Here is a 142,168-nt window from a genome sequence, read left to right as displayed (position 1 = left end):
GCATCGACCAAACATATGTTAACCGCAACATGGTCAACATGCAGTGCTTTGTCAACACCTGCTGGTAATACGTTTACATAACCTACATAATACCTCAAACTAAAACATTTATATTCAAATATATCCTGATAAATGATGTGCCTTTTACTGCACTTTTTAAAAAACATTTTCATGTTTAAAAGAAAATACTTATTTCGCAATCCTGAACCATCGGTTCCATTTCCCTATCAGCGAGGGCTATAAACCCTAATCCATTTAGTTTTTACGGAAATGCAATGTTTACACAACAATAAAAAAGTACAGTTGCAGGAAATTGTTGATGTGTCACGCTTCTGGTTTTGGTTCAATTTCATGCCCATCTAGATTCGTCAACTGAGACATGTATCATGTTTCTTCTGGGGGCTGATAACATCAGAGATTGGGATCAGAAGTAGCACGTGCCCTCTGAAGCCTCCGCTAGCACCACACGGTTGCAATATAAGAGACGAGCTTATTGAATTTTAAACAGGAACCAGAGCAAATTGACTGTTTTTTTTACTGAGGGCCCCTGTCTGAAATGAAGTGGCCTATTGCCCAGCTGAGACGGAGAGTGAGAGGGAGATGGAGAGACTTGCAGAAATCATGTGTGTCTGGTTCAGGCCTCTTGCTGTTAGAGGGGATCTGTTATCTCAGCGGAGATAAGGGAAACTGTGGTGTGAGTGTATACGGGGCAGCGCTGATAGCATCTCCTCTCAAGGATCCCACTTACGGCACCCTGATTGATAGCTGACAGCACACAAAGGGGGGCTTTTGGAGTGTTTTTATAGGTATCCCCTTTAATTGGTATCCATGCAGGCATCTGTTTACTGAGTTCCTTTGGATCTTTGTCTCTGAGTAAACAGGAATTATCACACTTGCATGTCATCTGAGTATAAAGTCGACCAATCGGGGCCCTGCCCTGCCAGAAATTTGAACTTTTGAGTGGTAACAAACCGAGGATATACTTTTATTCATTCGTTTTAATATAAAATAAGTTATTGTATATTGTATATGGTATGGTATATATTAAGTGTCTTGACCACACTGACACAAACTCCTCTTTTCTTACTCCCTCCTTTCTCACAGAACAAATATTGACGCAGCGTCAAGCCCCGTGCTCATGAATAGACAGGTAACCCTAGCTCCAGGGTCGCGGGGTCACCCTGGCCTGATGAGGGATGATGGGTAAGATAAATGGAGAGCAGGGACCTCTGATGTCCTCAGCCTAAAGGGAGAGAGTTCAGGCCCATTTGACCTATGACCCCAACCCTGCATATATGTTTGTTGGTGTGAGTTTTCAGGGTTAAACCTCTCCCCATCTTAAATGCTCCAATAGTTTTCTTCTTCATTTTTTTATATTTTCTTTCAAAGTAAAACATTGGGTAGCAACAGTTCAATGTATGGCCTCACTGGGCCCTGTGAAGCTTATTCTAAAGCATAACTGTGTTTGCACATGCCTCGTCTTTCTCTGTTCATTACCACACTCCCACGCTTCCGCCTTCCAGTCACCCGAGCCATGATGTTTTATGGAAACAGGCAACAAATTGATTTGTAATGACCTATGACAACTCTCTTAGCTCTGAGAAAACTGAAATGTTAGCAATACTTCTGCACCTACCAATTCAGGGATTACTTTTCTAAACGTATACTATCATCTTATAATGTTTCCACTTTAAATGATGACTCATGTTTTAAGACATTTTGAATTCTACCTTAGATTTATTTTCAATTTGAAACGTTTGTTTTATTAACTTAGAACAACTCAGTCCAATAACATTAAAAGACTGCTAGCCAAATGCTAAAAGCAGTTTTTACTCGCATACATTTGACTTAAGTGTTCAATATATACCTGAAATGTATTCTCCTGCATTCCAATAGATTTGAGCAGATCCGTATATATGGGGAATCATGGTAATGTTGTGTAGTTTGGATTTTAAAATCCCATCTCAAACTTTGATCCCGATGAGCTGCGTCTTTAAAGCTGGTTGAAGTTTTTCCGCTGTGTGCTCTCAACCGTTTGCCCTTAACACCTGACGGCTCGGGGCTTAATCTGCAGATGCATTTGTAATAATAAAGTGTGTCCTTCAGTTAGTCTGCAACAGTTGGTATTGTTTCTGCCACGGCCCACCCAGACAACTGCCGTGAACCAGGAATAGATAGGTAGACAATAACTCATGAGTGTATACGTTTAGCCATTCCTATCTACCAAATTTCAGCCAAGAAGGCATTTGGAGAATGTTCCCTGCTGCTTGAGCGGATTGAAGGCCCTGAAAGATGGAGAAACATGGCAAGAGTGTTCACTTCTATCAATCAAGTTTGATTGACTCGCAGCTATGTACTGGACGCAGATCTGTTAGGTGGAGAAACATCCAAATAAAAGTGCTGGGAAATTGATATGGCAGTTTTTTCCCTCTTGGCTTTTTTAGTTTGGCTTTAAAGAAAAGCAATTCCTTATGTGGCTATAAGCGATCACACTCTAAAGGACACCTGCTAATTGTCGCTACAAGGTGTTAGTGAATAACGATAATACAACTCAAGACAATCATTTTTAGCATTTCACAAAGTAAAAGTCAAATTCAAAACAAGCACACAATGTGTCTATCAACATTATTTTGAATTCATTATTATCTGATGTTCAGGCATGTATGAATGTGAGGATGAGAAAAAAGGAACTTACCTTGGATCAGTGTGTTTGTTCTGTCTTGTGAACTGGAGCACTGCTCTGACTGGAGTTTGAATAAGCAGACGTTGTTAACCCTTGCTCTCTCTACAACTTCAGCTGGCCTACTAAGAACTTGGGCAGCCACAGGGACAGATAACCATTGGAATCAAGGCACATGACAACAGCTGTCTGTTTCAAGAATCGGCACTTTGATTAGAGTAGGATGGTAGTGAGCGATGTGGCCTAATTCCCACATATCTGGGTAGGGCACTTCTGAGAAGAGAGAGGGAGAGAGGGAAAAAAACAAACCACTGAATGGAAAAAAGATTGAAGCACAATCACATGCGTCCATATTCTGCAACATGAACACTTGCAAACACACCCACACTTCTACTACACTTATGCTGCTTGTATTCATAGGCTTAAAAACCATGTGTCACACTTGGAACGCTTCCCATATTCTCTTAAAGTCCATCAAACACACAGACAGAAGGATATGAGTGCAGCCGACCATTGGCCCCAGTGTAAGCCGAGCATGTGTGCAACGTGAATGAGACCTCTGTCTGTTATTATGGTCGATCCTCATCCACTGCTACCCCAGCCCCACCCCTCTGCTATCTGGTTCTCTCCTTTTTTTAAAGCAATTCTTTATGTGTTTTGCCTTTACTTTTGTTGTCCAAACACCCGGGACACCGCTGTTTATGCTTGGATACAATCACCAAAACACTATGAACCCTCATCTTCACCCAAATCCAGCTCTTTCATGTGGCGTCACTGTAAAAGCATGATATGAGCAGAATTCGCAAACAAGAGGGATCATGCCCCGTAATGTGTGTTTGGTTATCAGTTGGCTGCTGCAAACAGGCCGAGGAGATGTGAATGTGATTAACCTTGCCAGACTGACTCAGCGCACTCGCTCCGGGATATAAGCATGCGTTCTTGGTGATTTATAGATGTGGAGTAGTCAGCCACAAGGCCTCGGGCTAAGGGAGAGAGAGAAAAAACAACAGTACTTAATTCAAGTCTGACAAATATTCTGCAGGAAATCCATACAGACTGCTCCATCAAATCTTTCAGACCCCCTGGTTCTTCCACAGTTGTAAATTGCAACTTGTAAACTCAAAGGTTCCACATTAACAAAGCTGGAAGAAGAAAAAAAACATTGTCTGCTTTAGTTTACTTTATGAAGTAATACACCATACTGTTTCTTTCTTGCCCAGACAGCATTGAAAATGCATCTTTGCGAGCTCCCTGGGAAATGCGCCTTGGAACAGATGTGAATTTCCAATAAAAGTGATTCTTAATCCTGCACGCATTTTTTAAAGTTGTGAAATTGCAAAATACCTCATAGGCTGAATATGATTCACCCAACATTGTTCTTTCCTCCCTCCCAGAGTTAGGTCTGTCTTTTGAGACGAGCAGCTGTTCACGCAGACAGCTGCATCGGCCATTCATTGCAGGCGAGAGGCAATTAAAAAATCAACTCAATGTTGTGTTTCAGTTGATCCATTGCTATTTCTACATATAATCCCTCTCTCATGCCTCCCCTCTCTTTTACACACACACACACACGCACCCACCAGCAGTTTCTCAGGCACACACAAGTACTCATGCAAAGAGTCAAAGAGTGATGATAGTAGATGGTATGAAGGTTCTCTGTTTTTCCAAAGACAAAAGCCCCAAATTGCAGCGTCATGGCACCATTGGATTTGAGGCCTTATTGAGGCCAGAGCTAAGAGGAGCCATGTAATCTCCAATACTTACCAGTCCACACATTTTTTCCATATCTTGGATATCATGGAGGTATGCGGCCACACAAAGTCTGACTGGCGTCACAGTGACATTCAGTGGGGAGTTAAATCGAGCTAAGGCCATTCCCTGTGCCACAAGCACTGATGCATTCTCGTAGGACTGTGCACACGTAAACACACACATTCACACAAGAGCTTGCATGCCCAGTTGCGCTCCTTCTTCCACACTCACACATGCACACACTCACAAATGGACACACACATTGTCCATGCCTCCAGTTGTTCCCTCCTCTCACGGCACACAGCAGGTGTGAGGCGGAGGCTGATAGAGTGGATAAGGGTGGGGGTGGCAGGGTGATCTACAGTCTTAAAAACAGCTTTTCTATTGTTTCGTGTGTGTGTGTGTGTGTGTGTGTGTGTGTGTGTGTGTGTGTGTGTGTGTGTGTGTGTGTGTGTGTGTGTGTGTGTGTGTGTGTGTGTGTGTGTGTGTGTGTGTGTGTGTGTGTGTGTGTGTGTGTGTGTGTGTGTGTGTGTGTGTGTGTGTGTGTGTGTGTGTGTGTGTTAAATGTAATGAGATTGAGCCATTGGCCATGCACTTTGTCTACCAAGACAGCACAGCCCAGTCTCAGTTATGATACATGACATAATTAAATTCACCATATGTGAAAAGATTAATAATATTCTGATCATAATGGTTTATTATTTTAAAGTTTGGGGCATTTTCAGTATTGTACACAGAGTAATCCCTCTACTCAATCATCCCTAATACTCATCATCCAACATGGTGCCAAACAGACTTTACTTTAGCCCTCGGTCAGCTGCAGGCCCACAGAGAGCAATGGCCTTGGGTGAAAGGACAAGCTTGTGATTCAACAAATCAAAAGCATCCTCAAGCTGCCACAGCAGAGGAGAGGACACTCACTCACTGACTCAGAATCACAAGTCTTGCAGTAATGCAGGCGAGCAGCTTCCAATTGTAGGAAATTGCAGAAGCCAAAAGGCATGAACTACTAAGGACTAAAATGTGATCCCCTATTTGAAATATAGTTGAGTTAAATGCACCAGATCTTCTTAAAACCATAATGGAAGGAATCAAAAGATGGACAGTAAACTTCATCCCTGTGGGGAAGAACTGAAGCTATACAATTTAATATTTCTTCTTTTATCACTTTTACCACTTAAGTTACCCCCCAGCTGCTTTAAGGAAATCAATACGTGATTCTCTGGCTTCCTTTGGAGAAACGTCAAAATATGAAAGGGAATGAACCCAGCGAAATAGATATTTACTAATACTATATTCAATTCAAGGTTCTTTCTGCATATTAGCCTATCCTGGTGTGAGACGGATTGGGAATGGCTTGAGGAACAACATTTGTAAAAAATAACAGAAAGGATTACATACTATTTCAAATTGTAAGCGTAAAAGTAATCAGAAATGAAAATATGGTACTTTTCACTTAATGAAAAACATGGTTTGGGCAGAAAACGAGTCATGTCTTCTTTAAAACATATAGCAAACATCGTTGTTTATAATGCATATAAAAATGGCCGTTGCGTAACCAATAATTGTTCATAGTTTACAGTATGGCCTTCCTATCAGTCAGTCTGAGGGACCCTGGAACTTTATTAGGTCTTGGGAAAGCTGGCTTACGCATTATTGTTTCCCTCTAAATCTCTGTTGTTATATTCTGGACCTTTTCCACTTCTTTGCATTTTGTCTTTTTAGATAAAAAAGAGAAATAGCAGAAGCAAGTGTAGAATCTTATATCAGGGATTAGCCCATTTATTGTTGTGATTTAAACTAATCCATTGCAAAGAAAGACGATACCTCGTACAATATAACAATAACATGATCACGTTCCAATACCTCCCAAGCTTCACTGAGAATAGAGAACTTTTTATTTACAACATGAAATGATGAACGGGCAATTATTTTCCAACTCTCTGGACAAGTAAACATCCTCGCTGCTGCCAGCTCTGATTGATTCTCAGTTGTAGAAGCCGAATGAGGTCAGATTTGATTTCTACAACTTTAACTGAAGTGTGGGAATATTATTATCAAACCATGTTTTAAAAGGAAATTAATATAGTAGCCATAACCTCTCTTTTAATAATGACAGCATAATGTTCCAATAAAGTATGTCAAATGGTGAGACATAGTAATAATTGTTTTCACTTTACCTAAATGGTAGTAATATGCTCTTTAGGTCTCCTGTTTGTTTATCTTATCTCTGTGCATTATTCCTAGCAAGTGGTCACTGTCAGTTCAGAGCATCATTTCCCTAACCAAAGAGATGATCCTTATGATTTATTCCCAACGGCTGGTGCACAGACAGAGCATTACACACATTGAATAACAGGCTTTCCCCCAGCTGTGCATTCACTTGTTCCACACAATTACTACATCTTTTCAGAAAGCTCTCTTCCTATTTTTCTGGGAAGACGGGAAGTATGGATCATATGGAGTGGTGATTTCTGACTTCCTCTGGAGTCTTGTCTAATGATTGCTGGGGATGAAGGGGCCATCATCTCTCCCGCTCCCCCCCCCCCCCCCCCCCTTGCTATAGCACTTCCTGTCTGCCACATGTGCGCTGCAGCAGCTACACTTTCTTCTCTCGGTCAAGGAAGAGTGGTTGAATGAGGGAGCTGCTTATAACGGCTCGGACGCACTTAATTTAGAATATTTAGACAATCATGGATTATAATTTAGCCTCATATGTGTTCCTGTATCCAATCAAACATTTCTCGTTCTCCTCTTCGTCGTCGTCGTCCTCCTCCTCCTCTTCCTCCTGCTCCAGACAGGAGCATTACAGAGTAATAGCAGTCGGCTAGGAGCGCTTTCGTAATTGCCTGGGCTCATGTGCTGTGGAAAGCCAGGGCAGGGGCCAGCGGCATCAAAGCCTGACTGATCATTCCTCAGCCTCCCTCCACTGGAAGGGGGGACAGAGGAAGAGGAGGGGGGGGAAGAAACACAAATACAGATGGACAAACAAACCAGGGGAAGTCAAAACTGAAGCAGATGTGGTGATAGCAGTCGATGGACAGATAGACGGACGAACGGGAACAGAGCAACCTTTAACCAAATGTTTTCGCTTCTCCTCCCACACCTGTTAATATTTAACAAACAATGGGGGCTGCGCTGCATGAAAAAATAGTAGAAGAAGAAGAAAAACAAAAAAAGTAATGTTAAGGTGACATCATGGATTATTAAGGTGGGGGTGGGTCTAATAAGAGCCTGGCTTGGCCTGGTCGGTAAAGAGGGCAGGAAACTGAGGCAGGAGCAATTTGAGAAGCGGAGGCCTCGGTCTGCAGCTGTGCACTCACTTTTTCTCTCCCAGCCACACAGCTGCAGGACTGAGTATTTACCCATGACCTCTCCTCTACTTCAGAGTCCAATGCATGTTTATTTGACACATATGTTACAAAAGAATATACATAGGAATCTCTCATCAAGTGTTTTGTGGAGGCAAAAATAGGTTTTACTCAAACATTTTGGACGCTATGCTTGGCATCTTTTTCCAGAGCAGTTTGAGTCAACGGAGCAACTTATTTTGTATTCATGTCATGTGTTTTTCCATGGAGACATTATAACACGAGCAGCAGTAACATGGAAAACATGCAGTCATCCCAGCAGATGTAGTCCAGGGCGCACAGATTAGTAAAGACTACACAGTAAAACAATGAAGTGAGGATTTATAAGAGGCTGTTGAATGATGCTGCTGCACCACACACTGTGATCAGAGTCACACGCACAGACAAAGAGATCCCTGCAGATTGGGATGCTCTACTTTTGAACTATGTGTGTGTGAGTGTGTGTGTGTGTGTGTGTGTGTGTGTGTGGAGGCGTGTGTGCAGCATCGTGCCAAACAGAGAATTTATCTCTGCGATCTTTTTATTGGCTTTCTTTAAAGTTGCCAGATTGTGAGCAGCTTTCTCCTTTGAAAAGATGTGCTGCTTGCTTGCAGTGTCACAGGGCTGCATTCATCTTTTGCAGACGCCTCAATTACAACCCACTGATGCCCTTAAAATCGGAGAGGAGCTCAGGAATGCTGTAGCGGGGATAACTGCCAAGCATCACTACAAACACCATCAGCTCCTAGCACCCCACAGAGAGAGAAAAGGGAGAAAAAGAGAGGGATGCACATCAGTATGTTTGCAGAGGAGAGAGAGGAGGAAGAGGAGGAGGAGGAGGAGGAGGAGGAGGGGGAGGAGGGGAGAATATGTGGCACCACTCTGAGAGCTGAGCCCTCCGCCACGGCACTTTTGTTGCCAGATCACAACCAGATGTGCCAAGTGTGTCCAAACAGGAATGACTGTGTGAAGGCAATTTTCAGCAATTTGTCAGATTTGAGAGTTGCCCCCTCCCCCGCCCCATGCCTCCTGAAAGACAAATACGAACGGGGCACAACAATCATTTCAAACAGGCTCTTCTTTTATTGCCTCCAGGAGTCATACGATGAGAGATATACAGTATTACTTCTGAACACAGAGGGGCAAGACAAGGCCTGTAGTATTGACAAATAACCACCCACCTTACTTCCATGCATCAGCATTACGGAGTCTACGCAGCCAAATGTGCAACGCATTTATTTACTCTTTGCCTGTGGAGTCGAAATCCCTGACAACATTCACACACCCTAAATCAATCATCTTAACTCACTGTGGACAACACAACCAACGCAAAGAGAGAGATAAACAGACAGAAAGGTTGTTAATCTTTCTCTAGACACTTCACAAATCACAGCTTCACTCTCAGGGTTATGCAAGCAGTTTAAACCGACTTTTTCTCACCCCTCGACGTGTTCGACATACATTTGAATGAAATGTAAAAGCTCTTATTGGGGAAATCCACAGTCAATGTGTACAGATCTTAGATGCTACTTCTATGGATGTGAAAAATGTGTATAAAGCTCATGATGAATCTATGCAGAGTCTTTTTTGAAAGTCACTTTAACAAACGACAGATTTTTTGCCTGATTAAAACGACAATTTCTTTGGTTCTGCTGACTTATTTTTGGTACTTTTTGAAAACTGTCCACCGTTATCTTACGTCGGTGCAATACTAAACTGGTGGATTATTCTTTGAAGTCTCACATATTTTCCTAAAAACTGGAAAAGAAAGTAGGCCTAGTTTCCTTATTTAGGCCTCTTTCATAGGAAATGTAGGGCAGTGTCTCGTCTTTATGGCAGCCATGAAATGTGTCAGCTCAAGGGATTGGAGAATGTGAAGGTTACAGTTGGGTGATAGGGGGGGGGGGCCTGGGTACAATGATGCACCCCCCCTTCACTCTATCTAAAAAAACCTGGACAAACAACAAAGTCCCTAGCACTCAACTGGGAAGAGGGTCATATGAACTCAGCTGGCGGTTGTTTAGCCCTTATTGACATCACCAGATCAACCTACACTGACAGAGATGAGGAGCCACGGTCTCATGAGACTCAGAGCTGAATGTTTGACTAACAGTGGTGATCAGACAGGAGCTGATTCAGTTTAGGGCACAGTTAGGGGTCACATGACACTCCTAGATGTTAATAGGCAACACGCGGAGGTGGTTGGAAGCTCCAGCTGCATCTTCGTTGCTGTGTCCTATGTGAATTCTTGGTTGTTCCGGTATGGAGAAATGAACTCTTAACCCACTAAATGACCATTTGGATAGCAATTACTTTAATGGAGGGACTGAAAGAGCTGGTGAATTCAAAGGACAAAGCAAATCAAATACAGTTAAAGCTTTGTGCAGATTTGAGAGGCAGTGAGCATAAGACCAGATAAATCAGACGTATGAGAGTAGTGTGAGAGTTTGTGAAATGCACCCCATTTACTTCAATTTCGATTTTTTTCTTCAATGTAAAAAAAGTGTGAGAAAAAGTCTTCAAGTATTAAAAGGTAACACATGGTGAGCACTTGATACACAAAAGATTGTATTGTGGGTGAATTATTCCTTTAAGTTTTATGTTGAATGCCACCCACCAAGACCTAACTCTCTCCCTTTCCTTGAGTCACACATTTGGAAAGCAACAAGTCTGAATCCTGGGACCAATGAAAGGGACAATTGTGGGAGGGTTTGCATAACGTTGCTGTCAGTCATGTGTCTTGTTACTCAGTAAGAGAGCTCAAATTCACCACTAATGCCTGTTTTAATTTGTTGCCTCATTGCTCTGGAATCCAGGATAAATTGTTCATCTGGGTAGTCTCGCTGGGAAGTTTAGTGAGCGTTTTCCATATTTATTAGTTTGTTGTTCTGGCTTGCATAACCGAGGGAATTTTGCTTATGCTTCAGGAAAAAGAAATGTCGAGCAGACAACCGCTCCATGTTTCAACATAATTACATTTGTACTACACTGTACGTACTGTAGATAATTTGACAATGCACTGCCATGTAATTAAGCCGGTGCTGTTTTAGTATTACACCAATAAAAAGCGTAAAATTCTATGTATGTGGGCTCAACTTTTAAAATGCCTGATCGAAATCCGTGTCATCTGTTGCGGTGTAGACTGTCACAACCCTGAAATCAAGTCAATTCCAGCCAGTAAATGTGTTAAGTTGCGGGGTTTCCCTTCTTGGTGTGTGTGTGTGTGTGTGTGTGTGTGTGTGTGTGTGTGTGTGTGTGTGTGTGTGTGTGTGTGTGTGTGTGTGTGTGTGTGTGTGTGTGTGTGTGTGTGTGTGTGTGTGTGTGTGTGTGTGTGTGTGTGTGTGTGTGTGTGTGTGTGTGTGTGTGTGTGTGTGTGTGTGTGTGTGTGTGTGTGTGTGTGTGTCTGGCATTAAAGCTGAAAGATGGACAGCCGCATTGGAGTTGACTTCCTCAGGAATCTGTGTGGGTGTGGGAATGGGTGATCATGAGCATATACTGTAACCCGGGCGCTGTACAATAGCTGCCCACTGCTCCCAGTACTAGACTCCTGGTACTAGGATGGGTTAAAAGCAGAGAACAAATGTCACTGTGTGTGCCGTGTGCTCGGCATGTGTGACCATTAAAGAGGGTCTCATGCCTCCCAATTCTATTCTATTCTATAACATTTTTTTTGTGTGTCCACCTATGTGTGTGTGTGCGCGATACATTTGATTAATCTGATTTATGTGATGCTTGCATATGTTGTTGTGCGTTTATACCATTGCATTGAGGGAATCTTGATTTTCCGCTGGTTTTGAGCAACAGGGACATTTCATGCTTGCATGTGTGCAGACCAGATGCTGGAATATTTTTAAACCAAAGCATGGTGTAAGAGTTTGTGTGTACAGTATGCATCATTAGGCTCAGCAGTGGATTATATTTGTGATGGGAATATCTCCGTGTGTGTGTGTTTTGGTGTGTCTGTCAGTATTATGTTATAGTATGGGCCATATATATGTTGTGCCATGCGTTTGCATACTTGTGGCTCTATCTTCGAGTTTTCCTTTGACACAATCATGTTGGCATGCACTTATATGCATACAGTAGGATGGCGCGTGTGCGACTGAGTATGTTGGGAGAATGTGCATTAGGGCAGGCATTGTGTGTTTGTCTATTCAGACCCGTAGCAGCTGCTGGACACCACCTGTGGCCGGGCCCTCCCTCAGGCCTGTCGTGGCTCCAAATAGTCCCTTTGGGCTCCCAGGAACTCTGGCTTTTGATGTCAGAGATGGACACGCACAGCCCTCCCAGACTGGAAGGATTGCTGTCCTTTGTCCGTCTTACAGCCGTTTTTGTCCTCTATAAGGGAAAAGCAATTCACTACTAAGAAATCACAGTGTTTATTCTCAGTTTTTCTCTCTATATATTTCCCTCCCTTTTTTCTACCGGGCGTGCTGGTTTGTTTCTTCTCTGGCTGGCTGACAGATGTCCATCAGCCCCAGCGTCCCCCCCCCCCCCCAACACTGCTCCAGGCAGACAAGAAAACCTGGCTATAACTGCTCCATGAAACACAGCCCTATAAATGGACACCCAGTATTCAGGCTGTCAAGATGTTGATGATGTTTTTAAAGCCTTTTTCTTTTCGGTATTTGTGATGATCTTAATTATAAGCTACAAACCGTAATCCTTCTGTCAGCAGTCTGTCAAGTTTTTTCTCACAATTTCTATTTACTCGCCTTGTTGAATTGTGTTAAATGTTCCAAACAACACAATGGGAAACAGTAACTTTCTCAACATGACTGCACGTCAGAATGACACACAGCAATTTCCCGGCCCTGATTGTGGAAAGCCCAAAGGCTCAGTTTTCATTTATTATCTCCCTAACTCAATTTCCGTGCAGAGCTGCAGATAGTTACAGCCCATAACTTTTAGGTATGATTACTAATAACCTGTAATTAGTTTCATGTTAGGGTGAGTAGAACACAGAAGAGAAGAGAAGAGGAAAGGAAAGATGGAGGAATGTGACATATTCATTAAATCCTCCAGCTGCATGCAGGAATGTTAAACTGAATTACAAACTTTTGCCTTTCCAAAAGAACAATCTTGTTTGTCTGCCTTATCTTTTGTTTTCTGATCGTAACAATAGCTTCTACTGTCTCCATTTGGTAAACAGATAAGAATAGTTTTCTAGGAGTAAAGCTATCACATTGTGCTTCATATTTAAATTTGACAAAGTCATCCATTAGTGAAGGCATCATGGGTTATCTTTTCAGAGAAATGGGAAGTAAACCGGTGATTAACATCCAATAAGGCGAAATAAAGAAATCTCCATTCCTTACTGCGTAGCTTTTTAATCGACACGTGTCTTACTCACTAGTCTTATAACATTACACCATCACATTACACATTAACATTTTGCTATTTTTCCAATGCTTATACGGCAGACCGGTTAGAGAATGTATGTGTTAGTAATTTGGAAACTTGGGGGTTACCGGTGTCATATCCCACAATGCACTGCTGAATTCCTTTAACATGTGGTGAGTCAGGAAAGGGGTGGTTGACCTATGCCTTCCCATGAGCCCCTTGGGAGCAGCTGTGCTCGGCTGCTCAAGAAATCTAGGATCACTGCACAAGCTGCTGCGCTGGTTGTGACTGGAATTGTAATCACCTTATTCTCCTTCCTCCCCTCCTAACTGAACTCTAACCGTTCCCAACTTGTTTTTTTCTTTCTCTTCCTCTTCTTTCAACACGGCACAATCCCTTATTTGTGCCCCTTTCTTCTTTCTTGTGTCTGTTTTAGTCTTTTTAGTATTCGGCACAACACCAACTCCGCACATGCAATCCATTACGCTCCGTAGAAGAGGGAGAAAGTACAGGAAGCTGAAGGTGAAACGTGTCACTCCACTTTCCTCTGTTTCCTGCCTGAACACATTTCTACTGTTCGTGCGTTCCTGAAGTCTAATATCACTGCCATGCTGTTCAGCCGTTTCTGTTGAGATGTTTTCAAATACATTCTTTTTTTTAAGATCACCATATCTAGAGAACTGGTAAACATATTGTTTAGTGAGTAAGTTTATACTTCAATGGTGTGCTTACTATACCAAATGTGTTCAGTTTGCATACATTTTAACATCGGAAGAATGCCACTCATTACATTCACACGAATACTGTACGACATAGGAGGGCTTCATTGTATTGTTCATCCTAAGCACTTTTCCTAAGAAAAACATACCAAAAAAAAAAGCTACTTAACAATAAGGCTTATATGCACATTTCCTTTGAAAGGTTAGAAGCTGAGGAATATAAATCAAATATAGGTTGACCCTTTTTTGGGCGGATTATTGTGTCCATGTATAACCTTTGTACTTGCCGTCAGGGGGCCTGGTGTAAGAGTTTGTGTGTACAGAGTATATGCAAAATCCACCCAAATGGCCCTAGAAGAGGTTTCTTTTGCTAAATCGGTCTAAAAAGGTCAAATATCACTTGTTTTGCATCAATCTTGATACAGGGTACTTATTATATGTTGTACTTTGGATTCCTAAAGCTCTTCATCTACTAACCCATCATCCAAGGTTAGTTTTTGCTATAAGTACAAAATATCTTTTGGACGGACACTATAATTTACAGTTTTTTACCATGTTCAATCTGAATTTTCTTTAAAATAAAAAACATCTATATTGATTCTGACTTTTCTACATCCAACTCACAGGTTTATCATTACTTTGAGAAAAAAGATGATTAATTTAACCCTTTTAGAAGGGAAGATATGGTCATTTGTTCTGGGAATGTCATTTTCGAGCCTGAAACCTGAAAAACAGGCTTGGGGCTTAAGAGGTCTTAACAAGAAGGTTTATTGATTAAATAATGTGAAATGGTTGTATTACATTGACTAGTATCATAAATACTCTATTGCCAAAAAGGATTCTGGTCTTTTCTGAACGTCTTTAAAACATAGCATCACAGGACATGTGCATTAGTGAAGGCCAGTGGATCCCTAACTAGAGGAACAACTCTGATCAAAGAGAACTGGTAGCAGATTCAAAGGTCTGGGTGTCACTGAGGCCTCGGGGCCACAGAGGGGCTCCGGGTCAGAGTCATGAGAGGCATGTGTCCCGAAGGCTTTGTTGTGGCAGTGAACTGGGCTGTTTTGGGGACGAGGAGCGGCTTCAGCTCCGATGCAATGGTGGTGGTTGTGGTGGGGGAACTGTTGGAGGGGTCACAGTTAGTAGGAGAGCAGAGATGGGAGAATAGGAAGTAGACAGCTGCAGGGGTGAATAGGAGGTCCCTTTGTGTCCTGCCAACAGAAATCTGTGACCAATTATCTGTGTCTGTCTCTAAAGAGGGAATTCTTGAACACTTTGGGTGGGTGTATAGAGAGGATGCATGGGGAGCAGTTGTGGGAGAGAGAGAGAGAGAGAGAGAGAGAGAGAGAGAGAGAGAGCACTGGTGGTGGTGGTGGTGGTGGCGTGGTTGGAGATTGTTGATTTGTTGGTTTCCGATCTTTTCTTCTTTTCTTTAGTCGGATTTTTCTGAAGGATTGGAGGGAACATAAAGCTTTATCTGTTGGTTATTTAGGTGGCTAAAGGAACAAAAGTACCTTAAAGTTATACAAATGTCCCGCATTGAACTCATTGCATGCAACATACCCAGTAAGAATACTATTTGTGTCTATTTAAAGAACAGGAAAATAACAATTTGTCCAACAATTGCTGAATTACTCCTGCCTGCGCCTCAGCCCCACCCCACTGAGAGAGCTTCCTATTTGTGTGGTTAGATTTCCAGCTATGTGAAAAGTGTGTCCTACAGAGAGAAGGGGAAAGTGGTCGAGAGAAGGGAAGTTGGGCCCATGGATGGCTTGTAACCCATGTGTTAGGCATTAAAGGGCTAATTACAGTTTTAAAAGCCCCGTGTTTACCGCTGAGAAAAGCCTTGTTAGGTATATTTTACTGTCCCCCGAAATTATTCATCCTTGACAAGCTCAATTGACATTATTATAATTACAAATGTGATTGCTGCTTAATCGCCGACTCGCCGTTTAAAGTGTCTGCAGCGGAAGTCAATTGCTCCTCTCTGACCATTCATCAGAAAACAGGATGCAGGATACAAGATAGTTGTCTTCCTGTAATGGAACGCTTGAAAGGAAAACTAACAGAGTAGTTAACACAGGTACTTATGTTGATGCCATTCATCATCTTTCGTGACAAGAGAGAAGAATCAACATGAGTCGTAACTCAATGGTTTTCTTCTTGTTGCCGTTGGAGTTAAATGTGAAATAGTGCCGCAGTGTGTTTGCAGGAGGAGGATAAAGGCATGCTGGGAACTCTGCCCTAGCCGGGTGTGTTATTGCACAGGTATTGAATAACTCTGCTGCCGCTGACCCCGCAGCCACCTCTCCCCCTCCGATCCCACATGGTTGCCAATAGCGATGACTCCAGTTGATCTTCACCTGTCAAAGCAAAGCTCTGACTAAAGACTTGCAGCTTTTCGAGCGGAAAGCAAAACAAGAGGCGAAGAACAAACAAGCGGCTTTGTGTCTAACTCCCATGGGATTCTTTTCCTTATATTTTAAGAGTTTGAAAATAGTATCATTTTGTGTATATTTAGGCAGAGCAAAAGTGGTGGTTTCCATGAGCGTAACCACCATGTGTTATAAAGATCCTTATCATAGCTCATGCGTGCATTTGCTTTGGAAGTGAGTGAAAGAAAGATGCAACTTTAATTGAATAATAAATTATTAATTATTTTTAACACAGCTGGTTGCAGTGCATCTGGGTCTACTTGAGTTTATATAAAGTATAACTTATACGTTATTTAAGCAACCATAGTTAATTCATATATCCACGAAAAACAACATCTGGCAATATATAACATAAATAAAATAGCCAACAGTCTAGAGGCCAGGGCCAAATTGGGATCTGTTTTGAATAATTTCCTATTTTTACCCGTGCTCTGTTACCGTACCTAATACTTATCCTTAGCCAGTAATATCCATTGCCATGCAATATAAAGTATAAACATTAAAACTCTGTTACAGTTATGCTCCTTAAAGATTCATCTTTGGCCCATGGTATACATTGTAACTGGAGGTGTTGTTTAATACTACAGGAAACACTTCTCGAGCCGCTTTTGGCGATAAATACAACAGCAGGAGCAGCTGTGTGTCTGCTTACAGTGTGCTCAAACAAACTCACATTGGTTTAATAAAGCAGTCTGTCAATAACACCGCTCTGATTTCATGCTGAACACGGCATGAAATCAGATTGCCGAGGGGAACAGGGGCAAATCAGATTACCTTGCTGACAAGTTGGAGGTGTGCAGTCTGTCGCCTGCAACCCCTCTTCTAACAGCTCACTGCTGCTCATTCCCTCGAAATGATTAACTGAATATGCAGAATAAAGAGAGCCGTCTTTTTTTGTTGATGCATTTTTTGATAATCCACCGTGGTTAATGCCAACTATGGTGGTTAAAGCATGCACTTCCTGTGAGTTCTTCACAACAGAAATGCCTCCACCATTAACAAAAGAATAAGTCACAATGAAAAGAGGCAGTTAATGTAGGAGCATTAAATGGATATTATCGAAAAAATGCAGACCATAAATAGTAGGAAAATTGGAAAAGGTTGATTCATGGAAATTGTAAAGAATATAGCTTTGAACTGTTATGTCTTCATGTGAATGAACCCAGAGGTCTAAACGTACTCTTTCAATGCCTTCAGCTATTTGAAAGGAAGAGAAATACGACAAGTCCTAATCAATCAATCGGCAGGCAGCAGGAGGTTGGGATTGTTTTGCATTTCTTCAGTTTGTTTCTTCCTGGGATTTTTCTTCTCCTGACATGGTGCCGCGAGCATACCAACAGTTGAAAGAGGAGCCACATTCTTTCAGCACAGATTCCTCCATCCCTCCTTTTTTCAAAGCTTATGTTTGTTTGAGGGGCTTTCCTCACCTTGAACCCTTTTTGTAGTAACATAGGTTTAACCAACCACAGACAGGGTGAGGCTCAGTAACTGCCGTCGTATTGGCCTCTGGTACAAAATGAAACACTTTGATTTGATTTGTATTATCAGGGAAAGTCTCACTGTCACAGATGAGTGGCAGGAGTCACTCGTTTCAGTTGGTCTATGGTATGTGGCCACATTGTGCTGTCACAATGTCAGGCCAGTATTAGCATGTGGGCTATTTTATTGGCTTTTTACAATTACTCGTGTCATGTGGTTTCTGCCAGAGGGAGAGAACAATGAAAACTTTCCGTGTTTATAGGAGGAACAATAATCAGGAAACTAGATTGAAGTTGTCTGACTTAAAGAGAGAAGCCTCCTTGTAAAAAGCCACTAAGTCCTCAGTTCTGCTTGAATTGCGTCCAACCCCTCCCTCCTCCTCTAACTCTTGGAAAGATGGGAGTCAAAAATTCCTTCGTATCCCCCTCCTTCAATCTTTTTGGAATTAAATACAAATTTGGCCTGGGATCTTTTCCTTGGGAGTCGTGTTTGTCTTGTATTAGGGTTAAGAAAAGAACCTCATGTCTTTACCTCAGTGTTGGTCGGGGTCAGAGGAGGGTGGGGGGGTGGGGGTGGGGCGAAGGCCGTTCAGGTCATTGTTACAGTAGAAAGTAGAAAGCCTCATGGGGACGCTCACAATGGAGCTGCAGGAGGAGCCGACTATTCATCTCCTCTGTGGGTTTGTTCACAGTGAGAGATCTGCAGAATTCCCTACAAAGCCGTGGGGGTGGATGTGGAAATTGAGGCTACCTGTTGCATGAAACAGCTCGGGCGTTATGCATGCTGCCGGCCTGCCTGCCACCCTCAGGGGAAGCAGAGTGCAGGCTGCTGATGGAGACTTGGCCGTGGAGCCTGAAAGCACATCTGGTACACGTTGTGTGGACTTTTACTTTTTTTTCCCCCCCTTAAAAGTGCAGATGGTCTTGAATTGCTTTAAAATTCTCTCCACTCTACAACAAATAATACTATAAAATAGGACCAAGGGGAATTTTTGCCTTTTCCCTTTGGGGGTTTATTCCTGCTGGTTCAGTTCCTAAGCGCTTTCATGGACACAGAGAACATGCATGGACGTGAACAGAGATACAGCTGCAGAACTACTAATGTCCGTAGAACAAAAACCTAGAAGAATTAACACAACCACATTCAACCAGTTGTTCTGAAGGTTATGTAATGAGACCCAAATGGGTGATGTGCGTGGGCAGGCTCACCGAGCTGTGGCCTGGCTCCTGTTGACATTGGCCATGTTCTTCCAGGATCTGTCCACAGGAACAGATCTGTGGCTGCTTTCAGGCCTCTCACCTCTTCTACAGCATTTCCCATTCTCTTAAATCACTCCACAGCTGGAGACTGTATTGTGCTCTTCCTAGCCACATGTGAAATATGACAGGCTTGAAATAAACAACTGTGAAAATGTATTGTAAAGGAATTATTAAAGAAATGCAGTGGTGAGAAGCTATTACAAACTAGCCTCTCAGCACATGGACCTTTTGTGGCAGTGCCCGGTGTCTGTTGACTCATCGAGGTGCACCTTGCCAGCTATTCATACCTTCCTCCCACTCTCACTTTATTACTCCAGCAAATCAGCCAGTGAACCAGGTGGTAAAGTCAAGACTAAAACAAAAGACTAAGAGAGAATCCCTTTTGATTTCTACTGGTGAGAACCATATGGAGTTTTGTTTTGTATTTTTATCGACTCGTCCTTATAAATGTAAATGTTCTATGTATTCGATATAGTGGATAGAATTATGGTTGGTAGAGCTGTATTCAAAACTGTTATAAAATACTTTCACTAAATCAATGCAGCAATAAATCACGTATTTTGAAGAGTGGGTGGAAGGGACAGACGGTATTAAAGAGGAGGATACAAAACAGCTGACTCACTGAAATTAGACTTTTTTAAAAGTCAGAAAAGTCAAGGAAGTACGAAATGAATCCTTCTATCTGATAAACCATCTGGTGAGTTAGATGATTATGCTTGAGAGTGAAGTATTAGTTGTTGGGGAAATATTTTCCAAGGCCCATAACTTTGACCCAGTTTATCAGTTCATACTGTCCTGACTGAGCACACGCACCTGTAACCTTGGCTGCTGTGCTCTCAGTGTTTTGTCTCCCTGCTCCTGCCTGTTGGCATCAGCTGATAGAGGTGTTATGATTCTATCTTGTTATTCACAAGGTTGATTATTCTTTCTGAACTAGCTAAATACACGGGTGTGGGGTAGAGTTCTTCAGAATTGACGTGGCAACTCTACCATGAAGTCAGAACCTCTGACTCTCCGGCCGAAGCTCCTAAATAAACCCATCAGTGTTTGACATCAGAGCTCCAGCTCTCCCCGTGTCTCCTTTGAGTCGGTGACTCCTCCTGTATTGCTACACAGAAGCTTCCCCCACAGTAGTAACCATTGTATTCTTCACACATATACATTTTAAACATCCTAGAAGTCAAATAATAAATTCCACAGAGAGATTGAGTGTGTACACAACACAAGTATGGTGTCAACCAGGAAGTCAGTCTGTAAACACTGATGAATGTAAACAACCGATATTTAGGTAATAATTTTACCATTGACCTTTTTGTTTTCTTATATAATGTAAATTGTATACAATTAACCCTAACCTGTAGAGCTAAACATTGTCTGTTGCAACATATCACAACCGAGATCTGAGGTCTGTGAAGCGGTTAACGGTAAAGTTCAATATTATTATTTGTTCTTAGTCAGGACCATTAAAACATCCTGTAAGATATATATTTCCACATTCTACAGTTACTTCACAAAATAAGTCCATCTCTGCACACAGCTCATGGAAAATGAAAGTGCTGTGCTGTTCCAGAGTGCACAGACGTCTGTACAGTGGTGAAGGGCACGATGATGATGATGATGATGATGATGATGATAGTCATGCAGACGAGAGGTTTGTACATCCATTCCCCTGGAGAACCATCTAGGAGCAGAGATGGGTTCTCCCCCTCTGCTGCAGCACCAGACTGAAGCCCCTGTCTGGAATGCAATCTGCCTGCCATCTGCAGGCCTCCACGGTTCTGTTTGATATTCAAACAAACACCTGTCAAAAGTCCATGTGTCATCTCAAATAGCTCTTGGAAATTGGCAAATATCTCCACTGCTTCCTTGCACCAAAAACAGAGGGGAAGAGGGGGAAATGTGAGTTTTATTCCAACCATCTGTGTGTGTGTTAAATATAGATTTTATTGGGAAAGCTCAAAGGACTAGTTCTACTTTCCACTAAAATGTCAAGGAATAATAAGCCAGTCAAGGTGCTGAATTCAGCGAGGTGTTTGCACAATAAATGATTTCCAATCCAATTTGTTTTTCTCTTCATCATCAGCTGGCACTGCTGATTGCACTGTGGGCGTGCAGTCACGGTGAAAAAAATGCCAGGAGCTTTGGAGGATGTTCTCAGATGGAGGAACAGTCATGGAGCCTTTGTACAAAATCTATCCATGTCCCCCTTTTTCTCCTCCTACTCCCTGCTGTTTTCCACATCTCCCTCACTCATATTGAGATGAAGGGTCTGCTGTAGGATGACGGGGCGCTACCTGGCAGTGATCCAGGCCCCACATCTGCCTGACTGCTGTTCCTCTCTTTCCTTCCCCCAAACAGCCCCCCACAGTATTGGTTCAGTTGTCAGCCCATTTCAGGGTCTGTCTCAAGGTCTGCAGATGTGTCTCTCAGAGCAGCAATGATGGACTCTTGCAGAGATCTCTAGTGTGAGTGACTAATGGCGCGGAGACATCTCTGAAGGCATTGAGGAATGGATTTATCGTATGTCATTTATCACACTGCCTGTCAGTGCCAATTTAAATGCCTGATGGAAAGCACACAGTCACCTTTGAAACTGACGCAGTTGCTCCACAAAACTGATGGGAAAAAGATGTAGTGAATCAGGAGGTTAAGTATGGATAAAACATTTGAGAGAGAACAATTTGTATTCATTTCAATATTGAAAGTAAATTCCAATTGCAGGAGCAAATGAAACCACGGAGAGCACATGTTACTGTTGAGGAAAACAAAAGTTCAAGGTGAATATGAAGGACACTTATTTTGGTCAAAGAGAAAAACACATGTTGACAAGATTACGACAACTTCAAGGCCATGTGGTTTTCCCACGACAGTGACTGTGGCCCATTCAGACCATCTGTGGAGGCCGTATAACTTTTGTTCTCCTCACCTTTTCTCTGAAGAGACTTTTACGAGACTTCACTTACTGCCGTCAGTGACGTTTACAAAGCTCCACTCTGCAATGTGTCATCTCAGCAGCCATCCTACTACGAGGATAACCTCAAGTTAGTCACTTACACATTTAGATTTATCATAAAAAGCAATGGAACGTAAAACGGCATCCATTATTCATATAAACTGAGTCAAGAGTGAGGGATATTCAACCTGTGCCTGTCAGTGAGAAGAAATATGTGCTGTTGTGTTGACACACAGGCGCTGCATACTCTGGTCACTTGATCGCAGAAGAAGGAGATCACAGTTACTGTTTGTATGAACATTTGAGAAGAGCCAGAGGCCAGAATCAATTATTTTTTCTTTTACCGAGTGGAATTATAAATTGTTGCAAGACTGGTCCAAAGAATAATGAAGCAGAAAAGGAGCACAGACGAGTGCATTTTTGGGACAATAACCCAAGCGCCGCGTTTTATGTAAAGATGTACTAACTGGTGAGGGGGAGAAAGGTAACAAGGAACTGACAATTAGGGACAACTAATCACCAAGTGTGTAGCCAAGCGCATCCCCCCACGCTGGTGCCAGCGCTTGCACTGCGCTTGAACCTGTGCTGAATGCCAACGGCAGATAATTATAAACCCGCAGGGCAGGCCTCCTCTGAGCAGAGGGAGGGATGGAGCCTCCGCCAGGCCTGAACTCCTGACCTTCTTCACACACCAAGCGTCTGTTGTGGGCTTCGGGAGGTGCAAGATGGGTCACAGCAAGCCGTGAGGCAACTGGGAGAGAACGAGCAAGGGGAGAGGGCTGGTAGAGGGCTGGGAGGGGGGGGCGGGTATATGAGGTAGGGGGGATGGGTGAGGGCCACAGAGCAGGGAGGCTGAGGTGGGGGATGGAGGGATTTGAGGGAGGAGGTGCTCACAGGAGGGTCACTTTTTTGTTGGCATTCTTTGTTGAGCGCCCACGACCAATCAGAGGAGAGAAGGAACCACTTGACAAATCAGAGTGAAACCCTGAGTGAGAGAAATCCCTTTTGTTATGCCTGTTTGGTTATCTCCTCTCACTTTATCAGCATTCATTAGGTGGGGAAATGTGCTCTGTTCAATTCCTTTGTTAACAAAGAGAAGCCTTTGTTTGAGCTGGTTTATCTTTAAAGTGTTCTCAACCAATCATTTCATTGTCACACATTATCAACAGTTAATTATTTAAACCCTTGAGTCAATCCATCTTATTAAGGGATGATGTTTACAGATTGATAGCAGAATATTTGAATGGGAGTTTTGGGCAAGTTACTTTTAGACTGTAATAAATTACTCATTGCATATTATGAATTGAAAATAATTACATTCCTTTACATATGACTTGCCATCAAAAGTAATGTTTTATAGCCGTTTTTAATACTTTCGTTACATAGCATAACTCCGTCAAAGTGCTTAAAAACAGCTTTGAAGCATCACCAGCCAAAGGTTATATCTTATGTTATCTATGTATCACTAATGTGTCATTTCCATCAGGATGAATACAATTGTATCGTATATCATCTTTAATCGATTGCATGGTCACAAAACTGATTTCAACCCTCCATAACATTTCTGGTAAAACTTCACCCCTAAATTGTTAGGATTAGTTACAATAAAGTTATTGCCAATCTCCGAATTGTAATCCCTTTACTTAAATAATTACGAAAAAATTAAATCGTACCGCAAAGTAATGCATTGCAGCTCAAGCTCTGTAAATGCAACATTGTGCAAGGTATGTTGAAACATATATTAATGTATTGCTCATTTGATGGTGTGAAACCAATGATGAATAATGGATGATAACTAGTCATAATACATCGTTTGTAATGCGTTGTGAAGCATACATTTATTTGTGTCAATATTCAACCCTGTTGCAATTGACTGTGTGTCATTTTTTTATCCACTTTTAGCTACTTATTTTCTGTCTTTTCTAATTTCCTCTTTGATTTACTCCAGAATTTGATGCTGGAAAGACAATCCTTTTTTTTTCTCAGTCCCAAAACTCAGAATGAAAATATAATAGTGGTAAAGTCAAATGTCACTGTGACCCACAACAACAAAAATACACAGAGAAAGGACTCCCAATACAAAAGTGTTCTCTGTGAAGTCAGACATGTCGGCGGACCACCTCCACTCATCTGGCCTCCTGCTCTCATCATGAAGATCTCTCGCTTTGCACTTTGCCAATTTCCCATGATTGAGTATAATTGGGACCAGATAACTCTCTCTCTCTCTCTCTCTCTCTCTCTCCTCAGCAGTCTTTGATCACTTCTGACCTGGCTCCATCTCAACTCTGACACACTGGCAACCATTGCTTGGGTGGTTTGTGATTGCTCACAGACAGACTGCGAGATATATTGAGTATGTGTGTTAGCCCCAAAATCCTACGTGCTGCAGTGAATATTGTTACTTTATTCCCTGGGATTGTTACTAATTTGTGCAACACGCTCTCTCACATGTATACATCTGGTTAGAAGAATAGAGCACGTCTTCTTTTGAGTTGTTTACGGATGTGTGCGTGCATTTCATGAGTGATTGTCTTGAGGGAATAGAACAAGATGTGCTGAAAGATCCCCAAATTCGATTCAGGAGATTTGTAAACCCTGTGCAAATTACTGTTGCCTCTTTCTTTTCTCCCCCCGCCGTACTCTTCTTTGAAATTCGTCTTCTGAGGCAATCACTCCCAGATGGAGAATATTAGATGTAATCACTACCATTTGCCGGCTCTTTTACTCTCACTGCGAGGTGATATGGCGTCTCCCTCTGACATCTCCTCACAATCGACAATTACCCAGCACTCATCGATCACTTTCGGCGAGGAACTTTGACACCCAAAATCTGGGAGAAATCATCTCATTTGATAACTTAGAGAACTCTACAAATCTGCTTATGTATATTATAGATTCATACCCTCTCCATTGTGTGTTAGGGCCATTCTGTCTGTCTAAACTGCCAAGTGCACTCAATATAACTTGTATTAGCTCTTTCCTTACAGTGTAGAGCACATACATACAGCAAGAGTTGGTTTTGATCTACCGTTTTATACAAATACTATGTCAAGGGTATTGGCTCAGCTTTAAAGATAGCCATGTGCTTACAGTCGTTCTGCTAGGAAGAAACTGTCTTTCAGTCTGCCATATGGAAAAGGTGAAAATCAAAGATGAGGGAGAAGGATGTGTGGAATTAAAGTGGTTAAATTCTCTATATTCAGATTTTTTTTCGCATAAACTTTCATGTAAAAACCTCTTTTTCTATCCGATTACATTCCTCTTGCTTCATCTTTTCTCCCCTTTTGCCCAACCACCAAACTCCCTCCTCTCCTATCCGCCCTCACCTCCTACCATCCCTCTCTCTCTCTCTCTCTCTACTCTCTATCCTTCATTCTCTGAGACAGACAATAAAGCAAGCTTTTCCACGGCTGACCTGCAATTCACCCCTACCTCCGCACCATCCCAAACCACAGACAGAGGGTGAGTTACAGCCCGTGATCCAACGTGGTGCTGAACGGTCCCGGACCTTGAGCCAGATTTGGGTCCCACAGGGCTTTCGGCCCCCGTGGCCGGTCTACTCTGTCCCGCTCAGTGCTGATGGGGTCACGCAGACTACCAAAATGCACACACCACTCACATCGCGGTCCCTTAGAAGGAAATTCCTATGGGTTTCTGGAGGAATAAAGTATGAAAGATTGAGGGGGAAAACAGGAAGAATGTTGAAATGAAGTAAAGAGGAAATCCTGTTTCATAGAGAGAGACCTGCGATTGCACTTAGACCAACGTGACTCCTCTGACATGTGTCTATTCTTTAGGGAGAAGTAGAACGGATTTGGACATTTATCTAATTCTAGGCACGTGCTCTTTTCAGCTTTTCTCACGACCCTCATTTGACATAGCCATCACTGACCTCTGGATCTGTCATTTGGGTGAGGATGAATTATAGTTCATGTGAATCAGATGGTACAGAGAGTGCTCCTTCAGCCAGGGGGAGGAGCACCTGCTTTCAAATAAATCTCGGGATAAAAATGATATACTGTAGCTCGATCATATGTCTGGAAATGTGGAAATCAGATACCTTGTGCACACATACTTTTTTTTTCACTCCCACGTGAATTTTTTCATCTAACGCCCCAAGCTATAAGTTCCCATTTTCACTCCCCTTAACTTAAGTAAATCCCAGAATTCAGGATTTAAAGCAGAAGCCAGAGTCACATGTCTCACCAGCCGCCTTCCTCCCAGAGAGGCTTCAGAGCGTTTTGACCCCGGGGTCTCAGGGTTGAGGTAGAGCCCAGCCAGCCCTCACTGGTGGAACCATGAACCGTGTCAGGTCATGTCAGCTCTCTGCTCGGCTCCCCTTACTTTAATGTATAGTTAAAGCAAGTCTGGCTTGGTTCCACTCCACCAGGACCACTCACACTCTTTGGTAGGGCCAAAGGATGACATCCTAACAAGAAGTCGTTCACTTTAAAGCTCTTGTTCATTGTCTAGAAAATATTAGAGAGTAATTAATAATATTTGGGCAAAGCTTTATAACTTTTGCTAACAAAACTATGTCTGACAATTGTAAATGCTAAAACAGTTTATGGGAACATAACAAGGAGACAGTTTTACAACAGTATCTTGCTTAAGTTCACTTACATTAGCCACCAAAAGCTAATAGCCACACTAGAATAAGAGTGAAGCCGCAGAACTGCTTATTTCATGAAGTTTTTTTTTTTTTGCTCATCAAGACAACTTTTATTTTTTAAGATAAGTGTTGAGTGTTAAAGGTTTCATAGTCTTTAACACAAAGGGTAGTTTTTTTTTTTTTAGATATAACTATTAAGTGAGTACTAGAGTACTAGTATTAGTATTTACTTTTCAAGTATTCTTATTACACATACTGTAGATCTTAATATAAAGAGTTACTATAACAATGCCTAACTCATGATGGAGCAAATAAGAAAGGATAGAAATTGATGCAGCAGAACGGAAGATATTGTCTTCTGGTAGCTTGCCACGAGCCGCTAGCCTCAAATATGTAAACGGGCTACAGAGATCTGCTACACTCACTTCTTTCCAACTTCACCATATTTAAAAACGCTTTCAAACTTGAATATGTCAAACCTAACAGACACTCCTTTTACATAAGTTATTCAGTGTGTTGTTTTCAAATCATATTTTGATGTTGAAGGATCCATTTGGCCTTTTCTTGACATGAGCGAAATTCAATTCATGCTTTGCTCATTCCCAATAGATTCTAGAATAACCAATTTCAACAAGGCATTTATCCAAAGTAAAGAAACGAGCGGAGAGACCTGGTCCCATGAGGTCATACATTGTGGAGGTAGACTCAGAGAATTGAGTACAGGCAGAAGCTCCCTTAAAGAGCCTATAGTGGTCTCTGTTTCTCCCAGAGTTTAACCCTCTCACTTCTTCTCATTGGTCGCTCTTTTATTCAGCAGTCTGATTCATTGGAGTTCACAAGGGAGACATACAAGCGTTTCACAGCCATCAGCCTCGTCTGTAATAAATGACCCGCTGCTATCTTCATCTCAAGTGGGAGCTACAGTTCCAACGAGTGAGACAAGGTGTGTGTGTGTGTGTGTGTGTGTGTGTGTGTGTGTGTGTGTGTGTGTGTGTGTGTGTGTGTGTGTGTGTGTGTGTGTGTGTGTGTGTGTGTGTGTGTGTGTGTGTGTGTGTGTGTGTGTGTGTGTGTGTGTGTGTGTGTGTGTGTGTGTGTGTGTGTGTGTGTGTGTGTGTGTGTGTGTGTGTGTGTGTGTGTGTGTGTACATAGATGTGTGTTCCCTTAAGTGTAAACTAGGGTCATGTTTACATAATTCTTTAGTAACCAGAGGATGAGGTAATCAGCATGTTTTAATTGTAAAAAAGGAAATACATTTAAAATCCACACCTGATATAAATATTTGATACACCATTTTTCACTTTCTTTAACTAATAATTTATGGTTGTCTCTGTTTCTCTGCCTCACTAGGGACGGCCCACCACCCACCTCACCCCTCCATCCCTGGTCCTGCCCCTGGCGGCCGAAATTCAACGCAGCCCCTCTTCTCCCAAATACAATTCTTTGGAAAGTCATTTTATATCACCCTTTGACTGTGCATTGAACTGTAAAACCACCCCATTGGAAACAAAATAAAAGGATAGGAGAGGGAGAGAAGGGGGGATGGGGCAAGGAGGAGAATTATAATTCTTTGCAGGCCTTTGGTATTAACCCAAACACCAGAGCTGTCAGCAGTTCAGAGAGGGAGGTGCGAGGGGCAAACATTCAGTGTTAATTGGCACTTTGTAAGCTCTGAGCCTTCCTTTTGTGAGGGAAGTGGAAGAGAGAGTGAGTGAGCAAGAGGGGGGAGGAGGAGGGTGGGAGGAGTGGTCAGCAGAGGGGGGGAGGGAGAGAGAGATAGAGAGAGAGTGAGCTCTCGTTCTTGTAGGTTTGTTGGGCCTTGTTGAGGGTGTTTACGGTTCACTTCTTATCCTTTGTTAATTGGGCTTTCTCTCCCCCAATGAAAAACAAAAAAAGAATTCATGTAACCCCCAGCCTGCCACCCATGCTCCCTGTGACTCACCCCACCAGCCTGATCAGCAAGAGAGGGATAAACAACAAGAACGGGACAAAAGGATTGTCCTACAAGGTCATTAAGCTCGTACGTGCAGCACACTGAATGTATGACTCCATATGAAATGCAACTGGTATTGTATAGGCTTAAAACTTTGCATTGGCGAAAACATATGCATACAGTATCACATTAAATCAAAAGATAAATCAGATGCAAAGCTTTTTTAAGCGGTTTATTTCTGCCTACAGACGTGGGTATTTGAATGTAAAATTCCCCGCTTCCTCATGTTGCCCTCTGTGTTAACGGTGATACAGAGGGAGGGATATCGGACCATTAGGTACAGGATGTAAAAACACCCTCTCTGTCCTCTTTGTGGATCCTCTCCTTCCGCCAACGTGTTTGGAGTTATCTGAAATAATTAAAGAGGAAGAGATTGCCAGACAGAGGGAGAGAGAGAGGGCAATAGGAAGGCACCTGCCTTTGGGGGAGAGGGGGTGTTGTTGGCATGAAGCTGCTGCACTCTGCTTCACAGCACCTCTGGCCTCTCGGTCTTTCTCTCCCTCTCCCACTGACTGATGTAAATAATAATAGTGCCAGTATTGAAAGGACACAGGTGTCAACCATTGTGCTGCTCTGAATGGACCTGGGGGAAGGAGGTCAGGGGTCACAGGGCCACCTCAGCCACCTCTCACACCCACAGTTTGTATTCACACTGGCGCTCCCTTTCATAGGTTTTCATCTCGCCTCCCCCTCCGCCTCCATCTCACTCTTTCCTTTTGTTATCATTGCTCAATGTTTTGTGAAAACTTTTCAGAGGTCATGCACAAGCAGTATTCAGGAAGGTTAACATTCTTTCTTATAATTAATCGCCTCACACCATTACACAGATCAATGGTTACAACTTCAACTGATGTTAAATAACAATTACGCTAACAGACATTATTACCTAAATATTTATGGGATTATTATATCAGTAGCCTAGTGGTCCATACTAAAACTATCCTACTTGCATAACAGTATATTTTAGTTTTATTAAGATACTACCGTAAACTCATCTACATGCTTCACGACTAGGACCTATAGTATGTTGCAGCTTCAAAATAATTCTAATAACAGCATATTCTGAAAGTATTTAAAACAAAAGTTTGACATTTTGGGAAATCTCATTCATCTCATTCTTTCTAAGAGTTAGATAAGTAGATTTACATGTCTCTCATCTGTCATTTTAAAAGTTGGGAACTGGAGCCAATTAGCTTAGCTTAGCATAACGCCTGGAAACAAGGGGAAACAGCTAGCCCACCCATAGATATATATAAACACTATAGATGGCTCAAGGTGGAGTCGCCAGTGTAGCTCAACGGCGGCCATCTTGCCACAGTCAACAACTACTGCTACGCAGAGTCCTGCGGGTCTGATTTTCAAGACCCGCTCCCGCCCCGCACCCGCGACGTGCAATACTGAACCCGCCCCGCTACCTGCACATATTGCCAATTAGTTCCGCAACCCGACCCGACCCGTCGGCACAGGATCCGCAACCCGACCCGAACCCGCATATATATGAGCAGTGAAAACGTGCAATTATTAACACACGCAGTTGCATATTTGTCTAAAAAAGCGTGGGATGTTGGTTATTTTCTGCATCTAGGGTGTCACCAAAAGCCTCCCAGACGTTGGATTTTGCTCTTGAGGAAGTGTTATTGAAAATGCTGTATTCTCCGCTAGAGAGCTTCACCTCAGCCATTTCGAATGTGGCGCGCTCAGCAGCAGATTGATGCGCTGCAGAGGTTATGATTATGCGCGGCCCCGCAGGGGAGAGGTCTGAGGATTTAAACATTAAACTAAATTATTATTATTTTAATATATTTATTATGCAACACCCGCGACCCGACCCGCATCATCTTTGTTTTACCCAGAACCGAACCCGGAAAAAAGCGTTTGAAAAAATACTACCCGCGAATCACCTTTTTTGCGGGTCACCCGTCGGGTAACCGCGGGTACCCGATGCAGGACTCTGCTGCTACAGCTGTTGTAAGGTGAGTGATCTGCACAAAAATACTCTTAACTCGCTGAAATCTTGACTGATTTACAAACGGTTTGGTTTATTATAAACGTTATTAGCATGGCTATGATACAGGAGACAACTAAACATGTTGAAAAAAAAGTTAATGATTATAATTATAAGTATGCAGTATCATAACTACATCTTTGATGTTTATAACAAACCAAACCGTTTGAAAATTGGTAGAAAATTGGTCAATCTACGGTTATTTCAATAGTGCACCATAGACATAATATTATGAATGAGCGAGCTGCCTATGGCAAGATGGCCGCCATGTGGCAACGTCGGTCTCCATTAGCCAGCAGCGCGGGTGAGTCATCTAGTGTTTATATATATCTATGAGCCCACCTACCAGCATTTTTAAGCAAAAATAATTAACAAGTTCTCCTTTTTTTTTTTACCTTGCACAAACAACTTTTATGAACATTCATTTGCCATTTTACGAGGATCTATGTGTCAGATACTTCATGGGAGCTGGCAATGGACTTTATGCTAAGCTAATCGTCTGCTGAATCTAGGCTGAATCTTGCAACAAATTCTAAAAAGATTATTTTTAAATGAATGCATTTGACTTAAGATAGTACACTAAGGGGACCAATTCAATCACAATATCTTCTTTAAATTACAGCTGTTACAAATATTTGTGTGGGGATTTCATGGAAGTACTTTAAATTGCTCCTTTTATCTTCCTACAGTCTTCTTCTATGTCAAATTGTATGCCAACATTTGTGTGTCACCTAATGGTTCACTTCCACCTTCACACAAGAAGCAGAATCCCCATTCTCACCAGTTGGTCACCCACTCCACAGCCAGAGGGTGATAAATGTCTCACACACACACACACACACACACACACACACACACACACACACACACACACACACACACACACACACACACACACACACACACACACACACACACACACACACACACACACACAAGCCGGCGAACATGGCATGACGCATGTGTGAAGGCCGCTCTTTCTGTAGTGCTCAAAGTAACTGATGGATGAAGCTGGACGGAGATTTGTGGAGCAGCGTCCTTTGTGCTCAAAGAAGCAGGACAAGAAAGAATCATAAATTGGGGCCGGTGCATGATGGTTGAGGTGCGCTGTAATATTGCTATGCATAGGTGACTATTTATGGTCTGAAACATGACATTTCTGCTGCATCAGCAAACGTTGTGTGCAAATATAAAAGCGAGGACATACTGTGTGCTCACTGGAAAAAGGTTATAGACTTATTTTACATGTCGTTTGATTTTTACAACCGCTGCATATATACAGATTGTCTTTCTTTATCGGCCGACATAGAGATTAAATAATATGCTGTATCACGGACATTAAAGCAGAATTCAACCTCCATTACAAACCTCTGTAAGTAAGCGTCCAATTGGCCAATCAGTCAGCCACCTTTCAAGTTTTATGTGTACTCAGTAAAGCAGCCAGCCTCAGCTTTGTTCTTGGCCTTGGCTGTTTGCAGTCATAATGAAAATGTTTGATCTTGATATAGAGCCCAGTGCAAGACCCTGGGGAAAACCGCCATGATGCTGAACCAATAGGAGAGAGATTATGTTAGTGTCGTGCAGTTTCACTTGCATCATGTAGGCTGGATGATACTGAGAAAAACAATGCATCAACCTTTCAGTCTTATATACCATATTCTGTATGTGTTGCTGTGAAGGATGTGGGTGGATGCTCCTCAGCCTATAAGATCCATGCTGGGTGGAGATGGAGATGCTAGAGAAGGGTGACAGGATTTATTACCTAGCATTAGAAACTCTAATCTGTTGCAGGTGTTTCTGGCTGTTCTCCCTGGCCATGCCTTCTCTCCTACCCGGGAGGCCCCACCATATGTGTGTGTGTGTGCGTGCGTGTGCGTGTGTGCGTGCGTGTGCGTGTGTGTGTGCGTGTGCGTGTGTGTGCGTGTGCGTGTGCGTGTGTGTGTGTGTGTGTGTGTGCGTGCGTGCGTGCGTGTGTGCGTGTGATAGAGAAAGAGACAGAAGAAGCCAGAGGAGTTTTTTTCCCTTCCACTGCATGTGCAAGGAGATGATACTACCTCCACAATATCTCAAACCATAAAGTTTCAAGATAAGGACAAAGAGAACACTCACTCCAATGACATTCCCCCATCATTCATAGCATTGCAAATACCTGAAATCAAAAGTGTGAGAGAGCTGTGCAAACTTGTATATTCAATATGCATGACCACTTGCTCTAGTGTCATGTATATATGCCCAGGAGAAAGTGCCCTTTATTCAGTTTCTCAACTTTTCAAAACAACCTTTTTTTTTAGCAAGGCATTTCTTTTTGACAATGACATCTCTCTCTGGGAATACAGTAGAAAAACACTTTATCAGCAGGGTACAACCTCTAGGGTGTATTACAATAAAGAAAAGACCACCAGGATGGATTGAGCCAACAGCTTCACAGGAGGCCTGTGGTGCTTTTGCGGGAGGATGAACAAAGACACAAAGGAACCCACTGAGAAGTTCTGCTCTGTAGGAAGTCTGCAACGCCTACTGTGGCCGGCTTTGGATAGACAGAACTAAGGGAAATAGAGAAGAATGGAGATGGAGACAAATCAAGGGGTGGAGAACAGTGAAGACAGGAAGGGAAGGATGAAATCTGATGATTCAATCTATGAACACATGGGACCTGGTTATTTGTGTAATGGAGATTAAATTATTTGAAACTAATTAGCTATATCAGTTTTAAATGCATGATAGTCTACAATCAAAATGTTTCTTTTGAGACTGAAGCCATCTGACTTCACTACTTTGGCGTTACTGCCCTCATGTGGATATCAAAAGTAATACTCCATTCAGATTTTTCGTCAAAAGGTTTGATGGTTCATAGACTTACAGATTCAAAGTTCGTCATATGATCAATAGCTTGTGAAGTTGCTGACATGAAAGTCCCAGGCTCCTCCAAAGTGCAAAATACAATATTCTCAAGAAATAAAAAGTGTGAGTGACGTATTTATATTACAAATGTTGTGCTTTTTTATGTCTGTCATTTTTATGTCTGTTTAGGTGTTTAATACTTTATACCAGGGGTGTCCAAACTTTTTTCACATACATTAAAATATATGAAGGGCTGGGCCACTCACTGGAGGTGAGGTGTATTTCCTTAAGTAAGTCAGCAAAATCAATCAAATGTAAGTAAATTATGCTTTTTACTTGAATATGCTTTAAGAAGACAAACAGCCTACATCCCAGTTCTCTGTAGGTTTTTACTCATTTTGTTTGCAACTCATTCCTTAAAACAGGAGCCTCAGATTGCTTAAAACAAGAGGAAATAGGAAGGGTCTATTTCAAGCTTCTTATGTAAATAGGTTATTATTATCAACTTAGATTTGTTAGAAATAGTTTTCAACTTTAATTGACTGAATGTATTTGAAACATTTGGCCTATTAACTCATGAATACTACTGTGAAATATCCGTTTCCATATATATTTGAGAAGTACAATATAAGACAAGCACAAGTTTCATTTGTGGGCCATATTTCATAACAATTTTGGAATTCGCTGAGGGCCGATTCAAAATGGCCCGTGGGCTGCATTTGGCTCCCGGGCCGTAGTTTGGACACCCCTGTTTTATACTGTTAACAGCATCTCTCCAATTTCTTTCCAGCCAGGTTACCTTGGTTTCCACCCTCTCTCCCTCTTCTTTCTTGTCAATGCTCTACTATCCGCTTTGAAATGATGGCAAAAACCCATCAAAATATACATTAAAAATACATTTTCACCAGCAGGAGAAATACAGCGTGATTTGGGAAAATTGATTTATAACTATTTCACCAGGTCTTTCACACTTACCACAGAAATGCAGTTATGTGAAATGTTTGATCATTCAAACATCACTAAAATAAAGAAAAAGAGGGTCCTCTAATCTCTAGCAACTATGTGCAATGTGTGCTATATGTGCAATATATATATATATGCCGTTAATAACTGTGCAATATATACCTGGCTGCTAAATCCTAAGAACTGTTACAGGATGTGTATTTTGTAAATTGTGTTACTTTTTATTTTATTCAATTATTTATTATATTATAACTTTTTTTTTACTTTAATACTTTGGTATGCATGCTTCTTCGTAACATTAAGCTGTCTTTGGCTCTTTTTCTGTTGTAACAATGCACATTTTCACTCTGTGGGACTAATAAAGGTATTCTGATCTGATTTCCTGACTCGTATATCAACGCTGCACCTTATCCTACTGTCTACTGCCCCCTGTCTTGCCTTCTAAGTAGTTAACCCGTTTTTTTTTTTTAACTTGTCCTTAGCATTGGTGCTTCAGTTGGTGAAAAACTCTGGCTGTGTGTTAACTTATAGACAACATTTATACAAACCCAGTCTATAAGCTTTCTTCCCTGTTATAACATGACCTCTCACAAAAGCATGACGAGGAAAGAACAAAATAGTCAATTCTTTCTCTTTTAATATTTTATACGCTGATTTTATGTAGTGGAATATATCAATTACATAATGAATGTTTTTCATGGGCTGTAGGTGTAGGAGTTCTTCATTATGTAGCCTGTGATGGAAGGGAATATTTCTTTGGTTATAGACAAGATGTAGGTGAACCAAGGGTAGAAGAGCTCCGACTGTCTCGTTGCTCCAGTAATGATGATGTTCATCGCTGCTTCTGTGGCAGGGTAGGCTGGAACACTGGTGACTCCCCTAGGACACAGCAAAATACTGCTTTTAACTACTGAAGAAAGCAGCAATGTTTAATGAAAAAAAAAGTAGAAGGATATAATGTAATCCGTGATGACTTTGATGTATCTGTGAGACACTTTGCATTTGGTTTTTACACTTGACTCACTTGACTTTCTCCATAGCTGCTTCAGTGTCAATTAGTCCCAGTGTGCATATAGAGATGGACACGTTGCTCTTCTTCATAGCCAGCTCGTACTGAAGGGCCCCGAAGAAACCATTCAAGGCAAATTTTGTGGAGGTATACGGTGCCACAAAGGGACTGGGCATTTTACCTGTGAACCATGAATAACTATTACACTTCTAATACATTGTTTATCAGATGTAAAACATAAGAATATATTGTGGCCTTTTTTGGGCTTCATTCATAACACTGCAGTAGGCCTACTCAAAACTAGTGCACATATTCACTTAACTATACTTTTAGATGTTTGAATTGATTGGAACAGAAAATAAAACACAATTAATGCATCTGTAAAATACTGACACTAAAAGATTGGAATAAATGTAGTATTTCATAATTTTACTAAACAGTATCACTAGGTGGTCCATTTAGTAGTCAGATGACCTTCTTGTGTTTAAGGTTTTTTTCTCTGAAGACTTTAAGAAAATAGTAAAATTATCGAATATTTATTTTAGGCCTCAGAAAAAACTGAAAGTCTGGAAACATACATTCTGAATGACTGCTGATTAAAATGTACTTTGAAATCCCAATTGTTTTCAAATATTATGATCATTTTTGTGAAATTCATAAATTAATACATCCATCATGTGTTTTTTAAATGTTTAATCTCATCATCAAGGTGTGTTTGAATAATGTCCCTATGTTACTTACCTAAAAGCGATGAAACAATCACCAGTGTTCCATTACTTTTTTCAAGGGAGGGCAAAGCTTTCCAGGCCATCTGAATGTAGCTGAAGAAATTGACCTTTGGAAAACACACACACACACACACACAGACACGATTTTATTTTCCAAATCTACACTGTAGCTTTTGTGCATAAGATGATAAAGACTTCGATTCTTTGAATGTTGAATCTTGAAAACACAGAGATGCTGATAGACCATGAAAACGCTGCACTACCTTCATCAGCCACCTGGTGTGCTCCACGTCTCCCTCCCACATGCTGAAGGGGCTCGGGCCAATGTGGTTGAGAACCAGGTAATCAAGCCCTCCAAGCTTTTCAAGTGCAAAGTCTACAACTTTGTCCGGGTCTGACTCACTGGCCATGTCTGCGGCTATGTAGAGAGCTTTCTGGGCTCCTAAACTCAGACACTTTTCTGCCACCTAGAAGCAAATATACAGAAAAAGCTTGTGGCTTAAAATGCAGGCACTTTGAAGATTGTGTTATCAACCTATTGCCAGACATAATGTTGCTACATGTCTGACTTGATTTATAAACAAATACACTTTACATGATATGATGGACACAGAACTGAATGATTGACACTTAAATATGTGAGCGTGAAGTCCACTGTGATGTTGTTAAGATCACTAACCTGCTGTAACACTTTCTCCCTCCTTGCTGTAATTACTATCTGAGCCCCAAAGCTGGCATAGTGGTATGCCATTTGTTCTCCAATACCCGTACTGGACCCAGTCACCAATACCCTGGCCCCTTTGAGAGATTCTGAAAGAAACACAAAAACAAAGACATAGTCAAATTTGAGTTGTGATGGTGGAAATTAATTAAATGTTTAACTTGAGTGCCATTGATACAGCTTTTGAAACAATAATGGTGCCTGGGCAAGTATATGTGCCAACTGGTATTAACTCTGTAGATATCTAATTGGGAAGTCATAACAAATAATCTAAAGTTATCTCATATCCAGTTTATGACACCATGATCCTAATTGTATCTTCTTATAAAGATAAGATATCAGACTTTATTGTCAATATAATTTTCTGCATGGCTAATAGGGTTAGGGTTAGGATCACACTTCTTTACTTTAAAAAAACATAATAAAGAAGCAGTGATTAAATTGCTATTCATAGTGACATGTTGCACAATAGAGAGTTAAGCTTAAGGCCTTTTAATCATTCAGTGATAAACCAGTTCCCGATATGCCAGTTTTCAGTTGACTAGGCATTTAGACAACACTTTGCTCATTGGACTCTGACACCGACCCTAGACACGGCCACATTCGTCTGCCATATCTTTGAACAGGGAGGTAAAATGGTCAGATACTGTACATTGTTTTAAAAAACATAATACTACATGTTTAATGTTAATGTTAATGCTATTACTGTGTATGTACAGAGGGCAACCCAAACTGAAGTCAGATTTCTCGTACTTGTGATTCTCCACCCTCCTTAAATATGTGCATATGGCACATATTATGAGCACCTTTGTTCCCTTCATAAATCCATTTATATGTGCAGACAAATAACACCTTGTCATACAGTTTTTTAACAAAGTAAATCAAAAAAGAAGAATTTGAAGAGTATACAGGCAGAACTGCACCTCCTTTAATATGCTTTTGAATGACTGTGGATGCAGAGTGCATCTGAAACAAATCATAACATTTCATTAACGATGTGTAGTCATAAAAAGTGTATTATCTTAATGAAGCTGTAGTATCAGCAATGGTAGTAGCTGTTCATAAGGCAATATACTGTTGCAATTGTGGGAAATATGACACACTAGCCTATTCACTTTACCCCATGATTTCATTACTTGTGGAAACTGGCTTGTACACTGAATCCTCACATCATGGATAAATGCTACTTTCTCTCTCTGGTAATGCAAGAGTCACAAGCGTAAAGCGTGTCTGATTATCACCAATTACTCGCTCAGCTTGTGCTTCTTTTCCTAAACTTCCCCAGGGAAGCTTTAAACTCTATCGTTATTATACACGGATATTTAGAGCATTGCAGAGCGGTCAGCAGTGCAGCATCCCATCACTGGACATGATGAGTTCACATGATTCAAATTCAAGAGATGACCACGTAGTTCAGACCTCACGTGGTCCACGCTGTTAGCCATGGGATGGGATGGCTATATATAGTGATTTTTTATTAAGGACAAATTACACCTTAGATTTTCTAATATTTTTGTCATTAGAATAAAGCCTTTTAGGAATATAACTTCCCTTCTATATTGAGTGTATATTTCTGTTTAATTGCTTCCTCTTATAACGGCCCATGTTTTTGATTCCCAGTGAACATTATTATTTTCTTATTGGACTTGCTTTTGTGTATATTTATATTTCTTGTAAACATTGATTTTCAAACTTTTAAATGTAATAATATATTTTATACGATTTATATATTTTTTTTTTAAAACTCAATTCAACTTAATATGATATGGTCATCATTGTGTTGTAAATAGACCCTCGTTTCTATTTGCTTAATGCGCTTTTAATTGTTTGGTCATCCTTACCATGCTTTTAATGACCTTTTTTCTAATATGAGCCATCCATCCCTAATGTATTGTCGGATTGCATAAATGAATATAGCTTAAAAAGTTAAATAAATCTCCACTGAACAAATTCAAGAGAATACCATTTGTATAAATGCGATTTATTTTTATTTTGTATTACTTAATGAGATTTAGGATATTTTGGATCCTCATTTTATATTTGATAATGTGCAAACAGGTCTTTATAAACCAGGTGCACGAAGCTACACTTTATCTTAAATAAAACATTGCATTTTCAAACGTAGTCTAAAAGGAGACCATTAATCTATAACAGTGAAGTTATTGAATATTCTCAGGAGAAATATCACCAAAATAATGCAACAGCATATTTTTCCACACTTTGTCTTATAGTAAAATCAACCAGAAAGAAATACATGTTGATGTGATTCACGAAGACTACTGCAAAGCAGTGGAAGTATTACATATTTTTCAAAAGAATAATAATCTACATTTAGCAAAATACCCTTTTCTCAAACTAAGTGTGGTAGTATAACCAACAGGGGACCATTCATTTGTAACTTTATTTTTAGTAGGTCAACACTTTAGACCAGTGAAGTTGCTGCACGTTTTGTGTACTTAACCTATCGGTTTTCGGCATTGCACTTTGTAGACGGTCCCTGTGCACTTGCCCCTCACTTGGCTTCACATGAACAATGTCCTTAGTCCATCTCCAAGGACTCTTTGTTTTGGCTCGTTTTGTTTAAAATTAGGTTGTAGGTCTTTGTCTACTTTGCTAGCCAACTGCAAGAAAGAGGAGTCCTTAATGTTAAAACAATGCAAAGAACAATTCGTCTTTGCACACACATGATATTCACCTTTAGCATGAAAGCTACACCCACACACCGGGTGTTTAAATGTGTAAATGCCTGTGCATTTTAAGCTACTTCCATGCAATTTGTGTGTAACTGGTATTTCAAACACAGCAGTTTAGGACCGTTTCAAAACTCTTCAGTAATCAGCACAAATAAAAAAAAAACGTCTAAACAAGAATCCTATGCAAACATCCCAAAGTATCGTTAGTCAACAACAAGGTTAGTTAACCCACTCTCTTACCTTTATTAAAACTGGGTGAAGTCCACTTGACAGCTAGGAAAGCGAAACATGTAGACGCTAACAGGACCTTTGTACAAGTTCCCATGTTTTGACTTTGTTTATAGCTTTGTTACAGCCTTCTTCCTTGCACTGGGATGAGTAATAAAAAGGAGTGCCGTTTACCAAACCCTTACCCTCTTCAACTCATGGGCGTCGCAGCCATTATATGAGGGTGGGACAAGTCCCCCCCACTTTTTGAAATGATTAGTTAAGACCCCCCACTTTTACAATGCGGAAAGTCCGTGAATCGTTCTATCCACTCGCCACACTTTGTAGAGCACTGTGTGAGTGCTTCACTATCAAATCCATTCCACTTGCTTATTGAGAGAGTGCCCAAATCAATGAAACTCCGTACCATGTTTTCACTGCTACTTTGTACCAAGGCAGATTCTCACATAGCGCGCGCATGTTCAAGGAGTGTTGTCATAGTTGGACAGTTCAGGGGCCTCATTTACCAGAGTAGCAGCATGGAGGTCAGATCGTCACCAAAATAAATAAATAAGTGGTCCGAAAAAGGTTCATGACAAAAAAAATACACATAGCCGAGGCAGTGTGTTTGTACCGGTGACAGGAGACACCCCCTTGATGAGAAACTGTAAGAAATGATCAGGGAATCCCTCCGGAGTGGAGTCATGACGACTGGATCTGAATTACGGTTTCGTATTTGGTGGTTTGTGTCCCAGCTGTCGATCAGCTGTGCGCAGCGTCTCCACTGCAGCAACTATCCACCAGTTAAAGGAAATACAACTAATGTGTTGTGTTATATTGGCTGTACAATTTACCACATATGGTGCTCTTAGTTTCCATACCTCCTGTGTTTTATGAGCGACTTATCAAGTCTTAGCAAACGGCATAAAACATGATTAAACATGGTAGGAGTATATAAAACCATGCTCGTACAACCTATAGAAATGCAAAACAGCGTCAGTTTAGGTAATTCTGTCCTCCTGCTTACCGCATAATTTATGAGAAAACATTTCATAACATTAACACAACATATTCGAGGTGGTTTTAAATAACATCCGTATTTATTTATTTCTCTAAGTTATGTTTTTGTGTGCACTGAGGAGTCGCAAACAGGAGTTTGTTTAATCATTTTAAGATTGGCTTTGATCAATGTTTGTGTTGAGCATATTTGTATAATATCAAAGTCATGTTTATGTTCATGTGCAGTGCTTGAATTGGGCCGGTACTCACCGGTACGCAGTACCGGCACTTCTGATTTTTACCCATGTGGTACCGGCACTTCTTACTGAGTACCGGCAAGGTGCCGGTACTCAGTAAAATGCCGGTACTCAGCCGCCGGCAATATACGTATATATTGTAAACGCAACGCAGCGCAAATGTGGGTCTGACTCTGCCTCACAGAGGGTGACTGGCTGTCTACATGACGTGGCCTGCCGACATTGCCACTTTCATACAGATCATACTAATGCCCTCGATTGGTCTCTGTGAGTCATTCAAGCTCGGGAGGGTGTGTGTTGGTGTATGTGTGGCGCGAGCGAGCGAGAAAGCGCGCGCACCGGTTACGTGTATTGTTGTTAGCATCTGGTGCTAGCTAGCTGCGCTAACGGATATAAGGAGCTGTTTCAACAACAAGGTGGAGGGAGAGTCCTTTGCTGTCAGACTGAGAGGCTGATAACTACAGCTCTGGTGAGATAAATTACTCTCTGAGTCTTTAGATAGTTAACTTAGTTTAAGTTATCTCAGTGGGTCTCAAACGGTTCGGTCACCATTTATGTAAACACATATTTCCATTTGAGGGGGTAGTGATTAGTAAAATAAGCATGAATAATACAAACAAAATGTTAACTAGGTGAAAAAAGGTAAGATAAACTTGTTGAGAGCTAAAACTAGTCTTTGCTGTTGCCTCAAAGAGGAGCAGGGGGAGAGGAGGGAGACAGGAGAGGCCGATTCAGGAGCCCAGACACACTCACAACTATAAATGAACCAAAAACAAATAAATAAACAAGTTTCAATGTTTTTTCATATTGGATATTGTATGTTATTGGTTATGGCCATGTACTTATGATTTTATGATTATTTAAATGTATACATTTTTGTTTCATATGGGTGTAGTCTCTTTATTTCCCCCTCAAAATGCACCAGATTGATGCATTTAAGTCCAACATTTAAAAAAAAATCTTACCGGGGGAGCATGCCCTCGGACCCCCCTATAGGATTTGAGGCCCGGCCCCACTGTTCCCAAATAGATTTGCAATTTTTTTTAAATAGTAACCCATCTCCATATGTTTCTTTTTGGGTAGTAGATTTAAACTAGAGGGCTATCACTTTGTGCAGTAACGCTATTGACAAATAAATCCAGCAAAATGGCACAAAAAATTGGTAGTGGCCTCAGGGACCAGGAGTCATTTAACCAGCCAGTAGGAGTCAAGCTTTACTTTCTTTTATATCCATAAAGAAAAAGTAAATCTTTTTACAGTTGTTTCATTATGGATGTTGAGAGGTATCCATATATCTCTTCATTTTGCTCTCAAAGTGCACCAGATTGATGCATCTAACTTCAATATTTAAAAAATAAATTCCCAGGGGGGCATGCCCCCGGACCCCCCTAGAGTAGAGGGTGTCAGGTCCACTCCCCACTTATAAAAATAGCACTTTACCACTGCACCCCCTCTAATCTCAGATGCACCGTGAGTCATTTTGTTTAAGTACAGTGAGCTTTTCTAAAATAGTAAAGAGACAAACCCACCAGCATTATAGGATATACTATGACTTTGTGCCAAATACTTGTTGCTGATTTAGAGTACTGGCACCTTTTTTATTCCAATTCAAGCACTGTTCATGTGTATGACATCATCATAATGTGCCTGAAAAGGTGGTGATGCTAATGAGCATGCGCAGAAACAATAAACGGCTCTTACTCCAGACCAAACTCTGAGCGATAGTGGTCGTGTGTTTTTCTGTCCGTTAGCATACTTACACTACTTTGGCTGACTGCAAACGTGGAGACGTCTTCTGAATTATGTCTCACGCAACAGGTTATGGGCCCAGTCAAGGAGGCCAAAGGTGGTTTAAGTTGTTATTCGACGGTGACGAGAAAAACTTTGAGTTATTGGAGACGAGGTTTTTGGCACACATGGAACTGCGCGGCCTCAGTGAAGTTATCCGTGAAGAGCCAGCGATAGACTACAACGACGAACAAGCACTTGAAGAAGACGCAACAAAGAATGCAGAGGCATATGCTGAATTAGTCCAGTGTCTAGATAATAAGAGTTTATCACTTATAATGAGAGACGCGAAACGCCATGGAAGAAAAGCGTTGGCAATACTCCGAGAGCACTACGCGGGAAAGGACAAACCACGAGTCGTGAGCCTGTACTGTGAACTCTCTTCTCTCCACAAAGCAAGCAACGAGACCGTTACTGATTATATTATTCGAGCGGAGACTATATTCACGTCTTTGAGAAGGGCCGAAGAAAATATCAGTGACGGGTTGCAGATTGCCATGGTAGTGAAGGGGTTACCGGACTCATTCAACCCGTTTGTCGTGCACGTCACTCAAACCAACGACCATCTAACGTTCGGTGAGTTCAAAGCTAAACTATGGAGCTATGAGAGCACTGACAAATATAGGACGAGTGACATGAATGCGGATGAGTACGGCGTTATGAGGACTAGCGGGACGAGGACACGAAGACGTGGAAGAGGGAAGAAGATGGACTTAGCTGACACTGAATGCTACACATGCGGAAATATGGGGCATATGGCTAGGACATGCCCTAACGAGATCCAAGCGAGGCGAGAGGATCGACGGTGGGACACGCCACACCGAGGAAGAGGCCGAGGCAGAGGGCTGGGCCGTGATCAGGTGAAGAAGGCAGACGGAGACACGGAGGATGATACCGGTTCATCATTCTTTTCCAAAATAAGTGACTGTCAAAATCAAGTGGGAAATAAGAGAGGTCTTATGGTTGACTGTGGTGCCACGACACACATGATTAATGACCCGGCAAAGTTTAAGACAATCGATAAGAGCTTTAGACCCGAGGACCATGTGATAGAGCTGGCAGATTGAACGAAAACGACCGAAATGGGCGAAGATGAGAGTAGAAGCCGAAGTTGTTCTGCTCGACAGCGAGGGACGGCAAGTGAAAACGAGGCTCAAACGAGCGCTTTACATCCCATCTTTTCCACAGGACATTTTCTCTGTGAAAGCAGCGACAGCCAGCGGAGCTGAGGTCCGCTTCAAGGACGGTGATGATTGGCTGATTCATCAAAAATGGTACTAAGTTTAAAATGGATGTGTATGGTAGGCTATATTACCTTAGCACAGTAGAGGATGAAAATACTGATGATGTTTGTAATGGTTGTCATGACATCCAGACATGGCATAGAATACTTGGTCATTGTAATTTTGAGGATGTGTCTAAACTTGAGAAAGTGGTTAAAGGTATGTCGATCAAAGGGAAACATGACATGTCTAACCATAACTGTGAAATATGTACGCGGGGAAAATGTACTCAAAACAGAAACAGGCAGGCAGATGCAGAAGCTAAGACAGTACTAGAGCTAGTACATACAGAGCTATGCGGTCCAGTAGAACCAGCAGATAAAGACGGGTACAGATATGCAATAGCATTTACTGATGACTATAGTGGGATGATTTTTCCCTACTTTATCAAAGCAAAGAGTGATACAGCAAAAGCTACTAAAAAATACATAGCGGATACTGCTCCATATGGACACATTAAGTGCATAAGATCTGACAACGGTACTGAATTTACCGGGCATGAGTTTCAAACTTTACTTAGGATTTAAGGGATAAGGCAAGACAAGTACCCCATACTCGCCTCACCAGAACGGTACTGCAGAGAGAGGTTGGAGGACCTTATTTGAGATGTCACGATGCATGCTATTAGAGAGTAACCTCCCAAAGCAGTTATGGACATATGCTGTACAAACAGCAGCACAGATACGTAACAGGTGTTACTGTAAGCGTCTAGAGTAGACACCATACCGTGTTTTTACTGGCAAAACACCCGACTTGTCCAACATGAAAATATTTGGCTCTGAATGCTACGGGTATAAGCAGGATAAGAAGAAGCTAGATTCTAGATGTGCAAAGGATAGGATTTTTGTAGGATACGACAAATATAGCCCAGCATTCCAAGTATTTTATCATGAGACAGGGAAAGTCCTGAAACATAGGCTGGTAAAATGTATCACAAAGAGTAGCGCAGATAGTCAGACTCAGACAAATCATAATGTGGATTTTGACACTTATGGAGAAACTATTCCCACAACACCAGCAGGGACAAAAATGGTGAACCAGAATCAGAGAGAGCCTAATGTGGGTGTACAGTCCTATAGTGAGGAGAATATTGAGGCTAGTCAGATCCAGACAGATGGTACTCAAAGAGAGCAGGGAGAGAGTGCATGACGCTATCCCACTAGACAAAGAAACGCTCCAGAATATTTAACGGAGTATCAGTGTAAGGCTGATTGTAATGATGAAGGTGAAAATGTAGATTATTTCTACAGGGTTTCTTGTGACGTACCCAAAACATACATGCAGGCTGTAGGCTCTAAGAAATCAAAAATGTGGGCTGATGCAATGAAATAGGAAATGAACTCTTTAACAGAGAATGAGACCTTCAGTCTGACCACACTGCCAAAGGGCAAGCAAGCAGTGGGAGGTCGTTGGGTGTATGCAGTAAAGGAAAGCCCAGACGGATCTGAGATTTTTAAAGCCAGATATGTAGCTAAAGGCTATAGTCAAGTAGATGGAATTGATTACAAGGAAACTTTTTCACTGACAGCAAATATGACTTCTGTACGTATACATTGATGCTGGTGGCTATACAGGATGATCTTATCCTACACCAAATGGATGTGAAGACAGCTTATCTCCACCAATAGACTGCGAGTTATATATGGAACAGCCCGAAAGTTTTGAGGCAAAATCTAAAACAGGGGAACACTTTGTGTGCAAACTCAAAAAGTCATTGAATGGTTTAAAGCAATCCGGGCGAAACTGGAACAAGTTACTGCATGATCATCTTACAGAGAATGGGTTTGTGCAAAATGATGCTGATCATTGTGCCTACAGAAAAGAGTCTGAGAATTGATATGGGTAGATGACCTACTTATAGCTGCCAATAACAACGGCTCACTCAGTGATGTCAAAGAGATGTTGAAGAGGAAGTTTAAAATGAAAGATTTGGGGGAACTTAAACACTTCCTAGGTATCGACTTTACACAGAGTGAGGGGGAGATCAAAATGAGCCAAAACAGACACATAGCAAAGATGCTAGAGAGGTTTGGCATGTCAGAGTGCAAACCAAGGTGAACTCCATGTGAGCAAAAGTTACATTTTGACACTGAGGGTGAAGTTATCGATTCAACAGGATACAGAGAGATAGTAGGTAGCTTGGTATACATTATGACATGTACTAGACCTGATCTGAGCTGGATTGTGAGTAAACTATCACAACACTTAGCAGAACCAAAACAACTACATTGGGCTGCAGCAAAACAACTGTTGAGGTATCTAAAGGGTACAATCGACCAAGAGCTACATGACAAGAAAAGTGTGGAAAGCCTAAAGCTTGAGGGATACAGTGATGCTGATTGGGCAGCCGATCAAAATGATAGGAGAAGCACAACTGAATATTGTTTCAGCTTAACTGAAAATGGTCCAGTTATATCCTGGAAAAGCAGGAAGCAGCCAACAGTGGCGCTATCGACCTGTGAGGCCGAGTACATGGCATTAGCAGCTGCTACTCAAGAGAGCATGTACCTTGTACAGTTATTAAAAGGGGTAGACCATAATAGCCCACATGTACCAGTGAAGATATACGAGGACAACCAGCCAGCCATAGCTCTATCCAAAAACCCTGTATCCAGACAGAGAAGCAAGCATGTAGACATCAAATACCATTTTGTACGATCTGCACATGCTGAGGTGAAGATATCTATTACATATTGTCCTACTGCAGACATGGTAGCAGATGTCCTAACCAAGCCGTTGACAAAGGCACAATTTGACAAGTTCAAAGGGTATTTGTTTGGAGAGTAATGTAAATTGCAGGTATACAAATTGAAAACTGCTAGAGAAGCTTTTGTTTTGTTTATTTGGATTCTGTGTACCACTGTAGAGAGTTATCAACATGTCTCTAAGTGTGAGTGTTGAGCATATTTGTATAATATCAAAGTCATGTTTATGTTCATGTGTATGACATCATCATAATGTGCCTGAAACGTGGTGATGCTAATGAGCATGCGCAGAAACAATAAACGGCTCTTACTCCAGGCCAAACTCTGAGCAATAGTGGTCGTGTGTTTTTCTGACCGTTAGCATACTTACACTACTTTGCTGAATTATGTCTCACGCAACAGTTTGAAAAATGAATTCTTCATATATGATAAATGATAGACCTATAACATTTTATTTATGGTATTATTTCCACATATTTCTCTCCATTCTTCCTTCTGCCAACGGTGTCGCAGTTTCTCGTCCCTCCCGTTTTTGTGCTTAGTGCGTACGCATGGGTTAGAGTTTGCGTGGAGGACCGCATGTTTTCCCGTCAAGTTAGTATTTTATAAATCACAAATATTGCGTAGAAACTGGCGTACGCCATTTTTTGAGCATATATCCCTTTATAAATGAGGCCCCTGGATCTGTTGTATGAAGCGATGCCTAGCAGAGGTAAGCACACATCAAATGTTCAGGAAATGGTTTATACAGCGAAAATCAAAGCTGACGATCTCTTGGTTTGATATGTTTTCTCCCCAGACAACATGGACATAAGAAAAAAAATGTCAAAGAAGAGGAAAGTAAGTCATCAGCTGGTAGCAGTTCATCAGTTAACAGTGATGGCGGCGGCGGCAAAAGCGTCTCACTTCTGGAGAGGAGTTTCGTCTTTATGTCATGATAGAGAGATACAAATACTGAATAGTTTAGATGAGAAAAGGCATCGAAATGCCAGGTTACTAGTGTAAGCATTGGGTTGAGACGTCATGTGTTGTGAGCATGCGCAGTCTGTCCTGGTGTGGTGAAGGAGAGCGTGGTGACTGTACAATAATAAACGGAGGCGCTATCTGGGACGCTCCAAAAAGTACTAAGTTCCTGAGTTTTTGTTACACAGAAGTATCATTGAAGCCTTAACACCTCGGACGTTACACTGGTATTTATCATGTAAACAGGGAACATGAATAACCCGATCTCTCTGTGCTCATGTAAACACCATGATGTCCATGTAGAGATGCAGTCAGTGTGTTTTACTGGAGCCTCAGTTCGATAAGAGATTATTTTCTGAGTTCTTTAACTTCGGTACTCTCTCTCAAAATGTTAATGTGCATCATGTTTTAATTATACTTCGTATCATTCAGAAGCTTTTTGTGTGTGTTTATGTTTTACTGAGTGCTTATAGGCAATTTCCATCCCAGTATTCAGTTAACTATTTTTTTTCTGTGCACATTACATAGACTAGCTAATATTCTACCTACTGCTTGGGACTTTGAGTCTTCAAAATGTCCAATGTCACAGACTGGGACTTACTTTAGAGTCAGTTGTATTTACATTCAGTATGACTTGTTATGATTCAATGTGAAAGAGTATATTGCTCAATAAATAATGATCACTTCACCACCTCTCTTGACCTCTAGGCGCTTGAGAGTGAGTCAGAGACAGAATACAGGCACAGTGGAGAGAGGTCCATTGCTGAGGTGAGTGATGAAAGGGAGTTTAGAGTAAATTGTGATGTAGACTCTCATCCATGCTCTCATCCCAGAATTCCAAGGAAATCAGTGGGGATATTGAACAGGAAACATTTCAGTCAAGGGGCATCATATGACCAATATAGACTGAAGGGCAACATTTATTTGAACATTTAAGTCAATGATACCATTCCTAGGTGAACTTAACATCTGTATGGAGTCAGATCAGTCTCAATATTAATAAATGCTCACAGAAGGATTCACAAATGTATTTTGCGATTTATATATAAATGACTCTCCACAACAATATCTCTCAATGCACTCACAAATATTTATTGTTGTATATAAATGTGGACGACGCCCGGAGAGCAGCGGGAAGAGAGGACTTCACCTTCGGGGCGCAGACAGCAGACAGCATACGCCAGCTGGTCAGCGCAGCAGCAGCAGGCCAAAAGGAAGGGACAGGTGCGTCGTCCCACATTATCAACGACAGGAACCGATTCAAAAACTTTGACAGCACCTTCGAGCCGGAGAGACACAGCATGGAGCTGGCAGACGGGAAGCGCACTTTCGGGTTGGCGCACGGGAGAGGAGACGCACAGGTATGCCTCATAGACAGTGAGGGGCGCCGGTGTACAGTGACGTTGAAGAACGCCCTCTACATACCCTCGTTCCCCCAAGAACTATTTTCTGTCAAATCTGCTACTGCAAATGGTGCCAAGGTGTTCTTCAATGAAGGTAACGATGTTCTTGTGGAGCCTGATGGTACGAGATTTAACATTAAGGTGTACAAGAGAATGTATTATCTACAAACAGAATGTAATGAAAATGATGTGTGTAATGTCAGTCATGATATTCAGACATGGCATGAGATCATGGGTCATTGTAATTATTATAGGATATACTGAAGCTGCAGGCGGTAACAGTAGGCATGCACATTAACGGTGAAAAGCATAGACCTAACAAAGAATGTGATGTGTGTACAAAGGGAAGGTTCACTCAAACAAGGAACAGAGGTCCCACAGAAAAAGGAAAGACACCACTTGAGCTAGTTAACACAGATCTAGCCGGTCCAGTAACTAATGAGTCCATAGGTGGCTTTAAATATATGCAGTCTTTCAGAGATGTGTGTACAGGGGCAGTGTTTGTTTACTTTCTCAAAGCAAAGAGTGATGCACTTCAGGCCACAGAGAAATTCCTTGCAGATGTAGCTCCGTATGGCAGTGTAAAATGCCTTAGGTCCGACAACGGAACAGAGTTTACAAATAGAGAGTTTCAGTCACTGCTGAGAAGGAACAAGATCAGACACGAAACTTCCTGTCCTTACTCCCCGCACCAGAACGGGATAGCTGAGAGGGAAGGGCGCACTCTTTTTGAAATGGCTAGGTGTAAGCTAATAGACGGTAACTTACCTAAGAGTCTATGGCATTATGCGGTCCAAGAAGCAGCTTACACCAGAAATCGGTGTTTTAACAAGCATACGGGCACCACCCCATATACAGCACGGACAGGAAAAAGGTGTGATCTAGCCAGGATGCACAAGTTTGGGTCAGTGTGTTAAGCTTACCAACAGGACTGTTGCTCTTCTGTGGGATCAGCAAAATGCTGTGATAACTTACAAAACATAGGTCAGGGCGAGTACATGTTGTCAAATAAATGAGGCTGCCTACAGCTTCTCTATACATTTTTACATCCGTCAATTTTTGTGTGTCCTCATTTTCCTGATTCAGGGGATATCATGGCCTCTTTAAAGGTCTGAGGTACACCACTCACTACTCTGTTGAGAAAGTAAACAAACACTGCCCCTGTACACACATCTCTGAAAGACTGCATATATTTAAAGCCACCTATGGACTCATTAGTTACTGGACCGGCTAGATCTGTGTTAACTAGCTCAAGTGGTGTCTTTCCTTTTTCTGTGGGACCTCTGTTCCTTGTTTGAGTGAACCTTCCCTTTGTACACATCATATTCTTTGTTAGGTCTATGCTTTTCACCGTTAATGTGCATGCCTACTGTTACCGCCTGCAGCTTCAGTATATCCTCGTAATTACAATGACCCATGATCTCATGCCATGTCTGAATATCATGACTGACATTACACACATCATTTTCATTACATTCTGTTTGTTGATAATACATTCTCTTGTACACCTCAATGTTAAATCTCGTACCATCAGGCTCCACAAGAACATCGTTACCTTCATTGAAGAACACCTTGGCACCATTTGCAGTAGCAGATTTGACAGAAAATAGTTCTTGGGGGAACGAGGGTATGTAGAGGGCGTTCTTCAACGTCACTGTACACCGGCGTCCCTCACTGTCCATGAGGCATACCTGTGCGTCTCCTCTCCCGTGCGCCAACCCGAAAGTGCGCTTCCCGTCTGCCAGCTCCATGCTGTGTCTCTCCGGCTCGAAGGTGCTGTCAAAGTTCTTGAATCGGTTCCTGTCGTTGATAATGTGGGACGACGCACCTGTGTCCACGATCAGTCCCTTCCTTTTGGCCTGCTGCTGCTGCGCTGACCAGCTGGCTGTCTGCGCCCCGAAGGTGAAGTCCTCTCTTCCCGTTGCTCTCCTGGCGTTGTCTCGACTCGCCTCACGTCCTAGGGAAACACCATGTGATCAAAAGCTAGACTACAATGAGGATGCACAAAAATTGACGGATGTAAAAATGTATAGAAAAGCTGTAGGCAGCCTCATTTATTTGACAACATGTACTCGCCCTGACCTATGTTTTGTAGTGAGTAAGTTATCACAGCATTTTGCTGATCCCACAGAAGAGCACTGGATTACAGCAAAACATGTTTTCCGTTATCTTAAAGGTACAGCAGATAAACAGCTTTGTTACAGAAAGAGCAGCGAGGGCTTAGGGCTTCAAGCCTATAGTGACGCAGATTGGGCGGCAGACGCCACAGACAGGAGAAGTACCACAGGGTATTGTGTGAGTATGGGTACAGACAGCTCACTGGTTTCATGGAAAACAAAGAAACAGCCCACAGTGGCACTATCAACTTGTGAAGCCGAATATATGGCTCTAGCCTTGACAATACAGGAATGTATTTATCTGGAACAACTGCTCGAAGGAATGGATACCTATGTATATAAGAAAACTGTTGTTTACGAAGACAACCAGGGAACCATTGCACTTGCCAGAAACCCTGTGTGCCGAGAGAGGTGTAAACATGTGGATATAAAATATCACTTCATTAGATTTGTCATCAGAGAAGGAAAGATGACATGGTTTACTGTCCTTCAGATGACATGGTTGCAGACGCTATGACCAAGCCTGTCTCCAAACTGAAATTGAAAAAATGTGCAGGGGTCATGTTCGGTGTGTAAAATATTGCCTACTATGTAATATTGACTGCCATGTTCTTTTGATGTTTTGAACTGTTATTTTTCTTGGAAAAGTTGTACAGTATACACGTCATTCAAAAGTGGGAGTGTTAAGTGTAAGTATTAATATGTCTGCATGTAACTGCACTATAACTGTTCCACAGTAACAGGGCGCTATAGGCGTAAGGAGGCGCAGCTATTGTAGCTGACGTCAGGTATCAGATATAAGGGATTGTTCCCTCCCCTTCTATCTCTCTCTCTCTAGCTCTCATGAAGAGCAGGTCAAGTGGTGCAATGCACATATGAAAATAAACCACGCCAGTTAAGGCTAAAGAAGACCTCGTCGTCATGACCAGTTTATTGCTATACATGTGACTCTGTCAACAACCAGAATACAGGAAATCTATATTTTTTTTCGTGGTGGGGGACCCCCACACCCCCCGTTAAAAATGTCCCCCCCGCATTCAGGATGCTTCCTACGCCCATGCTTCAATTTGACATGCATAGGAGGGGTAAGATTATTTTTCTGATAAAAGTTGAACATGTTGAACTAGTTCTACTCGATGTGGGCGGAGCCGAAGGACAACGTGACGGAGTGCTTAAACTGGATACAATGGATTCTTTCCCATTATATTTATTTTGTCATTTAAATGAACTGAATAAGCTTTATTGTTTCAAATGTACAGACATTTTCATTTTAATATAGTTTAACTTACATCGGCTACACATGGTTACATTCTTCTACTGCTTTACTCCAAACGTTTCCCCTGACATCTGATTTGATGTAGGCCTATTATGATACTTAATGGTACATCTATATAACGTCTTTCTGTAGAGTCAAACATTTTTATTTAATGAAGACACAATTTTATTAATATGTGCATTCATGCTTTTCAAAAGTTCAAAGGATCAAACGTTCCCTTGCTTTTGTATCCACAAGCTATTACTATTTTCGTTTTAGATTAAGTATGTACTTTCACCCAGGAACCACTCACTAATAGTGTTGCAAATATGCCAAGTAAGGGCTATTGGTCAATAACTAGATTTCTTATACATAATTTAAACTTCATGATATGCTTCCTCATAATCCTGTATAAAGAACTACAACATATTTGACATTTTCCTTGAGACGCCTTTCAAAAAAAATCTGCTTCAAATATTTCTTGTGCGAAATAACACATAAGGTGACAAAGTTGGTATTTAAGTCGAAATACATGCAAAACGAGAATTAGAGCGAATCTGCTGCTCTTAAATACCACTAACGCTGCCTTTTGAAAGGGCAACTTTATTGACACAGCCCTTGTACACGCAGTGTTGTCCTTCAGCATAGCCTTCATTCAAGCTTTTTTCTGGCGTAACTGGAATAACCCTGCGTTGAAGGACACTGCACCACTGTGGACCATGGCGGCAAAGATTCTGCCCGTAGTAAAGTAAGTAATTGTAATTTTACTCGTAATTTCCATTATGTTTTTGATGCAGTGGGGCGTGCTAGCCGCTCCATTAGCCATGTAGCTTAGTGACGCAAAGCTAACTCAGTGTGCCGGAGAGATTTCCAGCTGTCATGAACCACTGTGATTACTGGATAGATAGCTTAGTCTGTTTAATAGATCACTATTTAGCTTATCATAGTCTTACCTGGAACGTTATACATTGCACTTTAACTGTAGCTTTATACACACCAAGCTTCTTCGTTCACCAACGTGAGCTAATGTTGTATAACTAGCTAACGATACTAGCTAACCGTTGAATAGTTAACTGATTATTTATAGATAGATACTTTATTCATCACTGTTCTATAAAAAGCCAAAATACTACAGCAACTTCAGAGACACTTTAAGCTGTGCACCGCACTAATGGTAACATTTTAAGCGTGTTATTCATCTGTTTGACATATATTTGACAGGATACTGAGGTGGGTTTTCTTGGTTTGTTGCTTGACTGCCTCTCTCCCCATATGTTTAGACTGGCCACCAAGGTGACCATTGCAGGAGGAGCTCTCTACGTCGCCTACGGCTCTGGCCTGTTAGGAAGCAGCGAGCAGGGCTCCGTGGCCCTGGGGAAGGCCAAGGCTGCGATCCCCCCCGCCGTACAGGAGTGGATGAAGTACTTTGGCCTGGAGGTACAGATAAGATCCTCTACTTATGATATGGGCTGGTAGTAGGCATGGCCTTGCAACTATAGGACAATATAAAAAGCAAACTCATTTATATCTATATTTGTTTTTGAAATGTGCCTGCAGTAGCTAAAAAGGTAAACACTTTAAACACTGCTGATGATGCTATATTTGTAGACATGGATATTATGTTCTATTCTATTGTCCTACCATCTCACAGTCCTCCCAAACATCATTTTAATTCACTTTTACAAGATGAAAATAATGTATTGTTACATTCAATTAAAAGTTCTCAGTTGTGTTTACTACAAACCAGACCAAGTTATTTAAAAGTAACAATCATAAACCAATGGAATCACTAAATGTGTTGTTTTTTTTGGATTATTTTTAAACAAGCTTTGATCTGACCCATTCAAATCTACCAGCTCATTTGTATTCTTTCCCATTAAACAAACTATAATGACTTTCCAGGTACAAGGCCCGGTAACAAAAAACATAAGATGAAGATAACTGTCAAATTATTCTTAAAAATATCCAAATGATTTCAGTATATATTCCTATTCTGGTGGAATTCTGGAGTATCATGCCCACCATTTTTTAAGATAATGTATAAGGTAGTATTGGGAGTCATAAGCCAAACTAATATCTCTCAGATTGCACACTGTCTATTTGCACTGGTGTTACACCATTTCATATAAATGCAATATAGTATACATATTTACAATTCATGTAAGCAAGTCCTGTGGTGTTTCAAACTAACAGACCTCTTCTCATCCCCTCCTCAGGCTCAGCTTCCAACCATACCTACAGTGGAGTTTTCTCCCGTTCAGGCGTGGAACTCTGGTAAGAACTGAAAGAAAACTTGTTCCCTTTTTTTGAAGAGATTGTAACACGTCTGATACCGTCATGAATTTGTTCTTAATGCCCACATTTGAAATGGTGGCAGTGACTTAGATATAGTGATATAGTTAGCATTTCATTTGGTCTGTTATCAATTGAAGCATCACTACCATCGCTCCAATATAATTGTTGTTGTATTGGTTTATACCTGTAATGCTTTGAATGTATTTCCGATATCTCTAAACCAAACCATTGATTTGTATTGCAGGGGTGCGGAAAACCATTTCAACTCTTTCAGAGGCGCCAACAAACGCAGTTGGATACACAAGTCAAGGTTTTCAGTACATGAAAGACCTGACGAAGTAAACGGGACCTCAACCTGGACAACCTGACATTTATTCATGTTTTTGAGTTTTGCACTTGAGAAATTACTTCTTCAAAAGTTGTTTCCCCTCCCAGGAAAGAAGAAACTCCCAACATAGAAGGAAACAGTTCAGCTATAAGGAGTGGAGACTGAATGTGTGCTTTGGTTCTCTAAATGTTAGCGGCATTCGTTTTGAGTTGTTTTGTACATAATGCTTGGAAGCTAAATGTATTTTAAAAAAACAAATTATTTTTTTCATTTTGTGTATTCCATCCAAATTAATTTTGCTCAATACTGTCTAATAATCAGTATTTCACCCTCCTTTGTTCTCAAACAATCCAAGTAATCTTATGAAGAGAATGTCTGTATATTGTATATATATGCAATTTCAAAAGTTGTCACAAAAAATACATCAATCTTAAAACAAGTCACGTCTTTAGTTTGATTTATTAAGGAAAGAATATACTGTGTGTTGATCAATAATAAATAATAATAGATTTAATTTATTAGTGCTTTTACAGGTGCTCAAAGATGCTTTACAGATAATAGTGAAGAAAAAAGAAAAGAGAAGAAAGGAACAACAAATAAATATATAGTTAAAGTCAAATAATACAAAAACAATCACACATCAAGGCAGCGTGTCTTAAGAACAAGACCAGACAAATGTGCAAAAATCTTTATTACTCATGACAGAATAATAACGACACAAATTGCCTGTTGATGCTGCTACATCTTGGAACAGGAGGTGATTCAAAGCATAAAGAATAGCGCTTACAGTCATTTGTAACTCCACTTTACACAACACAGAAACACTACACAGCACCACTAGTGGTGATGTACAGTGAGAACCTTTTTTTTTTTTAATGTAGGTTAAACTAACGGTACCTATTCTGCCACACATTGTCACTTCCCTACTGTCAAAATAAGGTTTAAATATCTCCAGACACTCTGATCAGATAATGCATGCAGTGTTTTGAAAGCTAAAAATAACAGGAACAGTTAAACCACTGATTGACTAGTTAACTGAGGGATACACTTGAAGAAGACTGACGGGGCTAGACCAATTCAGCAACTGAAAAAGTGTGGATGAAACCAATTTTGTAAGCATACATGTTGGCAAGAGACTAAGTTATAAAGCCTATAACCAGAGTTAGTGAGTTACTGTCAACACACTGTTATTTTTTCAGTTGAATATACCTGTTATAATTCTTGGAAATAAACAACCCTTTCACTAAAAGCTGGTGCTGTTTGGATGAGAAATGTATATAAATGAGAGTAACCACTACAAGCAACATTACAAGGCATTTTACACAAGTCTTACATATTGAATACTGTCATTTGAACATATTGCAACACATTTGTCTTTTTTTCTTCATGCGTATAATATAAAGCATTTATTCCGCCACATGTTCTCTGAAGGAAAAAGCATTTTGGGGAAACTACGGTTGTGGTCAAAAGTTTGCATACACTTGTAAAGAACATGTATTTCATGACAGTCTTGACTTTTCAATCATTTCTACAACTCTTATTTTTCTGTGACAGTGATTGGAGCACATACTACTTTGTCACAAAACAAAAATCATGAAGTTTGGTTATTTAATGAATTTATAATGAGTCTTCTGAAAATGTGATCAAATCTGCTGAGTTAAAAAAATATACATACAACTAACTAAACAAATTGGTCACATGTCCCTTGGCCATTTTCACCTCAATTAGGCGCTTTTGGTAGCTTCTGGTTGAATCTTTGACCCCTCCTCTTGACACAATTGGTGCATTTCAGCTAAATGAGTTGGCTTTCTGACATGGATTTGTTTCTTCAGCACTGTCCACATGTTCTTGGTCTGGTTTAAGTCAGGATTTTGGGAAGCTTTTCTAAAACCTTAATTCTAGCCTGATTTAGCCAATCCTTTCCACTTTCTTTGTGTGTCTGTGGTCATTGTCCTGTTGGAGCACTCAACTGCACCCAAGACCCAACCTTCTGGCTGATGATTTTAGGTTCTCCTAAATAATTTGGAGGTAATCCTTTCTTCATTATTCCATCGACTTTAGGAAAAGCACCAGTTCCATCGGCGGCAAAACACGCTCAGCGCATAACAGTAGCACCACCATGCTTGACGGTAGGCATAGCGATGTTGGTGTTAAAGGCCTCACTTTCTCTCCTCCAAACATATTTCTGATCATTGTGGCCAAACAGATACATTTGACTTTCCTCTGACCCCAGAGCTTTACTCCAGAAGGCCTTTTCTTCGTCCATTTGATCAGCAGCAAACTTCAGTCGAGCCTCAATGTGCCGCTTCCTTCCTGCACGGCAGCCTCTCAGCCCATAGTCATGTAAAAACACGCTTGACTGTGGACACTGACACCTGTGTTCCAGCAGCTTCTAATTCATTGCGGACCTGCTTTTGAATGGTACTCTGTTGACTCTTGACCATCCTGACCATTTTTCTCTCCGTAGCAGGTGATGGCTTGCGTTTCCTTCCTGATCATGGCAGTGACGCAACTGTGCCATGCACTTTATACCTACAAACAACAGTTGATCTTGGGACCTGTAGCTGCTTTGAAATGGCTACAAGGGACTTTCCTGACTTATTGAAGTCAATGATCCACTTTTTCAGATCCATGTTGAGGCTCCTTTGACCTTTCCATTGTAGTGATGTGGATGATTTTAACGATTGTATCATATGAACCCTATTTCAATGGGTTACCTGCTATAGTCAATTATAATCACTCACATGAAGTTAAGAGGCCATGTCACAAAGTTAATTTGATTAAAACAACTGTCTGCATCCCAAAAATGGATAATTCATGTTGCTGTATGTATATTTTTGACCCAGCAGATTTGATCACATTTTCAGAAAACCCATTATAAATGAATAAAAGAACCGAACGTCATGATTTTTGTATGTGCTCCAATTACTGTCACAGAAAAATAAGAGTTGTAGAAATGATTGAAAAGTCAAGGCTTTCATGAAATAGATGTTCTTTACAAGTGGATGTAAACTTTTGACCACAACTGTATATAGCGTACTATAACCTAAACATGTAAACTTTATACAATAAAGTGCTCCCCGAAGATCAACAGTGAGCTTATACAACCAATGAAGTGTGTAATATTTAAAGAACATTTGATACTGCATTAACAGCAAAACACAGCACTCATAAACTGATGGTTGCAAAACTTTCCTCAAGCTGTCAGTGTCCTTACATCTGAATGAAATCCAAATAGCAGCCTTCATACGCAAAGATTTAATAAGGGCGTAGATGGTGGAGATATAGTATTTACAATATTGCAAAATGACAAGCCGGAAGGCACTTTATGATTTGTGTGGGATCTAATTGATATGAGAATTTGGCAAACTGTGTGTTCTCCACCAGTGCAAAGTATCTTATAACTTGCTAAATATGGTGCAACGGTGCAGGAGAATCTTTATACAAAGCATAATTCATCTAAAAGACTTTTGTAAATATAAGGGACCCCTTTTACAATGCTGATATCAGCCATTCCTCCCATTATTAACAATAATTGTATACTATTGTTACACGATTACAATACACATATTCATCTGCCCATTTCATTGAATAAATGCCTCAGTGGAATGTGTCTATCCCAAACGTAATGTGTATATCGTGCTTACTAGCTATTTAGTAGATCCAAAGAAAAGTGTCTTCATAGGAATATTTTGAGCAGCTTTTTAGTCACACTTTGATTTAATAAGGACAATTACTCCAAGGACAGATTAGCGAACATCTCAAGGAAAAACAAAACCAAATGCAGAAATCAACTGCCCTCTTTGCAGCTGTTGGGCCATCCTGAACTGTCCAACCTTAAATAAAAATGCAGAGCAGCAACAATAAAAACAAGTTGACTCCATCTCCTTGCGATAGCCGAGCATAGCGGTGCTACAGTTCTGCTGTGCATATGAAAAACAGATTGCACTTTCTTCTGAACAATAAAGCGTTTGAACTATTCAACCCTGCCATGGCTTTGGATAACAGATTATAACGATGAGTGGAACAGACGCAGATGGAGGGAGGCTGGAGAGTGAGATCAAGTGTCCACTATGCCTAGGTGGTTTTCACCAGGTCATAGACATGGATATGAAAGTCATCATCATATTTGATATAGTAGACAGAGGGCTTGGCTGGGACCTGGTAGATGACCAGGCCTGTTCTCTTCACACCTTTGTCAGTAACATACTCCACCTGTTTCCCCACCAGACTCTCCGTCTCTTCTCCGGGCTTCCTGTCTGCAGGCAACAGGTGTTTGTTTTCTGAGGAGTGAAACATTACAGCGTTACATGTGAGTAAGTCCAAGTTAGTTTGATATTTGCTTGTGTGTAACTCACCAAACACGGCCTACTTAAAGTATCTCAAAGTGGATACAACACACAGTGGTTTGTTTTTCAAGCAAAATGTGCACTGAAAATGATTAAAACCAAGAGTTCTTTATTATTCTAGAAAAGATCTATCCCAAAATCTTATTCATAAAAATAATAGGATGTGATAACTGTCATAAGAAGTATACATCCCAATTTTCCCATTCCAGTCTTAATTTCTCTTTAGACAACTTTAAACTTTTTTTTAGATAACTTTTAAGCATGTAATCTCTATAATATAAATAATGATGGCAACACATCTTTAAAATAACAAACAATATGAGCTTTTAAATGTGTTCAATATTCAGATTGGATAGCATTCAACCTCAGACACAATATATCTCTTATCTCCAAACACAACTCCAAGCGTAACTTTAAATTATGTACTTTAGCCTGTTTACTATTACCAGTATAATTATTTGATGAATACTATTGATAAATACAGACTTCTAAGACAACCATGAACTCACATGCTATCCATGTCAAATAAGTTTAAACAGTCCTCCAACGTAGAAAATGAATTTCCATCACATAGCAGATCTTGATTTATAAAGCTTTAGGACACAGTTATTGAAGACTTAAGAAAGCCTTGTTGAGTATCAATCGGTCTTTGTTCAAAAAAAATCCCCAGTACCTGCTTCAGGCAGAATCCTGAGGTCTCCGTCAGCATAGTCGTCCCACAGCTGGTACATATAAAGCACGGGGTCCTTTTCATAAGTGATATAATACCAGTTGGTCATGATGGGAGCTCTGGAGAGGACCATGCCTCTCCACTCGTTCTTCTCTCCATCCTCCTTTTCAAACAGATGCTCCACAGCTTTGCCCACCAGCTCCTCCGCCCCTGGTGGCATCTTGATCTTGTTGTTTACTTTGGAGACACAGCCACAAACGATGGAAACATTAAAAGTGAGAAACATGGCGATTTGTTACCAAACTGCAGGTAAACATGAATAGCATCTTCATTATATGACAAATGTTTCTCTTTGTTAATAAGTCTAAAACTACACGGTGCAGATTAACGAGAGGTGTGGTAACTCACCAACTTTTTCTGACAGGACCTGCAGGTTCGACACTCTCTCGTCCTTGAACAGCTCGATGCCATAGACGCAGTCGAAGCCGTCATACTTCACCATGAAGAGAGAAGTGTTCACACTCAGCCTGTCCAGTACCGTTCCCTTCCATTTGCTCTGGTTCCCCTTCTCACGCCAGTTATGCTGAATGCGGACTCCCAAAATGCTGTTGGGATCCGGGGTCAATGTGTCACTCAGCTCCCCGCTACTCCGCTTTCTGAGAAAACAGGAATATTAAGGGCTGTGCGTCTGTTGTCGCCATTAAAAAATACTCTGTTGTTTTGTATACAGCTGTTTATTTGAATGCAGTGGGATTTTTTACCATTTACATTATGTTATAAAACCACCTCTAATAACTGTTAAACTATATTTTAAAACAACCATTAATGGCCTCATGTGATGACATAGCTTTGTTTCAACATACCTGCCTCTTTTCTTGGACATGCCTCCAGAAAGTCAAAGGCTACTGATAAAGAGAAAGACAGGGACACGTTTCAGTGATTATGAGAGAGTATGACAGCTGCCATACCTCTATGTCCTGTATATAACCTATATAACAGCATGAGGAAGGCCTCTGCTCCAGCTAAGAGGCTGTCCTCTCTACAGAAACCTGTGACAGACTGCAGGCTGCTCAACAGAGACTGACAACTGCAGCAGCCAATAGATTAGCAAGCAGGAATAACTTCCTGGGTATTTACTCTAACTACACAGACATGGAGGTCATATCTGGTGCGAGACTTGGTCATATTTCTTACACAACTTCACCTCCGTTAAGGATTTAAAACACAATCTGGCAGACACAACTTCAATATGTCAGCCATTTCACTGTAGCTGACATATTACAGTATACAACGTTAGCCGGTTACATGTGACTGTAAATAACTTGAATAATAGCAGCATACATGAACAATATATTGAGGTGAGTACTATAAACCACGTTATAAGGCATGCCGTATACCACCTGTCCTGGACTTAATCCAACACACCTACACCTCACTGTACGTTATCAATAAAGCTAGCTCTCCCTCAATGCAGATGTGAAGGCAGCTAGCTAAACCCGTGTTCCTGAAACCAGGTATCACACACCAGCAACAACTGGGTGGTTACAGCCCATTTTCTCCCCACGTAACATCTCTCCATTACCTTTACGCAGATTTCATATCAGTATTGTTCAGTTCGTCTGGCAGGGAAATGCTGCCACACACCAGCCCGCCTATGTAAATCTCGCGAAACCTGTGGAAAATGGGAGATGCGGAGACGAGACTCTAGTTCCCAGGGAGCCTTCGGTTGCCACGACCACAGAGAAAGACAGCAACACTCGCGCAATGAACGCTGGGAAATTGTGTTTTAATGACAATGATGTGGACTTTTTTTAACAACCGGAGTTACACAGGTGTTGTGCTGCATGCTGCGTTCGAGTGTTTTCGGAAATAGCGTCATTACGGTATTATAGCGCATGATAGACATGAAAAGGTACACAGCAACAAACCACAGCAGGAGAGTGAGGTCGGAATTTTCTGTGACGCAAGACTCGCCAATAATTTGACTTAAAGGGGCAGAGAACGTTAAGGAGATTTTAAAGTTAGAAAAGCAACATTAGCATAAAATGTGGTGTTTGGACTGTATTGCCAAGCATACTCTTTCTTTAACATGTAAATGCAACTTTAGGTCTTTCACAACAATTAGCAAATCAAGTTTGATCCACATGTTAAATACATTGCACTGTATTGAAATGGTGCAAGGGCCGTAATGACCACATTTTAAATGTATCTTGAATTATGAACTGAATGCCCGCAATACAATTGTTCCAGTAATCTACAGGGTCGTTAGACAGCTACAATGACCTCTTGCCTAGCATTTAGGGCAGGGTTAGTGAGCATGGGCAAATCAATGGTAAAATCAGCTGTGCCACTGACTTTAATGATGTCTCAAAGTGAGGTGTTCATACTTTATCTGTGAAAACGTTCGTGAAATACGCCCTTTTTTTTTTTTAACAAATTCAACATGATATATCCTGAACCTATTGTCATTAGGCTACTAATTCTAGTACTACATTTTTTTTTAAAGCTGTAATGACAGAGTTCATGATTTCCTGGTGGTGTCACTGTTTGACAATTCAAAACGTAGTGCTGTGGGATTGACTACACTCATTTTCACTTTGTTGCAGGCCAGTATGTTTTTTTAATTTGATGACGAAAAAACAATATTCCTGACTTATTCAAAGGCATGATGCATAACATAAAAAGGCAACAACAGTGGGGGTGAAACTTCCTTTATTTCATCCTATCTCAACAGCCACAGCACTGCATGGCACATGATACCTCATCATAAAGAGTGTTGTCTTACATTTGCATCCCAGTCAAGCATATTAACACATAACCATTATATTTGCCTAATTCTTGTTTAACACTCTTGCTATCCAACCCCTGACGGTTGAAATGCCTGTGTAGACATCAGTAGTCCTTTTTTTTTTTTTTTAACAAATTCAACATGATATATCCTGAAAATATATTGTCATTACTACTAATTCTGCTTAGTAGCCTACTACATGTTTTTCTTCTAAAGCTGTAATGGCAGAGTTCATGATTTCCTGGTGGTGTCACTGTTTGACAATTCAAAACGTAGTGCTGTGGGATTGACTACACTCATTTTCACTTTGTTGCAGGCCAGTATATTTTTTTAATTTGATGACGAAAAAACAAAATTCCTGACTTATTCAAAGGCATGATGCATAACAGAAACAAAAGGCAACAACAGTGGGGGTGAAACTTCCTTTATTATCTTATCTCAACAGCCACAGCACTGCATGGCACATGACACCTCATTATAAAGAGCGTTGTCTTACATTTGCATCAAGCATATTGACACATAACCATTATACCTAATTTGCCTAATTCTTTTTTAACACTCTTGCTATCCAACCCTTGAAGGTTGAAATGCGTGTGTAGACATCAGGAGTCCTGGGGTCTCCGCATCTCCGACCAGAGAAGGAGACGACGCCTGCTGCAGCTCCATCACACACCAACGGACCACCTGAATCCCCCTTAAACAGAAAAGATAAGAGACCCTTCACAAATTGTGTAGTTTGTATGAAACATCCTGAGATAATTTTTTGTTCTCAGCCTTACTTAATAACTGCAAACATAAAATAAGACGGTGTAGAAGTGGTGTGAAAAATAGAGACTTCTATCTTTGAGTCTGCCTCGGTGTTAATGTGAAGATAAAACATCACAGAAAAGACACATTAGTTTCTAGTGTTTAACCACAAAAGCTTAATTATGTCCTTCGCTACAGTGGCATCATTTTGAAACGAAAAACAAAGATATTACTGTATTAAAAAATGTAAGGTTTATTTTAACATATTGAAGCGAACTCTTTGAAAGGTTTGCTTTTTAAGCGTATTCTCTTACCGAGCAGAAGCCTTGAAAGACACCGGCTCCAATGCCACAAACCATGCTCCTGGTGATGGGAACAGTTCTCCACCTTCTAATACACTCCCGCTGTGGCAGGGTGGTTACGTTGACTTCCTGAAGCCTGTTCGGTAAGGTGCCATTGTCCCCTACATCCCCCCAGCCAGCTGTGATGCACTGAGTGGAAGTACTCAGCCTGCCTCTTTTCGGAGAGATTAGCTGCACGGAGTCCGTCAGTTGTGCACTTCCATTGAGCTGGGACAAGAACAATTCAATTGATAAAGAAATACGTACATCTAAACCTGAATTTCCCTTTAATAATCTGATTCACTAACTATGTAATCCTTACCTTTAAAAGCATAATATCATTAACATGTCCATCATAGTTGGGATGTGGAATGGATCTAACTACAGTGAACTCCTGCTTTGTAGGCTCGTTAGCGGTCAGGGAATTAGCTCCAAGCACGACTGTATATGGTCTAGAAATCACAATAAAATGATGGATAGGCATTCAATATGATGTTAAGAGTTCAAATAATCTCTCTTGATATTGACATTATTTTCAACATTGAAAATATCATTACATAAAATAAAACAAATTGACCACTTCTAAGAAGAATTTATGTTTTCTAGTTGTCCTACAAATCAGCACTTTCCATTCATTTATTAAGTACACAATCACCTTGCTGACTTTAAAGAAGAACGGTATTCACTAAAGTAAAACATTATCAAAGAGTGCATCCCCAAAAACATATCCTGCTTGTAACTAAGCCTTACTTTGACAAATATTTAATATGTAAAAAAGTTTGCTGGAATAAATTACTTTGGTCTGACGAATTAAATGTCCCTGTAAGTTTATATTTCTACTAAATTAACCTGAAATGAAAAAACACAAAATAACAGAAACATCTCTGACTGTTTTTTGTAATCTTACATGGGTATCTCACAATGTGCTGCTGTGAGCACAAAGTTCCCTCTCACCAAGGCCCCCCCACAGAGATGGCGTCCTCGGAATTGCAACGAGGCCATGTACGGTCGAGAATTAGGGGCAGCATCTCTTCCTCCAACAATATAAGAACCATCAGCCCCTGAAATACAAAATCACAATTCATTAATCGCCTGTGTTTATCCAAATTGCTCTCAGTTGGCAGCCAATGCTGATTTGTATGCCTCATCTTACCATTAAAGATGAAGAGCAGCAGTAGTAGGGAGCTGGTTGCCATGGTCTCTGCTCAAATCCACACCTTCCACTAAAGGTCTAGTTTTTAGAGAAGTAAAGATATTACTTACTTTGTGGTCTTTATTGCTTCAGTGTGTTTGCTAACAGTCTGTTGAGATTTTTGTAAAAGGATGGTTGGATTACAAAACACGTGTAACTTGCATGTTCAAAACAGGCTTTCATAATAGATGCAAGAAACTTTTAGTGTTAAAGACAACCGCCATATTGAGACCCACAACGCTTTAAGGGTTACAACTGCTATATGTGTCACAGTGTACAAGATTACAATTTACTGTCAAAGTTGTTTAGCAAAGGTAGACATTTTGAAAAAAAAGCTACGAATTGTCGTTTCCTGGTTCCAACCCTGGTACATTGCAGCCTCTGTCAGAATGTGTGTGTGTGTGTGTGTGTGTGTGTGTGTGTGTGTGTGTGTGTGTGTGTGTGTGTGTGTGTGTGTGTGTGTGTGTGTGTGTGTGTGTGTGTGTGTGTGTGTGTGTGTGTGTCGAGAATTCTTACAAACTTGTGTTTTATTTTAATGTTAGCGCTTTGATTTAACTCTTGCAAATTGGTGAAAGAATTATTTCTCTTTCCTCTTTTCACTAGTTTACATCACATGTATGTGAACAAGAGCTTCATTGAAGACATAATGTGTTTTAGTGTAATGCAACACATGGTAGACAGAAACGCTCTAACATGTAACTGAGTTCCTCAGTTATGTTGAAAATATTTTCAAATTCTCCTGTTGAAACTGGAGTAAATGTCAATATAAAACTGCCATTTTAAGAATCAAGTATCACTGTTTTGATTACTGATCACTAGAAATATATTTTGCATTTCTCATAATGACTTAAATACCATGTTGTGTACCCTGTTGAAGACCGTTACCATAGGAAACAAATACTACAATATTTTGAATTTGGTTTTGATTTTTATCAAATGGTCGTATTTATTCATCATTATTTAGATGAACTAATGAGGACATGGTTCATTTTTGCCTCGCGTGACACAGCCTAATCAAACATTTCTTTGACTTGTGTGACAAACTAGCTGAACCTCAGTAACCACAGTTTCCAACCTCAGATATGAGTGTTGATGTCAGAAGACACCAGACTCATATCTTCAAGTAAAGTGTCATACAACGATTCTTATCCTCTTGGTATACTGCTGTATGCCACACACGTATGCAAACAGCGTTTCAAGTGCTGCCCTTTGCCATTTTTTAGGAAAATAGGAAATAAATAAATAACATATAATATAATATTAGGAACACTATCATTTACAACCTTTTCTCTTTCCTGAATGGTTATTCTCCATAATGTACGTGATTTACCAATAGTAGGACTGTTTCATTTTTAATCTATTATATTACATTATCTTATTTATAGTCTAATGGGATGGCATTTATATCTTGGAACCTGGAATAGCTTCTTAGCGATGTCATAGGGCCTTCACTATGTTTTGCTAAGGTCATATAGCTTCAGTGAGCTATATAGAACATCAACATGTTATATATATCATATTTATATATTTTTTAAATATTTTAAATAACTTATTTATTTTCTGTTAGGTTAAAACGCAAGTTAAATTATTTATTTCATTGTTTTTAACACACTTCTTCTGTGAAAAAATCATCTGTTAATCCCCTTGTATGAGTGGCTTGGCTGACCTGCTTCTCTGACTAAGCAGCTCAATAAATAAATATCTGCCTGCACAATCCAATCTGTTTCATTGAATGAATTGAATGAAAGAGAAAACGATATTTGAGAAACATTTTTAATGTTGCATTAAAGAGCAAACACTCAGTGACTAAGACACACCCTTTTCTACCAAATACAATACAAGTGTGCTGAAGCAAAGCTTTTTGAAATATTGTTACATTTTACAAACATTTCTTCGCTTTAATACATGCGTTGATCCAGGAACGGTATTTTGAGATATCAATGGAGACGTTGGGTAAACCTGGGAAGGAACAGTTGTCGTTGACAGTCGCAATTCCAACAGCTTTCCCCTTGCACACGAGGGGTCCACCAGCATCACTCTGTGAGAAGGAAATATCTTTATTTGTTAAAAAGATTATGCATGATGTTATACCTTCTTTTGGAATAAGAAACAAATGTATCTGAAACATACCTTACAAAATCCTCCATTGTCTGTTGTCGGTTGTCCACCTGTACAGATAGCATTGGCACGAAGTCCAGGAATCTGATCTTTGCAAGCCTTTGGGCTGATGACAGTCACGTCCACCACACGGAGCTGATCGACAGATCTATTGTCATTGTTATCCACTGGACCCCATCCAGCTACTTGGCACTTTTCATTTTCTTTTACATCCGTTTCAGGGTCTTGAAGCTGAATTTCTTTTGGTAGCTTTTCTGGTTCTATTGGATAGATCTTGAGTCGAATAAAATCAAAAAGCAGTTTTTCAAAACACAGTCTTACTCTACATCATATTTCAGGTACAAATTGGTTTGTTGGAGCACATGAGTCACTTCAATAAAGGTTATTACCATTACAGTAAATCAACAGTTATTTGGTTGTGCTGTGTAAATATTATAAGCAGGAATATTTAATACTATTTGCTTCCCCCCGTTTATTTACATTTACCCTCACTGAAATTAAACTCAGTTGTTTAATTTTCTTCAAACCAAGGGACTACTGGGCTGAATAAACTTACTTCAATGAGCATGATGTCAGTCCCAATTCCAGGTGGGGGTTTGCATGTGGATTTAATTTGTTCTTTTATTTTAAAGCCAGGTTTGTTGAGATCGTGGGTGCCGAGAACAACCATTACTTTTCCTTTTTTACCACTGAAAAAGACATCAGTGAGAGGTTATTGTTGTATTTTGTAAAGTTTTGACAACACAGAACAAATGAAACATGTTTTTTACATCAAACAACAAAACATTAGCTAGAAAAGGAGGAGTAACTTACAATTCACACCCCCCATGGGTGACAACAAAATGTTTGCTGACAAGGAATCCTCCACATATGTGTTTACCGTCTTCCTGCACCGATACCATATAGTTCATCAACTTATCGTCGGCAGTTGTCCCATTTATGATTTTACTTCCAAGTACTGTAATCATATGAATAAAATAACAAAGAGTTAAACCTGGTTATTATTTCATTTTCAGGATGAAGAAAAGTCATAAGAACAATTTACCGTTTTGATCTTGGCATGCCAGAAGAAAAAGAAGCAGAAACTTGGAGAGCCCACGCATCGTGGCGACAGGATGATCAGCCCGCTGTCAAGTGGAACCTTTTTACTGCAGAGTTCGAACTTCACAATATGATTGCCATCTATTTATCTTCACTTCCAACCACATCTTGCGGGAGATTCTATTTTGCAACATTGCAAAGAACATACATCATGTAAATACTATGTGTTAGGACATACATTTATAAATTCCTCCTCTTCCTCCATGTCACTCCCCATCCATTTAAGATCTTTTATAAACTTATTACTTGCATCATTTCCTGTGTCATTGTGGCGATGCAGTTGTTTTGACATGTGTATCATTTCAAATGTATTTCTTAATTTGTTCAGCTTTATTTCTATTGATATTGGCACAAAATAAATACTTTAACATGGAGATGGAAGGGGTTATTTACATACAAGTTGTTTTATGAGTTTTCTGGATTTGGACCAAATTGTAAGTAAAGGTTATGCATTAACGTCCTTTACCCACCCGAACGGGCCCCCTTCGGACGGCCAACAGGCAAACCTGCATCCTGCAACATTGCTGCCGTTAGTGAAACTGGCAGGCTGTGTCCAGTAACCAGGACTTTCCCACAAGCATATGTAGAAGTGGATAAAAGTGACCTGCTAGGGGTTTTCTTTTAGCCTGTAAAGCCTACATTTGGTTGCCTCTATCACATTGTTGTTGTGTCCCGTCAAAAATGTTGAGTCTAGTCATTGTTCTTGTTTAGTCATTTTTTGTCTTGTCTTCCACTTCCTGTTTTATTTTGACACTCACCTGTTATGTTTCATTCCAGGTTCCTTGACTCCCTATCCTTTTGTGTGTCTCCCGCTCTCATCAGCACCAGCCCCGCCCCTGATTGTTTCCACCTGTGTCTAGTTACCTCTTGTTTTATATTCCCCAGTGTCCCCTTGTCCTGTGTCAGTTCGTCTTGTCCTGTCTCCATGCCAGTAGTCAGCGTACCAGCGTACCAGCGACTAGTTATTTTGTCTCAAGCCTAATTTATGCTCCCGAAATATTTTATACGTTTTGTTCCTCACTTTGTGAGCGATTTTCTTTTTTGCCTTTTTTTAAACCTTTTTCACCTCGTCAAGATTGTCGATCCTTATTTGTACATCCTATTTTTGGAATAAATTACTTTTCGCATACTTTACTGCATTTGAGCCTTGTACCTTGTGTTTCCAAGTCTGTGACAATTTTAAAGCCACTATTTCATCGTACACACAGAAACTTCTGACTGTTAACCCAATTTTGACATGCAGTGAAATATTGAGGAACATTAAGCCCTTGTGCATTTTCCCCTCTCTCTGTAAATAGCTATTCATATTGAAAATACACCTATTCCTAACCAGCACTTTTGTAACTGAGCATCATTAGACCTTAATAGTATGTTTGTATTAATCTATTGAAACCTTCACCACACGTTATACTTAATTGATATACTGTACTCCAGATAATGGCAAAAAGTGTTTTTCTATTTATTTATAATAATGATAATACACTTTATTTATATAGCACCTCTTCAGAACTGCTTTTAATCTGTAATATTTGTTTTAAGTGTGCTGTTTAATTATTTTTTATTTATTTTGTTACTGCTACAGTGTGTCTTTGAGTTTCTAGATAAGCGCTCTTTAAATAGAATGCATTATTATTACAGTTTTTCTCAATTGCTAAACCCACTATTTAGAATCAAAATTCATTTCTTCAAAACAAGAACATAGCCATCTAAACAGAAACACACTTGCCATAACTCTGAATATCTTTTGCAAAATGCACTTACATGACCAAAACTGAAAATACTGGTCACAAAAAAGAATAAGTCGATCGAAACAGAACAAATTGTCCTCTAATGAGACAAATGTGTTTTCATAACTGAAACTCCGGTCACCATAATAACCCATTCTACCATAACAATATACATTTCTTGCAAAGTGCTCTAAGGCACTCAAAACTAAAAATACCCCTTCCAAAACCAGATACCTTCTCCAAAAACAAACATTTGTCAGCTCATTAGAAGACTATTTGAATAGTCATTACTAAGTGGCACACTAAATACTGACTACAATCATCAATACACAAACCTCAAGCTATCGATATTGGAAACTGAACGGAAAACTGACAAGTTGGGAGAAACAAACTTACATATAGGAAAAACAGTGTGTTACTGTAACTATGTCATTGTTTGTATGTCTCATTTTCAGTAGAGCACCGTAACAGAAACAAAAGATGAATAGCAATACACTGGAAAAACATAACATGGGTAAATGATGTAAATCAGCAGTAAAGCAGAGAATGAGATCTATATAGCTTTACTGATCTGCTCTTTGCCGTCTGTCTGGCCACATAGCCTCATCTACGTCACAGCGTATGTCTTCCCTTGCAAGGCAGCGTGGGAAATATCTCCTTGCGTGTCGACACCACCCTTGAAAAACATCTTACTGAAGTGAGGGAGGTCTTTTATAGGATTCTCACTAATTACAATTACTATAGGAAATTCATTGATGTCAGCTGTGAGCAATTCATTTACATGGAAGTGAAGTACTCAATTCACCCCAATACAAAAAAAAACATTTCTCAATGTGCAAAAAGGAAAAGACCACAATTACTGACTGTAAAAATGTTGGATCAGCTATAGCTAATCCTCCCCATATGAACATCTCAAAGAGCTATGCAAGTCATATCAACACTATTATAGCTTTACCGGCACCATTTAAAAAAATATTTTACAGTTTTTCTCAATCGCTAAACCCACTTTTTAGAATCTAAATTCATTTCTTCAAAACAAGAGCATAGCCATCTAAACAGAAACACACTTGCCATAACTCTGAATATCTTTTGCAAAATGCACTTACATGACCAAAACTGAAAATACTGGTCACAAAAAAGAATAAGTCGATCGAAACAGAACAAATTGTCCTCTAATGAGACAAATGTGTTTTCATAACTGAAACTCCGGTCACCATAATAACCCATTCTACCATAACAATATACATTTCTTGCAAAGTGCTCTAAGGCACTCAAAACTAAAAATACCCCTTCCAAAACCAGATACCTTCTCCAAAAACAAACATTTGTCAGCTCATGAGAAGACTATTTGAACAGTCATTACTAAGTGGCACACTAAATACTGACTACAATCATCAATACACAAACCTCAAGCTATCGATATTGGAAACTGAACGGAAAACTGACAAGTTGGGAGAAACAAACTTACATATAGGAAAAACAGAGTCTTACTGTAACTATGCCATTGTTTTTATTGTCTCATTTTCAGAAGAGCACCGTAACAGAAACAAAAGACGAATAGCAATACACTGGAAAAAAATAACATGGGTAAATGATGTAAATCAGCAGTAAAGCAGAGAATGAGATCTATATAACTTTACTGATCTGCTCTTTGGCGTCTGTCTGGCCACATAGCCTCATCTACGTCACAGCGTATGTCTTCCCTTGCAAGGCAGCGTGGGAAATATCTCCTTGCGTGTCGACACCACCCTTGACAGGATTCCGCAGAGATGTCCCGACAGCCAGCATTCATTGCGTCCAAAAGGGGCATTCTGTCATGAGGATGATGGTCATAAACCTTCCATCTCCAGGCAGAGAAGAACTCCTCAATGGGGTTTAGAAATGGGGAGTATGGAGGGAGGAACTCCATGGCCATGTGTGGATGAGCCTCAAACCATGCCCTCACGTCACGAGAGTGGTGGAATGCCACATTGTCCCATATGACCACGTGAACCGACCTCACTTGATCCCTCTCTTCTGGTGGCACAAGTCCGTCATACAGGACATCCAGGAAGGCAAGGACACGTTGCGTGTTATATGCTCCCATTAAAGGGATGTGAGCAAGGACGCCTTGTGTCGAGATAGCCGCACACAATGTTATGTTTCCTCCCCTTTGGCCTGGAACAAAGACTGTCGCTCTTTGCCCAATAAGGTTCCTCCCACGTCTCCTCACTTTGGAGAGGTTGAAGCCTGCTTCATCCACATATACAAAAACATGTGGTAATGCATTGCCTTCCAGCTCCATCATTCGCTAAAGAAAATGAAACAAACAGAGGACCGTTCCCATATGAACATCTCAAAGACCTATGCAAGTCATATCAACACTATTATAGCTTTACCGGCACCATTAAAAAAAATATTTTAAGTACAGTCATGCAAATTCTATCATGTAAATGTTTTCAATGTAACATCATTACTGTAAGGTATACAGTACATTCCATGGAGTTACCTTTTTCAATGGGGTGATTGACTGATAACAAGTGTTAATATTTTGCACATCAAGTGTCAATTAGTGTAGCTATGGTCTAAGTTTATGAGGAAGTGTTATCCACTGTGAGAAGATTATTTGTTGTTTTGTAGACATGAGTTACACAACAGATTTTTGATCTTTGTGTAGAGAATTGTAACTTCAGTTAGAGAATTGTGTGATCTGTTTTGCAAAACACTGCTTAGCATCTGCATTTTGTGTGATATCAATGAGAAATGGTATACTGTTGTAGAGAAATGGTTTTCTGTTTCGATGGCTGTGCTGTTGGTTTGATGAAAGGAATTTTGATTCTAAATAGTGGGTTTAGCGATTGAGAAAAACTGTAAGTACAGTCATGCAAATTCTATCATGTAAATGTTTTCAATATAACATCATTACTGTAAGGTATACAGTACATTCCATGGAGTTACCTTTTTCAATGGGGTGATTGACTGATAACAAGTGTTAATATTTTGCACATCAAGTGTCAATTAATGTAGCTATGGTCTAAGTTTATGAGGAAGTGTTATCCACTGTGAGAAGATTATTTTTGTTTTGTAGACATGAGTTACACAAAAGATTTTTGATCTTTGTGTCGAGAATTGTAACTTCAGTTAGAGAATTGTGTGATCTGTTATGCAAAACACTGCTTAGCATCTGCATTTTGTGTGATATCAATGATAAATGGTATACTGTTGTAGAGAAATGGTTTACTGTTTCGATGGCTGTGCTGTTGGTTTGATGAAAGGAATTTTGATCCTAAATAGTGGGTTTAGCGATTGAGAAAAACTGTAAATAGTAAACAATAATGTTATGAATGAGAACACTGCCTGTAGCAAGATGGCGGCCATGTGGCAACGTCAGTCTCCATTGGCCAGCAGCGCGGGTGAGTCATCTAGTGTTTATATATCTATGGTACCTACACCGTCTCGTAGCGTTTGTGCACTGTTTTTGAAATGCCGCTCCTAAATTACCCTTCTTCGATAAAGCCACGCTCGCATTGCAGATGAGACAGATGGACTTTGAATTGGAATAGATACAAAAATAATCATCCTCCCACTCGGAGGGAAAATGATATATTTTGGGCTTTTTTTGCTTCTGCCATAATTGCGTCTTGTGTGTGTGCGGACTGTCACTCCTGTTGACACGGACAACGTCAGCGAAATAGAGAGGCGAAGTCCCGCCCATCTACTTCTGACCCATGGGACCCCGGAAGCGGAAAATTATACATTGAAGTCAATGGAGAGAGAAAAGTAATCTTTCGATCCCGTTTGAATTGTGCCACGAATGACACATATGATCACAAAGATGGCCGTCACGTTAGCAAATTTCACCTGTTTCTTTCAGAATGAGGCGAAAAAGTATAAAACGAGGTGAAAATCACTACAAGTCTGGGCATGTTGAGAGCTGTACATACACGAAAGGGGAGTTAGTCGGTTCTGTAAGAGCCAGCATGCGGGACCGGCTTTACAAGGTTTCAGTGAGTAATATGAGTGCAATGTTTAACGTTAATGTCAGCTAGCTAACATTAGCTAACAAGGTACACTAACGTGTTTTGTTTTAGCAACTAGTTTTCTCGTTAAGAACTTCGTGGTCTCTGTGTATGCTGTGGATAACATTAGTGTTCACAAGAACAAGATACACTCCCGTGTTTTGCTCTTTAATAAAATAGGCTACCAGCCTACCACAACAAGCTAACGAGTCTGTGAAACGTAAAGACACTAATTAATGAAACCAGTTCAAGACGCATTATTCTTATTCTTATCATTCTTTATGAGCGAAGTAACGGTAAGGTATCTAATTACTTATTTATTTAGTTTTCCATAACTTAGTAACAGAGATGGTCAAACTAAAGTGGTGGAGACATGGCAGAATTCCTACAAAGAAGCGGGACATTGAACTGTTCACCCGTGAGAGGGCAATCAAGAAAAGAGAGCGAGCTGCCCCGTTGAGGAAGTTTACAGAGGAAAAGACTCAGCCATGTTTATGCAGTACTGCACGTGGAGATGTGGACGCGCAAATTGCGCAGATTACGTAGGCCTACATGTATGAACCTGCGGCGGAAACCCCTCTTGTCTGTCAGTGAGTGTGATTATTTTATAAAAGTAACTAAGTAACGCGTGTCGTGGCAATGTTAGTAACTGTAGTGTGATTACTGAATTATAAAAGTAACGCGTTACACTACTCCGTTACCGACAAAAGTAATATTATTACACCCAACTCTGACCATAACCAAATACTATTACGTACAGTGGAAATCAGGTTGCCAGAGCAGGTCAGTCCAGTGTGCATGTTCCTCAGGGTCTCAGCATTTACAGGTGAGGTAAAGAAAATAAAAGAGAAAAAGGTCAGTAACAACACTTTAAAGTAACAACACTGAATAATTATCTCTTTTAATAATTTTCTCTCAGTAATCACTCAACTACTGTCTTTCCAACAAACAGATTGACTCACTCTCACTATCATCACAATGAAACACGTCCAGAAGAATGTCATGCAAAGCTGCCTGCCTGCCTGCCTTCCTTCGACTCTCCCTGAACTGCCTGATATTTTAATGTTCAATGTTAACCATTTGTGCAGATAGCATGAAGTAGAAAAGATCCCAGATGCTAATGTGGCGTTAGCCTACCTCCCGCCCCCTTAGCACCTGGTGGAGGGGGCGATAGGTTACTCTTCAAATGTTTCACAAAATACTTACCATCATGACTACTCTTACTGTTTAACATTTTGGTTTACTTCATGTTAAGGCTAATACAAATGACGAGGCTAAGTAATGTAATGTGATGCTAACTAACGTGCTCGCTACTAGCTATGTAGCTAACTTGACTATGTTCCATGCAAAACATGTATATTATCTGATATGTTTGGTCCTGGTCCTTTCACCAGACGGGAAGCGATAGAACGAGCAAGTGGTATGATCACTTTTGTGATTACAACCTGGTACAAAGCACACAGGCATCTTGTAAAAGTGAATTTATTGGAGCAATCTCTTATATTTATTAGAGGGAATAAATCAGTTATGAGATCTTCTTCTTCTTCTTTGCTTTAATTGCGAGTCGCAACCACCAGTCTTGGAGCATTATCACCTATGACATCACTAACGGCCCGTCTACACTACAGGCATCAAAAAATCTTGAAGCTGGGCGTGTCTGAAGCTTGGCGATTTTTTGCGAGCGACGCGACCAACAACCAATCACATGAATCTCCCGCCCCCGACATACAAAGCAATAGCAATGTTAAAACGAAGTAAACTGGATATAAACTCTCCAAACAGGCGAAAAACCTACCAGTTTCACCCACTGTCTCTGCCACCTCCCTCCATGCCTGGTTCCTCCGGTTTGTATCCCGGTAAATAGTTCTGGTCGTAAAGAACCGGGTGACTTGCTACCGTAATATCTCGTTTGGAATATGAGGAAATGAACTGTGGTCTGTCTCTCCCAGCTTGCACGCGGTTTGATTGGCTAGCGCTTGCACTGGCGGGATTTGCATAAACGGAATTTTGATTCAAAAGTTGAATATTGTTCAACTTTTGATGCCGATAGATGCTCGTGATGCTTGCAAAGCCATGCCATGCTCCCCACAATGCAGTTCGGCGAAGATTACAAATCTTCTACGTCACCCCATTCAAGTGAATGGGCGAAGCGTTGAAAGCATTTTTCGATGCCTGTAGTGTAGACGGGCCGTGCGATTTGGGATTTCTAGTCTTTCTAGTTTCGTATTTTTTATAGTCTTATATTTCAACAGTTTTACGACAAACTGTGACTTTTTTTACATGGAAATGATTGTTTAAGATTGACAAACATCATATGTGTCATTCGTGGCACAATTCAAACGGGATCAAAAGATAACTTTTCTCTCTCCATTGATTCAATGTATAATTTTCCGCTTCCGGGGTCCCATGGAGGCTCCCGGAAGGGGAGGGACTTCACTGCCCACCAGCCACGCCCCAACACATGGGGTCACGCTGGCCAATCACAAAACTTTGATGCGTTCAAGTGCATTATTGTGGCACAGGAAGATTATGTTATAGGACATTGTAGTGCCGAGAGATAGGGAGTCGGAGGCGGTGCAATGAAGGTGCAAAAGGGTACTTTATTAGGGAGTAGAAAAGGACATGTTGTCCGGTTGCAGTCCGGGAAGAAGAGAGTGAAGTCAGGAGGGCACACAACATATATAGAAAACACACAACATGTCCGTGTGGGAACAATACCCCCAACTGTAGTTCCATGTATGAATTATGTCCCAGTGTAGTAAATAGGTGGTCACCACACAACCTCCTCTCCGGCACCGGAAAAAATTGTTGTTAACAGTCAGATGTTAACAGATTACGTAGACAGCCGTTAACAGCTAGCCGTTAGCCGCTAGCTGGCAGCCATGGGTAGCTGCTAGCCGTTGTTAGCCCCTCGTGGTTAGCCGCTAGTCGTCGTCAGCTAGCGCAGCCGGGACGTGCAGCCGCACGCCCCGAAGAAACAAACCCACGAGGTAGCAATTGGGTTGCTGGTCGACCCAGCAGGTCGTGCATCGTCCCCCTGTTGGATGGAAGGCTGATGTGGGAATGGCGAGCAACGTCCCCAGTTCTTCTGCAGGGCGCGCACCGAGCCTCAGTCCGCGTGCCGGTGGCAGCCACGGACAATTCCAAAAAATCCCCGGCATTTCGAGAAAGAAACTTGAGTTCCTTTTGCCGTGTTCGGGTCCGTCCCGGAAACTTCTCGAGACGTGTCAGGGTCACCAGTGTAGTGCCGAGAGATAGGGAGTCGGAGGCGGTGCAATGAAGGTGCAAAAGGGTACTTTATTAGGGAGTACAAAAGGAAATGTTGTCCGGTTGCAGTCCGGGAAGAAGAGAGTGAAGTCAGGAGGGCACACAACATATATAGAAAACACATAACATGTCCGTGTGGGAACAATACCCCCAACTGTAGTTCCATGTATAAATTATGTCCCAGTGTAGTAAATAGGTGGTCACCAAAACATTAACGATAAAACATAATATTGTTGTTCTATTTTTAGACACATCTCGCGATTGACTGGGAATTACTTCGGTCAGACAAATTAAATGTCCCTGTAAGTTTATATTTCTACTAAATTAACCTGAAATGAAAAAACACAAAATAACAGAAACATCTCTGACTGTTTTTTGTAATCTTACATGGGTATCTCACAATGTGCTGCTGTGAGCACAAAGTCCCCTCTCACCAGGGCCCCCCCACAGAGGTGGCGTCCTCGGACTTGCAGCGAGGCCATGTACGGTCAAGAATTAGGGGCAGCTTCTCTTCCTCCAACAATATAAGAACCATCAGCCCCTGAAATACAAAATCACAATTCATTAATCGCCTGTGTTTATCCAAATTGCTCTCAGTTGGCAGCCAATGCTGATTTGTATGCCTCATCTTACCATTAAAGATGAAGAGCAGCAGTAGTAGGGAGCTGGTTGCCATGGTCTCTGCTCAAATCCACACCTTCCACTAAACGTCTAGTTTTTAGAGAAGTAAAGACATTACTTAGTTTGTGGTCTTTATTGCTTCAGTGTGTTTGCTAACAGTCTGTTGAGCTATTCATAAAAGGATGGTTGGATTACAAATCACGTGTAACTTGCATGTTCAAAACAGGCTTTCATAATAGATGCAAGAAACTTTTAGTGTTAAAGACAACCGCCATATTGAGACCCACAACGCTTTAAGGGTTACAACTGCTATATGTGTCACAGTGTACAAGATTACAATTTACTGTCAAAGTTGTTTAGCAAAGGTAGACATTTTGAAAAAAAAGCTACGAAATGACATTTCCTGGTTCCACCCCTGGTACATTGCAGCCTCTGTCAGAATGTGTGTGTGTGTGTGTGTGTGTGTGTGTGTGTGTGTGTGTGTGTGTGTGTGTGTGTGTGTGTGTGTGTGTGTGTGTGTGTGTGTGTGTGGTGTGTGTGTGTGTGTGTGTGTGTGTGTGTGTGTGTGTGTGTGTGTGTGTGGTGTGTGTGTGTGTGTGTGTGTGTGTGTGTGTGTGTGTGTGTGTGTGTGTGTGTGTGTGTTTTAATGAGCAATTTGGTTGGTAGACCAGCAAACTGCAACTGTAAGATCCCATATTCATTAAAATGACAGAGACAAAAGCGTATGTGTGTGTTGAGAATTTTTACACATCTTATTTTAATATTAGGGCTTAGATTTAACTCTTGAGAATTGTTGAAAGAATTATTTCTCTTTCCTCTTTTCACTAGTTTACATCACATGTATGTGAACAAGAGCTTCATTGAAGACATAATGTGTTTTAGTGTAATGCAACACATGGTAGACAGAAACGCTCAAACATGTAACTGAGTTCCTCAGTTATGTTGAAAATATTTTCAAATTCTCCTGTTGAAACTGCAATAAATGTCAATATAAAACTGCCATTTTAAGAATCAAGTATCACTGTTTTGATTACTAACTATCACTAGAAATATATATTTTGCATTTCTCATAATGACTTAAATATCATTTTGTGTACCCTGTTGAAGACCGTTACCATAGGAAACAAATACTACAATATTTTGAATTTGGTTTTGTTTTTTATCAAATGGTCGTATTTATTCATCATTATTTAGATGAACTAATGAGGACATGGTTCATTTTTGCCTCCCGTGACACAGCCTAATCAAACATTTCTTTGACTTGTGTGACAAACGAGCTGAACCTCAGTAACCACAGTTTCCAACCTCAGATATGAGTGTTGATGTCAGAAGACACCAGACTCATATCTTCAAGTAAAGTGTCATACAACGATTCTTATCGTCTTGGTATACTGCTGTATGCCACACACGTATGCAAACAGCGTTTCAAGTGCTGCCCTTTGCCATTTTTTAGGAAAAGAGGAAATAAATAAATAATGATAAATATAATATTACGAACACTATCATCCGCAACCTTTTCTCTTTCCTGAATGGTTATTCTCCATAATGTACGTGATTTACCAATAGTAGGACTGTTTCATTTTTAATCGATTATATTACATTATCTTATTTATAGTCTAATGGGATGGCATTCATATCTTGAAACCTGGAATAGCTTCTTAGCGATGTCATAGGGCCTTCATTATGGTTTGCTAAGGTCATATAGCTTAATTGAGCTATATAGAACATCAAAATGTATTATATTTATATATTATTTAATATTTTAAATAACTTATTTATTTCCGATTAGGTGAAAACACAAGTTAATTTATTTATTTCATTGTTTTTAACACACTTCTTCTGTGAAAAAATCATCTGTTAATCCCCTTGTATGAGTGTCTTGGCTGACCTGCTTCTCTGACTAAGCAGCTCAATAAATACATATCTGCCTGCACAATCCAATCTGTTTCATTGAATGAATTGAATGAAAGAGAAAACGATATTTGAGAAACATTTTTAATGTTGCCATTGCATTAAAGAGCAAACACTCAGTGACTAAGACACACCCTCTTCTACCAAATACAATACAAGTGTGCTGAAGCAAAGCTTTTTGAAATATTGTTACATTTTACAAACATTTCTTCGCTTTAATACTTTGTCGATCCAGGAACGGTATTTTGAGATATCAATGGAGACGTTGGGTAAACCTGGGAAGGAACAGTTGTCGTTGACAGTCGCAATTCCAACAGCTTTCCCCTTGCACACTAGGGGTCCACCAGCATCACTCTGTGAGAAGGAAATATCTTTATTTGTTAAAAAGATTATGCATGATGTTATAACTTCTTTTGGAATAAGAAACAAATGTATCTGAAACATACCTTACAAAATCCTCCATTGTCTGTTGTCGGTTGTCCACCTGTACAGATAGCATTGGCACGAAGTCCAGGAATCTGCACTTTGCAAGCCTTCGGGCTGATGACAGTCACGTTCACCACATGGAGCTGATCGACAGGGCCATTGTCATTGTTATCCACTGGACCCCATCCAGCTACTTGGCACTTTTCATTTTCTTTTACATCCGTTTCAGGGTCTTGAAGCTGAATTTCTTCTGGTAGATTTTCTCGATTTCTTGAATTTATCTTGAGACGAATAAAATCAAAAAGCAGTTTTTCAAAACACATTCTTACTCTACATCATATGTCAGGTAAAAATTGGTTTGTTGGAGCACATGAGTCACTTCAATAAAGTTTATTACGAGCATTATTACAGTAAATCAACAGTTATTTGGTTGTGCTGTGTAAATATTAAAAGCAGGAATATTTAATACTTTTTGCTTCCCCCCGTTTATTTATATTTACCCCCACTGAAATTCAACTCAGTTTTTTTATTTTCTTCAAACCAAGGGACTACTGGGCTGAATAAACTTACTTCAATGAGCATGATGTCAGTCCCAATTCCAGGTGGGGGTTTGCATGTGGATTTAATGTGTTCTTTTATTCGATTGCCAGGTTTGCTGAGATCGTGGGTGCCGAGAACAACCATTACTTTTCCGTCTTCATCACTGAAAAAGACATCAGTGAGAGCTTATTGTTGTATTTTGTAAAGTTTTGACAACACAGAACAAATGAAACATGTTTTTTACATCAAACAACAAAACATTAGCTAGAAAAGGAGGAGTAACTTACAATTCACACCCCCCATGGGTGACAACAAAATGTTTGCTGACAAGGAATCCTCCACATATGTGTTCATCGTCTTCCTGCACCGATACCATATAGTTCATCAACTTATCGTCGACAGTTTTTTTGTGTCCATCGTCTTCCTGCACCGATACCAGTGGCGGACTGGTATCGGTGTCCGCTCTGGTAGCCTTGCCATTGGGACTTGCCATCGGGATGTTCGGGATGAATCCCGATGGGCCGGTACTGATGTGGGCCGGTCGGATAAGTGTAAAAGCCCCCCCCCCAGTTGACAATTTACCAGCGGTATTTACTTGCGGTATCGAGGTGGGCCGGTCGGATAAGTCACTAGCACCCCGCACCCCGACTCCGCCCGTTGACAATTTACTAGCGGTATTTACTTGCGGTATCGAGGTGGGCCGGTCGGATAAGTCACTAGCACCCCGCACCCCCCCTCCGCCCGTTGACAATTTACTAGCGGTATTTACTTGCGGTATCGAGGTGGGCCGGTCGGATAAGTCACTAGCACCCCGCACCCCCCCTCCGCCCGTTGACAATTTACTAGCGGTATTTACTTGCGGTATCGAGGTGGGCCGGTCGGATAAGTCACTAGCAACCCGCACCCCCCCTCCGCCCGTTGACAATTTACCAGCGGTATTTACTTGCGGTACCGAGGTGGGCCGGCGGTACCGAGGTGGGCCGGTCGAGAGTCCCGAGCTGATTTTTAGTCCCAGTCCGTCCCTGATCGATTTATACTCCATCAAATTAGCGTCGAAAATTTTCCGATTTATGATTTTTCCATTTAATACGTCGTCAATCCAGGAACGGTATTTTGAGATATCAATGTAGACGTTGGGTAAACCTGGGAAGGAACATTTGTCGTCGACAGTCGCAATTCCAACAGCTTTCCCCTTGCACACGAGGGGTCCACCAGCATCACTCTGTGAGCAGGAAATATCTTTATTTGTTAAAGAGATTATGCATGATGTTATACCTTCTTTTGGAATAAGAAACAAATGTATCTCTGAAACATACCTTACAAAATCCTCCATTGTCTGTTGTCTGTTTTCCACCTGTACAGATAGCATTGACACGAAGTCCAGGAATCTGATCTTTGCAAGCCTTCGGGCTGATGACAGTCACGTTCACCACATTGAGCTGATCGACATGATCAGATCCATCGTTCTGTACTGGACCCCATCCAGCTAATTGGCACTTTTCATTTTCTTTTACATCCGTTTCAGGGTCTTGAAGTTCAATTTCTTTTTGTAAATCTTCTGGTTTTGTTCGATATATCTTGAGACGAATAAAATCAAAAAGCAGTTTTTCAAAACACAGTCTTACTCTACATCATACTGTATGTCAGGTACAAATAGGTTTGTTGGAGCACATGAGTCACTTAAATAAAGGTTATTACGAGCAGTATTACAGTAAATCAACAGTTATTTGGTTGTGCTGTGTAAATATTATAAGCAGGAATATTTAATACTATTTGCTTCCCCCCGTTTATTTACATTTACCCTCACTGAAATAAACTCCGTTGTTTAATTTTCTTCAAACCAAGGAACTACTGGGCTGAATAAACTTACTTCAATTAGCATGATGTCAGTCCCAATTCCAGGTGGGGGTTTGCATGTGGATTTAATTTGTTCTTTTATTTTAGAGCCAGGTTTGCTGAGATCGTGGGTGCCGAGAACAACAAATACTTCTCTGTCTTCATCACTGAAAAAGACATCAGTGAGAGGTTATTGTTGTATTTTGTAAAGTTTTGACAACACAGAACAAATGAAACATGTTTTTTACATCAAACAACAAAACATTAGCTAGAAAAGGAGGAGTAACTTACAATTCACACCCCCCATGGGTGACAACAAAATGTTTGCTGACAAGGAATCCTCCACATATGTGTTTACCGTCTTCCTGCACCGATACCATATAGTTCATCAACTTATCGTCGGCAGTTGTCCCATTTATGATTTTACTTCCAAGTACTGTAATCATATGAATAAAATAACAAAGAGTTAAAACTGGTTATTATTTCATTTTCAGGATGAAGAAAAGTCATCAGAACAATTTACCGTTTTGATCTTGGCATGCCAGAAGAAAAAGAAGCAGAAACTTGGAGAGCCCACGCATCGTGGCGACAGGATGATCAGCCCGCTGTCAAGTGGAACCTTTTTACTGCAGAGTTCAAACTACACAATATGATTGCCATCTATCTATCTTCACATCATGTAAATACTATGTGTTAGGACATACATTTATAAATTCCTCCTCTTCCTCCATGTCACTCCCCATCCATTTAAGATCTTTTATAAACCTATTACTTGCATCATTTCCTGTGTCATTGTGGCGATGCAGTTGTTTTGACATGTGTATCATTTCAAATGTATTTCTTAATTTGTTCAGCTTTATTTCTATTGATATTGGCACAAAATAAATACTTTAACATGGAGATGGAAGGGGTTATTTACATACAAGTTGTTTTATGAGTTTTCTGGATTTGGACCAAATTATAAGTAAAGGTTATGCATTAACGTCCTTTACCCACCCGAACGGGCCCCCCTCAGTCGGACGGCCAAAAGGCAAACCTGCATCCTGCAACATTGCTGCCGTTAGTGAAACTGGCAGGCTGCGTCCAGTAACCAGGACTTTCCCACAAGCATATGTAGAAGTGGATAAAAGTGACCCGCTAGGGGTTTTCTTTTAGCCTGTAAAGCCTACATTTGGTTGCCTCTGTCACATTTTAAAGCCACTATTTCATCGTACACACAGAAACTTATGACTGTTAACCCAATTTTGACATGCAGTGAAATATTGAGGAACATTAAGTCCTTTTTTTCCCCTCTCTCTGTAAATAGCTATTCATATTGAAAACCACACCTATTGCTAACCAGCACTTTTGTAACTGAGCATCATTAGACCTTAATAGTATGTTTGTATTAGTCTATTGAAACCTTCACCACATGTTATACTTAATTGATATACTGTACTCCACATAATGGCAGCAAGCGTTTTTCTATTTATTTATAATAATGATAATACATTTTAATATAGCACCTCTTCAGAACTGCTTTTAATCTGTAATTAATGTTGTGTTTTATATATTTGAAGTGTGTTGTTTGAAATAAAATGCATTATTATTATTATTATCATTATTATAGAACCTTTAATGCAAGATGCAGCCTAAGCTGCTTTTCAGATACAAAATAAAGAAGTAGGAACATAATTAAAAACAAGTTATAAACAAACAGACAGAGTTATATCACAGAACCATAAAACAATAACACATAAACAGTGATACCTCTAAAATGACTCCAAATTAAAAGATAGGTCTTCAATTTACTTTTAAAAACTGCAATGGAGTTTGCTTTTCTAAGATCCAATGGGAAAAACATGAAGCAGCCTCCCCAGATGTCTGGTGTATTACTTTAGGTCAGGGGTCGGCAACCCCTGGCACGCGTGCCAGCATTGGCACGCGGCACCGTAACCAGTGGCACACTAGGAATAAGTGGAATAAGTGTGCAAAATATTTAAATTGTATTTTCGGATCCTGAACGAGACCGCCGCCAGAGCGCGTCTCCCGTTACCTGCAGAAGGAAGCCATGCACGCAACGCAGCCCCCGCTCTCTTTATCTCCAGGTGACTTTCTGCCGCTTTCCTCCCTGGTGCAGTGCTGATCGTTTCAACACGGAGGAAAGCACTTCACTAATTGCAGTACCCATAAGGAGCTGTACAAATGCCGCAGTTTTTGCGTGGCTGGGCATTCAGTTGAAAGCCCAGTGGCGATCTGCTCATCTCTCATCGAAATAATATGCTACAAAGGGGGCGGACTGGCCATCTGTGTGTTGAACTTTCCTGTCGGCTTCCAGACCGTAGTCGAGGTGGGCAGAAGCAACAAGCTTCAGGTTCAATAACCCACTTTAGCTTAAATGACTGGAGAGAGGTGAGCTCTTCTTGGGAGGCCGTTGCATTTATTTAGCTGTTCTTCTGTTTCACAAAATAGATCACAGACCTCTGTTTTTCTGCTTTCGCGTTTCACTTCCAGAAACACGCTCGCTCACTGTCGCTCTTCCATCCACAAACACATGCACAAGCCACACCCCTCTCTCTCTATCTCTCTCTCTTAAAGGGACAGCGATCTCATCTCACTCTGCATGACCCAACGCGACCCTAATATCATAACATGTGTGCTCTGGAGAATCACAGAACGGACGATCGTCCTTATTATTATGCCGTTTAAACCAATTACTTACATTTGTTTGTTAAATTCGGCATCGTGTATGTTGCGACACTGCTTCCCCGCAGCAAGGCTCCCCCGCCCTCCTGCTGATAGTTGACGAGCGTTAAGCTCCTCAACCCCCCCCCCCGTTGATAATTCTCGATAGTTGGCACGCTGATGACAATTTTTTTTTTTAAATGGCACTTCATATCAAAAAGGTTGACGACCCCTGCTTTAGGTACTTCTAAACGAAATGCATCGGAGGATCTGAGTGTCCTTGTTGGGTTGTCAAAAGAAAGGCAGTCCCAGATGTGTGTAGGGTCCGGGTTATGTAAAGCCTTGTAAATAATTAAAAGCATTTTAAAATCAACTCGGAAAGACAACGGTAACCAGTGCAGTGCTGCCAGCACAGGGAACATGTGATCACTTTTTTCTGTGTTTGTTCAAATCCAGGCCGCAGCATTCTGAATTGATTGCAATTTCTTTAAAGGTTTTTTTTGGAGACCACGAGAATTGCAGTATTCCAAGCGACTAGTAATAAAAGCATGTAAAACAATTTCCGCTGAGTTAGATTTCTGATACTGTTTGCCATTTGTTTACATTAGTTCATTCTGTTGAAGTGCGTTCTATGAGTGTTAAAAGTTGCTTATAATCTGACATTGAAACTATGGTGACGTCACATGCTCAACCTCTCCAAGTGCAGGATCTCATTATTATGATTATTTAAACATACAAAATGAATGTATACTGAGGAAATAAACCTTGATAGACCAATCTGTGACACCACAAAGCCTCAATATTACAATGAATGTTTGCTGAAGTAAAACCTTTTCCGATAAGAGATTCAAACCTCATGTGTTCGGATAAAGAAAAGAGAAAACAGCATTTGAGACATTTGCTTTATTTAGCTTTTCCGTTAAAGAGAGAACACTGACAGAGCAGCTGAGACACAGCCTCCCCTCCTAAATACAGGACTGTCTCAGAAAATTAGAATATTGTGATAATGTTCTTTATTTTCTGTAATGCAATTAAAAAAACAAAAATGTCATACATTCTGGATTCATTACAAATCAACTGAAATATTGCAAGCCTTTTATTATTTTAATATTGCTGATTATGGCATACAGCTTAAGAAAACTCAAAAATCCTATCTCAAAAAATTAGAATAGTTCCTCAGACCAAGTAAAAAAAAAAGATTTATAACAGCAAAACACAATCAAACATTTGAAAATGTCCATTAATGCACTCAGTACTTGGTTGGGAATCCTTTTGCACGGATTACTGCATCAATGCGGCGTGGCATGGAGGCAATCAGCCTGTGGCATTGCTGAGGTGTTATGGATGCCCAGGATGCTTCAATAGCGGCCTTTAGCTCATTAGCATTGTTGGGTCTGGTGTCTTTCAGCTTCTTCTTCACAATACCCCACATATTCTCTATGGGGTTCAGGTCAGGGGAATTTGCAGGCCAATCGAGGACAGTAATGCCATGGTCAGTACACCAGTTACTGGTGGTTTTGGCACTGTGGGCAGGTGCCAGATCATGCTGGAAAATGAATTCCTCATCTCCATAGAGCTTTTCAGCAGACGGAAGCATGTAGTGCTCTAAAATCTCTTGGTACACAGCTGCATTTACTCTGGGCTTGATGAAACACAGTGGACCAACACCAGCAGCTGACATGGCTCCCCAAACCATCGCTGACTGTGGGAACTTCACACTGGATTTCAAGCAACTTGGATTTTGCTCCTCTCCAGCCTTTCTCCAGACTCTGGCGCCTTGACTTCCAAATGAAATACAAAACTTGCTTTCGTCTGAAAAGAGGACTTTGGACCACTGTGCAACTGTCCAGTGCTTCTTTTCCTTAGCCCAAGTCAGACGCCTCTTCCGTTGTCTTGAGTTCAGAAGTGGCTTGACCATGGGAATACGGCTATTGTAGCCCATTTCCCGGACACGTCTGTGAACAGTGACTTTTGATACCTGGACTCCAGCTTCAGTCCACTGTCTTTGAAGCTCCCCCAAATTCTGGAAGCGACTCTTCTTCACAATGCTGTTAAGGCTGCGGTCATCTCTCTTGGTTGTGCAGCGTTTCCTGCCACATTTCCCCCTTCCAACAGACTTTTTGTGGATGTGCTTTGAAACTGCACTCTGTGAACAGCTTGCTCTTTGAGAAATTTCTTTTTGTGTCTTACCCTCCTGATGGAGGGTGTCAATGACGGTCCTCTGGACAGCAGTCAGATCAGCAGTCTTCCCCATACTTGTGATTTAGTTTACTGAACCAAGCTGAGTGTTTTTCAAGGCTCAGGAAACCCTTGCAGGTGTTTCGAGTTAATTAGACGATTCAAGTGATTCGTTGAACACCCTACTAGTATACTTTTTCATGATATTCTAATATTTAGAGATAGGATATTTGAGTTTTCTTAAGCTGTATGCCATAATCAGCAATATTAAAATAATAAAAGGCTTGCAATATTTCAGTTGATTTGTAATGAATCCAGAATGTATGACATTTTTGTTTTTTTAATTGCATTACAGAAAATAAAGAACTTTATCACAATATTCTAATTTTCTGAGACAGTCCTGTACATTCAAAGTGTGCTGAAGCAAAGCTTTATGAAATTGCATATTAAGCTTTATCATTGATGATACTCTTGATCCAGACAAGGTATTTGGAGATCTCTGTGTAGACGTTGGGTTTATTTGGGTAGTCACAGATTCTGTTGGAGTTGAAAGACACAACACCAACAGCTATCCCGTCGCACACCAGAGGACCACCAGAATCACCCTGTGAACAAGGAATATTACTCATTATTGATTTTCTTTTTTAATTTTTTTTTTTTTAAAGCATTTTTATACCATCTTACATTTTACATCAACAAAGATAAATCATACCTGACAGAAGCCTTTGTCACTGCCATAACCACCGGCACAGATAACATCAGGCGGAATACCATCCCATGACTCAGAGCATGTGTTCAGGTTTATGACAGACACATCCACCTCCATCAGCCTATCAACAACTCCACCGCCAGTCTCTGTTTCACCCCATCCAGCAACATGGCAGGTTTTCTTTTCTTTAACGTGCATAATATAGAAGGAGGAAGGGCAATGATTTGTTTTTTGTTCCCGGCAACTTTCCTCGTCAGCTGGAGATGAAAAAAATCTCAAAGTAAATCTCACAAATCTAGCAATGTCTGTAATATCAGATAATGCTTTTTTTATTCTTCAGACTTCAGTGTAACAAAACATGGCTGAAAATGAAGCTGAAAGTTAAATTATTCAATTTGATCAAAAAAAAGTGTACTTACTTTGAGGAGCATGATGTCATAACCTCCGTTTACTTGGTAATAGGATCCGTGTTTGTATCTCTTTTCAATGTCTCTTACATTTTCATCGGCAACTTTTCTGAGATCGTGAGTGCCAACAACCACCCTGTCCGGATTCCTGAATGAAAGATAATATTCAATGTTGAAAATAAAGATGGCCAATATATCTTGAAGACTTTTCAAATTGCTTTCTAATTCAATGATTCAAAGATGGCGGATAAAGGAAGTTATGCTCACTCGGGGCTACAGTGCGCAGCAGTGAGCACAAAGTCTTCGTTGATAAGGAATCCTCCGCACACATGTTTCTCGTTTTTTTGCAGGGAGAACAAAAACTTGAACGTATCATCTGGGGCTATTTCTTTTTTGCTTGTTATGCTACAACTATTTGCTGAAATAAGTAAAAGGTCATAGGTTTATTTCAGTTAATGATTGGAGCATAATAAACAGAGTTCAGAGTATTACCATTTTGTCCGAGAGATGTCAGGACCTGAAAAAGCAGGAGTTTGTGCAGAGCATGCATGATGCCTGCAAGACAAATGACTTGCCTTTGATCTTCGGGGCATTAAGTCAATCGTTTTATTCAGCACTTTGTCTGATTAAAGGTCCCATGTCATGGCCATTTCTACTGACCATAATTCCATTGTTGAGGTCTACTAGAATAGATTTACTATGTTCAATTTTACAAAATCACATTGGTTTCTCATACAGCATCTCTGTATAGTATGTGTATTCACTCTCTGTCCTAAACGGCTTGTTGGAGCTCCTGTTCCCCCCCTCCATATGAGCCCACTGTGCTCTGATTGGTTAGCTCGCTCACTCTGTTCTGATGAGTCCTCCACCGTTACAGCGGAACATCAGTGTTAATTTTTTACAATGGCGTTTGTTAGCAACCAGAAAAGGACACCAGTTATAACAAACAGATGAGATTGCTGCGTTGGTTCGTTGCTCCGCCCTGTGAGGCTTGAGGAGCGGACAGTGAGAGGTGGATTACTGGTGCCGCTTCCTTGTTGCTGCGTGGGGTCTGCGTGCCATGCCAGCGGTCACCGCGGAGCTTAGCCTGAGCACCGCGGTGTCCGCTGGCATGGCACTTGGTCTATATCCAGCATCCAGGGAAACACAGCGGGAAATCCACCTCACAATGTCCGCTCCAGTAGCCTCGCGGGGTGGACTCGTGAGCTGCTCGCGAGTCCACCCTGGCAGAGAGTGTGCCTATTGTTCTATAGCTGCGCCAATTGGTCCATTTGGACTTAGTGACATCAATAGGCCCCGGAATGGAAATGGAAAAATAAAAATGTACAACGAGGCGTTCTGGGGCAGCATGGACACGTCTTTTCTGTGTTAGAGTTTTACTCGCTACAGGGTGTACTTTGAGGGTTTGTGACTTTGCAGACTATTTACGTGCAGAAAAAGCTACATAACACACAAGGGGATGGGTAATACCCGGAAAGCAAATGATGGGGCCTTTAACACATCGATTATTTTGAATTCTGACCACATCAACATGCAATGTTTGCCTGCAAGTTTGCACTAACATATTTCATTAGTCCCCATTTTGCAGGTTTTTTTTTGTTAAAGCAGCCCACTCAAACATTTCTTGTGAAATCTGCAACAAACCAGCTGAACCACAGAAACGGGTTTCCTGCTTCACTTCTGAGCAAACATCAAAGTTGTGAAACGAACACTATTTAATCACTTTGATCATCATTTCACAGAAAAATGATCTAAATGTAAAATCTAAATTGGGGGTGAATGGTCGCTTCCTTCATATCAATTCCAACTATATCTGCAAAGTCTTGAGACTGCATGTGACACGGTTGCTTAAGGTGACAACATCTATCCACATACACATGAGTAGGCTTCTAGGTATATGTTCATTTAGTAGAGTCCTTTTCATTTGGCTCTATACAAATAACATTTATGATAAATATATTCTTAAATTATAAGACCCTGTTCTATATTAAAAGCTAACATGTTGGGGACATGACCAAGTGATGCGACTGCATTCATCAACATCTGCACATATCTTTAAAACTGAAATGATCTGCACAGCCACAGTTAATGTTCAATGTTTCCAGACAGACATGAATTGATCTAATCTTACAGGCTCATTGGCAACCAGGCATAACAGTTATGGTTGCAAGGATATTGAAAAAATAAACAAAATGAATATGCAGTGCAAATTGTAGGCCTTTACTCGAATATGAAGATTTCTTAAAAAGCCCTACCAGTCACTTAATGACATTAATAACTAAGGATTTCCTGTCTTGTAAGAAAGTAAATTCTAATGAAGATACAAATGTATTTAAATTTCCTCTTTCTAAAGAATAAAAAACACTTCATTCAAGGCAGCATGACAAACAAGATATCCGGCACCTGCCCTCGGCATAAATACGTTTTTAATATTATGTTGTTTGGCACCTATAACTCTCCTTATTTCTTCGTGATACTTTTTGTATTTGGCTATTGTGTTTGTGATTTGGAGGTATTTTATCCTGGGGTTATTTCATGACCTTGGCGTTTCTGTTTCCTGTTTTATTTTGTAAAAAGCACTCACCTTGTTTCATTGACTTCCTGTTTATGTGGTTTCCCACTTTATGTGATTGTTGGCCTCCGGTGGGATCCACCTGTGTGTATCTTGAATCATGAACTGAATGCCTGCAATACAATTGTTCCAGTAATCTACAGGGTCGTTGGACAGCTACAGTGACCTCTTGCCTAGCATTTAGGGCAGGGTTAGTGAGCATGGGCAAATGAATGGTAAAATCAGCTGTGCCACTGATTTTAATGATATCTCAAAGTGAAGTGTTCATGCTTTATCTGTGACAACATTCATGAAATACGCCCTTTTTCGTAAAAGGATGGTTGGATTACAAAACCCGTGTAACTTTCATGTTCAAAACAGGCTTTCATAATAGATGCAAGAAACTTTTAGTGTTAAAGACAACGGCTTTATTGAGGCCCCCAATGGTTTAAGGGTTAACATTGCTGTATGTGTCACAGTGTTCAATATTACAATTAAATGTTCAAGTTGTTTAGCATATAGGTAGACATTTTGAAAAAAAAGCTACAAATAGACATTTTCTGGTTCCACCGCTGGTACATTGCAGCCTCTGTCAGAATGTGTGTGTGTGTGTGTGTGTGTGTGTGTGTGTGTGTGTGTGTGTGTGTGTGTGTGTGTGTGTGTGTGTGTGTGTGTGTGTGTGTGTGTGTGTGTTGAATTCTTACAAACTTGTGTTTTATTTTAATGTTAGTGCTTAGATTTAAATCTTGCAAATTCTTGAAAGAATTATATATTTCCTCTTTCCAATAGGTTACATCACATGTATGTGAACAAGAGCTTCATTGAAGAAATAATGTGGTTTAGTGTAATGCAACACATGGTAGACAAAAACGCGAGAGACTCATATCTTCAAGTAAAGTGTCATACAACGTGTCTTATCGTCTTGGTATACTGCTGTATGCCACACACGTATGCAAACAGCGTTTCAATTGCTGCCCTTTGCCCTTATTTAGGAAAAGAGGAAATAAATAAATAATGATAAATATAATATTACGAACACTATCATTCACAACCTTTTCTCTTTCCTGAATGGTTATTCTCCATAATGTACGTGATTTACCAATAGTAGGACTGTTTCATTTTTAATCTATTATATTAAGTTATCTTATTTATAGTCTAATGGGATGGCATTCATATCTTGAAACCTGGAATAGCTTCTTAGCGATGTCATAGGGCCTTCACTATGGTTTGCTGATGTTATATAGCTTAATTGAGCTATATAGAACATCAACATGTTTTATATATTATATTTATATTTAAACGGTTTTTTTTAAATAACTTATTTATTTCCTGTTGGGTTAAAACACAAGTTAATTTCTTTCTTTCATTGTTTTAACACACTTCTTCTGTAAAAATCTTCTTACCATTTAATACGTCGTCAATCCAGGAACGGTATTTTGAGATATCAATGTAGACGTTGGGTAAACCGGGGAAGGAACATTTGTCGTCGACAGTCGCAATTCCAACAGCTTTCCCCTTGCACACGAGGGGTCCACCAGCATCACTCTGTGAGCAGGAAATATCTTTATTTGTTAAAAAGATTATGCATGATGTTATACCTTCTTTTGGAATAAGAAACAAATGTATCTCTGAAACATACCTTACAAAATCCTCCATTGTCTGTTGTCTGTTTTCCACCTGTACAGATAGCATTGGCACGAAGTCCAGGAATCTGATCATTGCAAGCCTTCGGGCTGATGACAGTCACGTTCACCACATTGAGCTGATCGTCATGATCAGATCCATCGTTCTCCACTGGACCCCATCCGGCTACTTGGCACTTTTCATTTTCTTTTACATCCGTTTCAGGGTCTTGAAGTTCAATTTCTTTTTGTAAATCTTCTGGTTTTGTTCGATATATCTTGAGACGAATAAAATCAAAAAGCAGTTTTTCAAAACACAGTCTTACTCTACATCATATGTCAGGTACAAATTGGTTTGTTGGAGCACATGAGTCACTTCAATAAAGGTTATTATGATTACAGTAAATCAACAGTTATTTGGTTGTGCTGTGTAAATATTATAAGCAGGAATATTTAATACTTTTTGCTTCCCCCCGTTTATTTACATTTACCCTCACTGAAATTAAACTCAGTTGTTTAATTTTCTTCAAACCAAGGAACTACTGGGCTGAATAAACTTACTTCAATGAGCATGATGTCAGTCCCAATTCCAGGTGGGGGTTTGCATGTGGATCTAATGTGTCTTTTTATTTGATTGCGAGGATTACTGAGATCGTGGGTGCCGAGAATAACCATTACTTTTCCGTCTTCATCACTGAAAAAGACATCAGTGAGAGGTTATTGTTGTATTTTGTAAAGTTGTGACAACACAGAACAAATGAAACATGTTTTTTACATCAAACAACAAAACATTAGCTAGAAAAGGAGGAGTAACTTACAATTCACACCCCCCATGGGTGACAACAAAATGTTTGCTGACAAGGAATCCTCCACATATGTGTTTACTGTCTTCCTCCACCGATACCATATAGTTCATCAACTTATCGTCGGCAGTTGTCCCATTTATGATTTTACTTCCAAGTACTGTAATCATATGAATAAAATAACAAAGAGTTAAAACTGGTTATTATTTCATTTTCAGGATGAAGAAAAGTCATCAGAACAATTTACCATTTTGATCTTGGCATGCCAGAAGAAAAAGAAGCAGAAACTTGGAGAGCCCACGCATCGTGGCGACAGGATGATCAGCCCGCTGTCAAGTGGAACCTTTTTACTGCAGAGTTCGAACTTCACAATACGATTGCCATCTATTTATCTTCACATCATGTAAATACTATGTGTTAGGACATACATTTATAAATTCCTCCTCTTCCTCCATGTCACTCCCCATCCATTTTCACAAAGATCTTTTATAAACCTATTACTTGCATCATTTCCTGTGTCATTGTGGCGATGCAGTTGTTTTGACATGTGTATCATTTCAAATGTATTTCTTAATTTGTTCAGCTTTATTTCTATTGATATTGGCACAAAATAAATACTTTAACATGGAGATGGAAGGGGTTATTTACATACAAGTTGTTTTATGAGTTTTCTGGATTTGGACCAAATTATAAGTAAAGGTTATGCATTAACGTCCTTTACCCACCCGAACGGGCCCCCCTCAGTCGGACGGCCAAAAGGCAAACCTGCATCCTGCAACATTGCTGCCGTTAGTGAAACTGGCAGGCTGCGTCCAGTAACCAGGACTTTCCCACAAGCATATGTAGAAGTGGATAAAAGTGACCCGCTAGGGGTTTTCTTTTAGCCTGTAAAGCCTACATTTGGTTGCCTCTGTCACATTTTAAAGCCACTATTTCATCGTACACACAGAAACTTATGACTGTTAACCCAATTTTGACATGCAGTGAAATATTGAGGAACATTAAGTCCTTTTTTTCCCCTCTCTCTGTAAATAGCTATTCATATTGAAAACCACACCTATTGCTAACCAGCACTTTTGTAACTGAGCATCATTAGACCTTAATAGTATGTTTGTATTAGTCTATTGAAACCTTCACCACATGTTATACTTAATTGATATACTGTACTCCACATAATGGCAGCAAGCGTTTTTCTATTTATTTATAATAATGATAATACATTTTAATATAGCACCTCTTCAGAACTGCTTTTAATCTGTAATTAATGTTGTGTTTTATATATTTGAAGTGTGTTGTTTTAAATAAAATGCATTATTATTATTATTATCATTATTATAGAACCTTTAATGCAAGATGCAGCCTAAGCTGCTTTTCAGATACAAAATAAAGAAGTAGGAACATAATTAAAAACAAGTTATAAACAAACAGACAGAGTTATATCACAGAACCATAAAACAATAACACATAAACAGTGATACCTCTAAAATGACTCCAAATTAAAAGATAGGTCTTCAATTTACTTTTAAAAATTGCAATGGAGTTTGCTTTTCTAAGATCCAATGGGAAAAACATGAAGCAGCCTCCCCAGATGTCTGGTGTATTACTTTAGGTCAGGGGTCGGCAACCCCTGGCACGCGTGCCAGCATTGGCACGCGGCACCGTAACCAGTGGCACACTAGGAATAAGTGGAATAAGTGTGCAAAATATTTAAATTGTATTTTCGGATCCTGAACGAGACCGCCGCCAGAGCGCGTCTCCCGTTACCTGCAGAAGGAAGCCATGCACGCAACGCAGCCCCGCTCTCTTTATCTCCAGGTGACTTTCTGCCGCTTTCCTCCCTGGTGCAGTGCTGATCGTTTCAACACGGAGGAAAGCACTTCACTAATTGCAGTAGGCCTACCCATAAGGAGCTGTACAAATGCCGCAGTTTTTGCGTGGCTGGGCATTCAGTTGAAAGCCCAGTGGCGATCTGCTCATCTCTCATCGAAATAATATGCTACAAAGGGGGCGGACTGGCCATCTGTGTGTTGAACTTTCCTGTCGGCTTCCAGACCGTAGTCGAGGTGGGCAGAAGCAACAAGCTTCAGGTTCAATAACCCACTTTAGCTTAAATGACTGGAGAGAGGTGAGCTCTTCTTGGGAGGCCGTTGCATTTATTTAGCTGTTCTTCTGTTTCACAAAATAGATCACAGACCTCTGTTTTTCTGCTTTCGCGTTTCACTTCCAGAAACACGCTCGCTCACTGTCGCTCTTCCATCCACAAACACATGCACAAGCCACACCCCTCTCTCTCTATCTCTCTCTCTTAAAGGGACAGCGATCTCATCTCACTCTGCATGACCCAACGCGACCCTAATATCATAACATGTGTGCTCTGGAGAATCACAGAACGGACGATCGTCCTTATTATTATGCCGTTTAAACCAATTACTTACATTTGTTTGTTAAATTCGGCATCGTGTATGTTGCGACACTGCTTCCCCGCAGCAAGGCTCCCCCGCCCTCCTGCTGATAGTTGACGAGCGTTAAGCTCCTCAACCCCCCCCCCGTTGATAATTCTCGATAGTTGGCACGCTGATGACAATTTTTTTTTTAAATGGCACTTCATATCAAAAAGGTTGACGACCCCTGCTTTAGGTACTTCTAAAAGAAATGCATCGGAGGATCTGAGTGTCCTTGTTGGGTTGTCAAAAGAAAGGCAGTCCCAGATGTGTGTAGGGTCCGGGTTATGTAAAGCCTTGTAAATAATTAAAAGCATTTTAAAATCAACTCGGAAAGACAACGGTAACCAGTGCAGTGCTGCCAGCACAGGGAACATGTGATCACTTTTTTCTGTGTTTGTTCAAATCCAGGCCGCAGCATTCTGAATTGATTGCAATTTCTTTAAAGGTTTTTTTTGGAGACCACGAGAATTGCAGTATTCCAAGCGACTAGTAATAAAAGCATGTAAAACAATTTCCGCTGAGTTAGATTTCTGATACTGTTTGCCATTTGTTTACATTAGTTCATTCTGTTGAAGTGCGTTCTATGAGTGTTAAAAGTTGCTTATAATCTGACATTGAAACTATGGTGACGTCACATGCTCAACCTCTCCAAGTGCAGGATCTCATTATTATGATTATTTAAACATACAAAATGAATGTATACTGATGAAATAAACCTTGATAGACCAATCTGTGACACCACAAAGCCTCAATATTACAATGAATGTTTGCTGAAGTAAAACCTTTTCCGATAAGAGATTCAAACCTCATATGTTCGGATAAAGAAAAGAGAAAACAACATTTGAGACATTTGCTTTATTTAGTTTTCCATTAAAGAGCGAACACTGACAGAGCAGCTGAGACACAGCCTCCCCTCCTAAATACATTCAAAGTGTGCTGAAGCAAAACCTTATGAAATTACATATTAAGCTTTATCATTGATGATATTGTTGATCCAGACAAGGTATTTGGAGATCTCTGTGTAGACGTTGGGTTTATTTGGGTAGTCACAGATTCTGTTGTAGTTGAAAGACACAACACCAACAGCTATCCCGTCGCACACCAGAAGACCACCAGAATCACCCTGTGAACAAGGAATATTACTCATTATTGATTATTTTATTTAAGAATTTTAAAGCATTTTTATAACAGCTTACATTTTACATCAACAAAGATAAATCATACCTGACAGAAGCCTTTGTGGCTGCCATAACCACCGGCACAGATAACATCAGGAGGAATACCACCCCATGACTCAGAGCATCTCGTCAGGTTTATGACAGACACATCCACCTCCATCAGCCTATCAACAAATCCACCACCAGTCTCTGTTTCACCCCATCCAGCAACATGGCAGGTTTTCTTTTCTTTAACGTGCATATTAGAAGGAGGAAGGGCAATGATTTGTTTTTTGTTCCCGGCAACTTTCCTCGTCAGCTGGAGATGAAAAAAATCTCAAAGTAAATCTCACAAATCTAGCAATGTCTGTAATATCAGATAATGCTTTTTTTATTCTTCAGACTTCAGTGTAACAAAACATGGCTGAATATGAAGCTGAAAGTTAAATTATTCAATTTGATCAAAAAAAAGTGTACTTACTTTGAGGAGCATGATGTCATAACCTCCGTTTACTTGGTAATAGGATCCGTGTTTGTATCTCTTTTCAATGTCTCTTACATTTTCATCGGCAACTTTTCTGAGATCGTGAGTGCCAACAACCACCCTGTCCGGATTCCTGAATGAAAGATAATATTCAATGTTGAAAATAAAGATGGCCAATATATCTTGAAGACTTTTCAAATTGCTTTCTAATTCAATGATTCAAAGATGGCGGATAAAGGAAGTTATGCTCACTCGGGGCTACAGTGCGCAGCAGTGAGCACAAAGTCTTCGTTGATAAGGAATCCTCCGCACACATGTTTCTCGTTTTTTTGCAGGGAGAACAAAAACTTGAACGTATCATCTGGGGCTATTTCTTTTTTGCTTGTTATGCTACAACTATTTGCTGAAATAAGTAAAAGGTCATAGGTTTATTTCAGTTAATGATTGGAGCATAATAAACAGAGTTCAGAGTATTACCATTTTGTCCGAGAGATGTCAGGACCTGAAAAAGCAGGAGTTTGTGCAGAGCATGCATGATGCCTGCAAGACAAATGACTTGCCTTTGATCTTCGGGGCATTAAGTCAATCGTTTTATGCAGCACTTTGTCTGATTAAAGGTCCCATGTCATGGCCATTTCTACTGACCATAATTCCATTGTTGAGGTCTACTAGAATAGATTTACTATGTTCAATTTTACAAAATCACATTGGTTTCTCATACAGCATCTCTGTATAGTATGTGTATTCACTCTCTGTCCTAAACGGCTTGTTGGAGCTCCTGTTCCCCCTTCTTATGAGCCCAATGTGCTCTGATTGGTTAGCTCGCCCACTCTGTTCTGATGAGTCCACCACCGTTACAGCAGAACATCAGTGTTTATGTTTTACAATGGCGTTTGTTCGCAACCAGAAAAGGACACCAGTTATAACAAACAGATGAGATTGCTGCGTGGGTTCGCTGCTCAGCCCTGTGAGGCTCGAGGAGCGGACAGTGTGAGGTGGATTACTGGTGCCGCTTCCTTGTTGCTGCGTGGGGTCTGCGTGCCATGCCAGCGGTCACCGCGGAGCTGAGCACCGCGGTGTCCGCTGGCATGGCACTTGGTCTATATCCAGCATCCAGGGAAACACAGCGGGAAATCCACCTCACAATGTCCGCTCCAGTAGCCTCGCAGGGTGGACTCGTGAGCTGCTCGCGAGTCCACCCTGGCAGAGAGTGTGCCTATTGTTCTATAGCTGCGCCAATTGGTCCATTTGGACTTAGTGACATCAATAGGCCCCGGAATGGAAATGGAAAAATAAAAATGTACAACGAGGCGTTCTGGGGCAGCATGGACACGTCTTTTCTGTGTTAGAGTTTTACTCGCTACAGGGTGTACTTTGAGGGTTTGTGACTTTGCAGACTATTTACGTGCAGAAAAAGCTACATAACACACAAGGGGATGGGTAATACCCGGAAAGCAAATGATGGGGCCTTTAACACATCGATTATTTTGAATTCTGACCACATCAACATGCAATGTTTGCCTGCAAGTTTGCACTAACATATTTCATTAGTCCCCATTTTGCAGGTTTTTTTTTGTTAAAGCAGCCCACTCAAACATTTCTTGTGAAATCTGCAACAAACCAGCTGAACCACAGAAACGGGTTTCCTGCTTCACTTCTGAGCAAACATCAAAGTTGTGAAACGAACACTATTTAATCACTTTGATCATCATTTCACAGAAAAATGATCTAAATGTCAAATCTAAATTGGGGGTGAATGGTCGCTTCCTTCATATCAATTCCAACTATATCTGCAAAGTCTTGAGACTGCATGTGACACGGTTGCTTAAGGTGACAACATCTATCCACATACACATGAGTAGGCTTCTAGGTATATATTCATTTAGTAGAGTCCTTTTCATTTGGCTCTATACAAATAACATTTATGATAAATATATTCTTAAATTATAAGACCCTGTTCTATATTAAAAGCTAACATGTTGGGGACATGACCAAGTGATGCGACTGCATTCATTAACATCTGCACATATCTTTAAAACTGAAATGATCTGCACAGCCACAGTTAATGTTCAATGTTTCCAGACAGACATGAATTGATCTAATCTTACAGGCTCATTGGCAACCAGGCATAACAGTTATGGTTGCAAGGATATTGAAAAAATAAACAAAATGAATATGCAGTGCAAATTGTAGGCCTTTACTCGAATATGAAGATTTCTTAAAAAGCCCTACCAGTCACTTAATGACATTAATAACTAAGGATTTCCTGTCTTGTAAGAAAGTAAATTCTAATGAAGATACAAATGTATTTAAATTTCCTCTTTCTAAAGAATAAAAAACACTTCATTCAAGGCAGCATGACAAACAAGATATCCGGCACCTGCCCTCGGCATAAATACGTTTTTAATATTATGTTGTTTGGCACCTATAACTCTCCTTATTTCTTCGTGATACTTTTTGTATTTGGCTATTGTGTTTGTGATTTGGAGGTATTTTATCCTGGGGTTATTTCATGACCTTGGCGTTTCTGTTTCCTGTTTTATTTTGTAAAAAGCACTCACCTTGTTTCATTGACTTCCTGTTTATGTGGTTTCCCACTTTATGTGAGTTGGCCTCGTGGTGGGATCCACCTGTGTGTATCTTGAATCATGAACTGAATGCCTGCAATACAATTGTTCCAGTAATCTACAGGGTCGTTGGACAGCTACAGTGACCTCTTGCCTAGCATTTAGGGCAGGGTTAGTGAGCATGGGCAAATCAATGGTAAAATCAGCTGTGCCACTGATTTGAATGATATCTCAAAGTGAAGTGTTCATGCTTTATCTGTGACAACATTCATGAAATACGCCCTTTTTCGTAAAAGGATGGTTGGATTACAAAACCCGTGTAACTTGCATGTTCAAAACAGGCTTTCATAATAGATGCAAGAAACATTTAGTGTTAAAGACAACGGCTTCATTGAGGCCCCCAACGGTTTAAGGGTTAACATTGCTGTATGTGTCACAGTGTTCAATATTACAATTAAATGTTAAAGTTGTTTAGCATATGGGTAGACATTTTGAAAAAAAAGCTAGAAATAGACATTTTCTGGTTCCACCGCTGGTACATTGCAGCCTCTGTCAGAATGTGTGTCTGAGTGAGTGTGTGTGTGTGTGTGTGTGTGTGTGTGTGTGTGTGTGTGTGTGTGTGGGTGTGTGTGTGTGTGAGTGTGTGTGTGTGTGTGTGTGTTAGTGTGTGTGTGTGTGTGTGTGTGTGTGTGTGTGTGTGTGTGTGTGTGTGTGTGTGTGTGTGTGTGTGTGTGTGTGTGTGTGTGTGTGTGTGTGTGTGTGTGTGTGTGTGTGTGTGTGTGTGTGTGACGGACGATCCATGTTGGTGTGTTTTGTTTTAATGAGCAATTTGGTTGGTAGACTAGTAAAATGCAACTGTGAGATACACATATTTATTAAAGTGACAGAGACAAAAGTGTATGTGTATCTGAGTGTGTGTGTGTGTGTGTGTGTGTGTGTGTGTGTGTGTGTGTGTGTGTGTGTGTATGTGTGTGTGTGTGTGTGTGTGTGTGTGTGTGTGTGTGTGTGTGTGTGTGTGTGTGTGTGTGTGTGTGTTGAATTCTTACTAACTTGTGCTTTATTTTAATGTTAGTGCTTAGATTTAACTCTTGCAAATTCTTGAAAGAATTATATATTTCCTCTTTCCAATAGGTTACATCACATGTACTGTATGTGAACAAGAGCTTCATTGAAGACATAATGTGGTTTAGTGTAATGCAACACATGGTCGACAGAAACGCGAGAGACTCATATCTTCAAGTAAAGTGTCATACAACGTGTCTTATCGTCTTGGTATACTGCTGTATGCCACACACGTATGCAAACAGCGTTTCAAGTGCTGCCCTTTAACCTTATTTAGGAAAATAGGAAATAAATAAATAATGATAAATATAATACTACGAACACTATCATTCACAACCTTTTCTCTTTCCTGAATGGTTATTCTCCATAATGTACGTGATTTACCAATAGTAGGACTGTTTCATTTTTAATCTATTATATTACATTATCTTATTTATAGTCTAATGGGATGGCATTCATATCTTGAAACCTGGAATAGCTTCTTAGCGATGTCATAGGGCCTTCACTATGGTTTGCTAAGGTCATATAGATTCATTGAGCTATATAGAACATCAAAATGTTAGATATATATTATATTTATATATTATTTAATATTTTAAATAACTTATTTATTTCCGATTAGGTTAAAACACAAGTTAATTTATTTATTTCATTGTTTTTAACACACTTCTTCTGTGAAAAAATCATCTGTTAATCCCCTTGTATGAGTGTCTTGGCTGACCTGCTTCTCTGACTAAGCAGCTCAATAAATACATATCTGCCTGCACAATCCAATCTGTTTCATTGAATGAATTGAATGAAAGAGAAAACGATATTTGAGAAACATTTTTAATGTTACATTAAAGAGCAAACACTCAGTGACTAAGACACACCCTCTTCTACCAAATACAATACAAGTGTGCTGAAGCAAAGCTTTTTGAAATATTGTTACATTTTACAAACAATTTTTTGCTCTAATATTTTGTCGATCCAGGAACGGTATTTTGAGATATCAACGTAGACGTTGGGTAAACCTGGGAAGGAACAGTCGTCGTTGACAGTCGCAATTCCAACAGCTTTCCCCTTGCACACTAGGGGTCCACCAGCATCACTCTGTGAGAAGGAAATATCTTTATTTGTTAAAAAGATTATGCATGATGTTATACCTTCTTTTGGAATAAGAAACAAATGTATCTGAAACATACCTTACAAAATCCTCCATTGTCTGTTGTCGGTTGTCCACCTGTACAGATAGCATTGGCACGAAGTCCAGGAATCTGATCTTTGCAAGCCTTCGGGCTGATGACAGTCACGTCCACCACATGGAGCTGATCGACAGGGCCATTGTCATTGTTATTCACTGGACCCCATCCAGCTACTTGGCACTTTTCATTTTCTTTTACATCCGTTTTAGGGTCTTGAAGCTGAATTTCTTTTGGTAGCTTTTCTGGTTTTTTGGAATTTATCTTGAGATGAATAAAATCAAAAAGCAGTTTTTCAAAACTCAGTCTTACTCTACATCATATTTCAGGTACAAATTGGTTTGTTGGAGCACATGAGTCACTTAAATAAAGGTTATTACGAGCATTATTACAGTAAATCAACAGTTATTTGGTTGTGCTGTGTAAATATTATAAGCAGGAATATTTAATACTTTTTGCTTCCCCCCGTTTATTTACATTTACCCTCACTGAAATGTAACTCAGTTGTTTAATTTTCTTCCAACCAAAGGACTACTGGGCTGAATAAACTTACTTTAATGAGCATGATGTCAGTCCCAATTCCAGGTGGGGGTTTGCATGTGGATCTAATGTGTTCTTTTATTTTAAAGCCAGGATTACTGAGATCGTGGGTGCCGAGAATAACCATTACTTTTCCGTCTTCATCACTGAAAAAGACATCAGTGAGAGGTTATTGTTGTATTTTGTAAAGTTGTGACAACACAGAACAAATGAAACATGTTTTTTACATCAAACAAAAAAACATTAGCTAGAAAAGGAGGAGTAACTTACAATTCACACCCCCCATGGGTGACAACAAAATGTTTGCTGACAAGGAATCCTCCACATATGTGTTCATCGTCTTCCTCCACCGATACCATATACTTCATCAAAGTATCGTCGACAGTTGTCCCATTTATGATTTTACTTCCAAGTACTGTAATCATATGAATAAAATAACAAAGAGTTAAACCTGGTTATTATTTCATTTTCAGGATGAAGAAAAGTCATAAGAACAATTTACCGTTTTGATCTTGGCATGCCAGAAGAAAAAGAAGCAGAAACTTGGAGAGCCCACGCATCGTGGCGACAGGATGATCAGCCCGCTGTCAAGTGGAACCTTTTTACTGTAGAGTTTGAACTATACAATATGATTGCCATCTATTTATCTTCACTTCCAACCACATCCTGCGGGAGATTCTATTTTGCAACATTGCAAAGAACACACATCATGTAAATACTATGTGTTAGGACATACATTTATAAATTCCTCCTCTTCCTCCATGTCACTCCCCATCCATTTAAGATCTTTTATAAACCTATTACTTGCATCATTTCCTGTGTCAGTGTGGCGATGCAGTTGTTTTGACATGTGTATCATTTCAAATGTATTTCTTAATTTGTTCAGCTTTATTTCTAATGATATTGGCACAAAATAAATACTTTAACATGGAGATGGAAGGGGTTATTTACATACAAGTTGTTTTATGAGTTTTGTGGATTTGGACCAAATTGTAAGTAAAGGTTATGCATTAACGTCCTTTACCCAGCCGAACGGGCCCCCCTCGGACGGCCAAAAGGCAAACCTGCATCCTGCAACATTGCTGCCGTTAGTGAAACTGGCAGGCTGCGTCCAGTAACCAGGCCTTTCCCACAAGCATATGTAGAAGTGGATAAAAGTGACCCGCTAGGGCAGGGGTGGCCAACCAGTCAGAGGTTAAGAGCCACGTTTTGTCTATGTTACTGCAAAGAGCCACATCAAACACACAGTCACTGATACCAATTGTTTCAGTTTTTTGTTTTCTGGAGACAAGATTTCAACCACGTAGCTGATGCATTTTTGTGGCATTGGGATATATATTTTTTAAATCCTCTGAAGCAGAGAGAGGAGCTGTGGATTATTGTTATTGATTAATGCATAAGTGTTTCTTAGGGTCAAAAACACTAAACTCACAACTTAAAATGAAAGCGTTTAGTTTATTTAATAAAAGAGCACATGTTCAATGTGAAAAGTGACAGTACTGTAGTTATAGATTATTTGCAATTTAGTGCTATATATATATATATATTTAAAAAAAATTGTTATATATATTATTTAAACACCTTGAATTTCAGGGGGGGGGCGCGGGGCTCAGTTGGCGGAGCGCAGCGCCCCTCCAAGACAATGGTAGGGGAAACACTGGATAATGTTTAATCAACGATAGGTTTCCCCCCCCCCCCCAAAGGTGATTGGTTCACTGCATCGCAGGTATTATTGTGATTGGCTCTTGGGCCACATCAAAATTAAACGCGCTGTCATCCTCTCATACTGACACCTGACACCACACATACACACGTAGGGAGAGCCGGGACGAAAGTAACACGGGACGAAAGTAACAGAGCGATTTTATCCGAGCCCAAACGACTTTAACCAGCCAAATTACGTCAGAATGATCAGCATTCGATACTTAACAGACCTACTAAATATCAGGTTTAACCATAGCCGTGGGAACATGTTTCAAATGGGGGGTGCTGTGGGAATGACACCAGGGCTGGTTCTGACCAATTTGCTGCCCTATAGGCAAGATTTTAGCTGGCAATGAAAAACCTCTACAAAAGACCAATAGACTACAAAAAGAGAAACATATTGACATGGTGGACAGCTTATATAAAAGGCTTCAAATGTATTTAGTATTATAACATGTTTTAATTGGGGGGTGGACTTCACATCCTCTAGGGGGGTCCGGGGGTGCCCCCCTCCGGGAAGATTTTTTTAACATTTTAAAGTAAAATGCTTCAATCTGGTGCACTTTGAGCGCCCAATTACTAGAGACTGATCTAGGGGGTACAACTCTAAACACCCATATGAAAAAGATCGGTTTGCATTTTATTCATCAAATATGTGAACATTTCCAATAACCTACCATAGCCAATAACAAATAAATGTAACTTATTTTATTTGTGTTGTTCATTCATATCTTATTTTACCAGTTAACATTTATTTATTTATTTATGCATATTTTTAAATCTCTCCAGTTTTAAACGATATTTTTGGTTTACTGTCCTATAGTATACATTGGAATGATTTCAAACCTGTTTTTATTTGTCCTAATAATTATAAAGGAGTGCCTTGGAAATATATGTATACATAAATTGTGATCAAAACGTTTGAGACTCATTGAAATAACTTAGACTAAAGTGAACTATCTAAACACTCAGTCGTTTACCTCACTGAGCCTCTCAGTCTGACAGGACAGAACTCTCCCTCCATATTATTGTAGAAACGGCTTCTTATATCCGTTGGCGCAGCAGAAGCTAACAACAATCCCCGCCGGTACCGCGGTATCCCCGCGGTATCCCCGCGGTATCCACACGGTATCCCCTCTCTCTATCTCTCTCACTTTGGCTGTGAGCTGCGGGCGCCTGATAAGCCAACATCCCCCACTTTCATCACCACAGCGCCCATCGTACAGGGCAAATGGAAAATGTAACCGGGGTGAAAAGGGTGTTATCTTTACTTAGTTATGAATGTTGTTACATCAAGGCTGAAAATTCGTTTTTTTAAAATTATATTTGTATTATATCTTGTGGAAGTGCAGATCCCCTGTCCTCCACCAGGGGGTGCTGCAGCACCCTCAGCACCCCTACTTCCAACGGCCCTGGGTTTAACTGTCAGGAGTAGTGTTGTCACGATACCAACATTTTGGTTTCGATACCAAGTCAAGAATTCCGATTCTTTTTCGAAACAGTCTGAAATGTAATTATTGTGCTTTATTTCACACCAGAACCATAACTATAACACAAACTTTTAAACAATGAGAACAATAAATAAAATAAATGACAAGAATTCGTATTAAATAAAATTAAAACATTTCTTACAGACAGGCCTCGTGTAGTCCGTAGGCTTGCCCTCACTGTCAGAGCTAAAATACATCAACATTCCGCTTCTGGCCTCTTTTTTGTCAACAAGCCGAGGCGCAGCAGCAGTTGCACTCCCACTTGCAGCCATGCTTCTCGTTTTCTATGCTCTGGCAGCTAGCGCGTGCACGAGAGAGGGGAGGGACTTAGAGCGTGCTTGAAAGGGGCGGGACTGTAGGCACGGCTGCAGTGCAGGGAGTGGAAGCAGAGCGCTGAACACACACGGCTCTTATTAAAACAGCGCTTTTTCACCGGAGTACTTTCCCCCGTCATTCTTAAAGTACCATACTAATGAAACGGAGGAATAGTAACGTTTTTAACGGCAGGGTATCGCGGTATACCTTTCAAGTATCGGTACACCGTGCAACACTAGTCAGGAGTCAGTGTCTCTCCCCCAAACTCACACATATAAAATTCGATATGAACTGAAGAGCCGCATGAAACTAGGCAAAGAGCCGCATGCGGCTCGAGAGCCGCGGGTTGGCCACCCCTGCGCTAGGGGTTTTCTTTTAGCCTGTAAGCCTACATTTGGTTGCCTCTGTCACATTTTTGTTGTGTCCCGTCAAAATGTTGAGTCTAGTCATTTTTCATGTTTTTGTTTAGTCATTTTTTGTCTTGTCTTCCACTTCCTGTTTTATTTTGACACTCACCTGTTATGTTTCATTCCAGGTTCCTTGACTCCCTATCCTTTTGTGTGTCTCCCGCTCTCATCAGCACCAGCTGATTGTTTCCACCTGTGTCTAGTTACCTCTTGTTTATATTCCCCAGTGTCCCCTTGTCCTGTGTCAGTTCGTCTTGTCCTGTCTCCATGCCAGTAGTCAGCGTACCAGCGTACCAGCGACTAGTTATTTTTGTCTCAAGCCTAATTTATGCTCCTGAAATATTTTCTAAGTTTTGTTCCTAACTTTGTGAGCGATTTTCTTTTTTGCCTTTTTTAAACCTTTTTCACCTCGTCAAGATTGTCAATCCTTATTTGTACATCCTATTTTTGGAATAAAGTACTTTTCGCATACTTTACTGCATTTGAGCCTTGTACCTTGTGTTTCCAAGTTCGTGACAATTTTAAGCCACTATTTCATCGTACACACAGAAACTTATGACTGTTAACCCAATTTTGACATGCAGTGAAATATTGAGGAACATTAAGCCCTTGTGCATTTTCCCCTCTCTCTGTAAATAGCTATTCATATTGAAAACCACACCTATTCCTAACCAGCACTTTTGTAATTGAGCATCATTAGACCTTAATAGTATTTTTTTTACGAGTCTATTGAAACCTTCACCACATGTTATACTTAATTGATAAACTGTACTCCACATAATGGCAAAAAGCGTTTTTCTATTTATTTATAATAATGATAATCCACTTTATTTATATAGCAGCTCTTCAGAACTGCTTTTAATATGTAATATTTATTTCAAGTGTGCTGTTTAATTATGTTTTTATTTATTTTGTTACTGTGTAAAGTGTCTTTGAGTTTCTAGATAAGCGCTCTTTAAATAAAATGCATTATTATTATCATTATTATAGAACCTTTAATGCAAGATGCAGCCTAAGGTGCTTTACAGATACAAAATAAAGAAGGAGGAACATAATTAAAAACAAGTTATAAACAAACAGACAGAGTTATATCACAGAACCATAAAACAATAACACATAAACAGTGATACCTCTAAAATGACTCCAAATTAAAAGATAGGTCTTCAATTTACTTTTAAAAACTCCAATGGAGTTTGCTGTTCGAAGATCCAATGGGAAAAACATGAAGCAGCCTCCCCAGATTTCTTGTGTATTACTTTAAGTACTTCTAAAATAAATGCATCGTAGGATCTGAGTGTTCTTGTTGAGTTATCAAAAGAAAGGCAGTCCCTGATGTGTGTAGGGTCCGTGTTATGTAAAGCCTTGTAAATAATTAAAAGCATTTTAAAATCTACTCGGAAAAGACACCGGTAACCAGTGCAGTGATGCCCGCAGTATTCTGATTTAATTGCAATTTCTTTAAAGAAATGTTTTTGGAGACCACGAGAATTGCAGTAGTCCAAGCGACTATAAAAGCATGTAAAACCATTTCCGCTGAGTTAGATTTCTGATACTGTTTGCCATTTTTTTACATTAGTTACTTCTATTGAAGTGCGTTCTATTAGTGTTAAAAGTTGCTTATAATCCGACATTGAAACTATGGTGACGTCACATGCTCAACCTCTCCAAGTGCAGGATCTCATTATTATGATTATTTAAACATGCAAAATGAATGTATACTGAGGAAATAAACCTTGATAGACCAATCTGTGACACCACAAAGCCTCAATATTACAATGAATGTTTGCTGAAGTAAAACCTTTTCCGATAAGAGATTCAAACCTCATGTGTTCGGATAAAGAAAAGAAAAAACAACATTTGAGACATTTGTTTATTTTGCTTTTCCATTAAAGAGCGAACACTGACAGAGCAGCTGAGACACAGCCTCCCCTCCTAAATACATTCAAAGTGTGCTGAAGCAAAGCCTTATAAAATTGCATATTAAGCTTTTTAATTGATGATACCCTTGATCCAGACAAGGTATTTGGAGATCTCTGTGTAGAGGTTGGGTTTATCTGGGTAGTCACAGTTTCCTAGGTAGTTGAAAGACACAACACCAACCGCTATCCCGTTGCACACCAGAGGACCACCAGAATCAACCTGTGAACAAGGAATATTACTCATTATTGATTATTTCATTTAAGATTTTTTAAGCATTTTTAGACCAGCTTACATCTTTAATCAACAAAGAGAAATCATACCAGACAGAAGCCTTTGTCACTGCCATAACCACCGGCACAGATAACATCGGAACTCGAGTGCCGATTTTCGGGACTCGTGACTCGACTCAGACTCGTGAACTGATTGACGCGACTCGGACTTGGACTCATGAATTCTCGCGTACGCTGACTTGGACAGTCTCGGACTCGTGAATTCCCCCCCCCCACGATGACTCGGACTCGAATTGTACATTGACGCTCTGACTTGGACTCGGACTCGAGCAAGTTTTCTCTGGAGTCTGATGTCCTCTATCCTGGCATGTGCACCTGTGAGGCGAGTTCACGGACTGGGCCCCGCTATTCCAGTCCATAGGAAAAAATTGGCATACAAATATAATCACTTCTCTAAAAGGTAACTCATTTTAAATATAGTTAGACATATTAAAGGTCATTTACAATAATAATAATAATATTAATATTAGTAATAAGCTTTATATTTGTATAGCACCTATTACAAGAATTGTAGCCAAACTCGCTTCACAGCAGTTCAATAGACAGATTAGTATAACATGACAGGATAAAAGCAATGTAGAGGAGCAGCTACATTTCAACACATGTATACACAAAGATTAATATATGAAGACTTGTGAATCAGACTTGACTTGGACTCTTCTTAGGTGACTCGGACTTGGACTCGGACTCGAACATAGGTAATGATGACTCGGACTCGACTCAGACACTCCTTGGGTGACTCGGACTTGGACTCGGACTCGAACACAGGTAATGATGACTCGGACTCCACTCGGACACTCCTTGGGTGACTCGGACTTGGACTCGGACTCGACTACGACTCTCCCTTGGTGACTCGGACTTGGACTCAGACTCGAAGAGTGGTGACTCGAGAGTGACCTGGACTCGTGAATTGGTGACTTGACTACAACACTGATCTGGGGCTATTGTTCCATTTATGATTTTACTCCCATCTGCTAAAATAAGTAAAAGGTCATAGGTTAATTTCAGTTAATGATTGGAGCATAATAAACAGAGTTCGGAGTATTACCATTTTGTCCGAGATATGTCAGGACCTGAAAAAGCAGGAGTTTGTGCAGAGCATGCATTATGCCTGCAAGACAATTGACTTGCCTTTGTTCTTCGGGGCATTAAGTCGATCCTTTTATGCAGCACTTTGTCTGATTAACACATAGATTATTTAGAATTCTGACCACATCCATTCAATGTTTGTCTGCAAGTTTGCACTAACATATTTCATTAGTCCCCATTTTGCAATTTTTTTTTTTTTTGTTAAAGCAGCCCACTCAAACATTTCTTGTGAAATCTGCAACAAACCAGCTGAACCACAGAAACTGGTTTCCTGCTTCACTTCTGAGCAAACATCAAAGTTGTGAAACGAATACTATTTAATCACTTTGATCATCATTTCACAGAAAAATGATCTAAATGAAAAAAAAATCTAAATTGGGGGTGAATGGTCGCTTCCTTCCAATCAATCCCAACTATATCTGCAAAGTCTTGAGACTGCATGTGACACGGTTGCTTAAGGTGACACAATCTATCCACAGACACATGAGTAGTAATAGGTATATGTTAATTTAGTAGAGTCCTTTTCATTTGGCTCTATAAAAAATAACATTTATGATAAATAGAATCTTAAATTATAAGACCCTGTTCTATATTAAAAGCTAAAATGTCGGGGACATGACCAAGTTATGCGACTGCATTCATCAAAATCTGGACACATATCTTTAAAACTTAAATGATAGCCACAGATAATGTTCAATGTTTCCAGACAGATATTAATTAATCCAATGTTACAGGCACATTGGCAACCAAGCATAACAGTTATGGTTGAAAGGATATTGAAAAAATAAACAAAATGAATATGCAGTGCAAATGTTAGGCCTTTACTCGAATATGAAGATGCTAAAAGGCCCAATCACTGAATGACATTAATAACAAAGGATTTCATGTCTTGTAAGAAAGTAAATTCTAAGAATTAAAAGATAAAAATGTATGTACATTTCCTCTTTCTAAAGAATAAAAACCACTTCATTCAAAGCCGCATTACAAACTAGATATCCGGCAACTGCCCTCTGCATATATACGTTTTTAATATTATGTTGTTTGGCACCTATAACTCTCCTTATTTTTTAGTGATACCTTTTGTATTTGGCTATTGTGTTTGTGATTTGGAGGTATTTTATCCTGGGGTTATTTCATGATCTTAGCTTTTCTGTTTCCTGTTTTATTTGTAAAAATCACTCACCTTGTTTCATTCACTTCCTGTTTGTGGTTTCCCACTTTATGTGATTGTTGATGTGCTTCCACTGTATTTGTTCTTAAATGTCTTATTTCATTTTGTAAAGCACTTTGGGTTGCCGTGTGCTGAAAGGTGCTGTATAAATAAACTTGCTTTCCAACTGTTCTCCTTCAGTGCATTGTTAATGTTACCTTGTGTGGTTTGCCACAGTGCTCGTCACTACTTTAATCCTCTTCTACCGTTGATGTTCTCCCTGTTTGTTCTAAGTTTAGTTTACTCTTTCTTGTTTTGTTCTTTTCAAGCTCCCTTTTTTTGTTATCTTTAGCTGCTTTAGCTCCTGTATGCTTCTGTCTTACAGTATGAGTGTCAGCTATTGACATGATGACATGATGACATGATATTGGTACTGGTTTTAGAGCCTTCCCAATATTCTCCTCCGACTGCGGGTTTCCTGGACATGCTCTCCTGTACTGGTAGGCCTGTTTTTGTCCCCCTTGTGGATAAGACTTAGTAACAGTAAGTGAGCTTTAATTGCATTGATCTAACGAGTAAAAACCACCGACACCGTTATTGTTTGAGGTGGACATTCTCGACGCATGCCACTGAAACCTTTCTGTGAAATCGACAACAAACTCAGAAACCACAGAAACCAGTTTCCAGATACAGGTTTGAACATTTATATTCTCACGGTTATGCAGCAATCATTTAGTTAGTTAGGCCTCATTGCAGGGGAGAACAAACAGAGATCTAGTCAGGCCAATAATTACCTTGTTTCTAATGTAACATTATATATTATAAACTCACATGTTTTGTTTTGAAAGAACTTTGATGAAAGGATTCAACTGATTATTACATTATTCATTATACACATCTTACTACATTATTCACTGTTTTTCTCACCACAAATCCATATTCAGATACACTACCAACACAGAGTTTCTCTGCTTTTTGACCATTAGTGGGCGCCACTCCAATCAGTTTTGGTTATATCCATCCTCTGCAGTGCATCTGAGTCCAAGGCAAACAAATGTGTGTGTAATCGGTCATGCTTGTGTGTTTGAAGTATTTATTTATCCGTACCCTGTAGTTAATATTATGTTACTGTCCAATAATTAAAGTAAACTAGTTTGACAGCCAAAATAGAGTTTGGCATTATACAAAGTTAAAACATAATTGTAAATGATTAACTCTGCGACAAGCAATAACGCCACAAGGGAAACAAACTCATTAATGCATATTTTTAATAACACAGCAGGTAGAAACTTATCAAATTCCTAAAAGCAGTTTTGAAGAAATATCAAAATCATAACAAATATAATCTGCCACCATTTAACCCTCCGAAAAAAATAGAAAAACTTGCAGACTTTTAGTACATCTAGTCCTTTGAGCATCAGATCTGAAATCATCAGCCGCGTTCACACAGCAGTACTTTTCCCATTTTAGTTCCGATATAGTTCCGAAATGTCGCGTTCACACCAAAAAGAGCCGGAACTAAAATTAGTTCATGAGAACCTTTTTACCCCCTTTTCCGTCCCTGCTAGAGAGTAGGGACTCTCATGCGGCTCTCTTGTGAGAAAATAGTTATATTTCTGATTGGCTGGGCGGATTGCAAACCACGCCCCGTAAAACTCCAAAAAAGTGTTGTGAAGCCACCATTTTATTATCCTCGCATTAGCATTATTAGCATTAGCATTAGCCCAGCGCAGAAACGCAGAGAGACTAACTTATGGCAACACAAAATAAAACATGGGAGCGGTGGAGATCCCAGCAGCTTCTACTGAAGCCAGTCCCCAACAACCGGGGACTTCCGGCCGGGGATTTTGGGCGGCAGTATACGCCGTGAAGTTGTTTGCGGCCTGCCAGTAAACCCAAAGCAGAAGAAGAAGAAGTGATGTCAGCGGCTTAATTTGCCTAATCCACCCCCAGGGACTTATTCCGGTGTGAACGCGATCTGTACTTAGTTCATCAGAACTAAAGAGTTCTGATGAACTAAGTTCTCATGAACCTTTGTGGGAAAAGTACTGCGGTGTGAATGCGCCTAATGCAACTGGTTGAGGGGTACACACACTTCAGCCTGTTTCAGAGGGTCAGGTGTGAACATGTTAACTCATCTTGGAGGACAAATGCAAACCAGCTTAAGTGGATTTGAAGTTTCTTGGTGCAACACAGAATACATGACTCTTTGTGTTTGAAAAAGTGGAACAACAGATGCAACATATGTAGATGTACATGTAAGGGATAGTGTGCAGCGAGGCGGTCATTATTGGTAAAAGAACATCCGACAGGCTGATCAGGGACCTTTGCAATGCATTTAACAATCCTTCATCATCTTTCTGATCCAGGGAAGGTATTTTGATACATCTGTGTACACATTGGGCCTATTTGGGTATCCACAGTCCTTTTTCCAGTTGTAAGACACAACACCAGCTGCCTTCCCGTTGCACACCAGAGGGCCCCCAGAATCACCCTGTGAGGAGGAAGAAGCTATATTAGTTCATTTGCTTTCTAATAACCTTTTTATAATGAGACCATACCCCTATGACAGGAAAGGAAGCATACCTGACAGAATCCTTTATCTGTGCCATATCCACCAGCACAGATCACGTTTTCAGGAAGCATGTTAGGCCATTCGTTCTTACAGACATCCAGGTCAACAATGGGCACATTCACCATTTGCAGCTCATCAACAGGTTTACCAACACTTGTGAAGCCCCATCCAGCTACACTGCACGGCTTTTTATTTTTAGTCTTAGTCTTAGTCTTGGGAAGTGAAATTGGTTGCAATCTTTTGTTCAGTCGAGCTTTCTTGGACAGCTGGAGAAACAAAATCACAAGTGAAAATTTGTGAAAAAAACTAGAAAATACTGAGGTCTGATAGAGGATACTTCTTATCCCCATATCAGACCTCAAGCTTGCTTGAAAATGAAGCTCAGTCAACTTTATTGTCAATCTCAAAATATGTTTGTACACACAGAAAGATCGAAATACTGTTTCCCACAGACCCAAGGTATAACAAACACACATTAAAATATAAGAACACTCAATAATAACAAAATAACCGTTTTCTTCAAGTAAGCAGGATATATATAAAAAAGATGATGTACATAGTGCAAAAATGTCCATAGCAGCGCAAAAGTGACTGGTGCCGAATTTTGTGTGTGTGTGGGGGGGGTGTTAAAGTCCCGGTCCAGTGGGGTCAGGGTGGAGAGGTGAGAGATAGGGGAAAGGTGGGAGGGGGGAGAGTTCAGCTGCTCATAGTATTGATGTAAATGCTTTGTTGTTTTAACGGTTTTGTTGAGACTAAAAGTGAATTTAACAGAACATCAAATTACTGGAACTCTACTTACTTTGAGGAGCATGATGTCCGACCCCTTACTAACTTTATCATAAGATGGATGCTTGCATCTCTTCACACTGTATCTCATTGTGTCATCAATCTTCTTGAGATTGTGGGTACCAAGAACAACACTTGTAGGATTCCTAAGCAAATGATCATCAGGAGGCAATCAGTAGTGTTTATTAATAGCTGCTGCATGTTATGCAAAAATAAGGTTCTTTGGATTGGTCCAATAACATCATTCATTGAGTATTGAAAGAGCAAAGGTAACTCACCCAACATCACAATGTGCAGCAGTGACCACAAAGTCTTTATTGATGAGGAATCCTCCACAGATATGTTTGTTTCTGCTGTTCTGAACCGAGGCCATAAACAGCATTTTCTTGTCCGGGACCTTTTCACCATTTATGATTTTACTACCAAGTGCTGAAAAGAAGGATGAGTTAATACTGCATTTGTAGAAAAGAGACAAATAACCACATGTGGGAACATTACCGTGAAGTCCAAGAGTTGTCAGAAGTTGAAGAAGCAGAATCCTGTGCAGAGCGTGCTTCATGCTTGCAGCAAACTGAACCTGTTGTCTTTGTGTGTCGTGTCGACCCTTTCATAAACCAGTTCCCTCAGTCAGCGACCCTGTGCAAACTTTAAATGTGTTAAAGTGATGAGTGCATGTGGTAGTAAAGAAATGACACCTCATGAAGTGTTGCAGTTGTTTCAGTAAATATAAGGTCTGTGGTTCTGTGGCCTCCACAGCCTGAAGCACATGCACAAGTATTGTGTTTTTTCTGAAAGTTCTGGGATATTATTGTCACTGTTTGGATAATACTTATCCTTAATGTGACTAAATAAGCTTTAGTCACATTTAGTTGGATGAAATATGTGAAAAATAATCAAAATAGTTTGTTATGGATCTACATTTCAGCTTTCACATTTGGGCTGTTTTCTTTTATTGCTGCGATGTTGCACCATAAGTGCAACGAGTTGCAGTAACCACAGTTTCCATCTCAAAGTCTGAGTGTGAGTATTATCACAGTCAAGTGTGAAGATAATTCTGTGAAAACATGTCAACGCTGACTGACAACTATTTGCTATTATCTGCTATAATATAACCAATGTTAATTTCGTATCTGACATTTTCATTCACGAAATTGTTTTAATTAATGAATACTTTTTAGACATTGCTGCACTTTTTGTCCATACTATTATGTGTATGGACACATATTATTAATATACTATTAAAAAAGTGAGCTGATTTATCTGATACAACCCAGACATTTCTTTGCATAGTGTTTCAATCTAGATGAACCACAGAAACAACAGTTTCCATCTAAAGATTTGAGTAGGGACGTTCCCACACTAGCAGTTATGAAACTAGAGCTCAATGATGTTATCATTGTTTAACAGCTACATATGTATCAGTGCGAGACCCCGACGAGGGGTCGCGAGATGATTTCAGAATCCTCTTGATGTGACCCCTGAGGGGGTTAAAATATATTGAATTATTATTATTATTAGTATTACTATTAATAATAATAACGTGTGCATAGACATTTTTTATTATGTAAGTCTGTTTAATAGGTAAGCGGGACAAATAAAGGAATTTTGATTCTGACAGATTTACGACAGTAGGCTATCATTTGCAGCTCAAAGGTCACTTTACAGCAGCACAGTAAATATCAGAGACGTAAAACACACATCAACTATACTCATGGGCGCGGGAAGGGGGGTGCTGAGGGCGCTGCAGCACCCCCTAGCGGCAGGCAGAGGGTGCGGAGCTCCCCTGTCTGAATTATTATTTGACGGTTATTGCTGCTCCCGCTGTGCATAATCTGTGTAATATGTAGCCAATAAATTCCACATTGTTGGTAAAATAATATTTCGGCCTGCCCCAAATGTTTTTTCTGTAGCCCCGGACAATTCTACCTCAATAATATAATACATTAACCGTGCTTTACGTGAACCTCATCAAGACACTAGAAAGGACGGCAGGAATGTAATTTCCCGTGTTCAGTGAATGCAACAGAGGCAAGACACCAGACCAATCAGAGAGTTGCATGGAAATAAAAGTGTGCTTGTGTCATTCAAGCTCGCGGCTCTGTGTGTGTGCGGAAATAGCGCATTTAGTGTGTGTGAGAGAGGGGGAGAGAGAGAGGGACCGGTGCCAGCAGCAGGGATCGTGTTGTTAGCATCTGGTTAGCTAGCTGCACTAACGGACATACGGAGCTGTTTGTTCCACAACAAGCTGGAGGAGAGCTCTCCTCTCAGACTGAGAGGCTCAGGTGAGCTAAAGGACTCTCTGAGTGTTTAGATAGTTAACTTTAGTCTAAGTTATCTCAGTGGGTCTCAAACGGTTTGGTCAAAAAATATTCAAAAGATTATTTCCGCGGCACACCCTCACATGATCATTATAGTTATAAAAAAAATAAGAGAATAAAGGAAAAACAGTTATGAAATACTATATGGCAGTAAAACAAGAATACAGTTTGAAAGGGGAGTGATTTGTAAAATATCCATAAAGAAAAAGAACATCTGCTTACAGTTGTGTTTCATCTGGGTGTTGAGAGATGTATCCATAGATCTCTTAATGTTGCTCTCTAAGTGCACCAGATTGATGCTTTTAACTTCAATATTTAAAAAAAATCTTCCCGGGGGAGCATCCCCCCGGACCCCCCTAGAGGAGGTGAGGTCCGCTCCCCACTTGTAAAAAATAGCACTTTACCCCTGCCTATATGCCGTGAGCTGATTATCGAGCCTTCATTGTAACAGTCGCGGGTTTACTGTGTGTTTGCGTGTGGGGAGTTTTTTTGTGCGTGCTCTATGGTGCCCGTAATACTGTTCACTGGAGTCCAGCACCTCCGCACCCCCACTCAAAATACCTTCCCGCGCCTCTGTATATTTCTTCTGAACAGCTCTTTAATACATGTTTCAAAATGAAATGTTGGTTAATACCAACTAGTGAGAAGGCAGCGGAGGAGAGCGGAGAGCCGCCATCACAAAGGCAGTCGACTTCTTTCGCGGGAAGAGGAGGAGGAGGAGACTGTTACAGAATGGTTTAGGCTAGGTTGCAGCTCCACCCTGTGGACGTATTGTGCCTGTGTTATATATATATCTGCCTCACGTGACTCTAGCCCAGTTGTATGATTACCTGCTTAATGTGAATACACAGCGTTGAGACACAGCCTGATTTGCCTTGTTTATTAATGCACCTACATCTACAAACATGGTGTCAGAAGCTCAAATAGGACCCAGCTGTGGACTGCATGCTACTGTCCGTCGCTGAGACGGCGTGCATTTAGGTTTAGCAGTTTCAGTTAGCCTGTTAGCATTAGCACCACGTTGGAACAATGACATCCAGCATCCCACCTCCGGAGCCTATGAAGATGGCGGGGGACATCCACGGCAACTGGGTGAGCTTTCGAGCAGAATTTGAGGATTATCTGCTTGCGACCGGGCTCAGCGAGAAAGAAAAGCCGGTACAAGCAGCTGCGCTCAGGAGGCTAATGGGGAACGACTGCCGCCATGTTTACAAACACAACCTGGGAATCACCGCGGACCAACAAAAGGATGCGGGTGATATACTGGTGGCACTGGAGCAATACTTCACGCCCGCAAAGAACGTAATCTTTGAGAGGTACGTTTTTGGCAACCTTAAACAAGAGGATGGAGAGCTCTTGGATGCGTTTACTACCAGGCTGAGGGAAAAGGCTGCCTCTAGTGAATATGGAGCTATAAAAGATGAACTCATAAGGGACAGGCTTGTTCTCGGGATAACTGACGAGGGTGCTAGACGTCGTTTACTAAGGGAAAAGGACCTTAAATTGGACGAGGCCATTAAAATTTGCCGTGCAGCCGAGGTCATGGACAGCAAGTTAAAAACCATGTCACTGGGTAGCTCTGGACCTGGGGACAGCATTAATGCCACACAAGGACAGCGATATGGACGGAGGTCTGCCAGCAGGCCATACGAGTCCACCAACACATCTGCACAACCACAGAGCATGAGAGACGCTGGCGAATGCAAGTACTGTGGCACACGGCACAAGCGTGGGCGGGACCTGTGCCCTGCTTTTGGTAAATCGTGCCGCTCGTGTGGCACTGCTAACCATTTTGCAAAAGTATGCATGAAAAGAGGCCAGCAGGCACGCCAGTTGAATGCTGTGGATGACCCGTTGCCAGGGGAACTGGAGGACAGCGATGAGAGAGACGTGTACACAGCGGAGAGCGTGGGGGCTGTAAACACTCAAGGTAAAAAGTGGTTTGTCAACCTGCCACCGCAAAGTGGGGTTCAGAGGTGCCAGCTCGACTCTGGAGCCACTTGCAATGTGATGAGCATCAAGGACAAGACGAGACTGGCGTCTAGAACGCCTCTTCTGAAGAGTCTCACCAGATTAAAACTATACAACAGTGAGTGGATGAGCTCATTAGGTGTGTACAGCACACAATGCGTCATTAGGGGTAAGACGCACAGAATGGACTTTGAGATCGTGCATACTGGCCAGAGGCCCTTGCTTTCGGGTGAGACATGTGAGAGACTTGGTCTGATACTCTTCACCATTCCTGAGGAGCTGAATAAGGTGGAGCACTGCAGGAAGGGAGACCTGACCGTGTCTTGTCAGCACCTACCACGACGTGTTCACCAGCCCTGTTGAGTCTCTGCCCGGTGATATTCACTTTGAGCTGGACAGCACTGTGACACCGGTGCAGTGTGCTCCCAGGAACGTTCCAGTGGCCCTCAAGGCAACTGTTAAGGCTCAGCGTGATCGATATGAAGAGGAGGGACACTTGACCACAGTCACTCAACCCACGGACTGGATTAGCAATCTAGTCATAGTAAAAAAGCCAGACAAATTGAGACTATGCATTGACCCGAAGCATCTCAACCGTGCTCTGAAACGGTCCCACTACCTTATGCCCACTTTAGATGACGTGTTGTATAAGCTGCCAAAGGCACGTATATTCACCCTGGTGGATGCACGTGATGCATTCCTGCAGTGCCGCTTGGATGAAGAAAGCAGCCTGATGACAACATTCTGGACACCGTGGGGTAGGAAACGCTGGCTGAAACTTCCTTTCGGTGTGTCAGTTGCCCCGGAGCTGTATCAAAGGAAGCAGCATGAGCTGCTGGCTGGCTTGACAGGGATTGAGCCCATAGCTGATGACATCCTTGTAGTCGGCTGTGGGGACACAGAGAATGAGGCCAATCGCGACCATGACACAAACCTCATCGCTCTGATGGACAGATGCAGGGAAGTAAAGCTGAGACTGGGCCTGAAAAAGCTGCAGTTCCGATTGAAGGAGGTCCGCTTCCACGGCCACATACTGTCCGCGGAGGGCCTCAAGGCTGACCCTGACAAAGTCAGGGCGGTGCTGGACATGCCAAACCCCACAGACGCAAATGGGGTCCAGCGGTGTGTCGGATTTGTGAACTATCTGTCCAGATTCATGCCACGCTTGTCAGCGGTATGTGAGCCGCTGAAGAGACTGCTGGACAAGGATGTGATGTGGCACTGGCTGCCCAAACATGATGCCGCCATGAAGGAAATCAAGGCACTGGTCACGGCGGTGCCAGTCCTAAGGTACTATGACGTCCGCAAGCCAGTCACCGTACAGAGCGACGTCAGGCGGGTCTGGGCTGCTGCTTGCTTCAAGGGGGGACAGCCTGTCGCATTCGCCTCCCGGGCATTGACCCAAACAGAGCAAAATTATGCACGGATTGAAAAGGAGTGCCTGAGCATCGTATTCGCCCTGCCAACGCTTCCACTACTATCTATATGGGAGGGGTGATGTGACAGCAGAGACCGACCACCGCCCGCTGGTGTCCATCTTCACCAAGCCCATCCTCAGTGCGCCAAAGCGCCTTCAAAGCATGCTCCTCACACTTCAGAATTACTGCCTTGCGGTGGTATACAAGCCAGGCCCTGAGATGTACATAAGTGACACGCTCAGCAGAGCCACCACCCCGCCACAGAGAACAGACACACTGTACCAACGTGAAATGGTCTGCAGCATGCAGCAGGAGCAGTGTGACACGGCGGCCATTCAGCAGGCAGACTATTTAAATGTCAGCAGCCAACGCCTGGCACAGATTCGGACACACACTGAGGAGAATGTGTGTCTTCAAACACTTAAGTCTGTCATGCTGGAGGGATGGCCAGGACACAAAGAGGAGACCCCTGTAGCCGTCAGGGACTACTGGGCCGTCAGAGATGAGATAAGTGCACAGGATGGCGTGCTCTTCAGGAGTCAGCGCGTCATCATTCCAAAAGCTATGCGCCCGGAAATGCTGAGACGGATCCACTACAACCACGTGGGGGGCGAGGCGTGCTACAGGCAGGCCCGTGATACACTTTACTGGCCCGGTATGCAAGGGGAAGTCAAGGATTATGTGCAAAAGTGCTCTGTGTGCAATGAGTATGCACACGAACAACAGAAAGAGACTATGATGTCACACCCGCTCCCCACACGTCCCTGGCAGATAGTAAGCATGGATCTGTACAGCTACGCAGCACAGAACTTCACGTCGTGGTGGACCATTATTCTGACTTTTGGGAGATCGACCTGCTCCCTGACCTATCAGCGGACACCACGATCCGTAGATGCAAGGCACAGTTTGCACGCTACGGTGTCCCAGACAGGGCCATTTCTGATGGTGGAGGCCAGTTTGCCGGTGGAGAGTTCCGGGCGTTTGCGAGAGAGTGGGGTTTTGAGCATGTCATGTCCTCACCGAGGCACCCAAAGGCTAATGGCAAAGCGGAGTCAGCAGTGAAAATTGTAAAGAGCCTGTGCAGAAGGGCAGACCGTGCCAAAGAGGACCCCTGGAGGGCCATATTGCATTGGAGAAATACGCCCACTGAGGGTATGCATTGCAGCCCAGCACAGCGGCTTATGTCGCGGAGACTGAGAACTCTTCTCCCTGTGGCCGACCAGCTACTGGTGCCTCAGGTCGTCACGGGTGTTCCTGACAAGCTGAAAGTGAAACATCAAGCAGCAAAGCTGACATATGACAGATCTGCCAAGGATCTGCCGGAGCTGAACGTCGGCCAGCCCATACGGATGAAGCCGCTCCCAGGAGACAGGATGGGCCGATGGAGGAGAGGTGTGTGCCTTCAGCAGTTGGGACTCTGGTCCTATCTGGTCGGTGTGGAGGGGACCACATATCGGCGCAACAGGGTTGATCTTCGACCAGCAGAGACGGCCCTTCTCTAGCCGTCAATTCTCCCAGAATCGGCCCCGGAGCAGCCTGCGAGCGGGGGGAGCGCCAGAGAGGTCATCTGCGTCCCCGAGGAGTCTCCAAGGCCATCACCCCCGAGGTCGTCGCGGTCTTCCCCGCAGACTGGGGGTACACCATGCCGTGAGTTACAGGGCCGGGCCTTCTCCCGGAGCGGATGGCTGATTAGACCTCCTGACAGACTTGACCTCTAGGTCACACACACACACTCACACACACACACTTGGACTGTGCGCACTCAAACACACATGGACGATAAAGATTTTAAAAAGAAGGAAAAAAAAGGAAGTGGAGAGATTGTAAAACAAATGTGATTGATTGTTCTGAGTTTATTGCTGATGTGTTCTGATCCGGCTATTATTGAAGTGTCTTTGCTAGGTGCACTATTTGTTGTTGAAATCATTTGATTAATGTTCTGTTTAAAGGTCAACAGTTTAATGGCAGTATTGATCCTGTGTTGTTACTTAACAAAAGGAAGGGAGATGTTACAGAATGGTTTAGGCTAGGTTGCAGCTCCACCCTGTGGACGTATTGTGCCTGTGTTATATATATATCTGCCTCACGTGACTCTAGCCCAGTTGTATGATTACCTGCTTAATGTGAATACACGGCGTTGAGACACAGCCTGACTTGCCTTGTTTATTAATGCACCTACATCTACAAACAGAGACGACAACAACAACAACAACAACCGTAAGGCGGTCCATAAGCAGTCAGACCAGCCTTCATCCAAGTGTCGCAAGTATCGAGAGGAATACATCCAGTACGGATTCACATGCCTCATTATCAATGAAGCACAACATCCCCAATGTGTAGTGTGCACTGCAGTGGCGTTTTCTGCTGGAGGCCAAGGGAAGCCAGGCTTCCCCTGTTTTTTCGGATTGTAGTTATAATTTTAATAAATAAATAAAAACACTTCGTTTAGTTTCGGAAATTCTTTGTTGTGTGTTGCTGCCGGCCCGTCTCTCTCCCATTCTCATTGAGTATTTTACAAAGAGTGAAACAGCGCCCCTCTAGATGTTATGGTGAAATAGTAAATTGCACTCTCTGTTGCGAGAGGAGGCCAGCCGAAATTTGCTTCCCTTGGTGAAAGAAAATGGAGGGATTGACCAATCAGATAAGGCTCACGTCATGCCCCTGCCAACCTGTGATTGGTCAGGGCCATGGCAAGGGAAGCCAGAGGCGGCTGGCTTCCCTTGCCTCACAATCCAATCAAATCGCATCAATTTAGTGGTGCAGTGACGCGTCCCAAAAAGCGGAAGTAAGCTGCACTCGGTTTCCCTCGACAAAATAGCAATGGGATTTCTCCACAGGGTTTTGGAAAATAGCTAAAAAAAGGTCAGTGGAAAACGAACCTGTTAGATAAATGCACGTTTTGTTCAGTCGGATAATATCCACATGGCTACCCTACTTTTATAATTTTCGAATCATAAATCTAATCGATTGAAGATAGATAGCGTCAATGCACCACTCTCACCGCCGTTAGAAAGTAGCAAGCAACTGAAGCAAGTGCAATTATGGAGGGTGGAGATTTGGAGTATTTAATCAAAAATAATTGTACTAAACTTCCGCTGCAGCAGCAACAACAAATACAATCTGATGACAGGCCAATGCCCAAACTGGAGCTGTGTACAGCGAGGAACAAAGGAGCGAACCGGACGTAAAACGTTAAAGGTCTCCTGATTTAGTTTGTGAATGAATGTCACGATTCTCATGTTATGTCACGTTTATAGTTTTGTAGGTTTGGGTGTTTTTGCTGTTTTCCATGTCATGTTTTCCTTTGGGTTATTGTCTGGTCCTTTCCCTGTGTTTTTCCTCTTGTCGTTAGTTTCCCTGGTGTGTCTAATTGTCTGATTATGTTCACCTGGGCCCCTGTGTTGTCATGTCCAAGAAACTTATTGTGAAAGTTTATTCTTTATGTTAGAGTTGTCATGTCCTTTTGTCTTGTGCTTTATGTCTATACCCTTAATTAATTCTTCCTCTCATTTCAGGCCTCCACGCTCCCCGCCCCTTTTCTGTCTCCTGCGTCCTTGATTATTTTCCCCGCCCTGATTGTTTCCAACTGTGTCCCCTTTACCTGTGTATATATTGTGTTAGCTCCCTCCTGTTAATTGTCAGTTCGTTGTCTCTCGAAGACCACGTATCGGCTTACCTCACGGACCTTTTCACGGACCTTTCACGGACCTATGCTATAGATCGCATTATAGTTTTCCTCGAAAGAGTGGTTTTGTTTTCCTTGTTTTATTACTGTAATTCCAGTAAAGTCTTTATTTTGAAACGCTATCTGAGTCTGAGTTTTGAGTCGTGCAATTGAGTTCATGCCTCAGTGTTCTCTCCTTGACAGTACGAACTGACCATCAAAATGAACTCAGCCGACTCAGATCAGATTAAGAACGCTATCCGTTCTCAGGGCCAACGTCTTGGGCAACAAGAGGAGCGTATGGCCACCATGCAGCAGGGAGTGCAGGATCTAACCAGCAGCCAGGGGGAACTACAAACATCGTTGACGACCCAAGTTAATCTACTGGCAGCAGAGGTTCAGCGTGTGCTCACTCACCTGCAGGCTGTTTCTCCTCCTACGACTCCTCCGGTTCCAGCGGTGACCGGATTCGATCCCAACCGGGTTACTGAGCCGCACAGTGCTTCCATGCGTCTGGCTCCACCCGAAAGGTACTCCGGGGACTCAGAAGGCTGCCGGCCGTTCATCGTGCAGTGTGAGTTACACTATCACCACCAACCGGCTGCTTTTCCCACGGACATTTCCAAAGTGGCTTTTATGATCTCTCATCTCTCCGGCCGAGCAGCAGCGTGGGTCACGGCAGAATGGTCCCGAGGCTCGCCTATCTGCGGGTCTCTGGAAAACTTCATAGACACTATGAGGAAGACCTTCGATCAAACCACGCCGGGCAGGGAAGCAGCTCGGGCTCTGATCAAGCTGCGACAACATCAGCGGAGTGTGGCTGACTACGCCATCGAGTTCCGGACTAAGGCAGCCGACAGCGGCTGGAACTCCGCTGCATTGTTGGACGCTTTCGTCAGCGGTCTCTCGGATTCTTTACAAGACCAGCTGGCGCCTCTCGATCTGCCCGCTGATTTGGACTCTGTCATATCCATGGCTTTACGTATAGACAATCGTTTGACGGAGAGGAGAAGGAATAAATCCAAGGATGCGGTTGATCCACCTCTCCAGAGGAGACGCTCGCCGCTGGATATTACTTCTTCTTGGAGGCCCCGTCACCCCTCACCACCTGCGTTCCGGACAACAGCGCCCCCTGGCTCCGTGGAGGAGCCAATGCAGTTGGGCCGCGCCAAGCTGTCGCTGGCAGAACGTCAGCGTCGATTCAAGGAAGGTCTGTGTTTCTACTGCGGGCAGCGCGGACACCCACAAGCGGCTTGTCCGGTAAAAGAGGAGGCTCACCAATGAAGAGGAGTACGTTGGTGAGCCGGATCTCTTCCTCTGACTTTCCTCCTCGCACCCTGACCCGGATCCAGGTAAAAATCAGAGACAATGTAGTTACTCATGGTGTTCTCATTGACTCAGGGGCGGACGAAAGTCTTATGGATTGGGGTTTAGTTAAAAAATGGGACATAAAAACTAAACCTCTACCCCAGCCTCTTGAAGCGAGTGCTCTCGATGGGCGGCTGTTGTTTAAAGTGACTCACCAAACGGAGCCTTTAGAAGTAAGATGTAATGATAACCACCATGAGACAATGTCTTTTCACTTATTTAACTCAGCCCAACATCCACTCATTTTGGGGTTTCCCTGGTTGAAACTTCATAACCCTCACATAGATTGGCAATCTGGGAGGGTGGAGGGGTGGGGAAAGAATTGCATTGATCTCTGTATTAAGCAGGTAGCAGAGATTGACAGGGGATGTAACACTGGGAGTGTTAGGCAGGATACAGTCCCAAAAATATATCTTCCGGATGTACTTTCAGTTCCTTCCTGCTACCACGACCTTAGTGAAGTTTTTAGTAAGTCCAAAGCTCTGGCTCTTCCTCCTCACCGCTCCTATGACTGTGCTATTGACTTAATTGCCGGGTCTCCCATTCCTAAGGGTCGACTTTATGCAATTTCAGGACCTGAGAAAGAGGCCATGAAGGACTATATTGATGCCTCCCTCAAGACAGGGCTTATTCGTCATTCCTCATCCCCAGCAGGGGCAGGTTTTTTTTTCGTGGGCAAAAAGGATGGGTCTCTTAGGCCCTGTATCGACTACTCACCTCTCAATGACATTACGGTTAAAAACCGGTACCCCCTCCCTCTCATCTCGTCCGCTTTCGAGCAGCTTCAGGAAGCCAAGGTTTTCACCAAATTAGACCTGCGGAACGCCTATCATTTGGTCAGGATCAGGGAGGGCGATGAATGGAAGACGGGTTTTAACACCCCTTCAGGACATTATGAATACCTGGTCATGCCGTTTGGATTGTCAAACGCTCCTGCAGTCTTCCAGGCTATGATCAACGACGTGTTGAGGGAGTTTCTGAACCGTTTCGTTTTTGTTTATCTGGACGACATTCTGATCTACTCCCCTGACCTTCACACCCACAAACAACATGTCCGCCTGGTTCTACAGAAACTGCTCCAAAATAAGTTGTTTGTCAAAGCTGAAAAGTGTGAATTTCATGTGGAAACAGTCACTTTTTTGGGCTTCATCATTTCCCCAGGTCAGGTTATGATGGACCCAGAGAAGGTTAGCGCAGTAGCCTGTTGGCCTACCCCTGACTCTCGCAAAAAAGTGCAGCAGTTTTTAGGCTTTGCTAATTTTTACAGACGTTTTGTGCGGAGCTTCAGCGCTATTGCAGCCCCTCTTCATGTCCTCACGTCCCCTCAGGTGCCTTTTGTGTGGTCTCCTCAGGCTGAGGAGGCTTTTTCTCGGCTGAAAAAGATGTTCACCACTGCCCCCATACTTACCATGCCGGATCCCACTCGCCAGTTCGTGGTGGAAGTGGATGCCTCCAACGAGGGGGTGGGAGCGGTCCTCTCCCAGCAACAACAGAAGGACAACAAACTTCACCCCTGCGCCTTCCTGTCCAGGAAGCTCTCCCCGGCAGAGAGAAATTATGACGTGGGAAACCGTGAGTTGCTGGCCGTGAAGTTAGCGTTGGAAGAGTGGAGGCATTGGTTGGAGGGAGCCGAGCATCCTTTTGTGGTCTGGACCGACCACAAGAACCTGGAGTACATCAGAAAGGCCAAAAGACTGAACTCCCGCCAGGCTAGGTGGACCTTGTTTTTCAACCGTTTTGACTTTGTTCTTTCCTACAGGCCGGGGTCTCAGAATGTCAAGCCTGACGCTCTGTCCCGTCTGTTTGACCCTGTGCCTGCAGCCAAGGAGCCGGAACCCATCATCCCATTGAACCGGGTGGTAGGAGCGCTGACTTGGCCAGTAGAGAAGGAGGTAATACGTGCCAATGCTGGAGCTCCTGCACCAAGGGGTTGCCCGCCTAACCGGATTTTTGTTCAGGAGGCCGAGCGACCACAGGTGATCCACTGGGCTCACACTTCGCTGCTCACCTGTCACCCCGGAGTCAAGAGAACTATGTTCATTGTTAAACAACGTTTCTGGTGGACATCCATGGAGAAGGAGGTGAAGGAGTATGTGGAGGCGTGCCCTATCTGCGCTCGAAACAAGACCTCTTCCAGGTCGCGAATAGGGTTATTACAACCACTCCCTATTCCCAACAGGCCCTGGTCAGAGATCTCCATGGACTTCGTCACTGGCCTGCCCCTCTCTAGAGGTAAAACCACAGTTCTCACGGTAGTGGACAGATTTTCCAAAATGACACATTTCATTGCTCTGCCAAAGATGCCCTCAGCTAAGGAAACGGCGGAGGTCATGATGCAGAATGTGTTTCGGCTTCATGGTTTCCCTAAGGATATTGTCTCCGACCGGGGCCCCCAGTTTGTGTCACGCTTCTGGAAGGAGTTCTGCAGCCTCATCGGTGCCACGGTCAGTCTCTCGTCTGGATATCATCCGGAGTCTAACGGCCAGACAGAGCGCCTAAATCAAGAACTGGAGACCTGCCTGCGCTGCCTGGTGTCCCAGAATCCATCCTCCTGGAGCGAGCACCTCACCTGGGTTGAGTATGCACACAACATCCTCCCTACTTCTGCCACGGGCCTGTCCCCGTTTCACTGTGTTTATGGCTACCAGCCGCCACTGTTCCCAGCCACGGAGAGGGAGGTCACGGTCCCGTCTGCCCACGCTCTGGTCAGGCGTTGTCGGCGCGTGTGGGCTGCGGCTAGGAAGATACTCTGCAGGAATTCACAACTGGTTAAAAGAGCAGCAGACCGAAAACGCCGACCAGCCCCTGTATACCAGCCAGGCCAAAAAGTCTGGCTCTCTACACGAGACCTTCCCCTCCACGTACTCTCCCGAAAACTGGCTCCCCGGTTTGTGGGTCCTTTTCCCATCACCAAGGTCATAAACCCAGTCTCAGTGAGACTACGGCTTCCCAGGGCCATGAAGGTACATCCCACCTTCCATGTAGGGAAATTAAAACCATTGAAGGAGAGCGCTATGGTTCCCACCGTCAAACCCCCCCCGCCCCCCCGGATGATCGATGGAGGTCCGGTTTACACGGTCAAGTCACTATTGGCTAGTCGGAAAAGGGGTAGAGGGCGACAGTTACTGGTTGACTGGAAGGGTTATGGTCCTGAGGAGCGGCAATGGATTCCTTCCCGCTTCATCGTGGACAAAAGCCTCATTGAGGATTTTGACCGCCTCAACTCAGAGGAGCCTGGGCCGTCAGGAGCCGTCCCTAGAAGGGGGGGTACTGTCATGTCCAAGAAACTTATTGTGAAAGTTTATTCTTTATGTTAGAGTTGTCATGTCCTTTTGTCTTGTGCTTTATGTCTATACCCTTAATTAATTCTTCCTCTCATTTCAGGCCTCCACGCTCCCCGCCCCTTTTCTGTCTCCTGCGTCCTTGATTATTTTCCCCGCCCTGATTGTTTCCAACTGTGTCCCCTTTACCTGTGTATATATTGTGTTAGCTCCCTCCTGTTAATTGTCAGTTCGTTGTCTCTCGAAGACCACGTATCGGCTTACCTCACGGACCTTTTCACGGACCTTTCACGGACCTATGCTATAGATCGCATTATAGTTTTCCTCGAAAGAGTGGTTTTGTTTTCCTTGTTTTATTACTGTGCAAATTCCAGTAAAGTCTTTATTTTGAAACGCTATCTGAGTCTGAGTTTTGAGTCGTGCAATTGAGTTCATGCCTCAGTGTTCTCTCCTTGACATGTGTTTTCTCCTCCCTCCTCACCTGTGTCCCGTTGTGTGATTGAGTCTTGTGTGTATTTAAGTTCTGGGTTGTCTGTCTGTCTCGGTCGGTTCGTCTTGTTCCCTGACTAGTTCTGCGGTGAGTGTTCTGTTTGTCATTGTACATTTATAAAACGGACAAGTCAAATCAAGCAATCTGATTGGTTCTTAGCCGTGATATACTGAGCGTATACCAAGGGTAGAATTGTAAGTTACTTTTCACAACAAGTCAGTATCCCTCCGCCTCTGAGAAAAACAGTATACCGTTGGGCTGAAAAGCAAACTGCATGCTTCGCGTCGGGCCAAACCACGCCCCTTAGCTGTGATATAATGAGCATATACCACGGACTGTCGTGAGCTATTGCTTAAATATATCATAGCCTTGAAATAAAGGAAGTTTTCAGTTTATATCTGCATTTGGGTCCTGCTTGTTTCACGAACCGTGACAATGAATGCTTATTAGAGTTTCGGCTGGAGAGTGCGTGCGGACCTGTCGGTCAGATAACAGGCGTGTGTAAGTCCTGCATCTGTATGATACAAATGTGTGTAAAATGATACCGGGTGCTGTAATCACTCATCTGGTTACGTTATTACATTGACCACCCAACCCAGTCTCATGGCATTTCGTGTTCACCAACTCGATTTTTAATCTATTGATTCGTGTTCACCAACACGATTTCCCCCTTTTTTTCGTGTTGCACAGCACGATTTTAAAAGCATTGTATTTCTATTGGTAGTCTCACGGCATTACATGTTATAGGAAGACCGGAAGCTGTATGGTTCATAAAAACATGTTCTTACTCAATATCAAGCCACAATTATTGCTTTTATTTTAAATCGTATAATTTCTGACTTTTGCTGCCGTCTGTGAGGAAAATAAATGGGGCTCAGAGCCTCAGAATACTGAAATTTGTATTTTTAAAATCTTTTTTTCCTTCTAATTTGTTATTCTTTTCAAAATAACACACTGTTATTTACTCACCAATAACACACAATAATCCTTGTTTTTATTTATTTGTTTAGTTCCATAATCTCGGGCTGTTTTGACGTCCGTCAGGAACTGAATTTCAAAATAAAAATAACCAGAAACAGACGTAGGCATTTCGAGCGGTTACCCAAAATCCTCAGCTATGGTTTAAGCTCGCTGATTGGATGTTTTAGCCGCAATGCATGTTGGGATTTGGTGTTTATATTATATGAAATCGGAAAATCATTTCAAAAGAATAAAATAATACTTAATTCGGAGTGTTCTTGCTTTTCTCTTTGAAAGTCATCACATAACGGCATTGTAATACACGGTTCGGCTGCATTACGATATTACAGATCTGCCGTAGTTCTCTATTTATAGAGCCCTGATGAGAAGACCTTTGGAAAAACTGGAAGAAATGCCGCCGAAACTGAAGACTTGACGTGGATCATAAATATATCAACAATTAAACAACATCTTCAATTTCTCTTCACACAATACGTCTCCTCGCAGTATCAACACTAATTCGGCTGACTTGTAAATTTGATCTAATTCATAGATAGGTTATATTTACACCATAACGGTGCACAGCTGATATAAAAGGACTTGTAGTTTTTAAAGATATTACTGATTTTCTTTGAATATAAGAACGTAAATACTGAGTCTGAAATAGTATAGCAATATGCTGTAAAATTATGTGAAAGCATGAATAAAACTACACATCTTCAGATGTTGTACATACATAAGTGTCCTACACTAATAATACAAAGTTATTATGGCTGTTTGTACCTTGTTTGCACTCCCTAGTGGTTAAAGCACGTTATTGCATTATTGTTTTTATGTGTTATATTTGATTACAAAAATATTAAGAGTACATACTTTCATAGGGGGAAAGTAGAAGGTCAATGATAGAAATATAGAATATAAAAAATCAAGAAGATACTATAAGTGATCTCTACAATAAAACAGTTTAGTGCAGGATGTACAAAGATATTAATAGGAGGATGTGCAAAACAGAAAAACGAATTAAGAAATTAGAAATGTGCAGAATATGACAGTTTAATGGTGGAGGTACACACACATATTGATAGATGTCTTGTAATGCGCTGTTGAGGAACCTGTGACCCAAGATTTTCATTCATTGCATACACCGTAGTTGTGTATATGATATGTCAAACCTTTGAAAATCTTGAAAGGGATGTGCAAAATAGCCATAATATACAGTCTTTAATTAACTATTAGTAGAGAATAACAAGTAATGAATATACTTATTACTCGTTTCCATTCATGTCAATTGCAGATAAATGTTTAGTCTTCTCAAGCACCAACTATCAAATATCTCTCCTGATTGTTGGCACTTGACAATCACCTTCCCTGAATTTTACTCAGGTGTAACTAAAGTCTGATTTAAGGGTTGTTTATATTTCACATCATTAATCAGAATCTGCAAAGTAACTCAAATAATTGTAGTGGAGTAAAAATACCAGGTTAACCTCTGAATTGTAGTGGAGTAGAATTACAAAGTAACAATGAGCTGTCATGTGGGCATATATTAATGATGCGCATTATGGACACAAGCGATGTTCACCCATGTATTAATTATAAGTTTTACATTTGATAACACCAATGTCATGGCAACTTTTAATTGTGGGAAAAACGAAAACCTTCAGTAGAGACGTCCCATAGAACATTTTGCGAAACACAATAGCCAGCATGTGTAGTTCTGGGGGGGCGTTCGATTCCAGTTTTGGATAGTCTGGCTTGGTTTCGTTCCATTTCAAACAGCTGTTTGACGCTAGGCGTAACCTTGGCGCACTGCCACTCCAACATCCAATCCCAGAGCTTGAAGATTAATCACGGGGACTGTAGTCCTAAACGATAGCTGGGGATTATGGGTAGTGTATTGTCTTCGGCCATCCTAAACTCCTAGAGGCCTACGTCTGTTTCCGGTTATTTTTATTTTGAAATTCAGTTCCTGACGGACGTCAAAAAAGCCCGAGATTATTGAAATAAACAAATAAATAAAAACAAGGATAATTATGTATTATTGTTGAGTAAATAACAGTGTGTTATTTTGAAAAGAATAACAAATTAGAAGGAAAAAAAGATTTAAAAAATACAGATTTCAGTATCCGCTCAGCTCTCAGCCCCATTTATTTTCCTCACAGATGGCAAAAAAAGTCAGAAATTATACAACTTAAAATAAAAGTAATAATTGTGGCTTGATATTGAGTAAGTACATGTTTTTATGAACCACACAGCTTCCGGTCTTCCTATAACACGTAATGCCGTGAGACAACCAATAAAAATACATTGCTTTTTAAATCGTGCTGTGCAACACGAAAAAAAGGGGGAAATCGTGTTCAATAGATTAAAAATCGTGTTGGTTAACACGAAATGCCATGAGACTGGGTTGGACCACCAAGTTGAAATGGGCAGGATTGACATGTTTCCTGAGCTGGAGGAATTCATAGAGGAAAATGATCTTAGTGTTAACTCTGTGAAGAAGTCTATCACTACCTACCTGCAAACCCTCCTGGAACACTTTAACAAGTATTTCCCAGAGGAAGCAGCTCCGGAAAAATATGACTGGGTAAGATCACCATTTACCGTAACGACCGCAAGTCATCTGTCATCTGACATGGAGGACGCACTGACTGAACTGTCAAGTGACCGCACATTAAAGACAGCTTTTAATGCGAAGACGCTTGCTGAGTTCTGGATTTCAGTTGAGAGGGAATACCCACAGCTTTCCAAGGCCGCGATGGACGTTCTGACGCCGTTTGGCTACACATACCTGTGCGAAAAGACTTTCTCGGCACTAATATACATACAAAACAAATACAGATCTCGTCTAAACGTGGAGGATGATCTCCGAGTGGCCGTCTCCAAAATTAAGCCCAGGATGGATTTGCTGTGCTCTATGCATATTGCACACCCGTCTCATTAGGTGAGATTAACGCTGAAACATAGCGTATTCCCCAAATGTAAATATGCACCGCAACAATGTTCATATGTTTATTAGTTATTATTACCTTTTATGTCTTTAAAGTTTTCAAAGCAACAATGTTCATACGTTTATTACCGTTATGTATGTTTACAGTTTGCACCGCAACAATGTTCATATGTTTACTACAGTTTATGTCTTTTAAAGTTTGCACCGCAACAATGTTCACTCCTAATTCACATGGAGATTACTTTGACTCACGAGTTCTGCTGTTATTTTATATTAAATAGCTATATGTAAAATCATATCATGGTTGCCAGGCTGTTCTGTTCTTGTGTGTTGTCGTTATGCGCGTGTTTGGATACGCCTATTAGTGCGTGGGTCCTGTGCACACGTTTTTTTTTTTTCTTCCAGTCACCACGTGATAGTGGGGGGTCCCCAGTCTCTGGCACTGTTATTTTGGGGGTCGCGGGCTGAAAAGTTTGGGAACCCTTGTATAAAACACATATTTTGACTGGATACTAAAGGCCTCATGCAAACCCTTGACACTGTCTGGTGTTGTTGCTGGTGACATTCTCTGCACCTCAAACGAAAATAAGAGAGCAATAAGAGACTAGCACTACTTTAATCTGACCTTTTTATTGTTTGTTCTTAAAAATGTATTTACCACCTTTACCATCGTCAACAAGTTGATTGAAAACATTTTAAAAAAAAATCTCCCTGCTCCTTTCCATCATGGCCTACGAAAACTGTGTAGAGTACATTTTTTGTTTTTTAACAATTGCCATAAGTGGAATAAACTAATAAATAAAAAAAGTCTATAGTTCAAATCAAATATTGATGATGTATACAATATTTTAGAATGGAGCGTCTACATAATGAACAGTTTAATTTATGACAATATATTGAAGTATATTTTGATAAACTTTTGTGCTTTTCATATTAGGTACGGTTTCTTTGTACTGAGAAGTAAGATTGCCTCGCCTCTCTTCTCCCCTGCAGCTCAATGGATAACTTTTTTTTTGTGATCATGCCAAGAAAATGCATTTGCATAAAACTAGGGCCGGCCCTCGGCATAGGCAGTATAGGTGAATGCTAAGGGCGCATCGAACCCATTGGGGGCGCCGAAAATTGGGGAGAAAAAAAAAAAAAAAAGTTGGAAATTAAAAGTTTTTTTTATTTTTTATTTCATAACAACACAATTTCCCGATTTTGGATCAACAAAACACATCTTATTATCTTATACTAACATAACTACGCCTATATTGCGCAAACTATGACACCCCCCCCCCAAAATCAAGTTGAACCGCCCCAGCCCCAGTAAAAACCAAAGGTTTGTGTGAAATGGTTCTTTTTTTGAAATAATGGTTTTAGTATGCAATTATAGGTTTCAATTTTGTATTTGTGTTAATTTAAAATAAATCAAACTCCCAAAAAACGTACACAGCTTCTGTTTGCTTTTATCAACATTGGAATTTACTGTGTAAGCGGTCACAGGGGGGAGAGCTTTAGAGAGCTCTCTCCTGAAAGACTGAGCGGCTCTGATAACCTCAGCTCAATGAGGTAAAGGCACACCTTTATATGATCATTATAGTTTAAAAAAAATAAGAGAATAGGTGAAAAACAGGTATAAAATACTATATGACAGTGCAAAAAAGTTGTTATTAATAAACAAGAATACAGTTTGAAAGGGGAGTGATTTGTAAAATATCCATAAAGAAAAATTAAATCTGTTTACAGTTCTGTTTCATATGGGTGTTGAGAGATGGATCCATATATTTCCTAATGTTGCTCTCAAAGTGCACCAGATTGATGCTTTTAACTTCAATATTTAAAAAAAAAGTCTTCCCGTGGGTCCCCCCCTAGAGGAGGTGAGGTCCCACCCCCACTTAAATCATGTTCAAATGGATAGGAAACTAAATACAGTTGCACACATCTTGTGTCCATATCTTTTTGTTTTGGTGGTCATGCCACAACCGTGCACGCGCGAGTCATAGTGAGTGTCTGCATTTGGGGGGGGGGGGGGGGGCACCAGCTAAAATCTTGCCTAGGGCAGCAAATTGGTCAGGGCCGGCCCTGCTATTGGTTTACTGTGTAAAGTGTCTTTGAGTTTCGAGATAAGCGCTCTTTAAATAAAATTCATTATTATTATTACCATTATTATAGAACCTTTAATGCAAGATGTAGCCTAATGTGCTTTACAGATACAAAATAAAGAAGGAGGAACATAATTAAAAACAAGTTATAAAAAGCAGAAAGAGTTATATCACAGAACCATAAAACAATAACTCAAACAGTTATATCTCTAAAATGACTCCAAATTAAAAGATAGCTCTTCAATTTACTTTAAAAAAAAAAAACTCCAATGGAGTTTGCTGTTCGAAGATCCAATGGGAAAAACATGAAGCAGCCTCCCCAGATTTCTTGTGTATTACTTTAGGTACTTCTAAAATAAATGCATCGGAGGATCTGAGTGTTCTTGTTGAGTTATCAAAAGAAAGGCAGTCCCAGATGTGTGTAGGGGCCGGGTTATGTAAAGCCTTGTAAATAATTAAAAGCATTTTAAAATCAACTTGGAAAGTCACCGGTAACCAGTGCAGTGATGCCAGCACAGGGAACATGTGATCACTTTTTTCTGTGTTTGTTAAAATCCAGGCCGCAGCATTCTGAATTAATTGCAATTTCTTTAAAGATTTTTTTGGAGACCACGAGAATTGCAGTATTCCAAGCGACTAGTAATAAAAGCATGTAAAACAATTTCCGCTGAGTTAGATTTCTGATACTGTTTGCCATTTGTTTACATTAGTTCATTCTGTTGAAGTGCGTTCTATGAGTGTGAAAAGTTGCTTATAATCCGACATTGAAACTATGGTGACGTCACATGCTCAACCTCTCCAAGTGCAGGATCTCATTATTATGATTATTTAAACATTCAAAATGAATGTATACTGAGGAAATAAACCTTGATAGACCAATCTGTGACACCACAAAGCCTCAATATTACAATGAATGTTTGCTGAAGTAAAACCTTTTCCGATAAGAGATTCAAACCTCATGTGTTCGGATAAAGAAAAGAGAAAACAACATTTGAGACATTTGCTTTATTTTGCTTTTCCATTAAAGAGCGAACACTGACAGAGCAGCTGAGACACAGCCTCCCCTCCTAAATACATTCAAAGTGTGCTGAAGCAAAGCCTTATAAAATTGCATATTAAGCTTTTTAATTGATGATACCCTTGATCCAGACAAGGTATTTGGAGATCTCTGTGTAGAGGTTGGGTTTATCTGGGTAGTCACAGTTTCCTAGGTAGTTGAAAGACACAACACCAACAGCTATCCCGTCGCACACCAGAGGACCACCAGAATCACCCTGTGAACAAGGAATATTACTCATTATTGATTATTTCATTTAAGATTTTTTAATCATTTTTAGACCAGCTTACATCTTTAATCAACAAAGAGAAATCATACCAGACAGAAGCCTTTGTCACTGCCATAACCACCGGCACAGATAACATCGGAACTCGAGTGCCGATTTTCGGGACTCGTGACTCGACTCAGACTCGTGAACTGATTGACGTGACTCGGACTTGGACTCGTGAATTCTCGCGTACGCTGACTTGGACAGTCTCGGAGTCGTGAATTTCCCCCCCCCCACGATGACTCGGACTCGAATTGTACATTAATGCTCTGACTTGGACTCGGACTCGAGCAAGTTTTCTCTGGAGTCTGATGTCCTCTATCCTGGCATGTGCACCTGTGAGGCGAGTTCACGGACTGGGCCCCGCTATTCCAGTCCATAGGAAAAAATTGGCATACAAATATAATCACTTCTCTAAAAGGTAACTCATTTTAAATATAGTTAGACATATTAAAGGTCATTTACAATAATAATAATAATATTAATATTAGTAATAAGCTTTATATTTGTATAGCACCTATTACAAGAATTGTAGCCAAACTCGCTTCACAGCAGTTCAATAGACAGATTAGTATAACATGACAGGATAAAAGCAATGTAGAGGAGCAGCTACATTTCAACACATGTATACACAAAGATTAATATATGAAGACTTGTGAATCAGACTTGACTTGGACTCTTCTTAGGTGACTCGGACTTGGACTCGGACTCGAACATAGGTAATGATGACTCGGACTCGACTCAGACACTCCTTGGGTGACTCGGACTTGGACTCGGACTCGAACACAGGTAATGATGACTCGGACTCCACTCGGACACTCCTTGGGTGACTCGGACTTGGACTCGGACTCGACTACGACTCTCCCTTGGTGACTCGGACTTGGACTCAGACTCGAAGAGTGGTGACTCGAGAGTGACCTGGACTCGTGAATTGGTGACTTGACTACAACACTGATCTGGGGCTATTGTTCCATTTATGATTTTACTCCCATCTGCTAAAATAAGTAAAAGGTCATCATTTAATTTCAGTTAATGATTGGAGCATAATAAACAGAGTTCGGAGTATTACCATTTTGTCCGAGATATGTCAGGACCTGAAAAAGCAGGAGTTTGTGCAGAGCATGCATTATGCCTGCAAGACAATTGACTTGCCTTTGTTCTTCGGGGCATTAAGTCGATCCTTTTATGCAGCACTTTGTCTGATTAACACATAGATTATTTAAAATTCTGACCACATCCATTCAATGTTTGTCTGCAAGTTTGCACTAACATATTTCATTAGTCCCCATTTTGCAATTGTTTTTTTTTTTGTTAAAGCAGCCCACTCAAACATTTCTTGTGAAATCTGCATCAAACCAGCTGAACCACAGAAACTGGTTTCCTGCTTCACTTCTGAGCAAACATCAAAGTTGTGAAACGAATACTATTTAATCACTTTGATCATCATTTCACAGAAAAATGATCTAAATGAAAAATTTCAATTGGAGGTGAATGGTCGCTTCCTTCCTATCAATCCCAACTATATCTGCAAAGTCTTGAGACTGCATGTGACACGGTTGCTTAAGGTGACACAATCTATCCACAGACACATGAGTACTAATAGGTATATGTTAATTTAGTAGAGTCCTTTTCATTTGGCTCTATAAAAAATAACATTTATGATAAATAGAATCTTAAATTATAAGACCCTGTTCTATATTAAAAGCTAAAATGTCGGGGACATGACCAAGTGATGCGACTGCATTCATCAAAATCTGGACATATATCTTTAAAACTTAAATGATAGCCACAGTTAATGTTCAATGTTTCCAGACAGATATTAATTAATCCAATGTTACAGGCACATTGGCAACCAAGCATAACAGTTATGGTTGGAAGGATATTGAAAAAATAAACAAAATGAATATGCAGTGCAAATGTTAGGCCTTTACTCGAATATGAAGATGCTAAAAGGCCCAATCACTTAATGACATTAATAACAAAGGATTTCATGTCTTGTAAGAAAGTAAATTCTAAGAATTAAAAGATAAAAATTTATGTAAATTTCCTCTTTCTAAAGAATAAAAACCACTTCATTCAAAGCCGCATTACAAACTAGATATCCGGCAACTGCCCTCTGCATATATACGTTTTTAATATTATGTTGTTTGGCACCTATAACTCTCCTTATTTTTTAGTGATACCTTTTGTATTTGGCTATTGTGTTTGTGATTTGGAGGTATTTTATCCTGGGGTTATTTCATGACCTTAGCGTTTCTGTTTCCTGTTTTATTTGTAAAAATCACTCACCTTGTTTCATTCACTTCCTGTTTGTGGTTTCCCACTTTATGTGATTGTTGATGTGCTTCCACTGTATTTGTTCTTAAATGTCTTATTTCATTTTGTAAAGCACTTTGGGTTGCCGTGTGCTGAAATGTGCTGTATAAATAAACTTGCTTTCCAACTGTTCTCCTTCAGTGCATTGTTAATGTTACCTTGTGTGGTTTGCCACAGTGCTCGTCACTACTTTAATCCTCTTCTACCGTTGATGTTCTCCCTGTTTGTTCTAAGTTTAGTTTACTCTTTCTTGTTTTGTTCTTTTCAAGCTCCCTTTTTTTATTATCTTTAGCTGCTTTAGCTCCTGTGTGCTTCTGTCTTACAGTATGAGTGTCAGCTATTGACATGATGACATGATGACATGATATTGGTACTGGTTTTAGAGCCTTCCCAATATTCTCCTCCGACTGCGGGTTTCCTGGACATGCTCTCCTGTACTGGTAGGCCTGTTTTTGTCCCCCTTGTGGATAAGACTTAGTAACAGTAAGTGAGCTTTAGTTGCATTGATCTAACGAGTAAAAACCACCAACACCGTTATTGTTTGAGGTGGACATTCTCGACGCATGCCACTGAAACCTTTCTGTGAAATCGACAACAAACTCAGAAACCACAGAAACCAGTTTCCAGATACAGGTTTGAACATTTATATTCTCACGGTTATGCAGCAATGATTTAGTTAGTTAGGCCTCATTGCAGGGGAGAACAAACAGAGATCTAGTCAGGCCAATAATTACCTTGTTTCTAATGTAACATTATATATTATAAACTCACATGTTTTGTTTTGAAAGAACTTTGATGAAAGGATTCAACTGATTATTACATTATTCATTATACACATCTTACTACATTATTCACTGTTTTTCTCACCACAAATCCATATTCAGATACACTACCAACACAGAGTATCTCTGCTTTTTGACCATTAGTGGGCGCCACTCCAATCAGTTTTGGTTATATCCATCCTCTGCAGTGCATCTGAGTCCAAGGCAAACAAATGTGTGTGTAATCGGTCATGCTTGTGTGTTTGAAGTATCTATTTATCCGTACCCTGTAGTTAATATTATGTTACTGTCCAATAATTAAAGTAAACTAGTTTGACAGCTAAAATAGAGTTTGGCATTATACAAAGTTAAAACATAATTGTAAATGATTAACTCTGCGACAAGCAATAACGCCACAAGGGAAACAAACTCATTAATGCATATTTTTAATAACACCGCAGGTAGAAACTTATCAAATTCCTAAAAGCAGTTTTGAAGAAATATCAAAATCATAAAAAATATATTCTGCCACCATTTAACCCTCCGTAAAAAATAGAAAAACTTGCAGACTTTTAGTACATCTAGTCCTTTGAGCATCAGATCTGAAATCATCAGCCGCGTTCACACAGCAGTACTTTTCCCATTTTAGTTCCGATATCGTTCCGAAATGTCGCGTTCACACCAAAAAGAGCCGGAACTAAAATGAGTTCATGAGAACCTTTTTACCCCCTTTTCCGTCCCTGCTAGAGAACAGGGACTCTCATGCGGCTCTCTTGTGAGAAAATAGTTATATTTCTGATTGGCTGGGCGGATTGCAAACCACGCCCCGTAAAACTCAAAAAAAGTGTTGTGAAGCCACCATTTTATTATCCTCGCATTAGCATTATTAGCATTAGCATTAGCCCAGCGCAGAAACGCAGAGAGACTAACTTATGGCAACACAAAATAAAACATGGGAGCGGTGGAGATCCCAGCAGCTTCTACTGAAGCCAGTCCCCAACTCCGGGGACTTCCGGCCGGGGATTTTGGGCGGCAGTATACGCCGTGAAGTTGTTTGCGGCCTGCCAGTAAACCCAAAGCAGAAGAAGAAGAAGTGACGTCAGCGGCTTAATTTGACTAATCCACCCCCAGGGACTTATTCCGGTGTGAACGCGATCTGTACTTAGTTCATCAGAACTAAAGAGTTCTGATGAACTAAGTTCTCATGAACTTTTGTGGGAAAAGTACTGCGGTGTGAAAGCGCCTAATGCAACTGGTTGAGGGGTACACACACTTCAGCCTGTTTCAGAGGGTCAGGTGTGAACATGTTAACTCATCTTGGAGGACAAATGCAAACCAGCTTAAATGGATTTGAAGTTTCTTGGTGCAACACAGAATACATGACTCTTTGTGTTTGAAAAAGTGGAACAACCGATGCAACATATGTAGATGTACATGTAAGGGATAGTGTGCAGCGAGGCGGTCATTATTGGTAAAAGAACATCCGACAGGCTGATCAGGGACCTTTGCAATGCATTTAACAATCCTTCATCATCTTTCTGATCCAGGGAAGGTATTTTGATACATCTGTGTACACATTGGGCCTATTTGGGTATCCACAGTCCTTTTTCCAGTTGTAAGACACAACACCAGCTGCCTTCCCGTTGCACACCAGAGGGCCCCCAGAATCACCCTGTGAGGAGGAAGAAGTTATATTAGTTCATTTGCTTTCTAATAACTTTTTTATAATGAGACCATACCCCTATGACAGGAAAGGAAGCATACCTGACAGAATCCTTTATCTGTGCCATATCCACCAGCACAGATAACGTTTTCAGGAAGCATGTTAGGCCATTCGTTCTTACAGACATCCAGGTCAACAATGGGCACATTCACCATTTGCAGCTCATCAACAGGTTTACCAACACTTGTGAAGCCCCATCCAGCTACACTGCACGGCTTTTTATTTTTAATCTTAGTCTTAGTCTTGGGAAGTGAAATTGGTTGCAATCTTTTGTTCAGTCGAGCTTTCTTGGACAGCTGGAGAAACAAAATCACAAGTGAACATTTGTGAAAAAAACTAGAAAATACTGAGGTCTGATAGAGGATACTTCTTATCCCCATATCAGACCTCAAGCTTGCTTGAAAATGAAGCTCAGTCAACTTTATTGTCAATCTCAAAATATGTACACATGTTTTTACACACAGAAAGATCGAAATACTGTTTCCCACAGTCCCAAGGTATAACAAACACACATTAAAATCCAAGAACACTCAATAATAACAAAACAACCGTTTACTTCAAGTAAGCAGGATATATATAAAAAAGATTATGTACATAGTGCAAAAATGTCCATAGCAGCGCAAAAGTGACTGGTGCCGAATTTTGTGTGTGTGTGGGGGGGGTGTTAAAGTCCCGGT

General features: G+C 41.0%; 12 protein-coding genes and 1 pseudogene across 18 annotated transcripts in view; 1 reads left to right on the top strand and 12 right to left on the bottom strand.

Moving 5' to 3' along the window:
- The window catches only part of rgmd (RGM domain family, member D), a 12,794-nt gene extending 9,952 nt beyond the window's left edge, over positions 1-2,842 (bottom strand). Inside the window, exon 1 of the mRNA XM_079676131.1 lies at positions 2,696-2,842. The gene's annotated coding sequence lies outside the window, so the exon portion shown is untranslated. The remainder of the gene's footprint in view (positions 1-2,695) is intronic.
- Positions 2,843-34,998: 32,156 nt separating this feature from the next.
- Positions 34,999-40,059, bottom strand: hsd11b1la (hydroxysteroid (11-beta) dehydrogenase 1-like a). The gene is made up of 6 exons (XM_079655569.1): positions 39,773-40,059; positions 36,798-36,928; positions 36,382-36,585; positions 36,132-36,225; positions 35,406-35,571; positions 34,999-35,260 (listed from the first exon to the last, which is right to left on the bottom strand). Exons 1-6 carry the CDS (start codon positions 39,855-39,857, stop codon positions 35,077-35,079), a joined length of 864 nt encoding a protein of 287 aa, XP_079511695.1. The 5' UTR covers positions 39,858-40,059; the 3' UTR covers positions 34,999-35,076.
- A 10,311-nt stretch (positions 40,060-50,370) lies between these two features.
- LOC307014444 (uncharacterized protein) lies at positions 50,371-53,722 on the bottom strand. Its single transcript, XM_079642343.1, has 2 exons — positions 53,463-53,722; positions 50,371-51,094 (listed from the first exon to the last, which is right to left on the bottom strand). The coding sequence occupies exons 1-2, from the start codon at positions 53,476-53,478 to the stop codon at positions 50,388-50,390; spliced, it is 723 nt and encodes a 240-aa protein (XP_079498469.1). The 5' UTR covers positions 53,479-53,722; the 3' UTR covers positions 50,371-50,387.
- Positions 53,098-55,571, top strand: micos13 (mitochondrial contact site and cristae organizing system subunit 13). The gene is made up of 4 exons (XM_079642955.1): positions 53,098-53,257; positions 53,790-53,946; positions 54,726-54,783; positions 55,049-55,571. The coding sequence occupies exons 1-4, from the start codon at positions 53,229-53,231 to the stop codon at positions 55,144-55,146; spliced, it is 342 nt and encodes a 113-aa protein (XP_079499081.1). The 5' UTR covers positions 53,098-53,228; the 3' UTR covers positions 55,147-55,571.
- Positions 55,572-55,805: 234 nt separating this feature from the next.
- LOC307014505 (spindlin-W-like) lies at positions 55,806-62,064 on the bottom strand. Of its 3 annotated transcripts, none has more exons than XM_079642466.1 (5): positions 61,734-62,064; positions 61,015-61,053; positions 60,560-60,807; positions 60,155-60,388; positions 55,806-59,415 (listed from the first exon to the last, which is right to left on the bottom strand). In XM_079642466.1, the coding sequence occupies exons 2-5, from the start codon at positions 61,032-61,034 to the stop codon at positions 59,210-59,212; spliced, it is 708 nt and encodes a 235-aa protein (XP_079498592.1). In that variant the 5' UTR covers positions 61,035-61,053; positions 61,734-62,064; the 3' UTR covers positions 55,806-59,209. The 3 variants fall into 3 exon arrangements, with proteins under 3 accessions (XP_079498592.1, XP_079498591.1, XP_079498593.1); XM_079642465.1 differs by having other exon boundaries at positions 61,015-61,056; positions 61,734-62,062; XM_079642467.1 differs by lacking the exon at positions 61,015-61,053 and having other exon boundaries at positions 61,734-62,060.
- A 1,283-nt stretch (positions 62,065-63,347) lies between these two features.
- On the bottom strand, positions 63,348-78,169 carry LOC307014307 (serine protease 57-like). Of its 2 annotated transcripts, none has more exons than XM_079642180.1 (5): positions 78,064-78,169; positions 77,818-77,971; positions 64,350-64,479; positions 64,001-64,255; positions 63,348-63,633 (listed from the first exon to the last, which is right to left on the bottom strand). In XM_079642180.1, exons 2-5 carry the CDS (start codon positions 77,910-77,912, stop codon positions 63,481-63,483), a joined length of 633 nt encoding a protein of 210 aa, XP_079498306.1. In that variant the 5' UTR covers positions 77,913-77,971; positions 78,064-78,169; the 3' UTR covers positions 63,348-63,480. The 2 variants fall into 2 exon arrangements, with proteins under 2 accessions (XP_079498306.1, XP_079498305.1); XM_079642179.1 differs by lacking the exons at positions 77,818-77,971; positions 78,064-78,169 and adding exons at positions 64,935-65,088; positions 65,181-65,841.
- On the bottom strand, positions 66,979-69,503 carry LOC307014228 (granzyme K-like). Its single transcript, XM_079642064.1, has 5 exons — positions 68,383-69,503; positions 68,151-68,295; positions 67,894-68,026; positions 67,350-67,610; positions 66,979-67,257 (listed from the first exon to the last, which is right to left on the bottom strand). The coding sequence occupies exons 1-5, from the start codon at positions 68,438-68,440 to the stop codon at positions 67,099-67,101; spliced, it is 756 nt and encodes a 251-aa protein (XP_079498190.1). The 5' UTR covers positions 68,441-69,503; the 3' UTR covers positions 66,979-67,098.
- A 1,863-nt stretch (positions 78,170-80,032) lies between the features above and the next one.
- LOC307014061 (uncharacterized protein) lies at positions 80,033-83,742 on the bottom strand. 2 transcript variants are annotated; one of them, XM_079641747.1, is made up of 8 exons: positions 83,288-83,742; positions 83,056-83,200; positions 82,799-82,931; positions 82,245-82,505; positions 81,216-82,150; positions 80,959-81,091; positions 80,409-80,669; positions 80,033-80,316 (listed from the first exon to the last, which is right to left on the bottom strand). In XM_079641747.1, the coding sequence occupies exons 1-8, from the start codon at positions 83,343-83,345 to the stop codon at positions 80,152-80,154; spliced, it is 2,091 nt and encodes a 696-aa protein (XP_079497873.1). In that variant the 5' UTR covers positions 83,346-83,742; the 3' UTR covers positions 80,033-80,151. The 2 variants fall into 2 exon arrangements, with proteins under 2 accessions (XP_079497873.1, XP_079497874.1); XM_079641748.1 differs by having other exon boundaries at positions 81,216-81,289; positions 83,288-83,739.
- A 4,273-nt stretch (positions 83,743-88,015) lies between these two features.
- LOC307019750 (duodenase-1-like) lies at positions 88,016-94,220 on the bottom strand (annotated as a pseudogene). Its single transcript, XR_013810601.1, has 7 exons — positions 94,200-94,220; positions 92,913-93,173; positions 92,677-92,818; positions 88,990-89,146; positions 88,735-88,870; positions 88,319-88,572; positions 88,016-88,211 (listed from the first exon to the last, which is right to left on the bottom strand). The product of XR_013810601.1 is annotated as a duodenase-1-like (transcript).
- Positions 94,221-97,018: 2,798 nt separating this feature from the next.
- LOC307047679 (chymotrypsin-like elastase family member 2A) lies at positions 97,019-98,041 on the bottom strand. The gene is made up of 4 exons (XM_079694793.1): positions 98,036-98,041; positions 97,781-97,916; positions 97,367-97,618; positions 97,019-97,265 (listed from the first exon to the last, which is right to left on the bottom strand). The coding sequence occupies exons 2-4, from the start codon at positions 97,790-97,792 to the stop codon at positions 97,107-97,109; spliced, it is 423 nt and encodes a 140-aa protein (XP_079550919.1). The 5' UTR covers positions 97,793-97,916; positions 98,036-98,041; the 3' UTR covers positions 97,019-97,106.
- Positions 98,042-102,226: 4,185 nt separating this feature from the next.
- Positions 102,227-103,795, bottom strand: LOC307028213 (granzyme K-like). Its single transcript, XM_079663044.1, has 5 exons — positions 103,636-103,795; positions 103,404-103,548; positions 103,147-103,279; positions 102,597-102,857; positions 102,227-102,504 (listed from the first exon to the last, which is right to left on the bottom strand). Exons 1-5 carry the CDS (start codon positions 103,691-103,693, stop codon positions 102,340-102,342), a joined length of 762 nt encoding a protein of 253 aa, XP_079519170.1. The 5' UTR covers positions 103,694-103,795; the 3' UTR covers positions 102,227-102,339.
- Positions 103,796-112,749: 8,954 nt separating this feature from the next.
- LOC307032330 (mast cell protease 1A-like) lies at positions 112,750-115,575 on the bottom strand. Its single transcript, XM_079670217.1, has 5 exons — positions 115,358-115,575; positions 115,138-115,288; positions 114,873-115,005; positions 114,085-114,339; positions 112,750-113,992 (listed from the first exon to the last, which is right to left on the bottom strand). The coding sequence occupies exons 1-5, from the start codon at positions 115,416-115,418 to the stop codon at positions 113,837-113,839; spliced, it is 756 nt and encodes a 251-aa protein (XP_079526343.1). The 5' UTR covers positions 115,419-115,575; the 3' UTR covers positions 112,750-113,836.
- Positions 115,576-140,198: 24,623 nt separating this feature from the next.
- LOC307038425 (mast cell protease 1A-like) overlaps positions 140,199-142,168 on the bottom strand; it is a 31,322-nt gene continuing 29,352 nt past the window's right edge. For both annotated transcript variants that reach the window (XM_079679810.1, XM_079679809.1), the window contains 2 exons: positions 141,533-141,787; positions 140,199-141,440 (listed from right to left, as the gene is read on the bottom strand). In XM_079679810.1, the coding sequence (XP_079535936.1) occupies positions 141,285-141,440; positions 141,533-141,787 (411 nt within the window). In that variant the 3' untranslated portion in view covers positions 140,199-141,284. The remainder of the gene's footprint in view (positions 141,441-141,532; positions 141,788-142,168) is intronic.

The sequence above is a fragment of the Notothenia rossii genome (genome assembly GCF_949606895.1).
Source record: "Notothenia rossii genome assembly, chromosome: 1".
NCBI lineage: Eukaryota > Metazoa > Chordata > Actinopteri > Perciformes > Nototheniidae > Notothenia > Notothenia rossii.
The sequence above is the reverse complement of the archived record's forward strand: the minus strand, read 5'-3'. Positions and strand labels throughout refer to the sequence as shown.

Bases quoted from the DNA above. Each gene is read 5' to 3' on its own strand.
- LOC307032330 (XM_079670217.1), bottom strand. From the start codon at position 115,418: ATGAAGCACGCTCTGCACAGGATTCTGCTTCTTCAACTTCTGACAACT. The intron at 115,289-115,357 runs GTAATGTTCCCA...CCTTCTTTTCAG, and splicing joins GACAACTCTTGGACTTCACG to CACTTGGTAGTAAAATCATA. The intron at 114,340-114,872 runs GTAAGTAGAGTT...TTGTTTCTCCAG, and splicing joins CGGACATCATGCTCCTCAAA to CTGTCCAAGAAAGCTCGACT.
- LOC307014228 (XM_079642064.1), bottom strand. From the start codon at position 68,440: ATGCGTGGGCTCTCCAAGTTTCTGCTTCTTTTTCTTCTGGCATGCCAA. The intron at 67,611-67,893 runs GTAAGTTTATTC...ATTCGACTCAAG, and splicing joins CTGACATCATGCTCATTGAA to ATCTATCCAATAGAACCAGA. The intron at 67,258-67,349 runs GTATGTTTCAGA...TCCTTCTCACAG, and splicing joins ACAATGGAGGATTTTGTAAG to AGTGATGCTGGTGGACCCCT.
- micos13 (XM_079642955.1), top strand. From the start codon at position 53,229: ATGGCGGCAAAGATTCTGCCCGTAGTAAA. The intron at 53,947-54,725 runs GTACAGATAAGA...TCCCCTCCTCAG, and splicing joins TGAAGTACTTTGGCCTGGAG to GCTCAGCTTCCAACCATACC. The intron at 54,784-55,048 runs GTAAGAACTGAA...TTTGTATTGCAG, and splicing joins CGTTCAGGCGTGGAACTCTG to GGGTGCGGAAAACCATTTCA.
- LOC307014307 (XM_079642179.1), bottom strand. From the start codon at position 65,223: ATGGCAACCAGCTCCCTACTACTGCTGCTCTTCATCTTTAATG. The intron at 65,089-65,180 runs GTAAGATGAGGC...TTTGTATTTCAG, and splicing joins GCTGCTCTTCATCTTTAATG to GGGCTGATGGTTCTTATATT. The intron at 64,256-64,349 runs GTAAGGATTACA...TTCTTGTCCCAG, and splicing joins ATGATATTATGCTTTTAAAG to CTCAATGGAAGTGCACAACT.
- LOC307014505 (XM_079642466.1), bottom strand. From the start codon at position 61,034: ATGTCCAAGAAAAGAGGCAG. The intron at 60,389-60,559 runs GTGAGTTACCAC...GTGTCTCCAAAG, and splicing joins GGTCCTGTCAGAAAAAGTTG to TAAACAACAAGATCAAGATG. The intron at 59,416-60,154 runs GTACTGGGGATT...TTCACTCCTCAG, and splicing joins CAGGATTCTGCCTGAAGCAG to AAAACAAACACCTGTTGCCT.
- hsd11b1la (XM_079655569.1), bottom strand. From the start codon at position 39,857: ATGGGAACTTGTACAAAGGTCCTGTTAGCGTCTACATGTTTCGCTTTC. The intron at 36,929-39,772 runs GTAAGAGAGTGG...TGTTTCTTTCAG, and splicing joins TTCACCCAGTTTTAATAAAG to AATCTCTCAAAGGGGCCAGG. The intron at 36,586-36,797 runs GTTAGTGATCTT...ATTTGCTTCTAG, and splicing joins GGGAGAAAGTGTTACAGCAG to GTGGCAGAAAAGTGTCTGAG.
- LOC307014061 (XM_079641747.1), bottom strand. From the start codon at position 83,345: ATGCGTGGGCTCTCCAAGTTTCTGCTTCTTTTTCTTCTGGCATGCCAA. The intron at 83,201-83,287 runs GTAAATTGTTCT...ATATGATTACAG, and splicing joins GGCATGCCAAGATCAAAACG to TACTTGGAAGTAAAATCATA. The intron at 82,932-83,055 runs GTAAGTTACTCC...TGTCTTTTTCAG, and splicing joins ACCCATGGGGGGTGTGAATT to TGATGAAGACAGAGAAGTAT.
- LOC307028213 (XM_079663044.1), bottom strand. From the start codon at position 103,693: ATGCGTGGGCTCTCCAAGTTTCTGCTTCTTTTTCTTCTGGCATGCCAA. The intron at 103,549-103,635 runs GTAAATTGTTCT...ATATGATTACAG, and splicing joins GGCATGCCAAGATCAAAACG to TACTTGGAAGTAAAATCATA. The intron at 103,280-103,403 runs GTAAGTTACTCC...TGTCTTTTTCAG, and splicing joins ACCCATGGGGGGTGTGAATT to TGATGAAGACGGAAAAGTAA.
- LOC307047679 (XM_079694793.1), bottom strand. The intron at 97,266-97,366 runs GTATGATTTATC...CCTTGTTCACAG, and splicing joins GCCACAAAGGCTTCTGTCAG to GGTGATTCTGGTGGTCTTCT.